Consider the following 138,489-nt stretch of genomic DNA (forward strand, 5'->3'; position numbering starts at 1 on the left):
AAACATTTTTGGTCCAAATGCTGTAATGGTTTTTGGAAGAGCTTTAATCTGTGTTAAGGAATCTACTTTTGTACAAATGCTTTTGTTTTGTGTATTATACAGAGGGAATATTGAAGAAATAGGCTTTATTGTTTAAAACAAAAATATAAATAAATTTGACGAAAAGGGATGTCAAAGTTAAGATTCCCTCACGACAAAAATATCTTCCACAACTTTCTCTACGTGTGAGGCCGCAGATAATCCTAAGCGCCCTTTTTGAAGGACAATGTTATTATAAACACAAGTGGTATTTATTAACGCACTGACTTATAGAGACTCTGTAACCCTCCAAGCATTATATCCCAAGTGGTTAAAGCTTAGTGATATTAGGCATTGTTCTAGTCGCGAGAGCCTAAACAATGATATAAAAAATTAAGCTATTAAGTATATATTACTTATCCTACGTAATAAGCATAAAATTATGACGACAGAAATGGTGGGGACCAATGCCTTAAAGCGGAATTAACCACCAGCAATGCTTTGGCAGGCGGGCTCCTTGCAAGGACAGGATCGCTCAGCGGTCACCCATCCAAGCAGCAGTCACGCTCGACGTTGCTTGATTCGGTTATCGCAACTTGGCTGCGCCATTACCCAAACCAGTATAAAGTAAATCTGTCAGCATAAAGGCGGGTGTAAAATGTTGAGCAAATTTCAGTTAGTTCTAAAGTTAACCAACTTCACCGATTCTAGTTCTGTCGAGGTACCTCCAGCAACCAGAAGAGGGCTGTAGGAAATAAACGCACTTCTTTCCAGAGTGAACATTGAAGCTGTAAATACTATGGTATTATTAATTTAAGCGACCAGAAAAAGTCAAAATACGGGAATCTGAAATTTTCTGAAGATCGCGCTTTGACTCAAAAATCAAATCCACGGAACTCGAAACATTACCCACTGACATCGGGTCACCCTACCTCACGGTACGGCCCACGTGGATCTTCTCATTCAATTTATAGTAGTTATAAACTGTGGTTATGTGGGTTTCTCATTTACTCTTGGATACAAATAATTTAGTACAGTATCCTGAAAGGTCATCTGTGCAGTTGCCTAAACTGGTAAGAGTTTAGCGACATAAAGCCAATGTAATTTCCGCAAGGCAAAGTTCAGAGCCATGTACAAGTTCCTTGAACTGCTCAGTCAATGGATTTATGAACAATTAATATTGCCCAAATACCAAAGAGGAACACACTATCTACCGGTTAACACTACCTTAGCCACTTCATTGTAAATTTGCCCTTTACAACGTACTACCGCATAGAAGGAATTGTAAATAAACAAACCACGTTCCATAATAACGCGTTGGTGGGGAGTGTAAGCGAATGCCAGTCTGCCTGTAGTAATTGTTACAGTGTGTATCCTATAATACCATCTTGTTCGCTATGCGATTAGATAATAATGGCAGAATAACAACCTCTATACCACCAACACTTCACCGGTTCACCTTCACACGGGATGAGTAGCAAGTGTCGTTGTGCAATGTGGTTTCTGACCATCACCGCCATTAAAATTTACTACGTGCTAAAATTTAAATTTACGATATCAGTTAGATACGCTGAAGAGCAAAAATGGGCATTTGCTAATTATACTGGATCATATTGATAGGATTGTGCCACTGGATTATAGCATATCCTTGCTAAAATTTGAAAGATATTTAGATTTATTTAGATTGAAATATAGTTGTAATATATGAAAAAAGTTTATTATTTGTATTACATTCCATATGATTTATTAGTTTATTGTTTACTGTTAAAAGAAACTTCCTATAACATTTTGTATTGACTTTTATAAAACATTTTATTTTCATGATTATTCTTGAGGCTACTCACAATATTACTTGAACTGGACAAATAAGGAAATTTTTAATTAAAAACTGAAGGAAACAAATCATTTTTGGTTTGTGTCTCTTTTGATTTTTGTATATTTCTATTTCGAGGATTGAATAAATTTCGAAATACGGGTCATCATGTGAATGTTTATTTTTAATAAATATTCAATTTCAAATCGTAATTTTTGTTTGTTTTGCATGAGAATATATTTTTTTGTATTATCTTTTTACTGTCTTAATCTTTGCACTGTCTTAATCTTTGCACTGTCTTAATCTTTGCACTGTCTTAATATTTGCACTGTCTTAATCTTTATACTGTCGTAATCTTTGTACTGTCTTAATCTTTGTACTGTCTTAATCTTTGTACTGTCGTAATCTTTATACTTTCGTAATCTTTGTACTGTCTTAATCTTTGTACTGTCTTAATCTTTGTACTGTCGTAATCTTTGTACTGTCGTAATCTTTGTACTGTCGTAATCTTTGTACTGTATTAATCTTTGTATTGCCTTAATCTTTGTAGTGTCGTAATCTTCATACTGTATTAATCTTTGTATTGCCTTAATCTTTGTACTGTCGTAATCTTTGTACTGTATTAATCTTTGTATTGCCTTAATCTTTGTACTGTCGTAATCTTTGTACTGTCGTAATATTTGTACTGTATTAATCTTTGTATTGCCCTAATCTTTGTACTGTCGTAACCTTTTTACTGTTTTAATCTTTGTACTGTATTAATCTTTGTATTGCCTTAATCTTTGTACTGTCGTAATCTTTGTACTGTCTTAATCTTTGTACTGTCGTAATCTTTGTACTGTCTTAATCTTTGTACTGTCGTAATCTTTGTACTGTCTTAATCTTTGTACTGTCGTAATCTTTGTACTGTCGTAATCTTTGTACTGTCGTAATCTTTGTACTGTCTTAATCTTTGTATTGTCTTAATCTTTGTACTGTCGTAATCTTTGTACTGTCTTAATCTTTGTACTGTCGTAACCTTTTTACTGTTTTAATCTTTGCACTGTCTTAATCTTTGTACTGTCGTAATCTTTTTACTGTCTTAATCTTTGTACTGTCGTAATCTTTTTACTATCTTAATCTTTGTACTACTCGGATGTTAGTTCTGGAATACAAATAACCGTTCAGTGAATACGTGAATATAGTACAATTATTAATTTTTTTCATTTTACTAATGCATTATGTTAAACGTTTGTTAGAGCTAGGTTATGTTTGAGACCATCATATAAGCTTTTTACTTATTGAGAAGTAACCATGGCTTAAGAAGTGGTTATGGTTAACTAGTTGAGGTGTGGCTAATTTTACACTAATACGACTAAAGAGTAGAATTTTGATTTTTGCTATATTTATAAAATTATAGAACCATTTCTTCAAAAGTTCAAAAAATCGTTAACAGTTAAGTTTGAATTGCCGTTGCGTTATACGTTTATTGTATGAACTAATGTGTAAGGTAGGTTTAGCAAATACAATAAAAGCCTCTGAATGCTGTAAATGTATTGTTATAATGGAACATTGTTTATTGTATGAACTAATGTGTAAGGTAGGTTTAGCAAATAAAATAAAAGCCTCTGAATGCTGTAAATTTATTGTTATAATGGAACATTGTTTATTGAAAATGGTGTGTGTGTGACATGTAAACATAACTAATGTCATAATTTAATACAAGATAGAATTACTATTTGAATCATTTAAGGCATTCGCATTTTACCTATTTAAAAAAGGGATTAACTTAATTTTCGTAAAACAAGCAGAATTTTTTATTTGTATAATTTACACATAAAAAATAAATAAAGAATACCGAATGTGTTGTGAAGTCTCGTTTAACCGATAGTTGTTATCCAAAAATGTGCTTGGACGTCTCCAAAACACACGACCAAGCATACGATGGCATATTATTTACCGGAGACGTGTGACGTCACAGGCCGAGTCGGCAGGGCGGCGCGACATACGTTAGTTAATATATGAGGCCGCCACAATGCACTTGGACCGGCGAATATTTTATTCAGAAAGTCAAAGTTGCCGTGGAATATATTAATTTAACCGGCGTGTAAACGTTTTCAATGAAGAGACGTTATTTACGACGAAGCGCCTTTATGAGATGTTGTGATATTTCAAATATGGTAAATATTTATTCAATTTCATCTGTTAGTCACGGTTGAGGATACAATTGTGATTTATGTGTTACAGGTGTGTTACAGCAGCCATTAGTGGCTTTACAAAATTGTTGACTTGAGAATATTCGCTTGAAGGCTGATCAATAGATATAAAATATTGCTTACATAAATATTTGATCAACTGTACACTGTTTGCGACCTTGTTAAGTGGCTTTTTATAGAAAAATTTTGTTTAAATTTACATTTAAATTTTTTTTTTATTGATTCCTGTGCTTTTATCCAAATGCCAGATATAACTTAGAATTATTCAATCAAAATTATTTCATTTTTGTAGGTATTTCTTACTGTTGATGAGATTGTTTACTAAATTCTATCAACAAAAACAAGCTCGTAATATCTGAATTATTAAGTTCAAAAATCAAGGAAAGATAAGAATGTACTGTTAATTTATTTGCTATATAAAGTTAATTTAAAATAAAATAATTTAGTAATAAAATTGTATAATTGAACTATTTGATGCTTAATAACTGATATTTGGTTACAATACATAAACCAAATGACTACACACCGTATAATCAAATCCCAAGACCTCAGTAACAAAGACTAAATTCATTTAGGAACCTTCTGTCTGAAGCAAATGTCAGATTGTACGACGAACTCTTTGTATATATTAAATTAGAAACTAATAACAAATCATAAGAAAGAAATCTGAAACAATTCTTGTGTGGGCGTTCTACACAGTGGATACATGAATGGAACGTATCGCTCCATCAATAACTAAATTTAAAATGTAAGATTAACCTAAACATTTTTATATGTGATTATTTGGATAACGCCAAGGCTATAATTATGTAGATTAAATTTTAATTTATTGTTTAATTTTATGATATTAGTAGTAAACCCATTTAGTTAATCATTTGCTATGTAACTTGATCTTGTTTTATATTAATAAAATGTTTCTTATTGTTATTATAAACAAATAAACCAAATTTAAAAATAAGTCTAACAATACAACATGTTATGCATCAAAGAAACATTCGAAGCAATTGTTAAAAAATGACAAAGAGTAGTTGTCAGATACAACAACTGATAGTTACAACAATAATCTGATCAGTTAAACAATATTAATATCTCGATAAATGTTTTTTTAATGTAGGATGGCTCTTTACTATTCCGAATAGTAAAACCTTTACTATTCCGCTATTGCTTGTGGTAGCGAAATATAATTTTCATGTAAAGTAGCCCATATATGCTAGTAAGTTTTTCTTGAAAATGTCTCGTTTTAAAATGCTTTATGGCTGCCATTTTAAAAAACCTGATATGACATTTTTCTGAAACTTAAAAAACAAGGAAACTAAACAATTTTTAAAGTTGGAGATTTATTCAATTTAAAGACATATTCCCCCTACCTCCCTCCCACCCAAAACCACCCAGGAATGCAAGCGTAAACGAACAAAATGGGAGTACGCTTTTATATGTCATATCTTACTTATTTTAAAATGCCTAATGAAATATTGAAGTTTGATAAAGTAATTTGTGCACACTCTGTATAGAAATAAGTTATACCGCAATACCTGATTACGGTTATTGGCTACACTTACAAGTGTAATTAAAATTTGTGCACACTCTGTATAGAAATAAGTTATACCGCAATACCTGATTACGGTTATTGGCTACACTTACAAGTGTAATTAAAATTTGTGCACACTCTGTATAGAAATAAGTTATACCGCAATACCTGATTACGGTTATTGGCTACACTTACAAGTGTAATTAAAATTTGTGCACACTCTGTATAGAAATAAGTTATACCGCAATACCTGATTACGGTTATTGGCTACATTTACAAGTGTAATTAAAATTTGTGCACACTCTGTATAGAAATAAGTTATACCGCAATACCTGATTACGGTTATTGGCTACACTTACAAGTGTAATTAAAATTTGTGCACACTCTGTATAGAAATAAGTTATACCGCAATACCTGATTACGGTTATTGGCTACACTTACAAGTGTAATTAAAATTTGTGCACACTCTGTATAGAAATAAGTTATTACCGCAATACCTGATTACGGTTATTGGCTACACTTACAAGTGTAATTAAAAATTTGTGCACACTCTGTATAGAAATAAGTTATACCGCAATACCTGATTACGGTTATTGGTACACTTACAAGTGTAATTAAAATTTGTGCACACACTCTGTATAGAAATAAGTTATACCGCAATACCTGATTACGGTTATTGGCTACACTTACAAGTGTAATTAAAATTTGTGCACACTCTGTATAGAAATAAGTTATACCGCAATACCTGATTACGGTTATTGGCTACACTTACAAGTGTAATTAAAATTTGTGCACACTCTGTATAGAAATAAGTTATACCGCAATACCTGATTACGGTTATTGGCTATACTTACAAGTGTAATTTAAAATTTGTGCACACTCTGTATAGAAATAAGTTATACCGCAATACCTGATTACGGTTATTGGCTACACTTACAAGTGTAATTAAAATTTGTGCACACTCTGTATAGAAATAAGTTATACCGCAATACCTGATTACGGTTATTGGCTACACTTACAAGTGTAATTAAAATTTGTGCACACTCTGTATAGAAATAAGTTATACCGCAATACCTGATTACGGTTATTGGCTACACTTACAAGTGTAATTAAAATTTGTGCACACTCTGTATAGAAATAAGTTATACCGCAATACCTGATTACGGTTATTGGCTACACTTACAAGTGTAATTAAAATTTGTGCACACTCTGTATAGAAATAAGTTATACCGCAATACCTGATTACGGTTATTGGCTACACTTACAAGTGTAATTAAAATTTGTGCACACTCTGTATAGAAATAAGTTATACCGCAATACCTGATTACGGTTATTGGCTATACTTACAAGTGTAATTAAAATTTGTGCACACTCTGTATATAAAATAAGTTATACCGCAAATACTGATTACGGTTATTGGCTACACTTACAAGTGTAATTAAAATTTGTGCACACTCTGATTATGAAATAAGTTATACCGCAATACCTGATTACGGTCATTGGCTACACTTACAAGTGTTAATTAAAAATTTGTGCACACTCTGTATAGAAATAAGTTATACCGCAATACCTGATTACGGTTGTTGGCTACACTTACAAGTGTAATTAAAATTTGTGCACACTCTGGTATAGAAATAAGTTATACCGCAATACCTGATTACGTCATTGGCTACACTTACAAGATAATTAAAATTTCAAATAAATAATTTGAGTTGTTACTTTAAATACTGTGAATACGAAACACATGTTTGAGTAAAATCTCGTCATTTTGAGCTACAGGTAGAGGTTACAAGAGTAATGATATTTCACACTTTAACAATTGGCTTTGGCAATTTCCAAACTTGACTGTTATGTAATCTGACATATGTAAATTGAGATACTCAATTTTCCACCGTGTATCTCAATCGCTGTTATTGTGTGTGCACAATGAATAACAAAGGATTCAGATTCCTTTGACCAATCCATAAGGGACTGTTTATGCTTGGATAACATGATAACTATAACTATAGCACGAAATCGTAATTAGTTGTACCAAGACAAGAACTGCCACAACTTAAGGGGAGCTACAAAACGTAGAGATGGCATCGCCTCCATTAGCATATCTATTAGTTTGTAGAGTCTGTTACCAGCCTGATCCTAGTCAGGTATTTCATAGTAAATCATTTTGTTTTGTGATAACCTAATTATACCGCTATATACATTAATACCGTGCTATCCCACATGTAGCTTCCTTCCACCCTGAGGACCTGTCGCGTTCGAAAAAGAAATTTGCTATTCGCGGTACCTAATTAATAGTATTTTGTGGTGGCACAAAAATCTCAGTTGTTCTTTGATATAAAATACTACTACACTTTCAGTAATCGGTGCAGCAAGTCTCGGGTGCTTTACATTCTCGACATCTTGAAATGATATATGTATTTTCATTGGGCAGTAGAGTCACAGCAATGGTTCTTTAATCCAAACTTGCTTTACAGGAAGCGGACCACAATACGAGGAGAACTTTCAGTGCTTTTTTATGCAATGAATAGAAGCACGTCAACATTTCTTAGGGTTTCAGGTACTTTTGTTGTTTTTCGTCTACTTTTATGAATCAGTCTTTATGAATGACCAATGCGCTACACACACGCTGCAGAAACACCTCCCGTGTCAGAGTAGCTCGAAGCAGTGAGCTCATGCCTTGTTGTAATAACAGAGCTCGCTGGCAATCTTCTACACTTCCGTTAACACTTCAAGGTCAGTCGTGGCTCGCTGCAGAGCCGGCGAGTCTATTACCACAACCGTGGATCCCCGTAATAAGTGACTTAGTAATAAGAATTTATACAGAGGTTCCGGCTTATGTAACGAGGTACGAACCTGTTTTGTAAATTACCTTAAATTGTGCGAGACTCATTACTTCGAGCTGCTCAATGCGTTATTTAATTTGAACACAAAGTCCATCTTCAGCTCTGCCCAAATTGACGGATCAACAGTCCGATTGTTGCGTTGTGCTTACAAACTTGCAGCGTATTGCCAGAGTTTCATTCTGCGATTAGAGCAAACATGTTTTAGATAGATTGTCAGCGTACTGCAATCGCCCTCATAGTAACAATCGCCCGAATTAAAAATGTATTTATTTGTTATAAATGTGTCTATTTTATGGTTTCTAGCAAATATTTATGATGGAGCCACACATACGATCGATAAGTTTTAAAAAACCAAGGAATTGTTTTGGACTCCAAATTTCCCAAACATTGTAAAATTATATCACTGTGAAGATCTGGTTTAGGATTCTCTTTGTCAGGTTTAATCTTAACACACTAGATTTAGTGATTACAACAATTTTACACTTCAAAATCATATCCATTGTTGGCCCTGATCTGAGTGAGCTCATCGTCACCTATTGTATAGAGATGAAGATGATAAATTGCAATAGTTAAAATGTTAAATATTAATAAACGTTTTTTTAACATTAACTATGGAAAATGTCCGAATACGTGTTACCACGTCTAACCATCCATCGCCAATAATAATCTGTATAGAAATAATACCAAAACTGGTTTAAAAAGAATCATATTAAACACATAACATGGAATTTCACAACAATTAGGCAATTCCCTTGACATCTTTGTTTAAGTAGTTGGTGTTAGAAAGCAGCATTAATATTTTAATAATTACAACCCCCATGATATATATATATATATATAACATATTTACTTTTTTTGCTTGGCCATTGTTTACAAATCTATATGTAATAAAAACCATTATGTAGTCAAAACATTTTACAATAATCAGAACTCAATCTAGAAAATTACTAAATTAAGGAAATTAATTGACTTATGATAATAGTTTATTAAACATTAATTTACAGTGCATTCGATGATAAAATAGATGTGTAACACTTTAAAAGTATTCAATCGAAAACATTTCGCCCATCTCCAATCATCCACCCCAGTTCCAAAGAAATAAACTTGTTAGTAGTAGTATTAATCAATTACAGGTTGTGGCAATTTCATTTCGTTTACCCCTAAGTATATCGTAAGTTTTCACGATGTTGATGTCCATGGAATGTTCAGACTCCCAAGACCTTACGTCATCGTGACGTCAAACTCTTTACGTCGGGATTTTTTTCTTTATAAATTCACAACCTGTTTTTCACAGGTGATCGAAGTTCAACGATCAAAACACGATGCTGAACCGGACTTTCCTCAGAGTGATACACTTGCAAATTGCAGGTGATTGGATTGATTTGATCAAACCAGTTTCAGATGTGTCTTAATGCTGTTGTTTACACTCGATTCGTTTTGTATATTTTGTCTAGTGTTAATTTGAGTAAATTATTTTTCAGATACATTTTGTGGAGGGTGATCATCGCTAAGTAGTATTTAAGGTGAGTATTACTTTGTTGCTTATGTTATACTGAATATAATGAAACTACATATACCCTTTTGTGATTTTTTATTGGTAATTCTGTTTTTTCATGGACTCGATTCAGAATCCTAGTTCAGGCACATAACATTTACACTCTAGCAACCGTATATATCGAATGGACCTATTCTGAAGAATTGTTAACCGTTCTTCTCTATATCTTCATGTCATTCAAAGTAAAAGTAATTATTTTATTCATTTCCGTTACTTTTAAACTTGAGCAAATATTCTGACAGGTTTCTCTCAACGTAGACGTCTTTCAGGTCCTGACCGCAATTATTATGCTAAATTTGACGTTTGAGATTTAAAATATCACTTAATTTATTATATTTCCTATCAAGTGAAGAAATATCTTTCGATCTATGAACTTTATATAGCTCATCATCAAACCGTACAGTTTTTAGATCTTATATTTAGCAGAAACTTTTACTTGATGTAATAAGTCTGCAATAATTTTAGAGAGCAATCGCGATTATTGAAGAATTAAAAGTTTAAAAGAGGGTCACAATGTCAAAGCAGAAACGACAATGATTTTGGTTCAAATAATAGAACGAAATCAGCGTTCTTCAATATACCAAATTCCTCTCATTCAACTCAAAATGTCGTTTTCAATCACTTTCACTGCGGCTCTGTGACGAGTACATAGATGAGACAAAATAAAATAGTGTTCCTTATATCATTTTTATGTCTACATAATTATTTTTCAAGAATTAATGGGTTACAACAGAAATTAATGGTTTTAAAAATTTAAATTAAAAAACCACCATAGTATGGTTATAATTAATTTCTCACGGTTGTGCTGGAACACTCTTACCATCTGTTATTACCATTGCCCCACAGAATGTTGTTTAATGATTAAGGTACATTCCTCTCTTAAAGAATTCCCTCTACGTTTTATTATATTTCCCATCTTATAAGTCTTCTCTTTTTGTATGCTACATAGAGATGATTTTAGTCTATGTATTTTAGTGTTATTACAAACCACGGAGTTTTATCGTTTAGTAAATACAATTTGTCAAAATTAATGATGTTATTTATCAATTTTATGTTTAAGTTTTGCTTCTTTTATTAGTTTAAGTACTGTATTATATACGTTCTTTGTATGAAACTTGTTTTTGGCCAAGGAAGAATTGAGAAACACGATATTCCCAGACATTTTCAATTCTCCAGTGATAGAAAAAAACGGTAAATCTACAATCTGCAATATAATCTCTTCATCAGGTTGATGACCAACCAAACATATAAGTACAATCTAATTTTCACTCTATGACTTTTAATGCTATTAATAAAAGAAAAAACATTAATTTTTGAAACAGAACTAGGGAACACAGGTCTTAGTTACAAGAAAGTTTTTTCTCCTTATTTCCTGTTCTAAAATAAATACGAGAATAGTTATAAATACCCTTCAGTAAGTATTAACGTTTGTGTCTTATCAATATATTGTATTTACTGCTGTAAGTTATATTTGAGACTTGCTTCTTTTATGATTTACGCAATTTATTTACACACCAGATGAGTCATCAAATCTGCAAATAAATAATATTAATGAAGGAAGCGGTTTAAATACTTCAACATTTCTCAAAGATGTTGGTACTCCTAAACCATGCATTACAGGCTCCACTCCTTTTCTTACAGAGGCCTTATTACAATATACACAAATTTAAAAATTAATATTTTCCCAAAATCCATGAAACTGCAGGGTGTGAAATGCCCCATGTCAGAGTAAGACAAGCCGCAATCCTCACCCGTGAGCGAGGTGACCTTGAGACGAAATAACCCGAGAAGCGGTTTAGCCGGCCTCTATTAATTCATCTACTGCCATTGAACCGTCCGCCCCAGTGATCGTTCTTGATGTCCTCGTACTCTCGGGTCATTGTGGCATGGGGAGGATATCACCTAGGTTGTTAAATTAGGATTTAAATCATCGGACGAGAAAGCAGGAACCATAATCTGGTATTGAACTATCTATGTTCTGATACAAAAACTAAGGTGACCAGCAGTTTTCGATTACACAATAGACTCAATAGTTCAATGTTACTAGAGACTTCTCTGGTAGAGAACTATGTTAAATCCGATAGCATTCCATCATAACCTCGTATGCATCATCTGAACTGTAAAAAGTTTTACCATTAAAGCACAAGCGAGCTGAGAGCCGAGCATACCTTTCATATAAGATATCGAACCCCAATATTTTGTTACTGTTTAGTGATTTACATGCTAGCTGATTGTTGCGGCAATTTATTGATCAGTAAATTGGGTTTGATCCAGTGCATTTATCAAGCAAGACCACAAATTTCTCAGTACCTGTTTTCTGGTGAATCTTGCAATAAAGTAAGGCTCGTCGCTCGGTTTGGGATCGGAAATTTGTCAATATCCTCTCATCTTATCATCGTAACTTCCTTCAAAAAATGTAGCTTTGGAAAGTTTTACATGCTGGATGGTAGGTATGTGCGGATTACACTATGTTATGTCCCATTCACTATTACCACGATTCACATTTAAAGATTACCGTACGTAAAGAACGTTAGAACATTTCTCTTCTTGGAGTATGACTCGAGGAATTTTAATGGGAAATTTTAAACAGAGTTTACTGCGACTCCAACCCTAAACATGTGTAGTGCTCAACCCATGAGATTGGGCCATTTATTCAATAATAGCCGGTAGGATGACGGGATATCTTGACCTCATAAAACGTCCACTAAGTCCATACCGGGATAATTTGGCATCCTCTCTCAACCAGCCAGTATTCAATGAAAATAATATTAAATAATCGCTACGAAATGATAGACATGATCTCTAAGCACAGTGTACCATCCATTATTGTTGTTTTCTACACATAACGTAGCTAAGGAAGGAACGGTTGATTCGATAGAATGTTAGGTATAGCTCCAGTTCACCTTCCTTTTATTATAGCGTCTGGTATCTGGCGCTGTCTCATAAACATATGTATATATATATATATATATATATATATATATATATATATTCATTCATATATAATCATTCGGTATAGTAGATGGGTGAGTTTGTCAATGATAAAGTCAATAGCTAAGTTTACCTTACAGGTCTCGTCATTGTGAACTTACAGTAAGAAGGTATGAACTCGTTGTTCAAAATAAAACATTGAGAATAGATCGACAATATTCTAATAAAATGTTACATATACAGTTTGATAGAGTCATTTGAAATGTACAATGAACTTGTTGAAAACTATACAATTGACAGACCACAAACCATTCGGTGATAATAATCTATATTTGTCATGGATCGATGTATTTATAAGATAATATAGTAAAATTGCGCCACGACAAATGTCCGAAATCATATTATCCTTTCAAACGATGCAATGTCAATAATAAACTGAAAACAAAAAAAAACTATAGAGTGAGACTCAATGTTATCCCTCAATTTTAAAACAGCATTTAGGTTGCCTACCTCAAACGCACTATTTAATATTAGCTTCTAGGACCGAACTACGAAACATTCTGCCAGACAGAAGGATCAGTCTTACCAGACCCGATGGCAAGGAATCTCGATCTGGAGACCTTGAGTCCCAGACCTCAACCCGTGTTGGGTTCTTGTGTGTATTTTTCATGGTAAAGGGAAAGCATCTTTCCATCACCATCAGAAAGCATTGTTGATACCAGTAATACATTAGAGAAACTACCAAGCGTCTAGAATCTTTGTATAAAAGTCTAGTGAAGCAAGGTACAGTAATAACTATGCAATATTCTGTTACAAAGGACGCCCACATTTAAAATTTCTGATAGTATCTGTGTGAGAGAAGCCTTTTGATGAATAATGTTCTTTTATCTCAGAACTACTTGTCGTATGTGTATAAGCTAAATTTATGCTGTTCAAAGTCGTGAATATTAAAAAGTTTATACATGAACGATTTAGATTTAGTACAAACACGGTTTCAGGTAGTCAGTCAATGAGCTTTTTACATTGTTTCTAAGTAACTATAAATAACTGAGATGTATATTCGAAATGTTTTAACTTTAAAGGATCCCGTAATAAATCTGCCACATAATGTTCTCCTTTATTATTAAACCTGTACTTGTATTTTTTTAATTGCATAAGAATAAAGAGGTTTGGTTCATTGAGTAAATTACTTTTGATTTAATTCGTCGGTAGTCTCAGATATCACTTTTAGTATGAAGAAACACATTTCTTGGGTTTACTGATGGTAAAATTCATTGTTTAGTTAACAATAAGAATATTTGTAAAAAAAATGGAATAGTTTGACCATTTATGTAAGTTCCATGATGGCTCGTTTGTTAGGAAATTTAGTTAAATAACGGTTAGAAGGTATGTAAAAACAGATTAGATGCAACAAAATGCTTCGAAGTTTTAGTTTGCGTTTGTCAAAACTAAATTTAAAAGTAAAACATTGTTCATACTTCTAATCTTCTAATTTTAAGATTGTTCTTAAAAAATAAACAAAAATGTAACTATTGAAACTGATTTTACTACTCGATTAGTGAGCCTAAACATACAATTAACCAGGTTTTTAGTACATATTGAAATTTGTAATACTTTTACCGTTTAAATGTTAAAAATCTAAAAATGATTGTTAAACATTTTGTAATGGGTTTTATGACTAACTTCTAAGCTTTCCTGGAAGAAATACGCTCACAATTCGCTCCAAAGACAAGGTCTGGGACGAGGCAGTTGTCAATTATCTGAGTTGATGAGATCTGGTCGCTACCAATCAGCAGAAAGGTGTTCCACACTTGTACTCTTTCTGTTTGTAGCAGGTTATTTGTGCAGTATATTCATCCAAGCAGATAAATACTATCTCACATATAAAACAAAACAATGCTAAACCAATATTAGATTGGGAAATTTCAAACTTATATGATGTAGGTTAGTTGGTTATTTATGATTTGTGTCGTTTTAAAATATTATTGCCTTAAAGGAAAAATCAATGAAACTTATTGCCTTAACGTAAACCAATGTACCTTAATATCATTTTTCTGTAAGAATTATAGGTATTTGATGACATTGTTGACATTGATGAAGATGGATGAATTGAATCTTCAGGAAATTACGCGTTTTATACAAACACGTATATTTCAATACAAATAACTGAAAGTAAAACAGTAAAGAACCCTTAGAAATTACAGTTGTTAGGAAACGTCATCGTTACAACTGTATAAGATAAAAACTGCACCTTAAGGTCTTGACAGCAGATAAAGAGGATAGAATCAGGCATCAAAACGTACAGTAACAATAGTGATTGCAAATGTAAAAAAAACCCTATTACTCAGTCAAATTATCCATCGCGTAGTTATTTAGAATTGTTCATTATTTTAACGGGTTTTTAACATTACACAGTTCAACTATACAAAAAGTACAATTTGTCTTTAAAAAGTGTCATACAAATTTTGTGTTACCATATCATTTCTGTAGTAGAATACGATTAGTAAAAGATGGAGAAACATCGAAATAATCCAAAAGTATTTTTATTAGGACTACTTATTGTTAGTAAGGGCCAGTTAGTTCTGACTTTATATTAGTAAAAGTTGGTTTGTGAAGAATACTAAGTGACTCATAAAACGGTCAAAGCAAACCTATCTTCTAATTAACTGCTGTTACGAACGTACTCGTATAAGTACAAAAAAGACACATAGGCTAAGTTCCATTCTTCAACATTCCTCCCCTTACATATTAGGCATTGATGGATGAAGAAAACACGTTTCAAAGGTACTACTGATACATTTTAACAAAAGCTAAATCAAATATATCTATATTTTTTAGAAATAAAGTATTTTAAATTCTAAAAAGTCATTGTTAGCTGAAATCGAAAATATAAAAATAAAAACTCGTATGTTGTTTTAACATCCTTACAGGATAAAAGCGGAGTCTTTATATTATTATATTATGATTATACGCTGCGTAATCAGACATCCAACGTGCGTTCCCCAGGTAGTGGGGCATTGACAAGGATGATTTATCACGTCAATTGGTGTCAAGTGGTATTGACGATTCTCTGACACTTCCACTGCCTGTTAGTGAGGGACATTTGTCTTTATTATACGCCGCGTAATCAGACCTGCAACATCCGATCTCCAGATGGTGAGACATTGACAAGGATGATCTGTCACGTCAATTGGTGTCAAGTGGTATTGACGATTCTCTGACACTTCCACTGCCTGTTAGTGAGGGACATTTGTCTTTATTATACGCCGCGTAATCAGACCTGCAACATCCGATCTCCAGATGGTGAGACATTGACAAGGATGATCTGTCACGTCAATTGGTGTCAAGTGGTATTGACGATTCTCTGACACTTCTACTGCCTGTTAGTGAGGGACATTTGTCTTTATTAAACGCTGCGAAATCAGACTTGCAGCAAGTGTGCTCCTGTTGCAAGCTTTGTCATTTTAAATATTGGTTATTTATTCATTGTACTAGAATTTGAAAAAACCTCAACGCTTTCCGAATATGCAGAATGGTTAAGAATACTATACCTACGTGTATGTATTCTTTCTTTTATTTCAATTTACTTTAATCGAAAAAACATATATATATATATATATATATATAGGTTATATAAGTTGAATAATCATTTTAGTTTTCCAATTTCAAAGGTAATATTACCTGACAAGCACCAAGGGAACTAAAAGTGTAATGACTGGTTTAAAAGGGGGATTTTTAAATTCGTTATTACATAAAGGCATAATTTAAATTACATAGGTCAAAGTAATTCATCATAAATAGAAACATTACGAATATAATTTATGAGGATTAGATTGTTTGAAAAAATGTACAAACATATTCCACGCATTATGTTGTATTCCGAAATATCATTAATGCAATATAGATAGTACTGTACTTGAAATTGAATGCAAGAGAGCGGTCCCTAATATTAGCATAGAGTTTGTTACAACGGTGTTAACAGTGGTCCAGGTGCACAATCCATTTTAGAAATATTTTATTTCTTTTTATTACGTTTTCAACTTTATCTCTATTCTGACATTTTGAATTAATTTGGCTAAATACTACAAATACTGTGCAATTATTCTGCTATCTGTAATAAAAGAAACGCTTGAAGCATATTAATTCAATTATCATGAATTATCTAACTAATGCACAATATATATTATAGATTTAATACAATATATTTTTGATACGAGTAACCTTTAGTGTCGGATGCAGATTGTTTTTGATTTTGTATTAATGCTCTTTTATATGGTAGGTTATCATGAGACATTCACTATTTAAAACATTTTAATAAAGAAACAAATTAAAAATGTAGCTCATAAACAGAACGTTAGCCAGTGAATATGCACATCTTAACGCTTTTGTTTATTAATGAAATTGAAAACTTTTTGAGAATGACGCTACGTCTTTTTATCCTGTGTATTATGGCACGAATTAAATATATTTTGCACATTTTACACGTTTAAATAGCACCTGAGAATTGAAATATTGGAGAATGAACTAACTTAGATAAGTTAGTCTACAAGTAATTTATAATTAATAAATAAAGGTAGTTATTATTAATTACTAAATAGGGGGCGGATGTGGGGATAGGACCCGCCATTAACCCGACGCTGAACAGCGGCGGTATGCCGGACCTTACGGTTGAGAAGTGATATTCAAAACGGCCCTCTTATATCTTAACTGGCCGTTTATATTCATGAGAGCTTCTACACTGAAATAGATGCGTTCCCGGCCCTGAAATAGGATCATATATTTACACTTTAGTAAGATAAATAAGTCAGTTGTTTTAGCGGTTTATCCCTTCCCTTTACGCACACATTTTTCTAAATGTTTAAATATGCCGTCCTTTCACGGGGGGTTGTGCCTGGACACCATGACAGTAAGAATTATAGCCATGTGAAGCTGGAATCTGAGCACATTTTTAACACAAACAAGGACAATGGATTAGGCCTACCATTTAATTTTTTATAGGAAGTATACAAGATGGCTTTAAGAAGTTGTTTTTTAGTAGCTGATGACGTGAAAATGACATAACTAATAAGGATGTGGCACTTTAATATCACTCTATAACTTAAGTCATGTTAATAAAATAAGGGAAATAACTTTTAAAATATCGGGTAATGCAAGTAGTTCATAGCTTGTCTCCAGCTATGTGTATTATAGGCCACATTTCAGCATGTTCCCAAATGTATTTCTCATATAATTCCTTGTAAATTAAAATAAATCTCTCCTTTAATAATTTAGGATATATATTTTAAGGAAATAGTAAATTTATAACATATTTTTATTTCAAACAAAGTAGCGCAATCAAACACAGATTATGTTTTCTGGGGTTTAGAAATTTTAAATTGATCACAGCAAATATATTGAAATATGGTAACTATTGAAATCCACCCTCACTACATTTTACAATATCATTTAGGTTATTTCAGTTCAACCTAGACCAAAATATTAAACTGTATGCATTTTAATGGACCTTAGGTTTTGTTTGATAGCTAGGTTAGATAAACCTAAAATAACTTTTCGGAAAGGTTTTCTTTGAACTTTCTGAGCACGGAGACATGTATTTATTACAATTAAGTATTTTATCACTATACAATATTTTTATTTCTAAAACTTAACAAAACTAATTGAATTACATTTATTCAGTTTTGTGTTCATAGCTGAAGTAGGTGTCAATATGGACTACCAAATATTTTTCACAGAATTGTATAACATTGTGTATTATAAACGCTCATCTAGATTTGTTTACTAATTAACCACTATATTGACAATTCTTATTTATAGATTAGGTATAGCGTCTTATTATTATTTGTTATATAAATACAACGTACAAGTAAACCACAGATCGTATCTCATAACAGGCTTCGCTGAGAATTGAGGCAAAATGACAAGATAGCAAGTCATTGCATTACACTAGACGTGCCACATGTTAAAAGGTCATATGATTATATTCAGTTTGTTCATGTATTATTGTTAGATTTCTTGTTGCCATCATGGCTATACATGACACATGTAAGTATGTTCGCTGACGCTCAGCCATCAAATGTTAAAAGCTCGTCTGATTATATTCAGTTTGTTTATGTATTATTGTTAGATTTCTTGTTGCCATCATGGCTATACATGACACATGTAAGTATGTTCGCTGACGCTCAGCCATCACATGTTAAAAGCTCGTGTGATTATATTCAGTTTGTTTATGTATTGTTGTTAGATTTCTTGTTGCCATCATGGCTATACATGACACATGTAAGTATGTTCGCTGACGCTCAGCCATCACATGTTAAAAGCTCGTGTGATTATATTCAGTTTGTTTATGTATTATTGTTAGATTTATTGTTGCCATAATGGCTATACATGACACATGTAAGTATGTTCGCTGAAGCTCAGCCATCACATGTTAAAAGCTCGTGTGATGATATTCAGTTTTTTTTTATATATTATTGTTAGATTTCTTGTTGCCATCATGGCTATACATGACACATGTAAGTATGTTCGCTGACGCTCAGCCATCACATGTTAAAAGCTCGTGTGATTATATTCAGTTTGTTTATGTATTATTGTTAGATTTCTTGTTGCCATCATGGCTATACATAAGACACATGTAAATATGTTCGCTGACGCTCAGCCATCACTATCATCGAACTCGTTACCACAAGTAGTTTTTTCTCGAGATAACGTGCGGACAGACAGACAGACATACCGGTGACAAAGAATAAATACGGGTACAGGTTCAGCACCTCGAGTGTCAGGCATCGCCATCACTCAGCCAATAAATTTTACTGGTGGTATTATAAATACCCTATTGATTTATATTTTTTTGCTACTTTTAAGTCATTTTCTTAAGTGAGGAGCCCACAAAGCAGAGAGATAAATCACTTGAGTCACACCTGGCAGGGGACCAGACAATCGTGCGTGCTTGTGAAGATTGTTCACATCCAACAGGCTTTAACTTTGGTCTTCCTAAAATGTGATTACCGCAGCCGTACAGTGTTTCTTGTTCTGTAAGGTACAATGACACATGGATCTCCATTTATTGTTTAACACAGATTTATTTACACATCCAACAGGCTTTAACTTTGGTCTAACTAAATGTGATTACCGCAGCCGTACAGTGTTTCTTGTTCTGTAAGGTACAATGACACATGGATCTCCATTTATTGTTTAACACAGATTTATTTAAACATCCAACAGGCTTTAACTTTGGTCTAGCTAAATGTGATTACCGCAGCCGTACAGTGTTTCTTGTTCTGTAAGGTACAATGACACATGGATCTCCATTTATTGTTTAACACAGATTTATTTACACATCCAACAGGCTTTAACTTTGGTCTTCCTAAAATGTGATTACCGCAGCCGTACAGTGTTTCAATATCACTCGAGACACACCTGGCAGGAGACCATGACACATGGATCTCCATTTATTGTTTAACACAGATTTATTTACACATCCAACAGGCTTTAACTTTGGTCTAGCTAAATGTGATTACCGCAGCCGTACAGTGTTTCTTGTTATGTAAGGTACAATGACACATGGATCTCCATTTATTGTTTAACACAGATTTATTTACACATCCAACAGGCTTTAACTTTGGTCTAGCTAAATGTGATTACCGCAGCCGTACAGTGTTTCTTGTTCTGTAAGGTACAATGACACATGGATCTCCATTTATTGTTTAACACAGATTTATTTACACATCCAACAGGCTTTAACTTTGGTCTTCCTAAAATGTGATTACCGCAGCCGTACAGTGTTTCTTGTTCTGTAAGGTACAATGACACATGGATCTCCATTTATTGTTTAACACAGATTTATTTACACATCCAACAGGCTTTAACTTTGGTCTAGCTAAATGTGATTACCGCAGCCGTACAGTGTTTCTTGTTCTGTAAGGTACAATGACACATGGATCTCCATTTATTGTTTAACACAGATTTATTTACACATCCAACAGGCTTTAACTTTGGTCTAGCTAAATGTGATTACCGCAGCCGTACAGTGTTTCTTGTTATGTAAGGTACAACGACACATTGATCTCAATTTATTGTTTTACTCAGATTTATTTACACATCCAACAGGCTTTAACTTTGGTCTTGCTAAATGTGATTACTATAACCCTACAGTGTTTCTTGTTCTGTAAGGTACAATGGCACATGGATCTCCATTTATTGTTTTACTCAGATTTATTTTCACGTCCGACGGAACTAATTTTTGTATTTAACGTAATAAGGCAAGAAGTTAGTAGTACCGTACAGTTAACGTTACGTTGTTTAATACATGAACAGAAAAAACAAAACAACTAGGAAACATTTCGTGCAATATAATTATGGGTAATAAAAAGAAAAGAATATATAATTCCTGAAGTACAATTTAATTTGTATTTGATATATTTTAATAATTATAAAAATAATATATCAAACTAATGTAGTATAACAAAGTATGATTCAACGTCAATATTGGTTTTAAATCCAAATCATTATATTACTTACAGAGGTTAGTCGTATTCAAATAACGATAATCGCGGTAGTACTAAGTAGTATAGCCATGGTACCCTACTGTTTCTGTCTTGCTGTATTCCTTCAGAAGGACGCGCGGACGTGGACTCCAGACTCCAGGACTCATGTCTGTACTAGTGTCAGATCTCACACGCTGCCCTGAGTGGAAAGTCGCATTATAGTGTAGAACGTTTATAAATTATACATTCATAATTTGATAACGTTTCCTAAGGGGAATTTTAACGGTTATAATTTTTATTCCTTAATGTTGATTAATACTTAACCGTGTTAAATTAACTCTATGATCATATAGTATACGACAATTTTTTATACCTTAATCTATATCCACACATATCAAATATAAAATTTTATAACTCACTAGTAATCAGTAAATTTGTGCAAAATAAATTTACTTTAATGATTATGCATATTAAAAAAATAATTATTATAAAAGGAAATACTACTATTGTGTTGAGGTTTTAGACGAATTATTATTTATTAAAAAAATACTAAGCAGTCCGTATCTAACAAGAGACAAAAAATGAAATGGAAAAATCAAAAATGGAGAGGGGTTTTAAATAATTATATTTAAATTACAATGAATTCCGTAGATTCAGTTAATTAAATAATAATTCATTACTACTGGTTTATGCGTATAATATAATACTTTTCATAGGCATTTTACTTGTCATTAACTCAATTCTCACAATTTTAAGGGCTATTTAAAGATTTTTAATTAAATTTACACTTGGACTTGAGGTAATAAAGCAAGGGGATCCTATTATCAAGGCCAATTTGTTGAAGGGTATAATGGAAAACTGCGAGTCGATTCCAAGCCTCTGAGATAATATCGTAGGAAAACACTCCTTGGTTCAACATCAGGCCACACTGTGTTACGCTAGCTTACAACATTCCGCTTTAGTAACATATTGAACAGATAAATTAGTGCACTTTAAACTCTTCACGCCGTATTTATAAAAATAACAAGAATACTGTAATGTGTCTTTTAATTGCATAAAATCCAAAGTTTAATCGACGTAAATAAATATATAGTGTGTTTAAGCTATATATTTCTACGTTACAAGTCAATAAATTCAATGTCTGAAACTTTAAAGTGATGAAAATAAATGAACTGGAAAGTTTCTAAACTGCGTTGAAAATGATAGCAATAGTGAAACTGCAAGAGCTTTGACTGACTTCATTTCTCATTATATATAAAATAGCAATACTGTCAGTATTTCCAAAAATGATGAGCTCATATTTCATGTGGGGTGAGATCGATCTTTCGGACGATAATACTCATAACTTGAGTTATTTTCAACAAACTTTAGCGAAATCAATTTTATTTGAATGAATAGTATTTCTTTAAGTATTCGTTATGAAATTGAACTGCTACTTAATTTTAGACAGATGGGAATATCTCCGAGCAGGATTCCGGCCGCAATGAACGTTTCTAACTCTAAACCTACAAATTGTTTAATTACTAAGCAAGCAATAGATAGGTAACAACAACAGTAACGTTTTTCATTTCTACTTATGTTCATTAAATTCGTATGAACATATCACTATATTTCAGAGAAACGGGACACTAGCAAGAAATAAACAGCAAGAGAGTAGTAGTACGCCACACCACTTGTCGTATAACAGGCTTCGCTACGGTGGATGTCAAATTTCATATTTATAGCTCATTTCATTCTTGAGATGTCCTGCGCAGTCAGCCTCCTGGTCTATAAGCTTCAATTACGCTCAGCCAAACTCCATGGTTGGACATGCACTATCTTAGAATACATACACGGTCAAGTGGAAATTAAGGTTCATGTAAAGTCTGCACAGAATGTTCAACACATCTGACAATATGATACATTGATATTTTGTTTATTGAGTTGGTTCATAGCAGTTTTGAAATAATAAACGTGTCTGTGAGATGCGGAGTTTACTACAACGCAAGAGCTCGCTGAAAATGGAGTATTGTGACCGACTTGTGCCATTAATTTTCGCCTCTATTATTTTTTCTATAACGGTATGAATAAGCTGCATGTATTAATATGTCACTTAGTAAAATTTCAAATAGTTGAACTCAGATTTTTTATACATTTATATATTCAGCTATATTCTACTTGCCTTCATTACCACACATGAGGCGATGGGAAAGTATTTGCTAACGCTCAACCAAATCACATGGAGCAACATGTACCATCACCGAACTCAGTGTATAATTTTTAAAAATGAAGCATCATGCAAAATCTAAAGTCTGTGGATTAGTTTATTCTCGAGAGAAAGATATAAATGAAGTTTTTGTAGAGTCCCAGAAGTGATAGGCTTCGCTAACACGCAACCAAATCACATGGAGTAAAAATGTACCATCATCGAACTAAGTGTGTAATTTATAAAAATGAAGCATCATGCAAAATCTAAAGTCTGGTGGATAGTTTTATTCTCGAGAGAAAGATATAAATGAAGTTTTTGTAGAGTCCCGGAAGTGATAGGCTTCGCTAACACTCAACCAAATCACATGGAGTAAAATGTACCATCATCGAACTCAGTGTGTAATTTATAAAAATGAAGCATCATGCAAAATCTAAAGTCTGTGGATTAGTTTATTCTCGAGAGAAAGATATAAATGAAGTTTTTTTGTAGAGTCCCGGAAGTAATAGGGCTTCGCTAAACACTCAACCAAATCACATGGAGTAAAATGTACCACCATCGAACTCAGTGTATAATTTATAAAAATGTAGCATCATGCAAAATCTAAAGTCTGTGGATTAGTTTATTCTCGAGAGAAAGATATAAATGAATTTTTTGTAGAGTCTCGGAAGTAATAGGCTTCGCTAACACTCAACCAAATCATCTGGCGTAACATGTACCATCATCGAACTCTGTATCATTTATAAAAATGAAGCATCATGCAAAATCTAAAGTCTGTGGATTAGTTTATTCTCGAGAGAAAGATATAAATGAAGTTTTTGTAGAGTCCCGGAAGTGATAGGCTTCGCTAACACACTCAACTAAATCATATGGCGTAACATGTACCATCATCGAACTCAGTGTATAATTTATAAAAATGAAGCATCATGCAAAAATCTAAAGTCTGTGGATTAGTTTATTCTCGAGAGAAAGATATAAATGAAGTTTTTGTAGAGTCCCAGAAGTGATAGGCTTCGCTAACACTCAACCAAATCATATGGCGTAACATGTACCATCATCGAACTCAGTGTATAATTTATAAAAATGAAGCATCATGCAAAATCTAAAGTCTGTGGATTAGTTTTATTCTCGAAAGAAAGATATAAATGAAGTTTTTGTAGAGTCCCGGAAGTGATAGGCTTCGCTAACACTCAACCAAATCATCTGGCGTAACATGTACCATCATCGAACTCAGTGTATAATTTATAAAAATGAAGCATCATGCAAAATCTAAAGTCTGTGGATTAGTTTATTCTCGAGAGAAAGATATAAATGAATTTTTTTTTGTAGAGTCTCGGAAGTAATAGGCTTCGCTAACACTCAACCAAATCATCCGGCGTAACATGTACCATCATCGAACTCTGTATCATTTATAAAAATGAAGCATCATGCAAAAATCTAAAGTCTGTGGATTAGTTTTATTCTCGAGAGAAAGATATAAATGAAGTTTTTTGTAGAGTCCCGGAAGTGATAGGCTTCGCTAACACTCAACTAAATCATATGGCGTAACATGTACCATCATCGAACTCAGTGTATAATTTATAAAAATGAAGCATCATGCAAAATCTAAAAGTCTGTGGATTAGTTTATTCTCGAGAGAAAGATATAAATTTTAAGTTTTTGTAGAGTCCCAGAAGTGATAGGCTTCGCTAACACGCAACCAAATCACATGGAGTAAAATGTACCATCATCGAACTCACTGTGTAATTTATAAAAATGAAGCATCATGCAAAATCTAAAGTCTGTGGATTAGTTTATTTCTCGAGAGAAAGATATAAATGAAGTTTTTGTAGAGTCCCGGAAGTGATAGGCTCGCTTAACACTCAACCAAATCACATGGAGTAACATGATACCATCATCGAACTCAGTGTATATTTTTAAAAAATGAAGCATCATGCAAAATCTAAAGTCTGTGGATTAGTTTATTCTCGAGAGAAAGATATAAATAAGTTTTGTAGAGTCCCAGAAGTGATAGGCTTCGCTAACACGCAACCAAATCACATGGAGTAAAATGTACCATCATCGAACTCAGTGTGTAATTTATAAAAATGAAGCATCATGCAAAATCTAATGTCTGTGGATTAGTTTATTCTCGAGAGAAAGATATAAATGAAGTTTTTTAGAGTCCCGGAAGTGATAGGCTTTCGCTAACACTCAACCAAATCACATGAGTAACATGTACCATCATCGAACTCAGTGTATAATTTATAAAAATGAAGCATCATGCAAAATCTAAAGTTTGTGGATTAGTTTATTCTCGAGATAAAGATATAAATGAAGTTTTTGTAGAGTCCCGGAAGTGATAGTCTTCGTTAACCCTTAGCAAATTATAGGGTTTAAATAAGATTTCTTAAATAAGTATCTAGATTCCAAGCACGAGCTGGCCTGCCACTTTAAGCCATCGCAGTTCTCTGTGAAGTTTCTCTCGTCTTATTGTTAGTGTGGAAACAGACAAATCAAACGTATCACTCTTTTAATCAATATTTTAGCGTTTTTCATTTATGTGTTGATAGCTAAAATAACATGCGGAATATATTTTAGTTCCAAGATTCTTAATAAAAACTATTTCATTGTGATAAAGTATATTACGACCTTTCTCAAGCAGGTTTCGGAGAAGGGCTCTTGAACACCGGTATCTGTGTAGCAAAGTCGATAACATCCGTATAAACTTTACAACGTAAAAATGTATATAATAAATGCGAAGAATTTTGTGTTAATGTTTTAATTACTCGTAATGAATGATTTTGAGTGAATGGTATATGAACATGTTGGTTGACTGCGAAACCCTCCAGTAGAAGTTGATTCGACCTGCATTGCATCCCAGATTACACGAGAAAGACCGACTTTATAAAATGTAATGTCATAGGGACCACTAACATAGTCTAATATGCCAACGAATCAATATTTAGATTACATTAAAACATTTATAAATGAATAATTTAATATCACAGTAATTTTTTATTTATACAAGCAATTTTATGATGGAATATAAATTCAAAATTAAATAGTTAAAACTGGTACTAAAATTTTAAAAAAACATGCAGATGGCAAACTAGTAACTTGTGGGTAAAACTCTCACTTGTTATTCAATCGCAAATTGGTTGGAATAGTTGTAAAACAATGTTCATAGAACTCTTTAATAAAATAAGTAGAGTATTTTTAACTTAAACAACATATACAAAATACACTGGTAAATAAAGGGAACTTTTTATTGGATTTGGCTTTTTTTAATACAATACAAGAGACATACTTTCCAGGTTAGAGTTAATATCACTACTTTTTAATGTAAATTTTCGTTACAAATTGACATTTCAATCGTTGCAAAATATTTCAAAAGACACATAAAATTGTATCATATTTGAAGAGGGTATTATGTAGACTTATAAGGGTAAGTGTTTTCTTACATATTATGACTGAAGTTTTTAAATGTGGAAGGTTAGGCAATAAAAAGAGTAGCCTTGCAGCAAGCGGGTCTGTAGCCCATACGTCACCTTCTCATATGAAGGGGTGAGTGTATAAAGGAGGTAAGTAACAAAAGTAAGTTCTTGAGTAATTTGTCATTAAAGTTTCATTACTGGAACTTTTTCTTTGATTGACATTTTGGACCAGTTTTTTTTATTCACACTGCTAACTAGTGTATAAATGTTTTCATGTCAACAAGGACTTATTATAATTTTCTTTGGTCGTTAAAAAATTTTAAATTGTAATTACCTCCTTTATCCAAAAATCTTTTTTAAATAAAAAATTAAATTTACAAAACTAAAGGAGGTAAGTGCACTTACTTCCTTTATCTAGGATAAATATTTAAAATGTAAATATTTATTTCTTTGATCAAGGGTTATATACAAAAATACTATAACATGAGTATCAGGTAAACACTTATATTTTGTTTAAAAAAATAGTTGTAAACATACAAAATGCATTTAAGCAGACTTTGTATGTTTGATCATCTTCTTAAGTTGTTTGTTACCCAAACCAATGATGGCTTCATAATACCACTTATCCTTCTCTGGAACGAAGCATATCTGTTCTTTTAGATTGTCTATCTTTTCTTTGGATAGGGATCCAGTGTTTTGAAGATATCTTGGGATGTAAACGTCTTAAGGTAAATGGGATGGGGAATTCTTTTACTTGAGAATACATACCATTTTGAAAGGTATGTAATAATCGTAAGACTCCTTGAAAAGATACGCTCCAAACATTTCCACACGAATTCACTTAATTCCTGTTTTTAAATTAACCTTTTCACTAAGATGATCTTTTTTCCTATTCATTGGTTTCATGTTTTTTATAATATTTTCAGTGTCTCTAAAGTGATACTGCATGTCTATCACAATATTTCTTTTGCTTGATGAAGCAATAACGTCACGATACTCCTCAGAGTATAAATGTTTTGATGCTTCCTCAACCTTTTCTCAATGCGTCCAAAAATGATCGATCCGAATCTAAATACGAATGCCCCAGCTCTGGGAACTTGTGATCTGTAGTTTTGAAGATGCCTTTTCCTACTAGATATTGAAACAAACACACCATCAAAAAGTTTTTATTTTGTCCAGAACATGAGTCTGTCCACAAAATGAGATGATCTTTCCCTTTGAGGGCTGGATCCACTTCGATAGCTCGGAGAAAACAACTAAAAATTTCAGAGCTGCCTCTGGAAGCTTGATTTTCGGTCCATGAGCAGAAGACGGTTTTTTTCTACATTTTGTGTTATTATGTGGATTCCTAAGTTGTAGAACCGCATTTGTCTCAAATAAAAAAGCTTTTGAGGTACTTAGCCTTGGTAGTGGCATAGTCTGTTGTAGATCTAATGAGACGTAGACAGTTTTCTCGGAGTTCCTGGCATATTCCCTATCTACTTTTTGAGAGTCAAAAGCTGATTTGTAGTTTTCAGTGTACTCTTCGTTTGCACTACCTGAATCACAAGAACTACATGTATCACTTTTGGGATAACCAAAAGTGAGATTGAATTCATTATTGAAAATGAATCTGTAAGTTACCTCTTTGATTAGGAATAGTTAATATTTTCCGTCATTTCAGCATTTATCCAGGTAAAGTTTATGCATTCTGGGGATCGAAAGTAGAGGTGAAAGATATTTTTTATGTGTATTGCAATGCCTAGAGTAGTGTGATTCTTCAGCTGGGAAACTGGAAATATGGTTGATGACGAAGCCAACAACTTCAGCGGGTGTCTTGTTGGGTCTGACCGCTGTCAGGTTCACTAGCACTTTTCCCTGATTTTTGGATCAGGTCCACCTTTTTCGTACTTATTCCAAACAACGAAATGAAAGCTCGTTTGCATACGATTGTTTCTCTACCACTACTAGTCACATTTTATTGGTATAATATACCTTTTTATATATTTATATATTATAATATTTACCTTTTAACTTGGTTTCTTCATTTATTTCCTCATTGATGATCGTTTCATCATTCTCAACTTCACTTTTTAGGTTAGTGTCATTATCACCTACTTCTTCTGGTTCAGTTGCTGTTCTTTCAATACTTTCACGATCACTATTGACTTTTAAACCCAAATCTGCTAAAAGCCTCCCTCTAGAAGTCATTGTATTAAAATTTATTACTTATTTCGGTATTACATAAACTAATAACACAACAGTTGTACACGGCTTAACAACCTTTGTTGTCTTCGTCTCATCTGACGTTTAGCAGCTGACAATTGCATGAAGGAGGTATGGTACAATATTTGTTCTCTGTGTTGTGAATGAAGGAGGTAAGTACTATACATAGTAACTTACCTCCTTCATACACTAGCTATCTCAGCTGTTTTTACTCACAGAATGCTGGGAGTAAATGGAAAATATAATGTAGCACTTACCCCCTTCATGCATGTTGATAATTCATTTTCTTAAAAAATGTCACTTACCTCCTTCATACACTCACCCCTTCATATGTTCACTAAACACTTCTCAGTACGGATGGCATTTGACCTAGCGCCACAAGCACTGTATGAATGTATGTAAACATAACCTAAAAACTAATATAAGGTAGACTGACCTTATAGTCTACCTTATATGGACGTAGACTAACCTTATGGAGGTAGTAAGCACCTGCTTTGTCAACTCCATGCTATTCTGGGAATACATAGAGAATGTTATAGAAAACTCTCCGTAATTTTCAGGGGTCAGTGACTACCACGAGTGTTGTGAGATGTTTTATTTATTTTTTATCATTAGTATAAATAACAATACTTAGTTTATTAATTAATAAATAATATAAACAGTAATGAATAGAAGACATGAACAGTAATGAATAGAAGACATGAATTAATATTTCCCACAATTAACACCGTGTAAACTTTCAAATATGTTCAACAACAAACCACAAAAAAACTGTATACTGTATGTTTGCCACGGAAATGGATCAAAATAACACAGAGATCTTCATCTACTTTATAGTTCATATTGCTTACGTTTAATACATATAATAAACTTTGTGGAGGCTGAGATCTCCGCACCGCGCCTAATGCACTGGTGCTTTGTCATATTTTAATTCCTAATTCGTGTTAGCTTGTCTTTAAAAGTTGGAATCACTAAACATTAATAATTAATCTAGTTTTTTATGTATTAAAAGAATAGTGTTATATATCCTTAGAAGCGTTAGACTTGAGTGTTTGGTCTCCCTGCTCTACTCTTTTCAGTTCACATGCATCTGTCTGATAAACATGACAGCAGAAGTACTATCTAGAGACTCGACTGTTGCAGGACCATGACCAGACCACTGCTGGACCACAGGTAGTCGCGGCTGCCATGGACGAGTTTGCTGGACTGGGAGGAGGAGAGTATCCTGCTGCCTCTGGAACTATGTGGATCCAGGAACCAGACGAACCACTCCGACTGGGTTCTGGAGTACCAGAACCGTACGGTGCACTGTCTGGAGCACGCGCCCACGCTGACTGATGGGGCCTACACCCGGGCTCTCGTGCTGGGCGGCATGGCCGTCCTGTCGCTGGTCGGCAACCTCCTCACCATCTACAGCATCCACACTTCCAGGTCGGTGGTTACAGGATACCGTAGATTGGCAGTAGCGAGCGCAGCTGAGTGATAGGGATGATACTGCGAGGCCTCGGCCACTGCAGAGCTATAGTGGCCGCGATGTAAGCGGTGCAGTGTTTCAAATAAAATCGGATTTATTGACACCATTGAAAATTTACATTTTTTGGGTGCAAGTCATAAATACCAAGAATAATATTATAATTTAAGTGACAAATTTAATATATATTTTGTTGATTAGCAGAAAGAAAACTTGAAATCACAGCGCTTCATCAAGGCTGTAGAAGGCCCTCTCAAAGAGACAGAGTCTAACCTCCTCTTGAAAATCACTTTGGAAACTTTTAATATTGGGTGGTAAATGGTTAAATAAAATAGGACCATGATAATAAATTGATTTTCTAGAAGCAGCATAGTAAACATTTCAGTAATTATAAGATATTTATTTCTGGTTGAATAATGGCGATTAAGAACATTAAATATTTTTAAATTTTAAAAGATGAAATTTAATGTGTTATAAATTATTAAAGATGGGAATTTCAAGACTTCGTGTGTTCTAAAGTACACCCTACATAACTATCTTTAGGTCCCAGTCCCCAAACAAAGATAAGAGTCCTCTACTGAAAATTGTCTCTACAAAAATTCTCTCGCCCTCGCCCTCGTCCCTACTGAAAATTCTCTCTACAAAAATTCTCGCCACATTTGAGTGGGTGGTGGAACCCCAAAAATAATCCCATACGTCATCAAGTACTGAAAAAATTACAAAATACGCAAGCTTGATAGCTTCTCTGGAACTAATATAAGTTAGACAGCTCACTGCATAAATTGCAGAACTTATCATTTTGCATAGACTATCTATATTAAAATACTATTTGAGATTACTTTGAATATGAAGACCAATAAAGTTAACAACAGAGGACTTTTGAAGACCATTATTCAAAATTTGGATATGTGAATCATAACCTGGCTTTACGCATGCACGGGGAGGTAACGGTTTGTGTTTTCGATATATTAACCATCCATGTACACTATGAAAGTTACACTATGTAAGAACGAAGATGTTTGTAGGAAAACTTTTATCATATTGTGGTTGTTACAAAGACCAAATATTTGTTTGGAGACTATTTTTTTTTAATTTTGCACATGTAGCAATGGAGTTATATTTTTACCATTTAGTGCATAATAGTTATTTACGGAAAAACCTATTCCAAACCAGGAGCCTCCGATTTTGATGAGTTTAATTTTCTTTCCGTTTACTACATTGAATCTTGAATTTTGTATTTAATCAGTCATTAGTAATAAAGATAGTTAAAGTAGCCTATTTCCTTTGTGTAGTTTTACTCAAAAAAGTTAAACATATAGTTTTTTTTTTAAATAAACATGTGGCATTTTGCATGACTTTCGCCTTTTGCAGACATTCCCGACGACAGCGGCACCAGAGCGCCATGTACTCACTGATCCTGCACCTGTCTGTGGCAGACCTCCTGGTGACCGTGTTTCTGCCTGGGAGGGGAGGCGGTGTGGAGTTACACAGTCGCGTGGCTCGCGGGCAACCTCGCCTGTAAACTCTTCAAGTTCCTCGAGATGTTCAGCCTCTACCTCAGCACCTTCGTCTTGGTCTTGATAGGTGTCGACAGGTAAGGCAATCATTAACTTTCATAGAAGTTATATACTGCATGTCTTATTTCACCAAGCGAAATCATGGCTAAGAAGCCCTTTTTAACACTTAACCTGAGACCAACGGCTTAAAGGTGACTTCGGAACCACCACCAATTGCAGGGGAAGGGGCTGCTTGCAAGGGCAGGATCACTCAGTGGTCACCATCCAAGCAGCAGCCACGCTCGACGTTGCTTGACTCGGTTATCTTCCGATAACCGCCGTAACCGTTACATATCCCATTTGCAACTCTGTTTAGTATTTGAAATGAATGTAAAATGTAAAACAATCAAAGATTTATTGATCTTCTCACTCGATATGATGAATTTTACTTCATTGCTTCTTCGGATAAATCTGCTCTTACATTTACCCCACACAGTATTGATGTTGATTTCACCATACACTTCTAACAAACGCATCATCACTTTACCTTTCAGACGAAATCGGCTTAAAATTGAATTATTTCTCAATTTAACCACCTATCGATCCTTTAACCGTGGATATTTCAATCAGGCGGAAGTATAAAGCACCCATTTGTTGAGTATTCTAAACTGAATAATTAATACTCCAATAAAGAATTTCAAGATAGCTACTTAAAAGTGTACTCAAAGTGTATATTACTATTGGGAAATTACTGTACTTCATGACGATTGTAAAGGCAAAACCCAATACTACGTCAGGAAAAACTGTTAGGATTACACGATTCAATTCTGATTCTGATGAAAGTCTGTGGGTTTAAAAGCTTAGCCGAAATCCCAGGAGATTTGTCTTCGTGGTGGATGTCTTATACAGGAAGCGCTTGGTTTCTCAGCACTTAGTTGCTCAGCACTTAGTTACTCAGCACCGATTCTCAGCGCTCAGTTTTAAATAAACTGTAATCGAATTAGGACTACACAAAAAAGATAAAGTTCAAAGCATTGATTCAGAATAAGTTAGAAGAGTTAATTACAAATAATCTGTACGCGGTCTTAAATACTGCAATGAATTATTAATTTAAGAAACAAATTCAAGGTTAATTAATTTGTAATACACACGCGCGTGCTTGCGTGTGTGTTTACGTGTGCGTACTCGTATAAACATATTTTTATTGCAATTTGGTCTTGAAATAGTAGAATTTATTTCTCTGTGGTAATTTTCTGTTGGCTACAGTAACATTTAACTATTGTTTAAGTTTCATGTTCAGAAACAGTATATAATATTTAAATATATAAGAATGATATGTGTGTGTGTGTATATATAATGTATTATTGCAGGTTCCTCGCAGTACGATACCCCATCAAGTCCCTGAGCACGGCGAAGCGCTGTAACCGGCTGGTGGGCTGCGCCTGGGGCCTCAGCGCTCTGCTCAGCGTACCTCAGGTCTGTGATCGAATTCTCACTGTGGGCATTCTAGCATTTTCAGTCTATATCTGGTACATATTCACAAGACCTGAGCTTAAATTTATTGAACATTGAATACAACCACATGTGTCACAGTAAAAAACTGAACTGAATGTACTGAAAGTAGTTACATTAGTATTGTGTTGTAACATTTTAACATTCCCTCTGCCATAAGTGTATCAAGTAGAACATTACTCTGGAGCACCATTAACCACCCCATAGTAAGTGTGGACAGTACAGATACATGTTTGATTTTGGGCTCACCAACTTCCAAATGCGAGAAAGATTTTTCAAAAAATGGAAATGTCAATGCTGAGCCAACTATTTTAATTCGGATACAAACCTTTACACATGTTGTTACTGGATCTGCACCGTGTGATCTTATAACAAGTCACTATATATGGTTCAGAAGTATAAATAGCCTGCAACATATGTTTAAAACGAAATCTTTGTAATTTACTGGACTGTAGTGTTGATATTGTTGGCCCCAATGTTACTAAAGTCCGCATTATATCTCGAACTATTATGCTTCAAGTTTTGCGTGAAGCGTGTCTGTACAGACAACATCAAAATTGCTGCTTATCCCTCAATGGGATTTGGCTGAGCGTTAACAAAGTCTTAACTTTCCGCAGGATACATTAAAAAATTGAGTAGCAAAATTAGAATTTTGAAGCTTTTGTAACCATTAAATCGGCCGATAATAATTTTCTTCTTCAGTTTATCTGTCTTTTGCAGTATATCTTAAGAAAGAAATGTGCACATTAAGCAAATTTTGCATAATATTAAGCTTATAGCTTTGTTACAGCTTTCATTTGTACATAGTCAAGATAGAGTTTTAATATAGTCCATATCCGCTCATAGCTTTTGGCTATTCATTAGCGAATCACTCATGCATGATACCTCGAGAACGAGTTGAGCTATAGATATGGATTTTTACATAAACCCTCATTTATTAAAGACAATATTCTTCATTGAAGCTTCATTTCATTTAGACAACACGATGTCCCTATGTCTTTTCTTGAGAATTTTCGAGATCAAATTGAGCTATTGTCTTGAGATTTAAATTAAACTTTGTTTCTAAATAGCAAAGACCGAGTTAAGTTACAAGCCATACCCGTCTATGAGAATCGGCTGAGCGTACCTTTCATTAAGGAGGATAAATCGAGAACGGATTTATTGAACTTTTATCCAGAACCCATACAACTTTATTTCTGGATTTGACTGCAATTACACCAATCGCGATAAATCAATGTGGGATGGTCCATATCCGGAGAGACAGCAGTGATTTGGTGACAGTTAGGTCAGGCAGCCTTTTAGACATTAGGATTCATCGTAAATCATCAGGATGTTTTTGACACAACTCCTATAGCTTTAATACATCGAATCCTGTTACGCGAAACCTCGTGTACAAAATAAGTATCAACACAACTCTCTAGATAATGATAAAAATATAGATTTAACTTTTCGTTGATTGAGAATCAACGCAAGGTACAAGTTGCACAGCATTTTTCCAACTAAAGATAGCCCTGAAGATGTTCATCACACCAAAGTGAATTCTAATTAATCTATATATATATATATATATATATATATATATATATATATATTGATTTTATCATATGCTACTCCATACTACTTAATTGCAGCGAAACAGGAATTACTGTAAGTCATCCTGTGCTTTAAATAACTCTAATTTTAACTTTTACGATTATTGGATTTTGACTAATGGCATTATTCTTTGGTAGCAAAGTAATCATAAAAATCTCTAAAATATAAATCTTATTATCTTTGATCTCATTAGGAGTTAGAAGTCATGTTTAAAATCCAGAAGCATGCAATAAACGTACATACATAGTATGTTATATCATAAAAATTAATGGTATGTTTTTATTTTTATAAAATATAAAATAATTAATGTCTTTAAGAAAAATTGCAGAAATTAAAAACAAATCAGTTTCTTTTGTTACAGAAGCAGTAATTTTCTATGATATCTTCTACCACCCTTCCCCCACCACTAAATTCCCAAAGTCCCATCTCTGAAAGCAAATGTTGAAACTAAGACATTTTCGTCTAATGCAGAGATATAGTAATTGGCAAGTTTTCAAAACACTATATTTTGTAACTAAGTAAACAGGTACATATATTTGTTCCGCTTACGGATACATACACAGAGGAAAGACAAGCTTGAGACTTAAGGTACTTGTACATCACGTTGTCGGAAAGCTTTCTGGTGTTACGACGTTCGCTGAATTTCACGCTACAATAAAGTGGCAAACAGCTCTAAGCGTAAAATTCACATATCTTAAGTTCATTTCACTCGTGTGCTTTTGAATAGCACTGAATGTGTTCAGATTTAATTATAGTTTCTCGTAAAATACTTCTACAGTGATTAAAGTTAATTTCCATTATAGACTATTGATGATTTTGGATAAGGAAATAGTTGTGAATAACAAAAAAACACGTACACAAAACAAGACACAACGCGACGTTTCGAGGTCTGGGATCTGCTCTCTTCTGCAGGTGGTAAATACTATAACATAACGTTAAGCCTGCAAAAACGGATATCGTGTCGAAAACTATTAGATTGTAAGGTCACGGTTAAACGCCTTTGTACTAAAACAATTTTCTTATACCAACGTATTCAGAGTATCACACGAAGAGGTTTAAACGTTTGATTTTGTATTACTTGCCCATTTATGCACCAAACATATTCCCCTGCACAATTAATAAAGTAGTTTTTAATTAATATTATGTGAAAACTAAATATCCCTAAAAATTTTAGAAACAAAATGGTGACATATTAAAAAGTTGTCATTTTCTTTCCTATAAAAATTCATTTGTTGAATTACCTGAATTGATTACTGCATTGCAGTTTTAAACAATAGGTGTTTAATAACGCTTATTGTTGAAAACAGCTATTTGATTGAATAATATTGCTTGTGCTATAAACATACAACCTAACCTCCTCCATTACAGTTTTAGTGAAAACTGGCATTTAATGTTGAACAAAAAGTGAAATTTTGTGCGTAAACTATTGCTTTTGGTAACATTACGGAAGCAATTAGTCAATTCCAGGTTGCCTTCCCAGGAGTTGAACGACCTAGCAATCCAACTAAGTTGAAAATTCTTTTGTTAGAAACTGGAAGTGTCGTAAAAAGTACTCTAGAGGATCAAATGAGGAAAGAGAACTAGTACTCTTATTTAGTAGTAGTTGTGAGAAGTACTAGTATGCACATCAATGCTCCGCTCTCCAGGTAAACCTAAATCACTAGGGAAGTTTGAACTTGAATCTGGTGTTCCAAAGTCTTCAGTACAGAGAATAATTAAGAAAAACAAAATTAAATTTTACAAAAGTCTTCTAGTCCAAAATGTTCTGGAAGATAATCCGGACAGGAGAGTGAAATTTTGTTCTCGTATCCGAGTTTCATTAGCTAGATCCTAATTGGCATTCTTAACATGTTTTCTCAGACGAGTCCACTTTCTACCGTAACGATGCTCCAAATAGGCATGATTGTAATTATTAAATCACCGGTAATCCATACATTCTTGAACAGACTCTACTCAAATCAAAAGGACTTACTGTTTGGGCAGCTGTCAGTTGTAATGGGGTGCTATCTTACGGCATTTCAGACAGTACAATGACTGGGAATGGTATAAACAGGTTTTGAATGAACAAGTCTTGTCTCATTTTAAGGTTCCAGAATGAATCTAGCAATCTCCCAAAAAGATGGTGTTTCTCGTCATTTCGCAAATACTGTCAAGCGATTACTAAAAGACAACCTTGATGGCCGTTGGATTGGTCGTCGAAGTGAGTTTTTCAATTAGCCATCCCGATCTCCAGATCTACCTGTGTATGATTTATTTCTATGGGGTTACTTGGAACAATTTTATACTTGTGACTTTAATAATGATGAGGAATTAAAACAATAAATTGAAGAGGAACTTCTCCGGATACCGCAAAATTTCTTTGTAAGATCTTACGATTCATTTGTTAAGCGCTGTTATCAGTTTGTCGCTATTGCTGGATCTACAGTTCGAATACTTGTGGACTGTTATTGTTAGTTTTTTTTCAATACTTTATGTTCTATTCTTCTGATTTAAATGATTTGTTTCTCTAGAATACGACAATAAATAATTTTACAAAAAAAAAAAAAAAATACTTTTTTACTGTTTTTTAAGTATATTTTTTCAAAATGCCACCATTTTGTTTCAACAATTTATAGAGAGCTGAAATTTTTACAGAATACTTTTTTAACTTATTTAATGAATTGTTTATAGTTTGACCATGTTCGGTGAATAAATGGGCAAGTAATATAAAATGAAACGTATAAACCTCTTCGTGGGACACTCTGTATATTTACGAGATATTCAAGTGTCCTACACGCGCAAAACCGGATATCGTGAATAATTTTATGACGTAAGCAGTACGTCTAGGTATTAGTACGAGCGATCTTCTTTCTACTTTCTTTTAGGTATTTTAAAGACATCTCCTGTATTGTCGTGTTTATTAGGACTTTTAGCTCGCTTCAATACCAAAGTAAAATCTCATCGTACCAAATATCCACTGAACTACAATGTTATCTGTCGTATACTCGGGTCAAGGTCGTATTGGAAAAAGAATCAGCTGACAGTCTTTTCCAAATGTATAAAGAATTCTACTATAAAAATACAACCCTTTTATTTGGAAAGGTTAGGAGTCAAATCAATAGAAGTTGGAAGAACGTTGTTTACAAGCAATCTTTTGTTCAGATATGATCTCTTGCCAGAAACCATTTGTCTTTTGAAAGTAATTTGTTTTCCCTGTCCGCGAATGCAAGTCATTGTTGCTCTATAGAGAAGAGAATCCAGATTTTATTTATTATAACCATGCTACTTTCGGGAAAACATCTGGAATCTTCAAATTTTATATTTTTCGTTAATTTTAAAACTTGGCCGGCACTGACCATTTGTTTTGATAGTCAAAATTCATTAGTATTTTACCGAATTTATCGTGACATTTTATGCGTGTAAGATGGCAATTGGTGTTCGATTTGGTTACAGTTAATTTTATTATTACTTTTAAAACATTTTAGACACAGCTCTTTGAGATTGTCTTTCCTAGACACAAGACAAATTAACAGTACTTTGGTAACTCCGCGTGCGACTGTATAGGGCATTTATTGCGGTACATAGGGCTATACTTTAGTTTTCATTTAAAAAACACGGCAACAGATAAGGATATGAAAGATTATAATAATGTATATTAGAGATAACATAATTAAATTTCGTAAGTATATTTTATTTTAAAGCATGTTATTATCTAATATTACATTTTATTAATATATGTAATTGACTGGTCTCAATTAATACACAGACTGTAGAAAATACATATCTTCAGCTGCATGCGTGGCTGCTGCTTGGATGGGTGACCGCTGAGAAATCCTTCCTTTACAAGCGCCCGCGTTCCCGGACATTGGCGATGGTTCGGAAGTCACCTTTAAGCCGTTGATCCCCAGGTTATGCCCCAGTTTTGGGCTTCGTAACTTCGCCTGGCAAAATCAAACATATTTACTTTATTTTACTTTGTGCCTAGTTATAAAACTGCCCAAAAGCCCTATTTTGAATAAAGCTTGCATAAAGTGATAATACAATCTGTTTTATATTTTTAAGTCGTCAGCCTTTTCTTAAGTATTAAAAAACATCAAATCATCAAAAAAACAATTACTCTCTTTTAAGTATTGTAATTATGATACGCTTATTGTTATTAAAAATGTTTCATGTAATTGCATTTTGGGAGAAAATCGCATTTTAAATTGATTTTAAAAATTGTAATTGGACTAAATTATATCTGATTATTTATTTGTCAGTACATTCGTTCAACATATAACGTCATATCGTGTTTTATTGAAATTAGAGAGATTTCTAATTCAATGCCTTTTTGAATTTGCTCAAGCATGTCTCCAGTAATGAGGTATTGGCCTAGCAGACTATTAATAACATATACTCATGACCAGTATTTCACTATTTTATTTTAATTTTTTAATTTGTACTATAAAATTTTCTGTAAACTATAAATTATGTTCCAAGGGGTGACAATTAAGAAGAAGTTTTAATATCAAAACTGTAAACATTAAATGGATTTCAGAACTTTAAAGGAATAAGTTTTAAAATAAAATAAGAAACATAAATTACTTCCTGGACAAATAGTGTGATATTTATTCACTTTTACAGAATAAACTAATATGTTAAAAATATACTGTTGATCAAGTGAAAATTATAAACCATTTTGTGGGACATTGTGGTTAGTAAAACTAGTTGATAGCAGCTCTAATGAAATCAAAACATCGGGTCACTAGGTGGAACAACGCGAGTTTCGCTCCGACTCACACAATGAATGAATAAGTTAGCAATATATCACTGATATGTCCGAAAATAGCAGTGCACTGCTTGGTCTTGAATGGTGATAACATTAATGGTCGTCTAATTGATTGTTATATAAAACATAACCACCGTCCCCATTATCATTGGACCTGTTTTAAATTCGAAAAACTAATTATATATTTGCCAAGGTCGCGGTTTTTGAGACGTTAGGCAGCTCATCTGTATCGCAGTAATTATTGCTTTAGAACGCGGAACCACGAGCCATTAAAATTTTTAACTCTCTTAGCAATTTTACTTATTTCTATCGCCATAACAAGGCGTATCATTTTATCGTTTGGTTCAGGAAAATTAAATTAGGGAATAGTTTAAAATGTGTTGAACAATGGAATACCGAAATACATTTCGTCTAGAGAACCAAAACGCACAAGATCGTCAGAGTAATTCAACACTTTTTGACGTCTGAAGGAAAAAAAACCTCAATAAAACATAAAGTATCGCGTTTTCTGTCATATAAGCAATGATTTCAAATTTGTAGAATAGGTTGCTTTTGATTTACGTAAATCGTTTTGAAAACGTTTAGATAGCTTTAACACTTTCAGACTTTTATAAAACATAAATTTATATATATATAAAAAATGTGTTGAGCAATCCCCCCCCACCCCCCCCCCCCCCCACCCCCCCCCCCCCCCACCCCCCCCCCCCCCCACCCCCCCCCCCCCCCACCCCCCCCCCCCCCCACCCCCCCCCCAGCTCTCTTGCATTCAATTTCAAGTACAGTACTATCTATATTGCATTATTGATATTTGGGAATACAACATAATGCGTGGAATATGTTTTTACATTTTTCAAACAATCTAATCCTCATAAATTATATTCGTAAATGTTTATATTTATGATGAATTACTTTGACCTATGTAATTTAAATTATGCCTTTATGTAATAACGAATTTAAAAATCCCCCTTTTAAACCAGTCATTACACTTTTTAGTTCCCTTGGTGCTTGTCAGGTAATATTACCTTTGAAATTGGAAAACTAAAATGATCATTCAACATATATATATATATATATATATATATATATATATATATATATATATATATATATATATATATATAAGTAGATATGAATATGCCGATTCTGGCGCACTTTTGGGACAGTCCAGAAAATCAATGTAAAAATACTGTCCATTGAACAATAAACAAATCTAAGAAATCTAACAGGAAACCACGAATGGAAAATAACCGAATCTATAGCTGTTTTTACTGTTCAATGTTTGCTTCTACATTTATAAGCTGTTTTTAAATGAAAAAATCCAGAAATCTTAATAAAAAATTTAAAGACGGAAAAAATGAAATTTTGCTAACAATCACTCGAGAAGTCGGGGAGAATGTGAGTAAAACCGCATTCTTTTCAAGAGGTTTCCTCGTTTAATTTTCTCCAAATGTACTATAAAATCATCGAGGATTTCTGGTTCAAAATCATAAACAAATTCTACATCTAGATAATAAAAAAATACAGGTAATATCTTTTCATAATAAACGTGTGTATTTAAACCAACAAACCTAATGTATTCTTTGAAAAGGAAAATAATTTTGTCAATGGTTCCAAGAGATAAGTAAAAATTTTTATTCTGTTTTTCTAAATTCTGTAACAAATTTTGTTTGCTTCTTGTCTCCATATTGCAATTTTGTAAAGCAGATTATTCAAAATTGTGCTAGTTTATTTCGAAATTTCTTAGGTTTAGGTCTTTCGTACCAAAATTAAATTACAATCTCTACAAACTAATCTTTTATCAATAATTTCTCCTCTATTATAACACTTGTAACAGTTTGGCATTATACTCTTCCATTTAAACAAAAAGATTTTTTTTATAAATGGAGATTATGGAACTAAGTCTGCCGAGATATTAAATTTTTTCAGCGCAAATGTTTGGTGTTTACATTTCTACAACAGAGATAAATAGAAATAATTTCATTCTATTGTACAAACTATTTAGGATATTAATGTGTACGATTAATAAAGATTATTCCGGAAGAAATCGAGATTTTTCATCAACGAAAGAAGTATATTTTTGAAATATTAGAAGGAATGAAAGAGAATAATATGAAACATCATTAACTACTGAAATTTCTCTAATATCGTTCTTAATCACATCATAGGCTAAAAATTTCTCAGAGACAACAACAACATAACAAATCGCGTTTGTAACAGCTTTTTGAAAATCCATATTGATAATTATATCGTTCTTTGAACCAGAAATATTTTGTCAAACTCTTTGTTGTATCAATGACATAAATAGGTCTATTCGCTAAAAATTCTTTAGGATTGTAATACATTTTCCTTATTATTACAGTAAACTTTCTTAAAATCTTGATACATCTGATACATGATTCTGAAAAGACCTCCTGAAATGTTTAAGTTTTGTAATTCATCTGGATAATAAGAACCGTTCAATTTTACTCTGATATTTTTTTACATTCAAACTATCAAACTTTGAAGGATTTTTTTCTTGATTATTCTGTCTATACTGTTTGAAAACCTATAATAATGAACTTGGGATTGAAAGATGTTTCTATAAAATAATTTGTGATATCGAACGAATAAGTTGTTCCGGAAATACCTTTTTGTTCAATACATTGCCAAATCTAGAAAAATTAAAACATAATGTTTTGACTTTTTGTAATTTCTTCATCAATCAACCTAATTTTACTCGTGGTTTTATAATCAATCATTGGAACTCTAATAAAAAAAAATCTGTAATTGTATTATTTTTCCATCAACAGGCATAACATTTCCAGTTGCAGTCTTCAGAATCACATCATCGTCTTCTGCTCTTATAAAACTTAGATAAAATCCTCCTTTATAGATCGGAATAGTAACATTTTCAAAAAATCCTAATCCAAAATGAGATAAATTTCCAGCTGCTTCAAAAACACCAAATTTTAAAATCTGATTCAAAGCCATTAGAAGTTTGAGAAATAACATAACTTTTTGAATACGAAATAGTTCCTTTAATTGTGCTTAATTGGCCACAGTTTTCGACTTCTTCTATCAATTTATTGTGTTTTCTTACTTCAATCTTAGAAAATAAAAACGGTATAAAAATTATCGATTAAATCTAACATTATCAGTTCCAAGATATGCTTGACCATCTTGTTTTGTTAAAGTTCCAGAAATATAAAACTGGAAGTTAGACGAGCAAAAGTTATCTCCAAAATCAATATTAAACTCAGTTCTTTTATTCGTTTCATTCAAATGTTGTTTACTAATTGGATAGAAATTTTTAAACTCCGCCCTTTCAATATCACTAGCATATTTTCTGTAGTCCGCCATTTAATAAGAGAAAATTTAGAAATTTTAAACATCGTGTATCATTTTTTCATCGATCTAATGTACGTTTTTATAAGAAAAGATATAAATTTTAGTAAAATAATTAAAAAGATTAGAGTCATTTTTAATGATCTACTTCGTCATATTCAGGATTCTCTTCCTTAAATTTTGCGATCTCGGTCACATATTTCAATAAAATCTGCACAGGATAGTAACCGCTATCTATAATATTATTCCAATCAACTGTATCTTTATTTTCATCCAAAAACTTTATACTCAAGTGTTGATAGAGACAAAGAAACAGACATATGATCTTTTAATTGATAATGTATATTTTTCTTGAATGAACTCTGATGATAAAGTTTGATATTTAGCAATGTTATACCAATTCAATTTGTTTACGTATAATCTCATCATATCTTCGGATAATTCATATTTTTTGAGAAATGTCATCCCAATGTTCTTTTTTCAAATCTCTTTCGTGTTGCATGATAAAAAGATCGAAAGCACTGTAATGTCCCGCCATCTCTATTTATTAAGAAAAAATTTCAAAATCAAGTTTTTATAAATTGGCTCTTTTTTGAGTTACATTCAGCACATTTTTCCAGAAATTCTCTTAACTCCGTTAATGTTTGCATAGTATTTTATATCGTTTGTGGCAGTTTTCTCTTTGCACCTCACACAGTATATGAGCGCCATTTATATAAGGAAAATTAGTCATCGTAACCACCTACTCCATTAAATCTGTTGTCGATGTTTTCAAAAGTTTTATCGACATCTTCTTTAAATTTATTAAAGTTTTCTTCTAGTTTATTTACTTTATCGAGATATAAATCGTTGTATTCAACGAGTTTATGATCAATATTCTCAAAAGTTTTTGTGGCATCTAAACTAAACTTATCAAAAGACTGCTTATTTTTTATAACTTTTTCATTAATTTCGCCAAAGTTTTCTTCTAGTTTAATTAATTTATCATGAAGTAAAGATTGATTAGTAACTACTCTTTTAAAAACTTCACCATTTTTTCTATCGGTTTCATTAAAACCCTCTTGAAATTTAGCGAAATGTTCCAAAAAGTTTGTTATTTTTCCATAAAGATCGCCTTTATATAGATTGAAATTTTCCTCAAAATTTGTAAATTTTTCATCACAATTTTCTATAGATCTTTTACTTCTCGCTTCAAGTTTTTCATAGACTTCTGTTGTAAAATCTTTAACATGCTGTTTATGATTCTCATAATTTTGTTTTAGTTCATTAAACATTTTAATAGGATCTTCTAATTGAATCATTAAAACAACATCAAATGGATTAATTCCTTTACTAACACCGCTAATTCTTTTTCCTTTAAAATCTAAGGCATTTTTAACATTCGGATCATGTAAATCAACAATATCGATGTTTTCTGATAATTTTAGAGGTTTTAAAATTTGTTCTTTAACAACAACATCATGTTTGTCAATACCAGGTCGAAACACCGACAATTCTTTTCTTATTAGCCAAACTAACATAATTCTTTTCAACTTTGATTGCTTCAGTAATTTCATCAGCTTTTTCGATGTGAGACATTAAATTGGTAAATAATTTTTTTACACCATCATCAACTTCTTTTTCCAATGTTTTTATTTTATCAGCAACTTCATTTGAACTCATGAAATTTGCAAGTTTGTTATCATATTCTGCTTTAAAATCTTCAATCTCGACAGCAAACATATCTGAATCTGGAAGGTTTTGTAATACATTTTCTAACTTGTTATCAAACTCATTTCTCAAACTATCAAAATTCAAACTATTATCTACATTTTGAATAATTTGTGTTCCAAATACGTCAAAAATATTTTGTGAATCCATATTTATTAAGCAATAATTTGTTAACAACTTCTTTAAAATCTTTACCATTACTCAGTTCATTCAAAACAAAAACACATAAATGACCACAAATTGGGGGATCTTTATAGTCTTGAATCTGAGAATCATTGTAGTAGACGCTTGATTTTTTCAAATATTTAATCAATTCTATAGGTGGTTTGTCCTCAATTCTTCCATACGAATCAAAATAACATGCATTCTTATCATTTTTATAATAACAAATCCAATGCGTTTCCACTTCCCATAATCGAGTCTAAATTCACAATTCCACATTCAAATTTCTTAACTTTTTCAGGTAATGTATGTCTCATGAAGATTCCTCTAAAATGTTTAATATTTTTGCAGATTTCTTCCAATTCCCCGAATGTTAAAGGTTTAAATTTTTTTTTCAATGTTTGATTTCACGTAATTCAAAGTTTTTTCATCTAATCCAGATCCTGTAACATCTTCCAACTCTTTATCTAACCAATTTAAAAATGTTTCGAACAATAGGAATCACATCTTTTTTAACGATTGGAGCAGCTTTACGAACATAAGGAACAACATTTTTAACAACTGGAATATTTTCTCCAAAATCTAATAAATCTTTCAAAAGTCCACCATTTTTTAAGTTCTTTCAACTGATTATAAGAAAATTCTATTCTGGTTCCTTTATTGTTTTTCTTATGTTTTTCGAGTTTATTGTATTGTCTATTTGTTAAAAATATCTTATCTTCGCCATTTTTTAGTTGATCTATTTTAAATTGAATACTAACGGGTAATTTTCTTCTTAAAAGCGGATTTTATTTTTTCTTTCTGATTTTTGCTGAAGTTTACGTTCACCTCCATTTATATAGTTAAAATTTCAAATAGGTAAGAAAGGAGGGTTAACTATAACTAACTTTTCAACTACTTTAAAAGAAATCACATTTTTTGCAAAAATTATTGAGAAAACTCTTAAATATAGCACATTTCCCCTGAAAACTTTTGTGTTTTTTGTTTAAAATTTTAGGCAAAAGATTTCAACTACTTTTACTTTCTAGACATTTTTAAATAAATTTAGAGCTTTTTAAGTAAATATTTTAGAAAAAACAAAAATCCTAATTAAAAATTTTTGCTATTTAAATGGAAGTTGAAAATAAAATCTGCACTACTGGAAAAATATTCTTTAACAGAACTCTTAGGAAATAAAATAAAACCAACTAACGAACGATTTGGACTAATGGCTTTTAAACGAAAATTTACATAACGATAATCTAATTACAAATATTGGAGATATAAACTATACAGAAAGTGGGCAAAGAATGAGCAAATTTAGAAGAATTACAGAACCTTTTTGCGATAATGATTTTACATGTAAAGGTTTAGGTTCCACGTTCCGCGTTCCACGTTCACGTTCCACGTTCTACGTTCCACGTTCCGCGTTCCACGTTCCACGTTTCCACGTTCTACGTTTCCACGTTCCACGTTCTACGTTCCACGTTCACGTTCACGTTCCACGTTCACGTTCACGTTCCACGTTCTACGTTCCACGTTCCACGTTCAACGTTCCACGTTCACGTTCTACGTTCACGTTCACGTTCACGTTCCGCGTTCCAAATTTTTTTCTTAATAAATGGATAGAGCACTAACATTATTACAAAGCGAAAAAGATAAAATCGAAGAAGAAAGAAATAATAAAATTTTAGAATTAATACAAAATGCCGAGACAGATTTTAAGAATTTAAGAGCAAGTTTATACAATCTTCTAGATGAAAAATATAAGCCAGAACTCGTAGAAATACAGTTTAAAAATAGTAAAAGCTCTGTAAATATTTTAAACAATACAGAATCAGATTCTTTTACATTAGATACAGAAGACGAAGATAAAATATTAGAGATTATTAAACAAGTTGTTAACAGCACAATTGATGTAGATTCTAACGATTTACATAATATTTCTGGAGGAAGACTCTATAAATACAGATTTAGAAGTTCTAAGTATGGTAGTGGATTAAGACACCATTTAAAATTCTAAACATGTCTTTCTATTCTTTTTAAACATTTTAATACATTTATCCAATAAATACGAATCTTTCTTTATTTTTATTAGGAGTTGTTTTGATCTTGTCTAACTTTATTTTTAACTTGTAATTTAGATCAATTTTTCTATCTTTTATTTCTTTTTCTAACCAATAATTAGAAATATAACAATCTTCTACATTTTCGAATTTTAAGATATATCTTTCAGTTTTTCTATAAACTATTGTAGATAAAGCAGTTATTTTTTAATTCTAATCCTTCTTGTAAATCTTCTAATATTTTACAATCCTTTACTTTTATGGTTCCAAGAATGTTATTCATTCTTAGATTTTGTACTTGATTTCTATCTTCTTCTTTGTAAATAATATCTTCCTTATTTGTAAAAAGATCTAAAGCGTTTAGTGTTATAATTTTAGGAAAAGTATTGCCATTAAAAGAAGTTAAACCGTCTGCTTTTATTTCCATAATTGGTTTATCGATTGGATAGTAAATTATATTTAGATCGTTGTATGGAATTAAAATAAATCCTTCTTCCTTTAAATTTTCCTTGTTGTTGTACAATTCGATAAACTTATTTTTAAAAAGTCCTTTAACAAAATATACAGCTTTTTTACCGTCTTTTTCTGCTAAAACTCCAACATAGCTAAATCTAGTCTTTCTATTAACTACAAATGCAGAGATTTTATAGTGTCCTTTAGTACTTAAATCCTTCCATTGTTTCGAAAATTGATCAACTAATTCGTTTTCGATTTCTCTAATTTGTTTATCTTTTTCCAAACTATCTTTATATTTTTCCTGTTCTTCCTTTAAGTTTTCTAGATAGTTTCTTTTCCTAGTTTCCATATTTATTTCCTCCAATTCTTGTTCTCTTTTTTTAATACTTTTTAAAAATATAGAATTTATTGGATCAATTTTCTTAAATGTATTTGGAAATAATTTGTTTGTAATATTAAATCTCTTTCGACAGATGTGTGGAACAACATTTTTGGTGTTTATTAGTCCTAATTCTTTCTAAATCGATCTCTTTTGGAATCGTCGAAAATAATGTATTAGACTTAGAAAAGTATGTTTTGCCTTCTTTTTAAATAGCATTTATGTTTAATCTTTACCAAATTTTTGTCATCTTTGTCTTCTTTTACATAGATTAAGTTAACTGGTAAAAGATTAAGGCTAAATGCAGATATTACGTATGTAATCAACTTGCTTCTTTCTTCTTTATCTGTTGGTAATTTGATCTGTAATCCTGTTAATTTTTTCGTATTTTTATTTCCCCAATAAACATATTGTAAAAATATCGTTAAAAACTATACAGCAACTGTTTTTTAATGCCTTCGTTAATTTTGTCCACATTTTCGATAAAGATACAGAATAAAATGGAGCATTCTTAAAATATCTTCTACTTTGTTTTAATAAGCTTATACAATCATCTAGCGGATCAAATTCTTTATCAGTTTGGACATTTTCGTTTACATAATTGTAAATAGTTGCTTCTAATCTCGTAATTCCATTATTTTTTGCTAACTCACAAGAGAATGTTTCTTTTAATCTTTTGTCGGGACAATTTGCAAAATTTACTATATGGTTACCTAATTGTTTATTAATTCCTGGACTCGTTATTTGGCAGATAAATTTATTATATATTTTTACCCTAGAATTAGAACTTAACCAAGTTAAACAATCTTTTCCAACAGTTTTGTCGTTATCTACAATAATTTTAGAGTTATTTTTAATTTCTCCTTGTTTACAAAAATTATAGTTTTCTATTAAATAATCGGTCATTTCTTGTTTATTACAGATACCAGCAAAATCTTGTGTTATGTCTAAGTCTAGCAAATAATAGTGTTCTATAGCTAATTGTTCTAGTATTTCTGGTAATTCTTCCAAGAGTGTTAATAATTTTACATCTGCTAACTCAATTTTATAAGGTATTGCAACTGGTTTTTTTATATTTATTTGTTATGGTTTTTAAATCTTTATGTATAATTTTGTTTAACTCCTTTTATTGTTATTGTATTAGAATCTAAAAATTGTGGCAATTTCGCTTTTACACCATGTTTTGCTAATGGAAATCTAGAAAATTTGCTTCTTAAGTAACTATTAAATAATCCACAAGCGTGTTTTTTTTAACAATTGTCCTTCTAAATCTGTAGAATCTGTTATTTTAACAATCATAATATTATCGCAAAAAGGTTCTGTAATTCTTCTAAATTTGCTCATTCTTTGCCCACTTTCTGTATAGTTTATATCTCCAATATTTGTAATTAGATTATCGTTATGTAAATTTTCGTTTAAAAGCCATAGTCCAAATCGTTCGTTAGTTGGTTTTATTTTATTTCCTAAGAGTTCTGTTTAAAGAATATTTTCCAGTAGTGCAGATTTTATTTTCAACTTCCATTTAAATAGCAAAAATTTTTAATTAGGATTTTTGTTTTTTCTAAAATATTTACTTAAAAAGCTCTAAATTTATTTAAAAATGTCTAGAAAGTAAAAGTAGTTGAAATCTTTTGCCTAAAATTTTAAACAAAAAACACAAAGTTTTCAGGGGAAATGTGCTATATTTAAGAGTTTTCTCAATAATTTTTGCAAAAAATGTGATTTTCTTTTAAAGTAGTTGAAAAGTAGTATAGTAACCCTCCTTTCTTACCTATTTGAGAACTCACTAACCTACTTAAATCGGTTATCAAAACAAAATGAGATTTGTCTTCTTGTTTTAACATACAGTAGATCAATATTTAATTCTGCATCATATTTTTCAAGAAATTTGTAACGGAACAACCTTAATACTTTCATCAAAACTGTAGACATTGATAGACATTTTTGGATATTTGTACTTGGAATTGTAACTTCGTTTTTCAAATAACTGTATATCTTTTAAAGACATTGGATACTCAAAGCCCGAAAATATCTCGTCATTTACAAATTTTTCATATTGTTTTGATCTTTCGCAGTCTCTTTCGGGTTTTTCAATAGCGCATCGGATAGAATAAATAAAGCAATAATCATCTTTATTTTTGATATTTATACAAGCTTTTTTATCTTTGATTTTCTTTGGTAAATCGATATATGATCCTGCGTTCATAAATTCGTGTTTATTAAGGCTCAAAACTAGTTGTTTGCAGCGTTTTAATGTCCATCCAGAACCTTTATTTGGATGATTCGTTTGTTCTCGATGTGTTAATTTATTAAATTGCTTAGTAATAAAGTCGTTTATGTCAAAGATCTCGTCTGCTTTTATAGTAAAGTACATTGGGCAAGTTTGTGTTTCACCGTTCACTAAAGTTCGTTCGTATTCGCATTCTAAAGAGAGATAGCCCCTCATATTTTTAACGGTTTCTTGAAATTTTTCGATTTAACTTTTAATTTCTGGACGCAAAATAGAAAGATATTTGTAAATTGACATGAAATTTTCATTTAAATTCGTTAAAATGTATTGCTTGAAAAGACCATGGATAGAGGATAAAACTTCGACATCAATGATATTTTCAGGTTTTTCATTAAGCGTTTTATCAATTTCTTCGATCATTTCTGACTTAGTTTTTGTCGTTAGTTTCGATAGCCAATTTTTCAGCTATTGAATTAATTTTCTCATCATTAAATAGATTGAGATCTTTTTTTACTTTCCTTAAAATTTTTCTTTAGTTCACGCAATTTTTCTATATTGTACATCTTCTCGTGACCATCGATTTGATTCTCTTTAGCCCAAGTCCTCAAATAATTCAATTCTTTATTATAAATTTCTTTGTTTTTTAGATGATTCTTTGAATTATAATGCCTGGTGTAATGATGTTCAAAAACATCTTTTTTGCAGTATGGACATGATACCTTTTTCCTCTCCATTTAAATAGGGAAAATTTGAATGTGCCAAGTTTTACTATTTAGTAAAATATCTTTTTATTAAGCTGAAAAATAGCAATAATTCAGTATATTTCTAAGGATTTTTATCAAAATTTGATAAAAATCAGCACAATTTATGGTTGAACAGCCTTTGATTCTTCTATTTAAAGAAGAAAAATTTGTTTAAACTAACACTTTGAAAAGTGGAGAATTTTACTAGAATTTTACACAAATCAGCACAAATTGTTGTAAAACAGCTGTAGATTCTTCTATTTATATAGAAAAAATTTTATTTAGAGATTTTTTAAATTTCAATTTTGTAGTGATTTTTCGAGAAATATCGTTCACATTATCAACTTTAAAGCTAAAAATTCGCAATAATTAGAGAAATTCAGTAGATTTTCAGGATTTTTTCAAAAAAACTCTAGTATATATGCACCTTAAGAGCTGTGGTTTTGACCCTAAAAAACCGTGTTTTTAGGGTCAAAACCCCGGTTTTTTGTGTATTTTTGGAAGTATAGTTTTGATTTTTCACCTTAAAAGTGTAGAAAGTATTAATTTTTTTCTATGTAAATGGCGCTGTTACAAGAGTTGAATAAGGTTGGTGATTTAAAGTTCAAAGAATACAAGAAATTAATGGAATTAGAAGAAAATAAGAAATAAAAAATTTTTAATTTGGAGAAAATAAAAGATAAATTCGGGTTTACAATAAATTGCCGAGTTGGAAGATTGTAAAGTACACTTGCCAAACAGATTTTTGACTGTTTTGGATGAAAAAAAAAGATTAAAGAATTGAATAAACATGAAAAAATTACACTTGGTTGTTACTGGAAAGAAGACTATTAAAGATAAAGACTGTGTTACAATTAACTTTGTAGAATAAAGATTTTTCATTGAGATTTCTGGATTTTTTTTCATTAAAACAGCTTATAAATGTAGAAGAAGCAAACATTGAACAGTAAAACAGCTAAAGATTCGGTTATTTAACATTCGTGCTTTCCTGTTAGATTTCTTAGATTTGTTTATTGTTCAATGGACAGTATTTTACATTGATTTTCTGACTGTCCCAAAAGTGCGCCAGAATCGGCATATTCATATCTACTTATATATATATATATATATATATGTATATATATATATATATATATATATATGTTTTTTCGATTAAAGTAAATTGAAATAAAAGAAAGAATACATACACGTAGGTATAGTATTCTTAACCATTCTGCATATTCGGAAAGCGTTGAGGTTTTTTCAAATTTCTAGTACAATGAATAAATAACCAATATTTAAAATGACAAAGCTTGCAACAGGAGCACATTTGCTGCAAGTCTGATTTCGCAGCGTTTAATAAAGACAAATGTCCCTCACTAACAGGCAGTAGAAGTGTCAGAGAATCGTCAATACCACTTGACACCAATTGACGTGATAAATCATCCTTGTCAATGCCCCACTACCTTAGGAACGCACGTTGGATGTCTGATTACGCAGAGTATAATCATAATATAATAATATAAAGACTCCGCTTTTATCCTGTAAGGATGTTAAAACAACATACGAGTTTTTATTTTTATATTTTCGATTTCAGCTAACAATGACTTTTTAGAATTTAAAATACTTTATTTCTAAAAAATATAGATATATTTAATTTAGCTTTTGTTAAAATGTATCAGCAGTACCTTTGAAACGTAAGTTTTCTTCATCCATCAATGCCTAATATGTAAGAGGAGGAATGTTGAAGAATGGAACTTAGCCTATGTGTCTTTTTTTGTGCTTAAACGAGTACGTTCATAACAGCAGTTAATTAGAAGATAGGTTTGCTTTGACCGTTTTATGAGTCACTTAGTATTCTTCACAAACCAACTTTTACTAATATAAAGTCAGAACTAACTGGCCCTTACTAACAATAAGTAGTCCTAATAAAAATACTTTTGGATTATTTCGATGTTTCTCCATCTTTTACTAATCGTATTCTACTACAGGAAATGATATGGTAACACAAAATTTGTATGACACTTTTTAAAGACAAATTGTACTTTTTGTATAGTTTGAACTGTGTAATGTTAAAAACCCGCTAAAATAATGAACAATTCTAAATAACTACGCGATGGATAATTTGACTGAGTAATAGGGTTTTTTTACATTTGCAATCACTATTGTTACTGTACGTTTTGATGCCTGATTCTATCCTCTTTATCTGCTGTCAAGACCTTAAAGGTGCAGTTTTTATCTTACACAGTTGTAACGATGACGTTTCCTAACAACTGTAATTTCTAAGGGTTCTTTACTGTTTTACTTTCAGTTATTTGTATTGAAATATACGTGTTTGTATAAAACGCGTAATTTCCTGAAGATTCAATTCATCCATCTTCATCAATGTCAACGTTGATACCTATAATTCTTACAGAAAAATGATATTAAGGTACATTGGTTTACGTTAAGGCAATAAGTTTCATTGATTTTTCCTTTAAGGCAATAATATTTTAAAACGACACAAATCATAAATGAACAACTAACCTACATCATATAAGTTTGAAATTTCCCAATCTAATATTGGTTTAGCATTGTTTTGTTTTATGTGTGAGGTAGTATCTGTCTACATGGATGAATATACTGCACAAAATAATAACCTGCTACAAACAGAAAGAGTACAAGTGTGGAAACACCTTTCTGCTGATTGGTAGCGACCAGATCTCATCAACTCAGATAATTGACAACTGCCTCGTCCCAGACCTTGTCTTTGGAGCGAATCGTGAGCGTATTTCTTCAAGTAAAGCTTAGAAGTTAGTCATAAAACCCATTACAAAATGTTTAACAATCATTTTTAAATTTTAACATTTAAAACGGTAAAAGTTATTACAAAATTGTATGTATAGGCTCACTAATCGAGTAGTAAAATCAGTTTCAATAGTTACATTTTTGTTTATTTTTTAAGCACAATCTTAAAATTAGAAGATAAGAAGTATGAACAATGTTTTACCTTTAAATTTAGTTTTGGCAAACGCAAACTAAACTTCGAAGCAGTTTGTTGCATCTAATCTGTTTTTTACATACCTTCTAAACCGTTATTTAACTAAATTTCCTAACAAACGAGCCATCATGGAAACTTACATAAGTGGTCAAACTATTCCATTTTTTTTACAAATATTCTTATTGTTAACTAAACAATGAATTTTACCATCAGTAAACCCAAGAAATGTGTTTCTTCATACTAAAAGCGATATCTGAGACTACCGACGAATTAAATCAAAAGTAATTTACTCAATTAACCAAACCTCTTTATTCTTATGCAATTAAAAAAATACAAGTACAGGTTTAATAATAAAGGAGAACATTATGTGGCAGATTTATTACGGGATCCTTTAAAGTTAAAAACATTTTGAATATACATCTCAGTTATTTATAGTTACTTAGAAACAATGTAAAAAGCTCATTGACTGACTACCTGAAACCGTCTTTGTACTAAATCTAAATCGTTCATGTATAAACTTTTTTAATATTCACGATTTTGAACAGCATAAATTTAGCTTATACACATACGACAAGTAGTTCTGAGATAAAAGAACATTATTCATCAAAAGGCTTCTCTCACACAGATACTATCAGAAATTTTAAATGTGGGCGTCCTTTGTAACAGAATATTGCATAGTTATTACTGTACCTTGCCTTACTAGACTTTTATACAAAGATTCTAGACGCTTGGTAGTTTCTCTAATAAATTACTGGTATCAACAATGCTTTCTGATGGTGATGGAAAGATGCTTTCCCTTTACCATGAAAAATACACACAAGAACCCAACACGGGTTGAGGTCTGGGGACTCAAGGTCTCCAGACCGAGATTCCTTGCCATCGGGTCTGGTAAGAATGATCCTTCTGTCTGGCAGAATGTTTCGTAGTTCGGTCCTAGAAGCTAATATTAAATAGTGCGTTTCAGGTAGGCAACCTAAATGCTGTTTTAAAATTGAGGGATAACATTGAGTCTCACTCTATAGTTTTTCTTTGTTTTCAGTTTATTATTGACATTGCATCGTTTGAAAGGATAATATGATTTCGGACATTTATCATCGTTATTTGCTCATTATATATAATTCTACGTTTTTAGAGAAATCAAATCTATAATCTATCCTATTTCTCAAGTGTAAATACTTATTAAACACAGGGTGTAAATTAAGTCCTGATACACCTGTATATAACATACAATAATACACCCTCTAACACGGTTTGATATATTTTATTGTGTGTAATAAAATATATCAAAAAAGTGTTAAAAGGTGTGTTATTGTATATTATATATCAAACATTGTTTAAGGCTACATCTCTAACACCTGCATTTCCAAACGGATTAAGCTATCGACGTTCAACCTTCACCATACCTATTAAAATACTTTTTTGGATTTTCGAATGTTGCAAAAGTTTTCCCTCTCTTTTAAAACGGGGTAGGGGGGAAAACTTTAAATTTTCAAATAGCAACCCCATGTTATGACATATCATTTTAATGGTCAATTTAATAGAAAAATAACGACTTGAATAAAACAACTTTACGACGTTCCTAGCAAAAGTTATCGGCAAATAACTCCTACATCTTATTTGCCAAAATCTGTAATGTGCGGTATTGGACTATCACTAAAAAGTTAGAACCATGCCCGACAACAACTTGAAGTACAGGCAGATAAAATGAAGTCAGGCGTTGTCACTACACGAAAGCCAAAGTACAAAAAACATGTCACACCCTTACAAACAGTAGTGGAACACTATCAAGAAAATCAATGTCGGCTTTTCCTGTGATATCGCGACGTGTAATCTGAAACAATGAGACAGGAAGGCGACAGCCACGAGGGGGAAAGATAAAGGCAGAAACCTCCATTCCTGTGTTTTGGTTCTAGACCTCATTGCTATGTTTGGTACAAATTTTATCGGTAGAATTTTAAAAATATTTTCTGTTTCTTAAATAAACCTTCATTTAATATTTGAAATGTTTTATTAATAGTTTGTAAGTTTTAAACCTTCAGAAGGAGGTATATTTCAATTCTAGAAACGTAGTGCTGTACATTTCGTAACATATAACGATAGTAAAATTACCAAAATCCTATTATCATTTAGCATTTTGCACTTAGCTGAATCGATCTCGTAACTTATAGAGTTTGATAGAACTTCCTACAACACAATGGCTCAGGGGACACTAATATCTTTCTAAAATGATTACCTCAGTTCTTGGTAACGCAGTTAAACACAATATTACCAAACCAACATTTCGCTTAAATTGAACATTTACTTTTATTATTTATCAAATTAAATATTGTCTTTAACATTTCATCTGTTTCAAACTTTAATCATTATCTTAATAATACTGACTGTTCCAAAAGAAACAAATGACGAAAGCCAAGACGGGGAGATTGAATAATTTGTAAGATGTGAGGCATTAAACATATTCAAGGTCCAAATATAAAATTGGTCGGATATCGGAAAGTGAAACCACATTAGTCCACCTCCAACGTCATGAATACATTGTAAATAAACGATGTCTGGATGAATTATTTAACAACCCACAATAAACGCGTCTCGGGTGTATTCACTCGTGTAATATCGCATATTACAAGAAGCTTGTAAGTATTACACATGATGTATAGGCCGTGAGTAGCCATTCGTCATGTAGGCTGTCAGTGGATATACTGTGTTGCAGGCTCTGAGGAAGCGACGTGTGGATGAATTATTTAACAACACATAATAAACGCGTCTCGGGTGTATTCACTCGTGTAATATCGCATATTACAAGAAGCTTGTAAGTATTACACATGATGTATAGGCCGTGAGTAGCCATTCGTCATGTAGGCTGTCAGTGGATATACTGTGTTGCAGGCTCTGAGGAAGCGACGTGTGGATGAATTATTTAACAACACATAATAAACGCGTCTCGGGTGTATTCACTCGTGTAATATCGCATATTACAAGAAGCTTGTAAGTATTACACATGATGTATAGGCCGTGAGTAGCCATTCGTCATGTAGGCTGTCAGTGGATATACTGTGTTGCAGGCTCTGAGGAAGCGACGTCTGGATGAATTATTTAACAACACATAATAAACGCGTCTCGGGTGTATTCACTCGTGTAATATCGCATATTACAAGAAGCTTGTAAGTATTACACATGATGTATAGGCCGTGAGTAGCCATTCGTCATGTAGGCTGTCAGTGGATATACTGTGTTGCAGGCTCTGAGGAAGCGACGTGTGGATGAATTATTTAACAACACATAATAAACGCGTCTCGGGTGTATTCACTCGTGTAATATCGCATATTACAAGAAGCTTGTAAGTATTACACATGATGTATAGGCCGTGAGTAGCCATTCGTCATGTAGGCTGTCAGTGGATATACTGTGTTGCAGGCTCTGAGGAAGCGACGTCTGGATGAATTATTTAACAACACATAATAAACGCGTCTCGGGTGTATTCACTCGTGTAATATCGCATATTACAAGAAGCTTGTAAGTATTACACATGATGTATAGGCCGTGAGTAGCCATTCGTCATGTAGGCTGTCAGTGGATATACTGTGTTGCAGGCTCTGAGGAAGCGACGTGTGGATGAATTATTTAACAACACATAATAAACGCGTCTCGGGTGTATTTACTCGTGTAATATCGCATATTACAAGAAGCTTGTAAGTATTACACATGATGTATAGGCCGTGAGTAGCCATTCGTCATGTAGGCTGTCAGTGGATATACTGTGTTGCAGGCTCTGAGGAAGAGACATCTACTGACGTCACTGGCTTCCGCCGCCTCCGTCGTCCGTCATCTTCAAGGATCTGTTAGAAATTGTATTTATTTACTCGTAATTAAAGCTTGATAATGTGCCATCTATTTCCCTTCCTGAATTTGAAAAAATGTTTCTACTTCCACTGGAAAAAAGTACACTCCGCAGAGAGGGGTTTCGTCTTTTTGCCATTTTCTAGGAGCCGAAAACCCAGTATAAGCACACTACCTGGTTTTTTTCTGTGGTTAGTCGAGGAATTTCTCATAAATAGTTCATGATTTCCACACGAGCTAGTTTCATCAGAGAACAAAATGGAAGGGTATCAAAAGGATAAAAATGTGAAAACGATACTTTTTTCTCAAACGTTATCATTCGACCCACTCGGACAAACGTAAGAACACCGACAGACACATAAATAACAGTTATGTCAACGTCCGTCGAATAGATAAGGAGACTGAAGGTTATGTACATGAGTAGGTGACGCTGACTTGTTTTCGTGTTTCACGGTTGGTTGTAAGTGTGCAAAGCCAAGAAAGATATGATCAGACAATGATAACATACTTTTAAACCATTTGATACCCTCCATTTAGACCTCCACTAAAGCTATCGCTGCTGATGATTGATTTCATTTTTAGGGGAAATTTATCTATCGATTATGAGTGGGCACTGATTACCTGCCCTGCAGGTAAGCAGTGGGGAGAGTGAATATAATTTGTTACATAGTGTTGGATAGCTTTTTAAATAATTTACAATAAGGAATAGCCCCACTTTCAGCCTTGCCTCCCTCCATTTCTTCTTGATGTGTGTTGAGACAATATGTACAATGTGTGTTGTTGTTGGGCTCGGACCTCCAATGAATGATGGCTAATTACGAGTGGGAGGGCAGCTTTCAACAAACTAACCAGTCATTTGACCAGCCAGGTCGGATGTGGAGGGTGCCAAGCAGTTTAAGATAAACTTGGTGGGAGAAGGGTTTCTATTTGTAGGCACAGTTGTTGATGCAGGCATCATTCGATGATGGGCTATTAGTTCTCTGACCTCCTTACCTTTAGTTTTCTCTTTAGTTTCGAATATGTAGGATAATACGTCAAGATCTCTGCTTTAATTATTGTTAGAAGAGAAAGAAGAGAAAAAAGAGAAATTGAGAAAATTTTTGTAAATTAAACAGGCTATCACATAGAAATTTTCAGCTTTCTGGGCATTAGTTCATAACTCAATATGTCCTTTGAAATTGCCGTTCAGTTAGTTCCTTCAAAGGCATGCATTAGAAATTTTATAATTTACACAATTCAAGATTAGTTTAAGGCCTAAAATTGTTATTCGAACTATTTATCTCTACACTTACTCATAAGCAGTTTAAAACTCAAACACTAATACAATTACTATAGCAGTTTCATTTTGTGAAATACTTTTTGAAGTTAAAGTAGAATTTTCTAAGGTCTGGGCCATCATTGCAAAAGGTCGGAGTGAAGAAAGAGATTACAAGAAAGAGGATCAGACATTTGAGAAATTACTCATTTTATAGCAGACTAATAGAGAATAGATTAGCTATCCTCATATATTAATATGAGAGCTTGAAATGATTTGTTTTTTATAATAATACACGTTTACAGTAGTTTATATTACAGGAAAAACCTCGCTAACATTTTACCTATGATTTGTGTTTTTAGTCTAACATAATTATATTTTTTTGTTTTCTTTTATAAAGATAACAGCATTATTTAACAAAATAAATAAAAAGTATATATCCTTTGATTTAATTTGGGCACATAAATGAGATATCATTTTCAGTACTAGATAAACAATGGCAGTCTGTTATGTAATTTAAAAAAAATAGAGAACGTGTACTGAATGTGTTTACAACACGTTCCCGAAGCAGTTGGTAGTCATTAGAATTAATGAGAATTAAATAGCTGTGAGACAACTTTTGTTATTTATAAATATTTTGTTTGTTTTAAAATAAGTAAAAGCAGTGAAAAACAAATATTGTTTGATGTCTGTTTGCGCAAATACGTGTAAAAACACAAGTTCTTAAACCTGTAAAACTGCTATAATTTATTTTATTATAACTATTCGTATAATTTACGTGCATTATACCAAAACAAAAACTGCTTGCAGTTTTGCGCTGTAGAGACGCTTTCTAAATTAACGTTATCTCAAATATACGGATTTAGCACTGGAAAATTTCCGAGGAAAACAGTTGATTTTATCTTATGCCATGACTGGTACGTCTTATTTGTAATAAATAAGTAAAAAATATTATCATATTGGGTTATGAAAATTGTCTATATATGTCGTGACGATCAGCCAACAGGCGCTGATCATATTCTTTCTGGTTGAAGATATGATCCAAGCAGCACTACTCCCAGAGCCTTTATTTAAAACGTAAATCAAATTAATTTCGGTGGTAAGAAAATGTGCGAAAAATGCAAAGGAGTTTATTTACGTTTCAACCACTTTATCACAATTTCAGAGATACGATCTGCCAGCAGGCGCTGTCCTGAGCGTTGACCTTGGGCCTGAATTGCTGACGGAAGAGGTCTGGTCGGTCCTAAATTACCTTGTATCAAGTTTTTCAATGCGATTACAACCACAAGCGATTAGCTAATCACAGCTCCTGGAGTTGAGGTGAAGTTTATTGATTTTCACGATCGGCAATAGTAGGAACCGGAACTGGTTTGTGGATACACGTGTATTTATGCGACTTTTAAACTCTTCCACCACTTGAAGAAAAGAATTAGGTTTCAGATAGTCCGGAAATGCTTGGAGATGCAGTGTGGGCCAAATCCTCGCATTCTTTAAATACTTTCTTAGGAAGGTACTTTAGAAAAAATGTGTTATGTAAGTAACACTATTTTAAAACCCTCTATATATTCGTGTTATAGGGCCGTGATTTTAATTGTCAGGGGATTTTGGTTCACTAGTTTTTAATGGATACCTACATTTTCCATGTATTGCATACATTGCACAGAAATAAAATTTTTGGTTGAAACTTACCCTGTTAGTTTACAAAAGTAGCAAAATGAAATGTAAACATAATCGTTGTTTTTTTCAAATATCGATGATTCGGATTGCGAATATTGAAATAACAAATATGCTTTATACATGAAAGCGTCCTATTTTTTCTTTACCATATGAATTACTGTAAAATTTGTAGACAACTTTATAAGGGCTATATAAAGTGCGAAAGACTGATCGTAAGTTTGTATGAATGTTGTACAGTTTAGGAACGTATTCCTCAATATTAAAATATTCCCTGTCTATGGGGTTTTATTGTGTCTGCTTTTTACAATAAAAACACTTTTGTATGGGTTCAAATAATACATGAAATAATAGGGTACTTTACCATTAGTAACCATTTCCGTTTGAATATATGTATTAAATAACTTTCATATATATTCATATTCATATGTTTAGGAACGTATTCCTCAATATTAAAATATTCCCTGTCTATTTTATTGTGTCTGCTTTTTACAATAAAAACACTTTTGTATGGGTTCAAATAATACATGAAATAATAGGGTACTTTAGCATTAGTAACCATTTCAGTTTGAATATTTGTATTAAATAACATTCATATACATATACAATTGTATATATATATATATATATATATATATATATATATATATATATATAATATGTATATGAAAGTTATTTTAACTGGTGATATATCACCAAATTTTTATTTTCTATAATTTGTTCACTTTGATATTTTTTATAAGTAAACATTTTGTATATTTTATATACAAAATAATCAATGGAAAAATACGGGTTTCTACTTAAAAAGCCAAAGTGACAACCATAAAAGCTCCACAACAGAGTGGATGGAGTTTGCTCCTAAGGAAATATTTCAGTGTGTGAGAATTTCGGTCTGTATATGGACGTGTGCAAACAGTTTGAAAATGGATGCAACATTACGAACAATATTCATAAAAGTCTACCCGTGCAATTGAATTTTTAGCCATAATTACCACGAATTAGTGAAGTTTTTCAGGAAATATGATTATTATTTTTTGTAGACATGCTTAAAAAATTAAAGCCCTCACTTTATTACTTTGGATTATCAGTAATATTACATGCTAGACCTGCCCCAGTAGTATTTACAGAGAATTTTGGGAGAAGACCCAAATAACAATATCACAGACTTTTGATAAATTGTAAATTGACATGGCTGTCAACAGGGAAGTATGCAGCTCCTGGGAATTACTTCTAATATTTGACCTTCGTCAGGTAGGCTAACTAGGGAAAGTAATTATACTAGTTGGTTTCAAGTTAGATATCGTTACATAATATGTGAACATCAATCAATTTATCTGTCACATTGCTGACTAGACATTTATATAATTTTCATAAAATAGAAATACTTTTTGCAATATATTTTATTTGGCCCTAATAAGATAAACAGTAATATGAATTTTTGTGGCGATGCAGTTTTCAAAATTATACATTTTATAACGTTTAAACTTAGAGCAATGACAAATAGTATTAAATAGTAAATTTATGGTTGAAGATATGTTACTAAACTATGCCTGAAGGTTTTAATAAGAATTTTCTAAATACGAATAACATTTAGTAGCATATATAGTATTAAAATATAGAGATTATTATAACTATTTTTACTCCTACAAAGAGGAGATGATGGATTTGTACTGCACCGAAGTTCAACTTATGGGTACTCTAGTATTACACATATACATCATAATGGGGCGCTATTGGGTCTTAAGAGTCCCACATTTTATAAGCATAAAACCTGGTTCTTTTTAATGTTTATATAGGAATTCTCCGTAAAAAGAACTCGTTCGCCCGCTGCGCTAGTTTTGGTAAAGGTGGAAATGGTTAATGGTTCATCTAAAAGGTTAAACATATCAAATGATGCTTTCTTTTGTTAAGTAATATTTGTAATAGCTTGACCCACTTAGTCATATTGGTGTCAGAAAACTACAAAAGAGACTGAAAAGTGCCATGGTTAGTCAAACAAACGGTCTATTTATGTACATCATGTTTAGTCAAACAATCGCTTTGTGTATGTGTAGAAAGTTTAGTCAAACAATCGGCCTGTGTATGTGTACCATGTTTAATCAAACAATCGTTATGTATGTCTGTTCCATGTTTAGTCAAAACAATCGGTTTGTGTATCTGTACTAAGTTTTAATCAAACATCGGTCGGTGTATGTGTTACAATGTTTAGTCAAACAATCGGTTTGTGTATCTGTACTAAGTTTAATCAAACAATCGGTCGGTGTATGTGTACAATGTTTAGTCAAACAATCGGTCTGTGTATGCGTACCATGTTTAGTCAAACAATCAGTATGTGTGTCTGTTCCATGTTTAGTCAAACAATCAGTATGTGTGTCTGTTCCATGTTCAGTCAAAACAATCGGTTTGTGTATCTGTACTAAAGTTTAATCAAACAATCGGTCGGTGTATGTGTTACAATGTTTAGTCAAACAATCGGTCTGTGTATGCGTACCATGTTTAGTCAAACAATCAGTATGTGTGTCTGTTTCCATGTTTAGTCAAACAATCAGTATGTGTGTCTGTTCCATGTTCAGTCAAACAATCGGTTTGTGTATCTGTACTAAGTTTAATCAAACAATCGGTCGGTGTATGTGTACAATGTTTAGTCAAAACAATCGGTCTGTGTATGCGTACCATGTTTAGTTCAAACAATCAGTATGTGTGTCTGTTCCATGTTTAGTCAAACAATCGGTTTGTGTATCTGTACTAAGTTTAATCAAACAATCGGTCGGTGTATGTGTACAATGTTTAGTCAAACAATCGTTATGTGTCTGTTCCATGTCTAGTCAAACAATCGTTATGTGTCAGTTCCATGTCTAGTCAAACAATCGGTTGTGTATGTGTACTATGTTTAGTCAAATTATCGGTCTGTGTTTGTGCAGTTATTTGTGGGCAATATAAAATTTATTTACATTTCGGACGTTTGGTGTTAAATGTACCGACATTTTTTAAAATATGACCCCATAGAAAAACTATCTTTTCATACTTTTTAAACCGTTTTTGATACCCTAATTTTGACCTCAACCAAAACTAGAGGTGTTGATAAAAAATTTATTTCTCAGGAGAAATTGTTTCCTCAATTGATTTAAAGAAACACCAGGTCGTGTGGCTATTCAATGCAAAGGCTCCAAGACAGTGCTGTAAGACTTGTTTATAAACTCAAAGAATTTGAACACATTAGCGAATACCGCACGATTGCTCAAGTCTGGTTACTAAGCAGTGCTGCCCTCATTCAATCTGTCCTCGATTGTACATAATTTGTTTCGTCCCAAAGACCACATTATCTGTATTATAAAGTCACATGAGTGAGCACGGTACACGACAGGAGAGCCCGCTTCAGCTGCCGCAAGTGAGGCTTGAATTCTCTTGCCGTCCAGTCTGGAAGGAAAGTAGTCAAAAAACACTTAGAAGGAATATAAAGTTTTGGTAACTCCATAAACCTAAATAAATATAAAAATGTTTCTTATTTATTGTAAGTTTCTACGTACGTCGTATAAATATATTTATATTATAATTGTGTAATAAATTTACTTAGGATCCCTTGTAAACCAGAGTTTATACTTTGAAGAACGCTTGGGAATCAAGATATTATTATTATTGGCTCTTGGACTAATATCTTTTTTAATTTGGTTCTTATAGTATTTTACTACTATATACCAGAGTTATCCACTAATACAAATTTTACGCTATGAAAATATATCGCAGCTACATGCATTAAAGGATTTAGTTTACGACACCGCGCGACGCTGTGGTGGTAACTCCGGGTAACGGTGGTGCCCCGTTGATTTAATTAAGAGTGATGACTTTCCAGGCCGTTAACCTTTCCATTTAGTACTTTCCCTGCCGAACTGTCCGCGCTTCTGTTGTTTAGGCGGTTTCACAAACAAAGCTCAGGATACATTTTTATAAATTATTGATTCGGCAACAACACATGTCTCGGTTGAATGGTCATTGCTAAATCTTCTAATTTCATTGCTATTGTTTTCTGCCAGTTAACAATATATATGAGTCTTTTTTCGTGAAACAGAAAGTTATGTAGAACTATGCAGAAACCAGTATAACAAAAAAAAATTGTATTGAAGTTTTGTGTAACAATTATACTGAAAGTTAAAATGAAGAACTGATGTGATAAAAAAAAGACTCTTTTGTATCTACGTAATGGTTTTCAGTTAACTGTGGAATCTTTTAAGTACTAATATTATTTCTCTTCATGGCAGTATATAGTAAGTATGTAACAATACAATAACTGTGGAATCTTTTAAGTACTAATATTATTTCTCTTCATGGCAGTATATAGTAAGTATGTAAACAATACAAGAGTGAGAGTAGGAACCATCAGGAAGATGTATCAAAAATTGATACATACTGAATGAAGATTAAACTAACATTACAAAATATTGTTATGGCCAGTTTAAACGTGCATTTTGAACGAGTTGGTTATTTTGCCTCATTGTACTTAGTGACTTTCGCTCCAAAGTAAAACAATCCAGATAGCCAAAGGAAGATTTAAATTTTTAATTAATGATATACAATCAGATTCTTTGAGTCCAAATGAATGGCTTAATACCAATTCATAAAAATAGTATAGAATATGGTTATAATGTTTAGTTTAGTTGCGGTTCACCTCCTTTATTGCAGCGTCTGGTATCTGACGCTGTCTCAGACTTGACTCTTGGAATCTAGAGTCATTTTCGTCTGAAGATATCAAAGAAATTCGGCGAGAAGAAGCTCAAAACGAACCTTTACATCGTCTCGACATCAGAAACATCTATAAATAGGTGAAGTGGCAGTCTCATTTTCTCATCAGGTGCACAATTGAGTACACTATTGTGTACAACTTGTTTTGACGATGGTATACAATTTGCTTAAATTGTGAATGCAATAAAGATTTATTATTATTATGGCTGAGACAGCATCAGATACCAGACGCATAACCCTTCCTACGTTATGTGTAGAAAGTTCGGTTGCTCCACAGTGCTTAGAGATCGTGTCAGAACATTGTAGTGCACACCGTCAGATACCAGACGCTGCAATAAAGGAAGTGAACTGGAGCTAAACTCAATATTCAAATTGAATTAACGCTTCCTACCATATCTACGTCATGTTTAGAATATGGTTACTTTCCAGCTTACACTAATCGAATCTTACAAACTGTCAGATTTGTCTCTTTAGTTAAGATTACAAAATATTTCACTGGGACTATAAAATTACTTTAGATTGCATGTTGCATTAATGTTCCGTTAATTTATAAATAACCTATCTCGAGTACGCATCCTTTATCGCACACCCATTTATAGGGCAAAAACACATTATTTGAAAACCAAATTTATATTATAACTAAACAGCTGAGGGTTTGTGGTCGATTAAATAGTAATACTGAAATTACATTTACTGGGGAAAACTGTTTTGATACAGTTATAAATGACTGTATTAGAGAGTTCCAATTGTGTATCACAGGATGCTTGTATCACGTCAATATCCCAGAGTAGCCTTTTTAAGTGGAAGCTTAGCAGTTCTGTGCTAATTCCGATTGGAGGCTAAGCCCTGCTCCCGAGAACTGATCTCTGGCTATTACAAACTCAGTGACTAATTTAACATTCAATTTCAACACAAACCTTGTATTTTATTTCTAAAGTTTATTACATTTTCTTTTTTTTTTAGTTCATTTACATTCTAATTAACTGAATATTTTTGGAGGCATACGACCTTATATACTTTGAGTTCTATATATTTGTCTTATGTTACAATCTGAAAATGGGGTTAGAAAATATAAACATTGGCATGCTGTTCCATGTCTATTTTGATTATTTTCTTAATATAAAAATCAAACACTTTTGAAGACCAGATTTTCAAAAACATTTATGTTATAAGGGCTTACTATAACCAACGCCTAGTAAGAATTATTACGATTTTATTACTGTAAGCTATACCTCTCTAAAATGTATGTTGACCTAAAATTTATGCTCTGTTCATGTCCCTGTCCATTTTTATTTTATTACAACGATTTTTATTTATTTTTACACTATAAAGGCTAAGCCATTTAGTATATCATCTTTTAATTTTCGAGGTTAGCAAGAAAGATTGTATATACATGTACAGCTTTTAAACTGATCCACTAGTTCACTTTTTTGGTGCTGTAAATAGTACAGAAACAGTTGGAGATTTAAAATATACCATTATTTTAATTGTAAGGGTTCAATTTTTATACCCCGTTTTTTTTTTCTCTTAAATGAGGAAAACGTTTATTTTGGACAAGTAGGTGTGTCGATTTATTTTTTTTCGTCGATAGTCGTCGTCGTCATTCCATTAGAAGGAGTCGATTTGAGGTTAGGGGAACCTCTCTACTCGGGGCAGTGCAGTTAGCCGGAGCTCCGATGTGACCGCTGCAGCGTCTGGCGACGACTGACGAAAACGCGTCTCTGCGCATGACCGGCTGGCGGCCTACTTATTACAGGCCGATCCGACAAGGGACAGAGAGTTTTTGCTTGCTAACGTCGTGGAGTGAAGCCAATTCGAGGAGAAGAGTTTTCGCTTGCGGACGTCGGTTTATGAAGTCTGAAGTCGAGTCGAGGAATACGAGAGCCCTGTACGAGAGAATACGCAGTCGGCATATATCGTCTTTTGGTGAGTCACCCGAATTGTAATCATTAAGGGAATTTTAAAAACAGTACGAATATTGAATGTTGAATATAAAAACTAGTGCTGATTCGTTAACCTTGAATTCTACGGAATCTTTGAAAAATTAATAATTCGGTGTGTAGTATAGATTATCTCGTTTGGTGACAGTAGTGTATCTATCAAATATAGGTTCTATTACCTTTCACTACCTGTCCTAGTTTGCAAACGTGTATTTTGCATCCTATAAGCCGCGTAGGCTTGTTATCCTATTCCTAAAATTGATAATTCGGTGCGTAGGATAGGTTAACAGCAGCTTATAGGTTATCCCGTTTGGTGACAGTAGTGTATCTATCAAATATAGGTTCTATTACCTTTTCACTACCTGTCCTAGTTTGCAAACGTGTATTTTGCATCCTATAAGCCGCGTAGGCTTGTTATCCTATTCCTAAAATTAATAATTCGCGGTGCGTAGGATAGGTTAACAGCAGCTTATAGGTTATCTCGTTTGGTGACAGTAGTGTATCTATCAAATATAGGTTCTATTACGTTTCACTACCTGTCCTAGTTTGCAAACGTGTATTTTGCATCCTATAAGCCGCGTAGGCTTGTTATCCTATTCCTAAAATTAATAATTCGGTGCGTAGGATAGGTTAACAGCAGCTTATAGGTTATCTCATCTCGTTTGGGTGACAGTAGTGTATCTATTCAAATATAGGTTCTATTACCTTTCACTATCCTGTCCTAGTTTGCTAAACGTGTATTTTGCATCCTAATAAGCCGCGTAGGCTTGTTATCCTATTCCTAAAATTAATAATTCGGTGCGTAGGATAGGTTAACAGCAGCTTATAGGTTATCTCGTTTGGTGACAGTAGTGTATCTATTAAATATAGGTTCTATTACGTTTCACTACCTGTCCTAGTTTGAAAACGTGGTATTTTGCATCCTATAAGCCGCGTAGGCTTGTTATCCTATTCCTAAAATTAATAATTCGGTGCGTAGGATAGGTTAACAGCAGCTTATAGGTTATCTCGGTTGGTGACAGTAGTGTATCTATCAAATATAGGTTCTATTACCCTTCACTACCTGTCCTAGTTTGCAAACGTGTATTTTGCATCCTTTAAGCCGCGTAGGCTTGTTATCCTATTCCTAAAATTGATAATTCGGTGCGTAGGATAGGTTAAACAGCAGCTTATAGGTTATCCCGTTTGGTGACAGTAGTGTATCTATCAAATATAGGTTCTATTACCTTTCACTACCTGTCCTAGTTTGCAAACGTGTATTTTGCATCCTATAAGCCGCGTAGGCTTGTTATCCTATTCCTAAAATTAATAATTCGGTGCGTAGGATAGGTTAACAGCAGCTTATAGGTTATTGCTCGTATCTGGTGATTTCTTGCCTTTGTGGTTTGAACTTTTAAATCGTCATGCAAAGATTTATTTGGAAATGTACAATAGAGAATATACAACTTTGTATTTACAATTTTAGCTGAAACCTCTGAGTTGATTTTATGTTTGAGTTGTGGCAGTACCCATAGTTGTATTCTGGATGATTTAGTTGTAGGTTTAAAAAAGTGGTGTATAAGATTAATTTGCTTCTCCACGGTTAGTTGAGATTATTTTGCCGAGAAGGGCAGTTAACTTACGAGGTTTTTAAATTTAGTTGTTGCCTTTTGGTTCATATTTTGTATGTTTCATATGAGATTGTACCGCCTACCTTCGCCTGATCTGAGCGTATTATCTGAGCTGTGATGAAAAAATGTGTCTGTTTGTTTTAATTAATTTTAATTGGTTATCGTGTTTTGTTTTATTTCTTGCTTGGGTTTTATTTTACGTTAATACTAACCAATTAAAGTGAGGTCGATGCTGGAATGAGAGTGAGTATGTAATGAATATTTCAATTCTAAACCTCACTGGACTAACAGAAAGCCACAAGGACGACTAGTATTCGTGGTGCTACGACTGTTTAATTCAAGCTAGCACGCACCTGTATACATCCTCGTACCAATACGAACCATATCAAGTCATCTGTAGAAGCGGGGTATCGACTCGTACTGATAACTTCAAGATCCTCGGATCGAATCCCAATTGGAGCATTAACTTTTTTGTTTTGCCAATTATATTTATTTTATTATTTTAATCAACCTTAATTGTTGTTGGTGCTAAATTGGACACTACTTGTGAATTTTTTAATTTCTTATTTTGAAAAATGGTTACTGACAAGAAGTCAGTTACCATCCAGTGTTTGGGACGACAGCATGGAAGAGTTGCTGATAAAAACTGAGTTCAGCATTAAATTCTCTTGCCTCTAACAATCCTGATTTAGATTTACATGAGGGGAATTTTTTTTTTTTAGTCGTATAATATTGAAATGCTCATGCATAAGTTTGACAGTCTTAGTGCTGATTCAATAAGTGGGCGTGCTGCCCTAGAGGCCTCTGAGAGTGGAAATACAATCATTAATATGAAAACTTGGGAGTGAAAAAGGAGTTAAGGGTTAAAGACATGAACATTATTCTAAAATTCAGGACGATGTGAATGATGAGGTAGTTAATCTTCAGTGTAAAATTAGCCTTGGAGACAAGACTTCGAGGGACTGTGTTAGCACAATGTCGAAATGCCATGAATCTGCTACAAACCTAGCTTTTTAAAACTGAAAAGGAAAAGAATGTGCGACTTAATGAACGGAAAATAAAACCTTGAGCGGTATTGTTCCGAAGACAAAACAATACACTGAGTGTCTTGGTTGTAAGGTTTCATCCTTGGAGAGTAAGGAGTGAACACTCGTGGCAGTAAGGACAAGTGGACTGATGACGACACGGCTCAACTGGTATTTGAGACTTTCGTCAACAAGTGTCAAGAATCAGGAGGGAAAATAGGTTTTCTGGGGACCTTCTCAAAACACATGTTAAAAATAAGTAATCCAGATATCTAGTTGAAGCTAATTTTAAGCAACTTACAGCATCTGCCTCTTAAAGTACATTTTTTGTTGTGTCAATAACTCAACTAGCCCTACTGAAGACTAAGGCTGTCATTGGACACTTTTATTCTGTGAGGTAAAAGCTTCTAAAGCCTACCATTTTGACTTGATGGCCGGGTCAAATGCGCACTCTGCTGTTAAGCTAGCGAGGAAAACTATTTAAAAATCAATGCTAATGATGTAGTGGAAGTGCCTTGTTTCAGCAAACAAATTCGTTTGAATGTGGACTAAATGATCTGGTGAAACGCTAAAACAGATCTTGCAGTTTTTTTGTCTTGACAATTCAGTTACTTGATTTTGAAAAATGGTTGGGATTACACGGGCATGTCGTCCGATCTGTCGAGAGAACAGCTTAAAAGTTCCTCTAAAAAAACGGTTTTTGAATCAAAAAATAGTAAAGGCTTGTTCAAACAAAATCGTGGAAAGCTTTATAAACAAACAAAATATGAAGGGAAACTGTAAAATCAATCGTAAGCGAGGACACGGACGGTGTGTTGTTTGGGTTCTCTGATATCATTTGTAGAAGAAACAAGTTAATGTATAGAGCGTAACTTGGGGGGGGGGGAAGGGATCCGGTTATCATTACTGATAATGACTGTTTGTAAACAAAACTGTTCAGACTAGGGCAATAAAAGATTTTGCACTCTGATAAAACATATGGTTTCTAAACGTAAGACACGTGTCAATACAAATAGACGTAAGGGTTATTTGCTTTAAAATTATTGTAAGCGTAAGCTTGTAACAAGAAGCCGAGTTCCGGGTCCTGCGGGTACATTCTCCTATATGTTTCGTGTCAGAGCCGGAGTAGCCGCAACACCTGTTCTCCATGTTACACGAAAGCCGAACTGACACTAGCGATAGCAAACCTAGTTCTAAGAATGGTGTTGTGTTAGGTGATTCAATGATTCGACACGCTATTCCAAGTCCTTTCTTAGCGGAGAAGTGATCCTGGAATGTCGCCCAGGCGCAAGAATAACTGATTTAAAAGAAGTATTGTTGAGCTATGTGAATCAAAGGTTTCTTTCAGTTGTACATATTCATGTGGGCCACGAACAATCTGAGGAGAGAGAGGTTAAGGTCGAGGTCCAGGATACAACGCGGGCCACGGCAAGGCTAAGGATCTTCACGGACATGGCTGATTTGCTGTTTCGATAAAAAAAATTTTGTCCAAAATTCAAAGTTTTCGTCAGAACAGCATAATTATTTCGATCCGACTAAGCTATTTTAAAGCCCCTCCATGACTTTAACGTTCAAACTTGGACTTAATGTGTAATATTTTGGAGTCATGTTTGTGGAGGCCAACTGCTGGGGTTGTCGAGGAGGCACCTCGCCTGGGATGGATGACACCTAACAGGGAGGGCGTCTCGCGTGAGTTTCTGTTTGGATCGTGATCCTGCGAGTATCCGTGTTGATGGAGGAACTCGGTGGCGAGGCGTTAGCCATAGAAATCCGTAGTCTCGCTCGAGGATGTGCCCGGACCCGGTCTCTTTCCAATCTGGAGGAGAGCTGGGGTCGGGTTACGCGACGGAGTCGGGAAACGAGCATATCGAAGCTTGTGTTTTGCGCACCTCTAAATATGCGCTCTTTAAACAGGGTTTCGAGGAGATGTCTTCATTTTTATAGATGGACTTTTATCTTGGATTTGTTTGGAGTATCAGAAATTGGCTCAGTCCCAGCACCCCTTTGACCATTACGAGATACCTGGATACACGCTTTTGTGAGCTGACCGACTAGTAGGAGCCGGAGGAGGTGTGGCTCTTTACATTAAAGAAGGTTAGACTTTGAGGAGAGGAAGAAAGAATATACCTAGCGTGGATCCCGGCTTAGAATTTATCTCTGTAGTCCTTAAAATAAGGGGTATTAAGTCCGATGCTTCCTCGCCGTTGCCATAGTGTACAGGCCGCCTCCAAGTGTTAAGTAGCAACCTTGCTCGACTCCTTCTTTCAGGCACTTTTTGTGGACATCGCAGATTGAAGTGGACTCAGTCATATTGCTTGGGTGATACTCACTTCAATTTGTGTGTTCAAGTCACTGTCAAGAAGTCAAACATCTTTCGTTCGCCTGTTAAAAAATGACAAATGAGTCAACACAAACGGAACTATCGAGTTACTGCCACATCATCCAACACTGATAGATCATTAATAATAACAAATAAAGCGACTCACCTTTGGTGAAGTGTGGGGATGATTGTTGTTTCGAGTATTTTTGGATCACAGGAATAATGAGTAATTACTGACATAAACTCCTTTACTGCAGTCTCATGTGTAGGAAAAGAAAAAACGTTGCCAAGTTGATAACATATTAGAGATTTTTCAAAGTTTGACATTGAGGGTGCATTAGCCAGGCTGAGTAAAGTAAATTGGGAATGTACCCTATGAAATGACGGAGGTGAGATGTAAAAATAGTTTTTATTGCTTCATATGTGAGAAGTATTTTTGATTTCTTTGGCACCCTTGGTGACAAAAAGAATAAACGAAGAAGAAGTGCACCAGGAGAAATGAAGAAATTATTGACTTAACAAAATTGAAGAATAAGATACGAAAAAAATTTGCAAAGATAAACAAGAGCGTGTTGGATAGAATATAAAAAATATTAGAAATTAGATTTAAACGGTGTTGTACGCAAAGAGAAAAAATGAATTTCCTTGTTGAAAAACTGAATGACTGTAAGGTTCAAGGGGTTTTGACGTTGCCTGAAGCAGGAGTGATATAGTGAAGAAAAAGATCAAAACCACCTCCAGCAGATATAATGTGATGAAATAAATAACTCTTTATCAAATATGGGGATCCTTTATGAAGCAGACTAAGAACTGATAACACAATTACTTTCGACAGTCACGTGGGGCCTTGGTCAATAATTTTGTATTTAGAAGAATTTAGAGGACGAAAGTAAAGTCGGCTATTAAAATGAGACTCACCTCAGGGAGTTGGAGTAGATGACATAAGTTATTTAATGATAAAAAAGCCGTCAGTCCATATGCCAATTGGTGCTCATCACCCCACCTAATGAACAAAATCTTTGGTCAATGGTGTGTGGTTTCCCAAAGAGTGGAAACAAGTATAGTTCACCTTTGTCAAAAAAACCTACCGAAAGATGTCAATGACTGAGGGACAATTCTATATACAGCTATGTGAAAGTCCTTGAAAAATTAGTAACTAGAAAAATGTTGATACGTAAACGCAGAACGATTGCTCACTAAACTGCAGTCAGGATTCAGAAGAAACCATACCCCTGCACTGCGTTGATGAATATGTTTGCAGACTGGTTTGAGGCGAGGGATAGAGGCAGGTGTAAGCTCTGTAGTTATAGCTTGACTACTCTCAAGCCTTCGACTCCATAAGCCATGTATTACTGCTTGCGAAAGTAAAACTATCTGGGCTTAGGACCGACTGGCAAATTACCTGGGGTTAAGTCTTATATCAAAAACAGAGAACAGGTGATAGATGGGTTTGAAGTTCACTTCCTCGAGAAATCGAAGAGGAGTGCGAGGGAAAGTTGTTGGGCCCTCTTGTGATATCCCTTTATACAGCCGACCTACCCGATTGTGTGGTCACTTTTTTTTATTTTTGCAACGGGCATGGTTATGTGATGATGCCAATTGCATCTATCTTATGAGCTGAACTCAAATCGACCAGGCTATTATGGCAGTCAATTCTGAGCTTTTGAGAATAAGTCAATGGTCGATAAGGCCCGGTCTCAAATTGATGTTGACAAATGCACAGTAATCCATGTTTGCACCTCCACCCAGATCCAACGTGTCGTTGATGCAGCTGTGCAAGTTCAAATTGGTGACGAGTTTGCTAAGGGTGAAGTGACGCTGTCACGGACTTTGGGGCGTGGTGCTTGAAGTGGTCTCACCTCTTGACACAATATCACTTATGTTTCTCCATCAGCGTGGGGAGGCTTAGGGGGTCTGTACAGATACCGAACCTTCTACCAGTTGCGCTAAGCTCCAACTGGTACAATCAATAATCTGTCAGTGCTATATTATGTTTTTCCTGGCATACGGAATATGCAACAGCATGATGAATTGGCCGTATTCAAAGACTGCGGAACGCAGCTGTCCGTTTTGTTTTCAGCCTCCGGGACGGGAGATGTGTCTGCATTTTGGGAATGCTGCCGGGACTTTTGCCAAACTCCCAAGCCGTGTGCAGATGCAGACTTGGCACTATAGTCCACGGTGTGTGGCGGCGCGGGAGCCGTGGTACCTGGTGGATAGACTTGTGACCCGGGGGGAGGTTGCTCTCCGCGGATACCGACAGGTGAACGCGTACTGCATTTTGCAAGGGTTAGGCTTGAGGTAGGAAGGAGAGGGTTCTCTACTTCGGGCCTAAACTTTATAATGATCTCCCTGTGACCTCACGCAGCTTTCGGTCTCGGCTTTCAAAAAGAGGACTGAAAGCAATATCAGTCTACATGTTATAGATAGTGTATATGTTTGTTATTTCATATGTTTTGATATTATTATGATTGTGTATTATTATTTCTTACTTTGTTGTCAGTTTTGAATTTGTGTTGATATTGTTTTAATTGTTATTTTTAGTGTATGTTCTTTGACTAGGAGTTGTGCTGTAAAAGCAGTATTGAGCTGAGGTGTCACTCGTCAATAAAGGCATTTTTATGTATTTATTTTATTGCGGTTAGTGACAGTAGTGTGTATATTCACTGTAGGTTCTACTACCCTTCACTACCTGTCCTAGTTTGCAAACGCGTATTTGGACATCCTATAAGCCGCGTAGGCTTGTTATCCTATTCTTAAAAATTAATAATTCGTAGTGCGTAGGATTAGTTAACAGCAGATTATAGGTTATTGCGGCTAGTGACAGTAGTGTGTATATTCACTGTAGGTCTCTACTACCCACTACTACCTGTCCTACGTTGCAAACGCAATTGTGATTCCTATTAGCCGACGTTAGGCTGTTGTCCTATTCCTAAAATTAATAATTCAGTGCGTAGGATAGGTTAACAGCAGCTTATAGGTTATAGCGGTTAGTGGACAGTCAGCTGTCTATTAACTGTAGGGTGTCTAACTACCCTTCTTCACTACCTTTCCTAGTTGACAAACGCATATTTTGCATCCTATAAGCGCGTATAGGCTTGTTGTCCTATTCCTAATAATTAATAACTCGGTGCATAAGATTAAGTTTAGGTGTATGTACTTGGTCAATGTACTAGACTATAGCATTTATAAACCTTCTTATAGCTCATGATAATATATTTTGCTTACTTTAAGTCGTGTAGGGCCTAATAGCCTAAGCTCAAAGTTATTGTTCAACCGCTAGGATTAGGCTGGGGAAACTTAATTTAGGCTATCTAGGTAATAGCCTTGTTTACGGATATATTATATACATTGGCTTTAATAAACCTCTGAATTTCTCAGCCCGGTTTCTAAATAATATTTTGTTGGTGCCCTGTAAAGTCGCTTAAGCTTTACTTCCTACTTCGAAGAGTAAGTTTCAAATGTAGAATGTTAGGTTGTAGGCTATTAACAAACTTTTGTATTGCTTGTTAATATTGGCATATTTGATACTAAGGGCTTAAAGAGGAAAATCAGTAACACAAGAAATACCTGTATTATCTGCTGAACTAGGATACTTGTATTAAATAACCTATATATATTTGCTTGTAGGGATTTAGCTGCTTCACAGGAGAGGGATATAACACAAGGACTTCCCTTAGACATTTTGCTTCCAGCTTAACTTATAAACGTATACGTTAACGGTTAGTTTGGTTAGTATAGAGAAAGGAATCTGTTTGGATTAAGTTATTATTTATTATTTTATTTTGATTACTATAAAGTCAAAAACATAAACTCAGCTTAACACAGCACAACAAACCACACTGAAGGAAAGAAGAAACGAGCAGGCGATACTGAGGACCGGTTCGAGCCAAAGGCTGTGGAATTAAAGATCTCGCGGACCACCGATATTTAAATCTGTTTTTCTCACGCCACAAAAATAATTGTCAACATATTCGTCGTTTAACAATAGGATTTTATTTCTAAACGTCACATTTTAGAACGGAGCATTGACATTCTAATCGACATTTATTTCCACGTGAAATCGCGAAGACATTAGAACAGAAAACTGTGATGATATCGTTCTATTGAGGAGTGCGGATAACTGAGATTCGCTCTGAAACGAGTCTGTGAGATTTTCTGTTCACTCACTCACGTTTACACCTTGTGTATCATAGCGATCTCTACCAGCGTAACGGTGAGGGCGCGGGTAAGATAGAAAATCGCTATAAGTCGATATCACAACCCTGGTATAGAACACAGCACGACTGCAACTATCAGGGCAGACGATATAAAAAGCGATTTTCACCGAAACACCCTCACATAAAATGGCGCGCCCGAACAATTGGACTGAAAAGAATAGAAAATCGGAAAGACAAAATACTAAGTGATACGACAGAGACAACTTTAAATACACAAAACTTACTGCGAATAACTTAATGAAAAATGGATCTATATATTTTAAGGTTTCTGGAGAACCATTCTAAACCTTCTTGGATGGAAACGTATTTTGGATGTATATTAATGGAGGGAGAGAAAGCGGTACTACAAGCGATTACAAAAGAAAAACAGATTAAAAAACCAAACGAAGCCTCCGCCTACGACGTTTACTTCTACCGGAGTAATACCAAAGACGTTTCAAAAGGACATCCGATAAAATCCTTCAGACTTTGGTTAAACTCCTAAGCGCCGGACGGACGGCAATATATCATAAACCGACTTGGATGCCAAGGGTTAGCTGGGTTTTATAAGATCAACCAAACCGCAGTAACAAGCTGAACTTGATAAATATGGAAGTACCGAATGACGGTAATAGCCAACAGTTGCGAGCAGAATTTAGTGCGGAATAGCACGAGGTTGGGATTGCGAAGAGCCCTTCCCTCGGATTTGCTCCTACGGAATATTATATGGAAGTGTGAGTCTAGCAAACGAGCGGACGAAAACTCTCCCAAAATAACGAAAATGTGCAATCGAAAACTGGAACAGGAGATGGAAGTGATTAGAGAGCTGCTTGGTCTCCCGCCTACCGCTACGTTCGAAAGAAGTTAATGCGAATCATGTCAGGAGCTGTACGACCACCAGTTCCAACTCGTAGCGACTAGAGCAACTACTTTCGAACAAACAACCCCGAGAGAGAGTTGAGCCAGGGAATTCAGAGTATGAATTGATGGCATCACCGGGAACGTACATCCATCTAAACTCGCTACCCACGACAGTATTACGAGTTCACTAATACGCAGTCCGGAAACATGGCGTCTGGTTTTCGAGAGTAAACCCACACAGCATTGCAGGTCACCGCTACATTGTGCATTATGGTGAGCAAAAGGAAATCTTTCGTTTTGATGGCAGGAGAGATACTGACGCCATATCGTTCTTTAGAACGACTACACGAATTGATGGATGGCCTATGAAGTCCAACAAGATCGAATGCTAAAAAGCTCTACCTGAACTGCTAAATAGAGAGTGCACTTTTGTGGTACTGGAATTAATAGAGATATTTGGGCAAAACTTGTAGATTTTCTTCGAGACTTTCAGATACAGTACCTGGCCACCGGGGTGGGGTATTTCGTTCATCATGGATGATGAAATTCGGAAAACCGAACCCAAGGCGATGGAGAGAATGTTTAAACAATAATACGTTGTTGCTCTGTCTACTCTCATCAGGAAGAAGAGGAGGGATTTTCGGAGACTGAGAATGTTAGAGTGAATCTACAAATAATACGCATCCGACGTATAAAATGAATGTCCGAAGGAGAGATTTCGTGTGAACTAAGCCGGACTAATGAAGGTTGCTGATGTGTTATGTATGAAACTTGTCTACGAGAAAAGCTTTTTTATCGCCCTCCACCGAGTCCTGCTCAATGCGCTAGTTCCGGAAACACAGCATTTCAAAGCAAAGGTAGATCCTCAGCAACTGAGAAGAAAGTTTTTCAAGCCATATGCCGTGTCTAGGACTGCACATCCCTGAACGGAAAATCAGGAATAAACTTGAAACTGGGCAAACCGGGCCATCTGACAGCGGGCACCGGAAAAGTATATTCAATGAACCGTTTGTCACCGAACTGAGATCCACTTACACACATTGCAAACTTATGACGACCAAAAATAACCCGTCAATGCCTAATTTTATACGAGGGATAGTATGTTGGAACTGCGACAATAACAGGCCAATCTCTATAGAAAATTGTAGAAAAAAACAAGGAATTTCTGAATATGTTTCAACTTGTAAGAAGCCAGGTGTTTAAAAGACATTATGTTGATTGTAGGCAATCGGGAAAACGAAAGCGAGGGACTTCGGGAGTTGGGGGTCCGGAGTCCAAACGAAGTCAAAACTGACTACCCAAAAGAATGGAATGAATGGCTCGACAAAATTAAAAATTTTGTGTGGCGTGGAACAAATCGAATCGATATTGATGACCCAAGTCCGTACACGAAAACGTGGATGATTTACGGAAGAAACTTCCTAAGCGTTGATTGATACCGGTGCAGTGGCGTCACTCATTAATGAATGAAGGTAGCCGATTTCCCTGGGGAAAGTAGGCGTTCTACCTGCGAGGAAAACAATTCAAAATTCTCACTAGCCCGGGACAATACTCAAGTGTCCCCCCGGGGGTCTCGAGCGTATATCGCTTTAAATGCAGAATCACCGAGCACGAGCTGGACCGTCAGCAACTGCGTATTTTTGCCGTTCGCTGACTGCCCCGATCATCCTGGCCTTGGACCTGATCCGACCATTAAATTTTGGTATCAAGTTAATTGCGGCGGAGATCTATATGACAGTCGTGTGACCGACGTCAGCTGTATGAATTCGACAGAGTACCAGAGGAGGTTAGTTCACTAGATGACGAGAGAGAGACACATTATTGAACGAATTTTTACAGGAAGCGCTTCCTAAATTCGAGTCCTTTGCTCGGGAGGAAAAAAACAACTTTGGTGGGAGTGCCATCAAATTCAAACTCAGAAAGAACGAACCGATAAAAACAACGATACTATCCTAGAAATCCGGCGATGCAACAGAATCATTAAACGAGGAAGTTTGATAAGATTTTACAAGATGGAGTTATAGAAACCATCGTCGAGACCGTGGAGTTCTCCGATTGTGCTCGTGAAAGAAACCCAGTTGGAAATAGAGTTTCTGCATAGATTTTTAGGAAATTTTAAATGGGGTCAGCGAGAAAGACGCGTACCCGTTGCCCCAAATAAATTCGATTTTGGAGAAATTAAGAGAAGTCTCCTTCATCTCTACCATCGATTTGAAAACAAAGGATATTGGCAGGTACCCCTTGCGCAAGAAAGCAAACCTCCTCACTGCTTTTCACCCGTAATGGCAAGGGCCTGCTGTACCATTTTTGGGTTAATGCCGTTTGGTCAGTGCATTCTGCTGGAGCAACGTTCCAAACGATTACTAGACCAAATTATTAGGTCCTGAGGCAAGCCCAAAAGCATTTGTCTTATTTAGATGGCCTATTTCTTGTCAGGTGAAGACGTTTGAAGAACAACTTAACGCTCCTCAAGGATGTCTTCAATATGCTACGAGGGCGCTGCGTCTGAAACCAAATGCAGGAAGAAAGAATATGTCAATTCTGCAAACGGGAGAATTAAAATATTTAGGCCACGTTGTAAATAAAGGACGGAATTCGTACAGGACCCAGAAAAGGTACGAGCCGATCCGAGGAGTTCCCCACTCCTACTTCAGTTCGGCTCATTGAGAAGCTTCCTAAGGACTCGCTTCTTGGTATAGAAGATTTGTGGAGAATTTCGCCAAATCAACTAGACCTTCTAACCAAACTTTTAAGAGAAAAGTGAAAAGGTGGGATTGGACGGACGAAACAAACAGAGTGCGTTTCTCGAGCTTAAAAGATAAGCTTTTCCGCTACACCAAATACTAGCGAGTCCCGGATTTTCAAACAAACGTTTTGGCTAGAAAGTAGATGCTTCGAATGATGGGACTGGGTGCAGCATTGACTCAGAAATTCTATAAGAGATGAACGCGTTATAGGCATTTGCTAGCCGATTGTTGACCCGACTGTGTGTGGAAAAAGTTCACCGTTACCGAAACGGAATGTTTTGGCGTTAGTATGGGCGGTGTAGTAAGAGAATTTAGGCCATATCTGGAGGGGTACCAAATTTATCGCTGTTAACGATCATCAGGGCTCTTAAATGGCTGATGAATATTCAGCAGCCGACGGGACGACTAGCTCGGTGGGATGTTAGAATCTTTCAGCCAGAAACGATTTTGAGATTCATTACTGGATGGGTACACTAAACAGAGTGGCAGATGCTCCTGTCTTCGCTTACCCCGTAGAAGGTGCAAACAGCGCGCTGTTATGCTCGTGCGCAGAAATTTTTGGAAAAGGAATCGGACTTCTCTTAACTTAAAGCGAGATTGGTACACACAAGATGTTCATTAGGAGTTACCTCCAAGCCCGACACGTGCCGAAATTTATGGATTGCCGGAGGGAAACATTATGAAGTATACGCCCCGAGGAAGGGCGAATAGGTTCGACGACTCTCTAAATTGGAGGAAACTGTTGTGTGCCAAAAGACAAGCGAGGAAGCTGTGTTGAATGAAAATCACGATCGCGAAACGGCCGGCCATCCCGGAATAAGAAAAACGGCATAGCGAAGTCCAAGAGAGGTTATTATTGGCGGGGATTTGCTCACAGATGTGAAGAAATATCTGTTAGAAGATGTCAGTCTTGTCAGGCGCACAAGTTGAACAACCGGAATACCAGCTAGGAAAAGATGTAACTTTCGGAGACCAAACTGGGTTCCATGGGATAAAGGTCACAGCCGTATATTAATAGGGACCCTAGCCGCGTTCACGAAGAGGTGCGAGGTTTATCCTAGTCGTACAGGATATCTGGGAATGGGTAGAAGCTTGTGTTCGGTAAAATCAGTGACCGCGGGAATGTGGTGAATGCATTTCAAAATTTGGTTGCTCTTTTTCGGATACGGCGCCACAGAGGTCACCTTCACTGATAATGGATCGCAGTTTTCACGGCCAAGGCTATGGTCGTAATTTACTGGAGAGTTGGGGAATCGAAACATCAACTGGACAGCACCCTACAACGCCTCAAGAGAATCCGGTGAGGAGCGGGGCGAATTCGAGTCCTAAGGCCGATGATCGACACAAAGTAACGTCCAAGAAGATCAACGGCTTTGGGACAATACACTTGAACGAATTCGAGGTACGCCATGAACACCGCCCGTACATGATTTCTAACGGGATTTTACTCCAGCGTTTATTAAATTTTAAACTGGGAATTGCGGGTTACCGAATGCAATCCATGGCCCTCTAGAGGTACAGAATGGGCACAAACTGACTCCGAGTCTCATGTGGACAGATTACGAACCGGAAAAGATTTGTAGCTCTTTCGCGATAACTGTCACACGCAATGCCATTCGAATTTTAGAAAGGAGCGAGTCGATCTCAAGCAAATTATTACAACCTAAGGCCTGGGGGAGGAGAGGAAAACTTCCGGTTTTGGGGAGTTGGTGTGGGTGAAACAAACACCTTCTCTCGTCCGGGATTACACTCTTTCGCCTCGAAGTTAGCGGGAAATACGAGGGGCCTTATAAAATTGGTAGATAGGTTCGGATCTAAACATCTATAAACTCTGTGGTCGAAAAAAGAATGTGCTAACGAGCTCACGTCAAAGACTTTAAAAAATGTATGTCGACTAAGGGAAAACACGTCTATTCTGGATGAATAAGCCGGATGTTGCAGCTCCTATGGGTAAGTAGTTGGCTTGTAACTTCGCACGTTATTAGATTAAGGGTGTCTAGTTTTAGTTTTGTGATTCCTGCATGTGGTTGAACTCTTGCTTTGGGTTGCAGGTTTGCACGCTAAGCTGACACTATCCCCTGCTATTTTGCATTTGTGAGTTTTTGTCTGCTTGAGTGGTTTACCTTGTGGCTTTGCACGGTAGTCTAGAGCTTGGCTTGTTGTGTCTGGGGGTTTTTGTTCCCACAGTTTGAAACAAAATAAGGAAGATGGCACGAGTCGTAGAGGACAAAACAGGTCCGTTTGCTGCAATGCGATTCCGAGCGGTCTTTTTCCTGGACAGCTGCTAAAACGGCGAGGTTACATTTGTCGGCGTAATCTGCGGCTTCTGGAGAGACGGAATGCTATGGATCATAACCTGCCAAATGTCCTCGCACTAGATTCCTACTTCTTCACGGTGCTGAAGAGATCCGGCCTCGAAGCGAGCCGCGGGGTCACCATCGCGACCAGGACTTGTGGGATTATGAGGAAAATCCTCGTCCCCGTACATGAGGAGTTGGCGGACGTCGGCCACTGGTTAGGCTTCTCGTTAGTAGAGCCACGGAAGGGAACCATCAGCGCATAACGACTCCTAAAAGGAAGAAACACAAGCCGGCGATGGGATCTTCTGCAGCGGGAATACTGAAGAAGGAGGCAGTGATGCGGGCCAAGACCGGACGGACCCGGGAGTTGGTTGCCTCTAACGGGTGTGGATGCGGGAGTTGTCCTTTCACAGGACAAACTTGTGGACTGCGGGGTTTTCCTCTTATGCTATCGCCGGAGCCATCTGCGGGGGACGGGAAGGGCTAAGGAATTGCGACGCTAGATGGCCGAGAGTTCAGGCGGCAGATGGGCGAAAGAACTTTGGGAGGATTCGGTGACCGAGAACAAGAGCAGCCAGCCGGAATTGTTTCCGGGGGAGGTAACCGGACTGGTCTTCGAAGATCTGAGCCAAAAGAGTTAGACCAGCTAACTGACCCCAAACGAAGTGCTCACTTTATACTTCCGGCCGAGGACGAAAACACCAGAAGAGAATCGGTGTCCTGCAGGGAGGAGGGTTGGACGCGATAAAACCAACGGAAGGTGCCGCGGGAACGATCCTCGGGGACACATTGGAGGTTGACAAGTGTATGTCTCCCAAACCCACACTACTAGAGCTGGCCAGGACTGTCACCTATGGGACGAGGGTGACGTCCTCTCTTTGTCGCCCGGGTGGAGCATGGGCAGCTCGATTGAAGGTGATCCCGGACCCCGAGGAAGAGGTAATTCCTTTCGAGTAGCCCCGTCGGGTGAAATCCAGCCCAGAGGAGACGGCAACGCAGGAAGGAAAGATGGGCGACCTCAGAGCGTCCTCACTGCACCAAACCAAAGAGGACCCGTGGCAAACGCGTACCATTGAAGGTCCAGATTAACCGGGGGACGAACGAGTGGAAGAGGATAAATGTCGGAAATTGGGCATTCAGTCTTCCCAAAGAAAAAATAATGGAAAGAGAAGGCAGTTTAAGAAGAATTTGATTATTTTGTTTTCTCCTACGGGGCGTAGAGGAATTTAGTAATTCGAAGAACGAAGTGTACACTTTTAGTTTGACTTATTTCTTTTTATGTTGAGTTTTTGTGAAAAGTAAGTTTATTTTGATTTGTTAATCCGACTTCAGAGTCTTTTTTTTAGTTTTTATTCTTCTCCACGAAGTAAGTGGGGGGTGTAAGGGGATCAATTTTATACCCCGTTTTTTTTGTTTCTTAAATGATGAAAACGTTTATTTTGACAAGTAGGTGCGTCGATTTATTTTTTTTCGTCTGATAGTTCGTGCCGTCGTCATTCCAGTTAGAAGGAGTCGATTTGAGGTTAGGGGACCTCTCTACTCGGGGCAGTACAGTTAGCCGGAGCTCCGATGTGACCGCATGCAGCGTCTTAGGCGGACGACTGACGAAAAACGCGTCTTGCGACATTGACCGGCTGGGTCGGCCCCCTACGTATAACAGCCGATCCGACAAGGGACGGAAAGGTTTTTGCTTGCTAAGTCGTGAGGTGTGGAGTTGAAGGCCAATTCGAGGAAGAAGAGTTTTCGCTTCGCGGGGACGTCGGTTTATGAAAGTCTGAAGTTCGAAAGGTCGAAGGAAGGATACGAGAGCCCTGGTACAGAGAGAATACGCAAGTCGGGCGTTTATCGTCTTTTGGTGAGTCACCCCCCCCGAAAATTGTAATCATTGAGGGAATTTAAAAACAGTACAAATATAGAAACTGTTGAATATAAAAACTTGTGCTGATTCGTTTAACCTTGAATTCTACGGAATCTGTAAAAAAATGTTATAATTCGGTGGCATTAGTATAGGTTATGTTCGTTTAGTGGGACAGTAGTTGTATCTATTAATATAGGCTCTATTACTTTTTCACTACCCTGTCTAGTTCTGCAAAACGCGTATTTTGGCATCCTATAAGCCGCGTAGGCTTATGTTATCATATTCCTATAAAATTAATTAATTCAGTGCGTAGGATAGGTTACAGCAGCTTATAGGTGTATTGCGGTTATTGCAGTAGCGTATCTATTCATTATAGGTTACACTACCCTTCACTACCTTTCCTAGATGTGTGCAAACGGCCATATTTTGCATCCTATAAGCCGCCGTAAGGCTTGTGAATCCTATTCCTAAATTGATAATTCGTGTGCGTAGGGATAAGTTAAAGACCAGCTTATAGGTTATCTCGTTTAGTGACAGTAGAGTATCTAATTAAATTATAGGTTATATTACATTTTCATACTATCCTAGTTTGCAAAACGCGTATTTTGCATTCCTATAAGCCGCGTATAGGCTTGTTATCCTATTCCTAAAATTAATAATTCTCGGGTGCGGGAGGATAGTGTATAAACAGGCAGCTTATAGGTTATTGGGCTTCGTGACAGTAGTGTGTCTATTCACTGTAGGTTCTACTACACCTTCACTACCTATCCTAGTTTGCAAAACGCGGATTTTGCATCCTATTAAGACGCGTGAGGCTTAGTTGTCCTATTCCTAAAATTTATAATTCGGTTGCATAAGATAAGGTTAGGTCGTATGTACTGTCGGTCAATGTACTTAGATAATACCATTATATAAACCTCTCTATAGACTCATGATAATATACTGTTTGCTTACTTTAATGTAGTCGTATGTAGGCCTAATAGCCTAAGCTCAAAGTTATTGGTTCAAAACGCCAGGATCAGGCTGGGAAACTTAATTTAGGCTATCTAGGTATTAGCCTTGTTTAACTGATATATTATTCATTGGACTTAATAAACCCTCTGAATTCTCAGCCCGGTTTCTAAATAATATTTGTTTGGTGCCCTGTAAATCGCCATAAGCTTTACCTTCCTACTTCGAAGAGTATGTTTCACAGTGAATGTTAGGTTGTAGGCTATAACAAAACATTGTAATGCTTTATTAGCATATTTGATACTAAGGGGCTTAAGAGGAAAATAGTACACACGAAAATACATGTATTATTGCTGAACTATGGATACTTTGTAGTTAAATAACTAGAATATATTTGCTTGAAGGGATTTAGCTGCTTCACAGAAGAGGGATATAACACAAGACCTTCCCTTAGACATTTTTGCCTTCAGTGCTTTAACTTATAAACTTATACGTATAACGTTAGTCTTGTTAGTATAGAGAAAGGAATCTGTTTGGTTTAACTATATTTAATATTTTCATTTTTGATACTATAAATGCTCCAAAACAGAACCTCAGTTTAACACAGTCACAACATACAAACTGAAGGAAGAAGAAACGAGCAGACGATACTGAGAACGGTTCGCGCCAAACGTCTGTGGAATAAAGATCTCGCGGACCACCGATATTAAAAATCTGTTTTTTCTCACGCCCAAATAATGGTCAAAATAGGTAGTCGTTACATTAGGAATTTTATATCTAAACGTCACATTTTAGAACGGATGCATTGACAGTTCTATTCGACATTTATTTACGTGAAATAGCGCGTAGACCATTGAAACTAGGAAAACTGTGATGATATCGTTATATTGAGGAGTGCGGATAACCTGAATTACGCTCTGAACTAGGTAGTCTGAGATTTTCTGTTCACTCACGTTTAACCTTGTTTATCATAGCGATCTCTACCAGCGAACGGTGGAGGGCGCGGGTAAGATAGCAATCGCTATATAAGTCGATATCACAACCCTGGAATAGGAACCCAGCACGACTTCAACTATCAGGGCAGACGATATAAAAAGCGATTTACCGAAAAACCTCACAATGTTTAGGTTGTGAGTAACAGCTGATCAGTTATTAAACACTTTTTATAGTCATATTTTCTTTGCAATGGTTGGCAATATTAGCTGATCAACAATTAAGGTTCATGAAGTAAGTAATATTTGAATAACCTTTATGGAGGTTTTTGTATTGTGGCGTTTGTGAAGATTGTCTTTTGTGAGGAATCCTGTGAGTATTTGGAAATTATTTTATACAAGTGGTATAAATTATTTTATTAAATATTTATTTTTAAAATATTTTATTAAATATTTTTATAAAAGTGTATGTAATTATCTTAGTAAATAATGGAAGATAATGTAAATGGTATGTTTTCGTTTGAAGAGTATCGGGACACGATACTGATTTACGGCAAAGTTAACAAGAATGGTTTAGCTGCAGTTCTAGGAATATCGTGTTACTTTGCCACATAGAAGAAACACCATGATCGCAAAACATTTGAAGCTGTGGAGAGACGACTTAGAGAAACTGGTAGCTTTATACCGAAGCGCAATAGATACTGGTCGTCAACGTAGCGCAAGGAACCTATAATAATGAACAAGCAATAATAAATGCTGTAGAATTATCACCAACCACAGGCACCAGATGATTATCACGTCAGGTTAAGATTTGCCAGACAAGCGTATGGCGGAAACTTCATGGAAGCACAGTTGTACCCTATTCCATATTAACACGTGTTTCAAGACTTATTACCGCAAGATCTTAATAAACGGAAGATGTTTTTCTGCGTGGTTAAGAAGAAGTAGTTTACGACTTCAGTATTTTCTTCGGCGTATTCTCGTTTATGATGAATCCTTGTTTTACTAGAAATGGAATGGTAAATTTTTTGTTAATACCAATACTTGGGCGTACGGACAACCCACATGAAACTGGCGGACGAGGCATTTTAAACATACATTTTCAGTCAATGTTAAGGTTTGGTGTTCTGGGTGATTATTTTATTGGTCCATTTTTTCTCCCTAATTCGACTTAATGGGAGTAGCGTACTTAAAATTTTTTAAGAACTAAACTGCCTCTACCCTCTTGGAAGATATTCCTGTTCATAACAGAATAAATGCATGGTTTATGCATTTATGCGACGGAGCACCTTCCACATTTTTCTAATGATGTGAGAAAACTATTTAAATGATACATACGGTAGACAATGGTTTGGTCGAAATGGGCCAGTAAAATGGCCACCACGTTCTCCTGACCTCACGACCAGCATTACTTTTCTTATGGGGTTGGATTGAAGTCAATTGTTTATTCAAAACGGATTCACACCAAAGAGGAGTTACGTAATTCGGCAATACAGAGGCGGCAGAAAGAAGAGAAGAAACTATCAAGAATGCTCCAATACGTTATGAAACGCGATAGAAAACGAGTGGATTCGTCGTGCGAAAACGTGCATTGCTCCAACGGCGTGAACCTTTGAGCAACTATTATAGGTGATTATTACAGTTTTATAAAGGTAAATACATTTTATGTTAATGTTCAGTCTAGAATAAATGATCAGCTGTTACTCACAACCTAAACATTAGTTAATATTTTATGCAGATAAGAATATGCATTTTTGTGCGTCTGTTTTATTTTTAAATAAAGCTAAATTTCAATACCTATTACTAATTTTTTCCCCAAGTAATTCACATGAATCTTTTCAGAATTAAATGTTCTACAAATCTGTTTAAGAAAAAAATGACCTTTATTTAACATTTATGGAAGTAATCTTACGTTAAACACAAAAATGTGTTATTTCTTTGCACCAATTCTTGTGTTTTACGTAAGATATCTCTGAAAGTATTGCATTTACAGCTCTGGGACGAATTTTAATAAATTTGTCAGCTATAAAAACATAAAAAACAATCGTATTTGTATCTTTGTAACTACCTTTACCATTTTTATACGGCCTGACTTCACCAAGGGTTCTGAAATCCGGGCGAAATCTTTCGCTAGGCGTAACTCGCTAACGAAGCGTTTCCGGGCACATGGTTATATGAACTTTTTTACTTGTTTTTAGCTATAGAATAAGCTCCCGAGAGATTGCCGTTTAGTTTTGAATCACCCTGTATAAAAGGTATAGTCCCCCCCCCCCCCCACCCCCCCCCCCCCCCACCCCCCCCCCCCCCCACCCCCCCCCCCCCCCACCCCCCCCCCCCCCCACCCCCCCCCCCCCCCACCCCAAAATACCTGTCAAAACGACTTTATATTTAACACATTAAATTGGTATTAAATGGCAATCAGCCCTTATTTAATTTCAATAAACATTGAATCGCAAAAAGTACTTGCTCCGCCGGGAGTCGAACCCGGATGCTCTTCAACTTGCCGGGTGAAATGTGCTAGCTACCATTAACACCACAGAAGCGCTTACTTTTTTCCGATTCAAATAAAAATTTATTTTGTATTTGGCCGTATCTTGTCAACATATGCGTTTTTAAAATTTAAGCAAACTAACATATGATCGGAAGAACGCAAATATCCTGTCAAACAGACTTTTATTTACATTAAATTGTATAAAATGGGGCAATAAGCCTTATTTAATTTCAATAAACATTGAATCGCTAAAAAGTACTTTGCTCCGCCGGGAGTCGAACCCGGATCTCTCATACATTTCGTCTAGAGAACCAAAACGCACAAGATCGTCAGAGTAATTCAACACTTTTTGACGTCTGAAGGAAAAAAAACCTCAATAAAACATAAAGTATCGCGTTTTCTGTCATATAAGCAATGATTTCAAATTTGTAGAATAGGTTGCTTTTGATTTAACGTAAATCGTTTTGAAAACGTTTAGATAGCTTTAACACTTTCAGACTTTTATAAAACACAAATTTATATATATATATATATAAAAAATGTTTTGAACAATGGAATACCGAAATACATTTCGTCTAGAGAACCAAAACGCACCAAGATCGTCAGAGTAATTCAACACTTTTTGACGTCTGAAGGAAAAAACCTCAATAAAACATAAAGTATCGCGTTTTCTGTCATATAAGCAATGATTTCAAATTTGTAGAATAGGTTGCTTTTGATTTACGTAAATCGTTTTGAAAACGTTTAGAGCGCTTTAACACTTTCAGACTTTTATAAAACACAAATTTATATAATATATATATATATATATATTATAAAATGTGTTGAACAATGGAATACCGAAATACATTTCGTCTAGAGAACCAAAACGCACAAGATCGTCCAGAGTAATTCAACACTTTTTGACGTCTGAAGGAAAAAACCTCAATAAAACATAAAGTATCGCGTTTTCTGTCATATAAAGCAATGATTTCAAATTTTGTAGAATAGGTTGCTTTTGATTTACGTAAATCGTTTTGAAAACGTTTAGATAGCTTTAACACTTTCAGACTTTTATAAAACACAAATTTATATAATATATATATATAATATAAAAAAATGTGTTGAACAATGGAATACCGAAATACATTTCGTCTAGAGAACCAAAACGCACAAGATCGTCAAGAGTAATTCAACACTCTTTGACGTCTGAAGGAAAAAACCTCAATAAAACATAAAGTATCGCGTTTTCTGTCATATAAGCAATGATTTCAAATTTGTAGAATAGGTTGCTTTTGATTAACGTAAATCGTTTTGAAAACGTTTAGAGCACTTTAACACTTTCAGACTTTTATAAAACACAAATTTATATAATATATCTATATATATATATATATATATATATATATATATAAAATGTGTTGAACAATGGAAATACCGAAATACATTTCGTCTAGAGAACCATAAACGCACAAGATCGTCAGAGTAATTTCAAATACTTTTTGACGTCTGAAGGAAAAAAACCTCAATAAAACATAAAGTATCGCGTTTTCTGTCATATAAGCAATGATTTCAAATTTGTAGAATAGGTTGCTTTTGATTTACGTAAATCTTTTTGAAAACGTTTAGATAGCTTTAACACTTTCAGACTTTTATAAAACACAAATTTATATATATATATATATATAAAATGTGTTGAACAATGGAATACCGAAATACATTTCGTCTAGAGAACCAAAACGCACAAGATCGTCAGAGTAATTCAATACTTTTTGACGTCTGAAGGAAAAAACCTCAATAAAACATAAAGTATCGCGTTTTCTGTCATATAAGCAATGATTTCAAATTTGTAGAATAGGTTGCTTTTGATTTAACGTAAATCTTTTTGAAAACGTTTTAGATAGCTTTAAACACTTTCAGACTTTTATAAAACATAAATTTATATATATATATATAATATATATATATATATATATATATATATATATATATATATATACAAATGTGTTGAACAATGGAATACCGAAATACATTTCGTCTAGAGAACCAAAAACGCACAAGATCGTCAGAGTAATTCAACACTTTTTTGACGTCTGAAGGAAAAAATCCTCAATAAAACATAAAGTATCGCGTTTTCTGTCATATAAGCCAATGATTTAAAATTTGTAGAATAGGTTGCTTTTGATTTACGTAAATCGTTTTTGAAAACGTTTAGATAGCTTTAACACTTTCAGACTTTTATAAAACACAAATTATATAATATATATATATATAACAAAAAAATGTGTTGAACAAATGGAATACCGAAATACATTTCGTCTAGAGAACCAAAACGCACAAGATCGTCAGAGTAATTCAACACTTTTTGACGTCTGAAGGAAAAAACCTCAATAAAACATAAAGTATCGCGTTTTTTCTGTCATATAAGCAATGATTTCAAATTTGTAGAATAGGTTGCTTTTGATTTACTTAAATCGTTTTGAAAACGTTTAGATAGCTTTAACACTTTCAGACTTTTATAAAACATAAATTTATATATAAATAATGTAATTTCGTTATTTATCAAGGTATAGTTTACGTGGAAACAATATAGAGAATTTTTCCACACTCTGAAGAAAATACACGATAGTTTGATTGGAACAAATGCGTCTATAGAATATTTTTAATAACGCATGACCAAATATGTAGTGTTCTATATCTAACATTTAATCAATTTATAAATTATAAGTTTAATTATATTATAGTTTTCAGGTTACAATACTTATCAGAAAAGTATGTAAAATAAATGTCACATTGTACTCTCCTTCTCCACGACACCACTTTTTTCTATCCTCCTCTTCTTTGAAAACACGTGCTTGGCAGTGAGGGCAGATATAACATACGAGTACAGTGTATTTATACAGGACGTGGATCCTCGTCACTGGCATACCGGTACCTTAATTAAAGGGATTAAAGCTCTTTGATCGTAGTAAAACTCAATCTCCCATGACTTGGGATCTGCTAAAGAACATATAATCACGATATATAGGAAGAAATATTATATACAGCCTTCAAAATTGTTTCTGAACTGATCATTTTCAATCTATTTATATAACTTATAGTTAATAGAATATTTAATTAAAATAAGACATCGCTCACAAAGTAATTGAATTATTAATATTTAAAAAACTAAATTAACGTTAACTAAATGAAAGGTATATAAAAATAGACAATGTGTAACAAGTCAAGTCACTAATATTAATAACGCAATTATCAGCAGTATTACTAAGCGATTAATGTTGTTGAAAATAAATATAAAGTAATGAAACGAATTATATTGTCTTCTTTTTACTCGTAATTACATTCAAATATATTTTCATGGGAGCATATAATATAAGAGAAGTCTTTCAAAAAGATGCCCAGAACTGTCCAAAATCCGAAACCTATTACCTATATTTTTTGTTTAACACCTGCTGAATCGTTCATGTATACATTCTGTTTTTACTTAAAATGTAAATACCTCATTATATTAAAATAGTTTAGTAAAATTCATCTAACACATTGTTGGGCCACTTCCAGACGCCACTGGCAACAAATTAAATCTAATATGATGGGTTAAATACTGAGCGTGCCTGAAATATTTAACGATAGAAAATAGCTTCCAGGGAAAATCAATGACAGGTAATGAAGTAGGAAATGCCTTTACCTCAGCGTATCATTTTAAATGGAATATTTAAAATACCTTCCCTTAAAAACTGAATCCTTATACCTCGCTAAAACTTAAGTGGAATTCCCTCAGCTCTTCATCAGCTGTGCATATTTTCATATTGATATTGAAAAGTAATTACTTATATCAGGGGCCTTGATGCTGGGGGCTCAGGGGTTAAGCGATTGGCGGCTTTGGTGTGGCGGTACTTAGGGCAATTGCATGCAAGTTGAATGAATGCGAGTGTGTGTCTTGCGATATTATTGTAAATTTGTATATAGTTACACTAATTATTGATGATTGTTTTTATTTTAAGATTCATCTTAATATATTAGTGTGTAAATAAATAGACTAAGTTTTAGTTATAAAATATATTCATATATATAGATATATATATATAATATATATATATATAATATATATATATGTTAGTTAATTTTTATGAGGTTAAGTGGTATAGAGAGACTTTTATAGTCCTAACTATCGCCTCTAATAAAGTCATTTTTCATTTCATTTCATTTCATTTTATATCATTCACTAGTCCGAGTTCTAATATGGCGATTACCAATAGAAAAATCAAGGGCTTAGACATATTAAATGTTTTTAATTGGTTTACTTTTACAGATTTGTAAACGATGGGTTCACTGGCAGTTAAATGGCATAGGTATTTTTTGTTTCAATATGGCTGACGAATAAATCAAAATTAATAAATTATTGTAAAATTAATTCTCTACCCTATTGAACAAAATACGTTTCTCTCCTTAAATTTATATAAATCCTTAATTTTTTAACTTAATAAGTACTAGTTTCTGCCTGCTTTAGCAAGTCAAAGTAATTTTCTTCTCATAGACTCTCAGAAGGACTAGAAATGCGATTATCTTAAATTTTATTTCGCAAGAAAATAATGCCCCTAAGCCGTAATTCAATTACATTTACATTATTTATACTTTCATTCTACCTTCTTGCAAAATCAGTATTTTAAATTGATATAATTCTTATAGCGGTGATCGAAAATATTTTTCAGTTTTTCCCTGAATTCAGAAGAGCTGTGATCCAAATATTGAAAAACATGACCAAATGAAAATCCTCTTGCACATCATTAAATGCTTAAGGACAGATTCAAACCGTTCAAAAGCATACCAGGGGAATTATGTAAATGAGATTGACCTTTATATTGTATTTCTCTTTCATCCACAACACTTCTGTTTGGCAGTACAGGAACAGTGACATGGGAGAGAATGTTCTTTAATCCATCGATCGGTGAATTTAATGAATAGAGCAGGGCATACTGGCGTGGTGGCCACGGTGCGACGCTTCAAAGGTCCTTGAATTGACAATGTCCTTGTCCTTTTGATGGAATCCACAGCAGGTGCTCGCAGGTCCCTAAAGTAATTAAAGTTCTGTTTAAGAAGCCTAATTGACGTGTATCTGATCTGAGACTATTCTACAAGTACTTATTTTAAATTGAGAGACCATAGTTTGTTGCGTAGCCCCAGTTTTCAACTTGAAATATCTGTTATTTTGACTGATTGAAAAGTCCAATAAGTTTTTCTTAATAAACGGGGAATACTAATTACTATTCTCAGGTCTTCCTCAATATGAAAAAAACCTGTTACACGATCGGATTTATATTGAAATTATGAAATATTTTTTATTTCAACAGTTTTTTGTTCAACTTGCACATTTAAAAAATGAACTTTACATACAAAAGATTTTGTATGGTGGTTTCACTCGGTATAATTAAGGTTTTCTTAGAGTTTTATGAAATTTTCTAAAACTGTTTATGAGAAAATACTTTTTTCTAAAAAACACACATGCAGGCAGGTAACTTAAAAAGATGAGTTATATAAGACAAACAATATCATATATTATTTGCTAATATTTACAACAGGGTACAGTATTGTAAATAGTTGCGAAACACCATGAACATTATGTATGATGAACAGTTGTGGCTACTGTCAATATTTTACTGTTTGGAAGTATGGTAAATTATAACGCAACAACGATGTAGCGTTATCTCGTAGCAAAGAGGAAGTAGCGATCCGGGTTACGACCCTTGCAGGCTACCTTGTCAATTTTGTGCAATATAGAAAGTGTAATTAAATGAATATAAACAATCCGGGATGCTATTATGGATGTTCTACAGATGGTGATATTCCACGAGGTGCGGGGGTTCTACACAGAGCCGTGGCAGGAGCAGCTGTACACCTCCTTCAGCTTCATGTGTATGTTCATCCTGCCACTAGTCATTCTAATATCATCGTACGTGTTCTACAGATGGTGATATTCCACGAGGTGCGGGGGTTCTACACAGAGCCGTGGCAGGAGCAGCTGTACACCTCCTTCAGCTTCATGTGTATGTTCATCCTGCCACTAGTCATTCTAATATCATCGTACGTGTTCTACAGATGGTGATATTCCACGAGGTGCGGGGGTTCTACACAGAGCCGTGGCAGGAGCAGCTGTACACCTCCTTCAGCTTCATGTGTATGTTCATCCTGCCACTAGTCATTCTAATATCATCGTACGTGTTCTACAGATGGTGATATTCCACGAGGTGCGGGGGGGTTCTACACAGAGCCGTGGCAGGAGCAGCTGTACACCTCCTTCAGCTTCATGTGTATGTTCATCCTGCCACTAGTCATTCTAATATCATCGTACGTGTTCTACAGATGGTGATATTCCACGAGGTGCGGGGGGTTTCTACACAGAGCCGTGGCAGGAGCAGCTGTACACCTCCTTCAGCTTCATGTGTATGTTCATCCTGCCACTAGTCATTCTAATATCATCGTACGTGTTCTACAGATGGTGATATTCCACGAGGTGCGGGGGTTCTACACAGAGCCGTGGCAGGAGCAGCTGTACACCTCCTTCAGCTTCATGTGTATGTTCATCCTGCCACTAGTCATTCTAATATCATCGTACGTGTTCTACAGATGGTGATATTCCACGAGGTGCGGGGGTTCTACACAGAGCCGTGGCAGGAGCAGCTGTACACCTCCTTCAGCTTCATGTGTATGTTCATCCTGCCACTAGTCATTCTAATATCATCGTACGTGTTCTACAGATGGTGATATTCCAACGAGGTGCAGGGGTTCTACACAGAGCCGTGGCAGGAGCAGCTGTACACCTCCTTCAGCTTCATGTGTATGTTCATCCTGCCACTAGTCATTCTAATATCATCGTACGTGTTCTACAGATGGTGATATTCCACGAGGTGCGGGGGTTCTACACAGAGCCGTGGCAGGAGCAGCTGTACACCTCCTTCAGCTTCATGTGTATGTTCATCCTGCCACTAGTCATTCTAATATCATCGTACGTGTTCTACAGATGGTGATATTCCACGAGGTGCGGGGGTTCTACACAGAGCCGTGGCAGGAGCAGCTGTACACCTCCTTCAGCTTCATGTGTATGTTCATCCTGCCACTAGTCAATCTAATATCATCGTACGTGTTCTACAGATGGTGATATTCCACGAGGTGCGGGGGTTCTACACAGAGCCGTGGCAGGAGCAGCTGTACACCTCCTTCAGCTTCATGTGTATGTTCATCCTGCCACTAGTCATTCTAATATCATCGTACGTGTTCTACAGATGGTGATATTCCACGAGGTGCGGGGGTTCTACACAGAGCCGTGGCAGGAGCAGCTGTACACCTCCTTCAGCTTCATGTGTATGTTCATCCTGCCACTAGTACTAATATCATCGTCATCGGTACGTGTTCTACAGATGGTGATATTCCACGAGGTGCGGGGTTCTACACAGAGCCGTGGCAGGAGCAGCTGTACACCTCCTTCAGCTTCATGTGTATGTTCATCCTGCCACTAGTCATTCTAATATCATCGTACGTGTTCTACAGATGGTGATATTCCACGAGGTGCGGGGGTTCTACACAGAGCCGTGGCAGGAGCAGCTGTACACCTCCTTCAGCTTCATGTGTATGTTCATCCTGCCACTAGTCATTCTAATATCATCGTACGTGTTCTACAGATGGTGATATTCCACGAGGTGCGGGGGTTCTACACAGAGCCGTGGCAGGAGCAGCTGTACACCTCCTTCAGCTTCATGTGTATGTTCATCCTGCCACTAGTCATTCTAATATCATCGTACGTGTTTCTACAGATGGTGATATTCCACGAGGTGCGGGGGGTTCTACACAGAGCCGTGGCAGGAGCAGCTGTACACCTCCTTCAGCTTCATGTGTATGTTCATCCTGCCACTAGTCATTCTAAATATCATCGTACGTGTTCTACAGATGGTGATATTCCACGAGGTGCGGGGGTTCTACACAGAGCCGTGGCAGGAGCAGCTGTACACCTCCTTCAGCTTCATGTGTATGTTCATCCTGCCACTAGTCATTCTAATATCATCGTACGTGTTCTACAGATGGTGATATTCCACGAGGTGCGGGGGTTCTACACAGAGCCGTGGCAGGAGCAGCTGTACACCTCCTTCAGCTTCATGTGTATGTTCATCCTGCCACTAGTCATTCTAATATCATCGTACGTGTTCTACAGATGGTGATATTCCACGAGGTGCGGGGTTCTACACAGAGCCGTGGCAGGAGCAGCTGTACACCTCCTTCAGCTTCATGTGTATGTTCATCCTGCCACTAGTCATTCTAATATCATCGTACGTGTTCTACAGATGGTGATATTTCCACGAGTGTGCGGGGGTTCTACACAGAGCCGTGGCAGGAGCAGCTGTACACCTCCTTCAGCTTCATGTGTATGTTCATCCTGCCACTAGTCCATTCTAATATCATCGTACGTGTTCTACAGATGGTGATATTCCACGAGGTGCGGGGGTTCTACACAGAGCCGTGGCAGGAGCAGCTGTACACCTCCTTCAGCTTCATGTGTATGTTCATCCTGCCACTAGTCATTCTAATATCATCGTACGTGTTCTACAGATGGTGATATTCCACGAGGTGCGGGGGTTCTACACAGAGCCGTGGCAGGAGCAGCTGTACACCTCCTTCAGCTTCATGTGTATGTTCATCCTGCCACTAGTCATTCTAATATCATCGTACGTGTTCTACAGATGGTGATATTCCACGAGGTGCGGGGGTTCTACACAGAGCCGTGGCAGGAGCAGCTGTACACCTCCTTCAGCTTCATGTGTATGTTCATCCTGCCACTAGTCATTCTAATATCATCGTACGTGTTCTACAGATGGTGATATTCCACGAGGTGCGGGGGTTCTACACAGAGCCGTGGCAGGAGCAGCTGTACACCTCCTTCAGCTTCATGTGTATGTTCATCCTGCCACTAGTCATTCTAATATCATCGTACGTGTTCTACAGATGGTGATATTCCACGAGGTGCGGGGGTTCTACACAGAGCCGTGGCAGGAGCAGCTGTACACCTCCTTCAGCTTCATGTGTATGTTCATCCTGCCACTAGTCATTCTAATATCATCGTACGTGTTCTACAGATGGTGATATTCCACGAGGTGCGGGGGTTCTACACAGAGACCGTGGCAGGAGCAGCTGTACACCTCCTTCAGCTTCATGTGTATGTTCATCCTGCCACTAGTCATTCTAATATCATCGTACGTGTTCTACAGATGGTGATATTCCACGAGGTGCGGGGGTTCTACACAGAGCCGTGGCAGGAGCAGCTGTACACCTCCTTCAGCTTCATGTGTATGTTCATCCTGCCACTAGTCATTCTAATATCATCGTACGTGTTCTACAGATGGTGATATTCCACGAGGTGCGGGGGTTCTACACAGAGCCGTGGCAGGAGCAGCTGTACACCTCCTTCAGCTTCATGTGTATGTTCATCCTGCCACTAGTCATTCTAATATCATCGTACGTGTTCTACAGATGGTGATATTCCACGAGGTGCGGGGGTTCTACACAGAGCCGTGGCAGGAGCAGCTGTACACCTCCTTCAGCTTCATGTGTATGTTCATCCTGCCACTAGTCATTCTAATATCATCGTACGTGTTCTACAGATGGTGATATTCCACGAGGTGCGGGGGTTCTACACAGAGCCGTGGCAGGAGCAGCTGTACACCTCCTTCAGCTTCATGTGTATGTTCATCCTGCCACTAGTCATTCTAATATCATCACGTGTTCTACATCGTACGTGCGATATTCCACGAGGTGCGGGGGTTCTACACAGAGCCGTGGCAGGAGCAGCTGTACACCTCCTTCAGCTTCATGTGTATGTTCATCCTGCCACTAGTCATTCTAATATCATCGTACGTGTTCTACAGATGGTGATATTCCACGAGGTGCGGGGGTTCTACACAGAGCCGTGGCAGGAGCAGCTGTACACCTCCTTCAGCTTCATGTGTATGTTCATCCTGCCACTAGTCATTCTAATATCATCGTACGTGTTCTACAGATGGTGATATTCCACGAGGTGCGGGGGTTCTACACAGAGCCGTGGCAGGAGCAGCTGTACACCTCCTTCAGCTTCATGTGTATGTTCATCCTGCCACTAGTCATTCTAATATCATCGTACGTGTTCTACAGATGGTGATATTCCACGAGGTGCGGGGGTTCTACACAGAGCCGTGGCAGGAGCAGCTGTACACCTCCTTCAGCTTCATGTGTATGTTCATCCTGCCACTAGTCATTCTAATATCATCGTACGTGTTCTACAGATGGTGATATTCCACGAGGTGCGGGGGTTCTACACAGAGCCGTGGCAGGAGCAGCTGTACACCTCCTTCAGCTTCATGTGGTATGTTCATCCTGCCACTAGTCATTCTAATATCATCGTACGTGTTCTACAGATGGTGATATTCCACGAGGTGCGGGGGTTCTACACAGAGCCGTGGCAGGAGCAGCTGTACACCTCCTTCAGCTTCATGTGTATGTTCATCCTGCCACTAGTCATTCTAATATCATCGTACGTGTTCTACAGATGGTGATATTCCACGAGGTGGGGGGGCCGTTCTACGAGGAGTTCTACCAGTGCGTCACGTACGGGTTCTACACAGAGCCGTGGCAGGAGCAGCTGTACACCTCCTTCAGCTTCATGTGTATGTTCATCCTGCCACTAGTCATTCTAATATCATCGTACGTGTTTCTACAGATGGTGATATTTCACGAGGTGCGGGGGCCGTTCTACGAGGAGTTCTACCAGTGCGTCACGTACGGGTTCTACACAGAGCCGTGGCAGGAGCAGCTGTTACACCTCTTTCAGCTTCATGTGTATGTTCATCCTGCCACTAGTCATACTGATATCGACGTACGTGTCGACTATCATCACTATATCACGTGAGTACCCCACTGTGGCAGCGGAAACGTATCGAATATCAACTCCTTCTTTGTGTATTTTAGTTGCGTTTTGAAATCTGATACTCCCCTGTAATGGATACTTGATGATTATCAATGACTCAGTTTGCGTTCAGTCGCTTTTATTCACGAAACCTATTTTGAATCTTTATCACAGAATCATAGTTTGAGTCAATGTGAACATTAGAAATCTTAAAGAACAGTTTTAACTTTTAATAATTAGTAACAGTTAACAAATGGTTAAGTTTGTCAATTTAACGTTCCAGAGAGCGACAAAACGTTCCAGCTGGAAGCTGCAGAGAACTCGACCCGCAAGTACGACATCAACAGGCGGCGACTGATACATCGCGCCAAGGTCAAGTCCTTCCGTATCAGCGTAGTGATAGTGGCCGCCTTCATCGTGTGGTGGACGCCCTACTACAGCATGATGATCATCTTCATGTTCCTCAACCCAGACAAACATGTCAGTATATACGTTTAATGTTTTATAATCGTTGACTAACTAAAGGTACTTGGCGTGCAAAAGCAAGTTACGGCGGAGCAAGTACTTGTGGATTCAATGTTCTTTGAAAATTAAATTAGGCTATTGTAATCTACAGTATAAAACAGATTAATGTTATATACGGGGAGTTCACAAAATGATGTCACAAACTTCTGTGGATGATATCATTTCAAACAAACATTGTCATATAAACATAGGTCAAGAAATGTCTCGTTTAAAACCGCTAGCCTCCCTTCTGTATGTAGAAATTATGATTCTAAATAACTGACACGCCTTAACTGTGACTTGTTTGTAGCTCCCAGCTAGTACAAGCGTATCTTTAAAGTGGTCTTGCTCGCTTATGCATTGGCGGATTTCATTAAAACAAGTACCGTTTGAATTTTAATTAAATTGCTCAATTAGTTCTTATCTGGTGTATATTTTAGAACTATATTGGTTTTTTAGTTATTTGGCTTTTAAAAAATTTCAACAGACGTAATTTTGTTAGAATTAAAAATATAACACAATTTTTTTCTAATTTTCTCTTATGTATTCAAACCTATGCGCTAAATTTGGTTTCTTTAGCTTAACTAGTTTTAGGGTTAATATTTTTGTTTAAAAAATAAAAACGGCGGCTAAACGAGACATTTCTCGACTTATGCCTATATGACATTGTTTGCTTGAAGTGATGAGTAATATCAACCACAGGAGTTTTTGACATGCTTTTCTGAACTCCAGGGAGTTCACAGGTGCATATATATCTTAATTGTAGTGTATTGTATTTTTATTAAATGAGTATTTAAATTGCAAGTATTTTTATAGCAGGTGTATAAAAATTCGCTTTTTTATAAAAGTATTAACATTTAACAAATGAAATTGTTCTTGTTGGATTTAAGTTTAATACCTATCTACTAATATATATCTATATTGAACTTATCTCGGTCTCTTACTACAAGTTCAATGATAAAACCATAGTATAATACTCGAATAAAACAAAAATATACTCGAATTAATTAAAAGAATATTTAGAAAGTGTATCTTTAAATTTTGTAATTGTAATGTTTGGAGTCCAGAGTTAATGCGTCAATCCGCTTATGAAACTTGTAGCACACACTAAAAAATTTGAACTATTTAAATAGAAAAAAATAATTAAAGAACTGAGAAGGTACCGGTACTCTTTATTTTTAACCAGACGAATTTCTTCAACTCAATTAAAACAATTTTTAGTAACACAATTAATAAAAGTGTTGTAGATAGTAACTTAAAGGGTGTGAAGGAAAATTTTAAATTGTTATTTTAGGATAAAGCAACTTTTAAACCATTGTAAAAAGTTGGCATAAAATTTTAAAACTATTTATTTCATCACATAGATTAATTTTATTGGAAATTATATGACAGTTGATTGTAATTAACTATGCAAGCCAATTTTGAATAAACCAGTAACTTTCGGTAGTAATTATATTCCACCAAAAATGTAATTTGTGATATCGGAAAGTGAACGACTAGTTGCATTGAATATTTAAATGCATCATCCATTTATGCCACTATGTCACAGAATAAGCCATTAGAGTTCACTTGAATAAAATAGTTAGTTACTAATGCATTGATAAGGTAAGTTTCATTATTAAAAGCAACGTGACTTGATAACTCAACTCTGGAAAATAAAAGCTATTACAGGTTCTCAAATTACCATTTTCCGTAAATACTTTTTAACGGACTGAGACATTTAACAACGGGTTTTATCGTCGAACTCAAAATAAAAACAATTAAGTTATTACTAAATTCGACGAATTCGTTTCTTAAACGATAAACTTAGATCCAAGATGGTGGCTCAAAAATAGTGAAAATGCCACTATTAAAGTAATTAAGTAATTAAAATTAAAGTAAAATTTCTATTTTAACGAATACTAAACATTTACACTTTCTTATATTCCATACGTTATGGAAACGCTTATGTTTGGATGGAAACAGAGATAACATGGTGTATTAAAACAATTCCATAAGTCTAGTGTGGAAAGATCTGGGAACTAAGGAATGTCCTAGGCTCTTCTTCATCTTCCTGACTAGGAAACCATCGTAAAGGTTCTGATATTATAGTGTGTTTATATCGTCCTGTATATATGTTCCGGAACCTTTCATCACACCTCAGTTTGGACTTTACCTCCGAATGTTTCAGCTAAGTGAAGAACTTCAGAAGGCGATTTTCTTCTTCGGAATGTCCAACAGTCTGGTGAATCCGGTCATATATGGAGCTTTCCACCTGTGGAGGCCGAAGAGGAAAAAACACGGGAGTTACAGGTAAACACTTGCAGTTTAATTGTTAAACAGAAGTTATCCTTGAACTGTATGTCCGAAACGGTATAGGCCTACCACTTAGACGAGTAGTTGAGAGGTGTGCAGGTTCTAACAAATTGCGGGAAGCTGAATTTGTTTGAACCTGAATTTTGTTTGATTTGTTTGCAAGCTGAATTACAGTCGATTGCATCTACCTCGACTTTTCCAAAGCATTCGACAGGATCAACCACGATCTTCTTGTCGCAAAACTTAGGGCCTATGGTGTGTCTGGGTCTGTCTTGAAATGGATTTCTAGTTATCTTCGTGGGTGTACTATGATTGTGAAATTCGCCAGTTCCCTCTCTAGCACTTTTTCAGTTACCTCTGGTGTTCCGCAGGGATCACATGTAGCTCCTTTCTTATTCAATGTATTTATTAATGACATCGGCAAAGCAATTTCAACCAAATATCTAATGTTCGCAGACGATGTCAAATTATTTCTTGAAGTTTCGTGTTTGGAGGTCTGTGGACGCTTGCAGAGCACTTTGATATCTGTTGGATTGTGGTGTGAGCATAATGCAATGGATCTTAACACTCGCAAGAGTGTTATTCTCGCATACACTAGATCAAATACTCCTATCACCTTCAACTATCAGCTCAGTGGTAATGACCTGAGTAGGGTCAACAAATTAAAAGACCTTGGAGTAATGATGAACTCCACGCTTAGTCCTTGGGACGATGTCTTTCATGTGTGTAACAAAGCTAACTCGCTACTTGGATTCTTGTGTCGAACGTTCAAGCGATTTTCATTCTCCATTTACACTGGCCACTCTTTTCAAGTCCATAGTCAGACCGGTCCTGGAGTACTCTTCCGTTGTCTGGCGTCCTTACCAACTTGGACATATTGCCCTTCTTGAACAGCTGCAGATCAGACTTCTAAGCCTCATAGGGTTGCGTCTCGGATACCAGTACCTGGAGACGCCGGTTGATGCCCTTCGACCTTCCCTTGGACTCCCACTTCTGTCAACAAGAAGGAAGATTGCTGATGTGATGTCATTGCACAAGATTGTGAACGGCGCAATAGACTGTCCTGATCTTTTGACTCTGCTTGAGTTTCGTGCGCCTCGGGCAACACGTTCACAAGACATGTATTGCAGGCGTGACTCGCCCTCGCTCTACATCCAACACAGCGCCATTCCTCGGCTGATGAGGGAGGAATGTGAACTCTCTAGAAATGTGGACTTCTTTGGTTCATCCTTTCAGCCTTTCCGAAGGAGCGTACTCAAAATCATGTGTAGTGCTGATCCGTAGTTGAGCGAGACTTGATCATGGTTTAAATTGTTTGAGAAAAAATTTGCCTATTGGGTTCTTAAACTGTATTCAATTATCTGGCTATACTTGTTATAATTTCTGTTTATGTTATTTTTATTATCGTTAAATGTAGATTTATTGCTTTATTTATTGTTGAAACATTATAGTTTATTCTTGTTAAATATTGTTATGGTTTATTTCTATCTGTACCGCTGTTCATAGTTTATTTACCTTGTTATCTACCGTCTATAGTTATTCTCTTTGTTATTTCTGTGTATAGTCATTCTCCCTGTTAGGTACTGTCTTACGTAGCTTTTCCTCTGTTACGCTGTTACAAATAGTTTATTCCATGTTACTTTGCTAGGTATTTAAATTATGTCCAGGATTTTTTTAAATTTTTAACGTGAGGAAAATGTCTGAAATTATGATAAATTTGAACAAGTATGCTTAGTGTGAGAGTTATTATTCTATTTGTGTTGCAACTGACTTGCTTTATTATAGTGGGTATCACTTGGTAATATTATTATTTATATTTATAGTTTAGTAAGTATATTATTGCAGTATTTCCGGTCAGTTGTTTCTATATCTTGTATTGTCAGCTATGCCATCTTATTGTGTCAAATATGTTGTAAGAATTATAATGGTTTACCGTTGGAAATGAATAAATAAATAAAAATAAATAAATTTGCGGTACGTTGTTAGGGCATATTAGAGTAGCATTGGCCTACGGACTTCGTTCTGTACTTAGCTAAATAACTGCTCTATCACTTTTTAATGTGACTAACCCCGTGGGATGAGCATTTGAGCCAATATTCTAGCCAAAAGATTACTAAAATAGAAACTATACACTTTCTGGGGAAACGGCTATTTTTAAAAACCACACTTTACAAGTTATAAGCCAAAAAAGCAAAAAGTCCGAAAATATTTGTTTTTGGCCTTAGAAACTTAAGTTAAATGATTTCGATGCTATAAGTTTAGATAAATAATATTGTTTGGATGACCAAATGACATACCAAAAGTTGAGTTTCCTGCAATTTTATTACCTAGTTTTGGCTACAACAACAGACCTAACTCCTTCGCTCGTTGTTATGATATTTTAAGAATATGAAGAGTTAACAGTTACAGATTATGGACAAAACCAATAGGACTAAAACTGTTCCCACAGGAAAATATAATGTTTCTCCTACCAACCAAGCGGACGTTGGACGACTAACATGATAACGTAAATCTATACACTGAAAAGAAATTAAAAAAATTGAGAGCTCATACTTTAGCTACATGTTATAGGCTATATGAGATACTTACAGCCTAGTTCACAGTTTGAAACCTACATCAAAACAGCTAAAATATTCAGAGTAACAATATTTAGCCCCTTTAGTTCCTTGTTTATTCATATAAACATATTTTCTATAACTATGGGTTTGTTAAGTAACAACAAAATGATCGGTTTGACTTTCAACCATACAAAATCTTTATCAAAATAAAGTTTTTTGTTATGTAGTACTATTATCTACATTAAATTTTATATATTAATACTATGTACAAAATCTACTATTCTTCTATAACCTTAAGAGTACGTGAAAGTATTGAAACATATTAAATTTTAAAAACTTTTTAAATATAATCTTTACTATTTTAAACTATTATAAAGAAAGTATACAACACATTTTAAAAGAAAATAAGGGATGAATACAACTAATAAAATTTAAATTACTGATGTAAAATAAATATTTTATTAAAATGCGAAAAAAACGTTATTAAAATACCAAGTTCTTATGATTCAGTAGTTAGCGTGATTTAGTTTTGTAAAGTAAAACTGAATTAGTCTAATTTATATTATAAGTTATTCGTATAAACGGATTATCTTATTACATTTGGCGCCTTCTGAAAGAAACACGCAAACCACACATCAGTATCGTGTGGAATTGCCAAATCCTTTTGTGCAGGCACCAAAGCAGTTGCTGTAAATCCGAATCAGAAGTTTTCTCGTTCAACACTCGCACAAATGTTAACGTTGCTGGTGTGCATTTGAGTGGATAGTGAGAATAAATTCAAAGGCTGAGTTTATTATTTCATTAAAAATACTTAATTGGTTTATAATTTACTAACAGGTTACTCTTAGCGCACTTACAGAGGCATTTTGAGTTATTTATATATTTTAATGTAACATTTTTAACCCATAAAACCGGTTTCTGGGATGTTTATTTCTGGTGCACACACATACACACACGCGCGTGCACGCACTAACATTATGGATCACTTTAACGTCCCAAAATTGTAATTTGAGTGATGTGTAGTCCTCTCAGTATGGTGTGTAGTCCTCTCAGTATGGTGTATAGTCCTCTCAGTATGGTGTATAGTCCTCTCAGTATGGTGTGTAGTCCTCTCAGTATGGTGTATAGTCCTCTCAGTATAGTGTATAGTCCTCTCAGTATGGTATATAGCCCTCTCAGTATGATGTGTAGTTCTCTCATGTGGTGTATAGTCCTCTCAGTATGGTGTGTAGTCCTCTCAGTATGGTATATAGCCCTGTCAGTATGGTGTATAGTCCTCTCAGTATGATGTGTAGTCCTCTCAGTATGGTGTGTAGTCCTCTCAGTATGATGTGTAGTCCTCTCAGTATAGTGTATAGTCCTCTCAGTATGGTGTATTCAGTGTTCAAGATTTACTTTAAGAGGACATATCAAACCTTTTTGAAATATTCTATGACACTATTTCCAGCTAAAGGCCTAGTTCACATACAAGGGCTTTTAGAAAATTCAATTCCTTATTATGGGGGAAATTTATATTTTATAAAATTTTTATTGTTTAGTACTTTAGTTGAGTTTATGTCTTAGGTTTGATTTTGATTTTATTTGTAACTAGTTTCGAGCACCGTATGTGCTGATTTCACAGATTTGTTCATCGATGTGGGTTTTATTACAACGTTTCAATAATAATTCCAATGCATTAGACCGTATAAAATCATTACAGGTGCAATCTATATGAAATAATAACAATAAATTTGACTTTCCAATTTTTGCATACTAATCAATCACTAATATTTTTTAAAACTTATGTAAACAAATGTTTTACCTCTGTAGCGAACGTGAAAGAATCAACAGTCGTTTAGTGTCAGTTACATTTGGATTATATTTCGTTTATTTTTCGAATTGCAAAATATTCCGGGAAACATTTACGTTTTTCCTTTCATTAAAACCTTCCTTGGTATTCAAAGAATTCTTTACTTATCACCCGAATTGGGACCATCCGTTTCCGAGGTTAGCAATTCATTTTCACTCATAAAACTAAAAACATTTGTAATTGCAATGTGTGGATAATATTCACAGCAAAATTTTAAAAAAATATCTGATCTATGTATATTCTGAACAAACTTCTTCGTGTATACAAGGTTGAATTTATAAATTCAGCTAAATTGTTTTTAAACCCACCGCTGAGAGGTAATAGAGATCTAAAACAATTTCGACCGGGGACATAAATCTCCTTGACAATATCCTTAAGTGCTGTAATGTTCCCATTCCTCAACGCCCTCATCTTGTGTTCCCTCAACCTCTCCTCACTGTAGTCTAATGTTGACAAACACTTTGAGGCACATTTGTTCCATCGCGGGTTTCACACACAATTTATTAATAACGATTATGGACAGTTTTGTAAATGGCAATTCTCGTCAGTTACAGTCGTGTCTACAGTTATATTCAATACTCGTTTATTGACACAGTTGACAAATGTAAAAATGTTAGAATTACATTTTCCTCCAATAATTGACCTCAAAATCAATCAAGTCTCTAGGACCTCTCTATCAAGAGTTATCGCAAGGGCTGACGGACAGGCATACATTATGACAGACAACGACAGGATTTTAAAAAGGTTTTTTTGTCAGAATATAAATTGAATTTAACAATATTTCTGTTAATATGTATGCTAATTCATATTGCCGACAACTTTCCAAAGGAGGAGGAGTCGCCATTTTTGTTAGAAAAAATTATACTTTTTCTCCATTTTCACCCATAAAAACTAGCGAAAAATATTTTGAAGCAGTTGGGATAAAATTCAATTCAAACAGATCAAAATTAACCGTCATCGGAATCTATAGGTCTCCCAAAGGCAATGAGGAAAATTTTTTTTTACATATTTTGAAGCCCTACTGATGGATTTGACTAGCCATCAACAGGATTATGTCCTAATGAGTGACTTCAACATTAATGCAATGGACACTAATCATCCTTCCACCAAACGATTTGTCGACTTGTTAAGGTCATTTGACCTAGAATTGTTAGTCAAAACGCCAACGCGTGTGACACATTCAACACAGTCGACAATTGACAACATCATCTCCAATCGATCAAGTGTCGCAGTGTCCGTGGTAAATACAGCTATCTCGGACCACTATGGCCAAGAGGCCATAATTAGTGGAGTAAAAATCGAGAGGGAGCTAAAAATCACGAAAACAATAAGAGACTTAAGGCCAGGAAACATCGCTCTTCTCAACACTTCCCTTTCTAAAGAAAATTGGAAACACCAAGATTCAATTCATTCAGTAGATGAGCATTTTAAAAGGTTTAGTGATACACTCAACTTTCATCTTGACATTTACTGTCCACACTCAAAACCATAAAAGTTTGTCCCAAAAGGGTAAACAACAAATGCATAACTAAAGGAATTTTGGTTTCTAGAGAAAAACTAAAGATTTTCTCAGAAATCCAAAAAAACGTCCCAAAATGAAGAATTCAAGCGGTTTTTTCGAAATTACAAACGAATTTATAGAAAAGTTATCCAAGCTGCAAAGGCATATGATGTTTCCAAATCAATTATATCTTCCAAAAATATTTCTAAAACTGCATGGGACATCATCAACAATAAAAACAAATCAAGTAACAAACAAATCAAATTAAAAAGTGGTGATAGACTTGTGGAGGACGCGGTGGAGGTTGCAAATAGGTTTTAACAGATTCTTCGGATCTGTGGCTTGTGAGCAAGGCCCTTGCCCATCACCCCCACAAGGAATCACAAGACGTAGGCAGTGTCCAGTAGCCTCCCTGGCACTGGCACCTGTCGTTGAGGAAGAGCTTGAAAAAATAATTCAGCAGCTCCCAGCCAAAAAAACAAATGATTTAAATTCAATGTCAACGTGGCTCATAAAAAAATGTTCAAAGCATATTGTGAGACCATTAAACCCAATTAGTAAATTTCTCTTTTGAACAAGGAGTTTTTTCCCTCACTCCTCAAAACCGCTAAAGTAACCCCTATTTTCAACGATCCCCAATCCCCACAAAATTACCGGCCTGTCTCAATTTTGCCAGTTTATGAGCAAAATATTCGAAAAGCTTTTCTTGACACGAATGCTTCAATTTTTGAATAAACACAACCAGCTATCGGAAGACCAGTTTGGCTTCAGGAAGGGCAAGTCGACAATAGACGCAGTTGTAAATCTTTTCGACATGGTTGTAGAGGGACTAGAACGTCGGGATCACACATTGAGTGTGTTCCTGGACTTATCGAAAGCATTCGACTGTGTTGACGTGTGTTGTGTGTCCGAGGCGTGCCTCTCCAGTGGCTCAGATCATTTCTAAGCCATAGAACTCAAATTGTCCAGATCTCAAATAAATTATCTGAACCAATTCACCTGAGTTATGGTGTCCCACAGGGCCTCAATTCTCAGTCCAATTCTCTTCCTGATCTATGTCAATGATGTAGGTTCATCACTTCTGCACGGAAGACTAGTGCAGTATGCTGATGACACGACTCTCTGTTTCACTAGCAAATCAAAATTGACTTTGGAACAGCATAGTTTTTGTTGAAATTAACAACTGTGTCCAAAATTTTAACAGCCTCAATCTTAAAACAAATTCTGCAAAATCCAATTTTATAAATTTTGCTTTACGACCAGTAGATAGTCATGATGAGCCAGCTGTTATGTTGGCTGACACTATGCTGGAAGAAGTATATTGTTCGAAATTCCTGGGAATATACCTAGATCGAGGGTTGACTTGGAACGATCACATCGACCACGTTTGCTCCAAATTGGCCTCAGGCATTTATGTTTTGAGGTCTCTAGCCAAATACTGCCCGACTCAAGTTCTGATGATGGCGTATTATGGTTTGATTTAACCCCACCTCACTTACGGGCTGGTGTTGTGGGGAGCTTGTGCAAACAATCAATTCCTGAGAGTGTTCAAGCTGCAAAAACAAGCAATCCGCATTATCGCTAAGTTGAAATTTAGAGAGACGTGCAAGGAAGCCTTCAAAAATTTGCAACTGTTGACGCTGCCCAGTCTCTACATCTTGGAAACAACTCTGTTTTGTATGTCTAAATGTGCCATGACGAATGGCCGAGACATACATATGTATGAGACTAGAGGCAGAGATAACTACCGAACTGGTAGGCACAGAACGGTGGTTTATGAACGCTTGCCTCCTTCACAGGCAGGTGTTCAATTCGTCAATAAGTTACCAGATTCAATTAAAAACACTTCAACACTCAAAGTGTTAAAAACTCGTTTGAAACGCTTTTTAGTGTCAAAAACATTTTATAATGTTGACGAGTTTTTTTGCTTATGATTGGGAGACCACCAATTAAAAAGACTGACAAAATTCGTCGCTGGAAGTGGGAATAATTGGTGAATGAATGGATGTAGGTACGTTTGCAAAATTGTATGTTTGAATGAGATTTCTTGTGGTGTGTTTGACAAAAATTTTAGCCAGTAAAAAGTAAAAATATGACATTTGCCATGCGTTTTATAATGTTCCGGCAATAAAAAACTGATTTGATTTGATTTGATTTATGCTACCATTATTACAGTGAGAGTTCAAATATAAACCAGATTTTCTTTTCCAAGTTCTAAGAACTTTGAAGAGCGAATTCTACAACCAAAAGTTTCCATTATTAATGGTACAGAACCTGCTTGTCAGGAATTCAACGGGATTTTTTTCATATAATTAACTCAAGAGTATTTACTGAATATACCTTCACTCCAATTGTTTTTCAAACAACTACTGACTTCTTTTAAATAAATAAATTTAGTTACATTCTCCGCACAAAAGTATTGGGTATATCTTCTTCTTCCACTCATTTAAAACCCCCTTCACTTAGAAAACCAGCAATGGAAACAAAAATCCCCTTTATCACAATTATATTCACACGTAGACTACAGGAAAAACTTCCTTGGTTATCAATGAGATTGTTCTGAACTAGAGTTGTAAGACCGCTTCCTTGGACAGCTCAACTCCCAACCGTTACTGCCAGTAGCCAATAGAAGTTCCTTTGTTTCAGAGATGGATCCACACATCAGACACCCGAACTGATAGTTAATCGTTTAAGTCGAGGAGAGACACTGAGATACGACACGAGCTGCATTCTTCTCGGACCTGTAAACCGTTACTGCCAATAGCCAATAGGAGTTCCTTTGTTTCAGAGATGGATCCACACAGCAGACAGCCAACTCAATGGTTACTCGTTTAAGCCGAGGAGGAACACTGAAAGAAGACACGAGCTGAACTCTCCTCGGACCTGTAAACTGTTACTGCCAGTAGCCAATAGGAGTTCCTTTGTTTCAGAGATGGATCCACACAGCAGACAGCCAACTCAATGGTTACTCGTTTAAGTCGAGGAGGAACACTGAAAGAAGACACGAGCTGCATTCTCCTCGGAACGGAAAAGACGTGCGACCAGAGGTCCGAGTGCTGTACAGCGGCGAACTGTAGCACCTCGGCTGTATAGCGCTGGCGAACCACACGACTAGCAGCGTGCGCCGACACCATGCTGTAGCGGGGAGCATCAGTCGGCGTTGCTGAGATGTGAAACTGAGCGACTGACGCTGTGTGACGATGCCATGCTGTAGCGGGAAGCATCAGTCGGCGCTGCTGAGATGTGAAACTGAGCGACTGACGCTGTGTGACGATGCCATGCTGTAGCGGGAAGCATCAGTCGGCGCTGCTGAGATGTGAAACTGAGCGACTGACGATGTGCGACGATTTCATGTTGTATCGGGGAGCATCAGTCGGCGCTGTAGAGATGAATAGCTGAGTGATACACATTTGTGGCGAAGAACAGTCAGCACAGCGAGTAATGTCCATGGCAAAATGTCAACTTATGATTTTAGCGTACTGGCGCTGTAAAGGCTGACCAGCGCTTGTCAAAGGGATATCAATTTTAGACGATCCTGTGGTGGTTGAAGTGAAGCATATATTTTTCTGCAAAAAAGCGAAATATAGCACAAGCAACTTAAATTTATTACAGGTCTACCACACAAAAAAATTGTAATAATAATTGTAAATCCCAAATATTGTTGACAATACTGCTTATGAAATATGTGCAATTTTCGAAACAGACGAAAGCAGATGTTAGTGAAGTTAAAGCCTATCAAAAGGATACGAAGTTTTGTGAAGTTGTAGGAACAGTAATAAAAACAAAAAACTTGTTAGACAAAAAAAGGAACCAGTACTTACAAACCACTTCTAGCATAGTTGCTCTCGACAAAAAGTAGTGACTATTTCAGTGTAAAATAAACGTGTTTCCCAAAGACTGTGACGGTCTTCATAGCTTCGAAAGGAAAGAATTATTGTCATAATGTATGTTTTCGTGTGTTTACGTTGTGAAATAAAATGTATATTTACCCAACTTTACATATAAACGGAAAAAAACATTATGAAGAAATATGGACAAAAACGCACTATTTGTATTTTTTTTAAGTGATTAGTCATCGTATAATTTTCCAGGTTTCATCTGTTGAAAAGTAATTTCACAGTTTATTTATGCAGTGACTTATTATGAAAAATAAATTATTGTTTTACTACCAATTCCATTTGTGACCTCATATTTTGCTACTGTAGGTGACACAATGCAAAATCTTTGGAAAGTACTGATGTGAAAATTTTCTTGTGGCTGTGCTAAATGTCATAACTGGATGTTACATCGACGGCGATTGTTGGAACACTGTGCTTTAATACAAAAATATGAGCTATTATGCAAATATTCGCCCAACAGACTTATGACAGTGGTAACATAAGTACTCGTATTTGTAGTTAAGTTCATTTCCTTGAACAAATCCATGACCACCAAAGATACATTGCGTGTTATATGTTTCAGTTTATGAATATGTACATACTTATCTATGTATTAATGTATAATTTCATATTTGTATTTCATTTTGAGTAAAACGCTCGATGTTTTCATTTGCAAAACTTTGAATTTTCTTGAGGAAGTCTCATTTATTAACCTCCTTTATACCTTATCGTATAAATAAAATGGTTACACTTTATAAGATTGTAGCGTTATCTTGATGAACGAGTCAAGCCCGCTCAGCGGTAGTCATAAAAATGGTACTAATCCAATTGCTCTAGTACATACTTCTATATTCAACAACGCTGAATTATTTTTATTCAAAGGCAAGCTCACACTCATCACTATATATTGACCTGTGTCGATTTTGCCATTTTGAGAAAATATTTGAAACTCTTTCCTAACTCGGATTCTGCAGATAACTGACTATAACTACCGGGGTGGTAGACACAGGAAGTTAGCTCCGGAATGCTTGCCTTCACAGGCGAGATGTTCTCTAGACACAAGATATAACTACCGGGGTGGTAGACACAGGAAGTTAGCTCCGGAATGCTTGCCTTCACAGGCGAGATGTTCTCTAGACACAAGATATAACTACCTGGGTGGGAGACACAGGAAGTTAGCTCAGGAATGCTTGCCTTCACAGGCGAGATGTTCACTAGACACAAGATATAACTACGGGGCTGGGAGACACAGGACGTTAGCTCAGGAATGCTTGCCTTCACAGGCGAGATGTTCACTAGACACAAGATATAACTACGGGGCTGGGAGACACAGGACGTTAGCTCAGGAATGCTTGCCTTCACAGGCGAGATGTTCACTAGACACAAGATATAACTACGGAGCTGGGAGACACAGGACGTTAGTTCAGGAATGTTTGCTTTCACAGGCGAGATGTTCACTAGACACAAGATATAACTACGGGCTGGGAGACACAGGACGTTAGCTCAGGAATGCTTGCCTTCACAGGCGAGATGTTCACTAGACACAAGATATAACTACGGGGCTGGGAGACACAGGACGTTAGCTCAGGAATGCTTGCCTTCACAGGCGAGATGTTCACTAGACACAAGATATAACTACCGGGCTGTGAGACACAGGACGTTAGCTCAGGAATGCTTGCTTTCACAGGCGAGATGTTCACTAGACACAAGATATAACTACGGGGCTGGGAGACACAGGACGTTAGCTCAGGAATGCTTGCTTTCACAGGCGAGATGTTCACTAGACACAAGATATAACTACCGGGCTGTGAGACACAGGACGTTAGCTCAGGAATGCTTGCCTTCACAGGCGAGATGTTCACTAGACACAAGATATAACTACGGAGCTGGGAGACACAGGACGTTAGTTCAGGAATGTTTGCTTTCACAGGCGAGATGTTCACTAGACACAAGATATAACTACGGAGCTGGGAGACACAGGACGTTAGCTCAGGAATGCTTGCTTTCACAGGCGAGATGTTCACTAGACACAAGATATAACTACGGAGCTGGGAGACACAGGACGTTAGCTCAGGAATGCTTGCCTTCACAGGCGAGATGTTCACTAGACACAAGATATAACTACCGAGCTGGGAGACACAGGACGTTAGCTCCGGAATGCTTGCCTTCACAGGCGAGATGTTCACTAGACACAAGATACAACTACGGGGCTGGGAAACACAGGACGTTAGCTCCGGAATGCTTGCCTTCACAGGCGAGATGTTCACTAGACACAAGATATAACTACGGAGCTGGGAGACACAGGACGTTAGCTCAGGAATGCTTGCCTTCACAGGCGAGATGTTCACTAGACACAAGATATAACTACGGGGCTGGGAGACACAGGACGTTAGTTCAGGAATGCTTGCTTTCACAGGCGAGATGTTCACTAGACACAAGATATAACTACGGGGCTGGGAGACACAGGACGTTAGCTCAGGAATGCTTGCTTTCACAGGCGAGATGTTCACTAGACACAAGATATAACTACGGGGCTGGGTGACACAGGACGTTAGCTCAGGAATGCTTGCCTTCACAGGCGAGATGTTCACTAGACACAAGATATAACTACGGGGCTGGGAGACACAGGACGTTAGCTCCGGAATGCTTGCTTTCACAGGCGAGATGTTCACTTGTTCAACCGTTTTCCCCAATAAGTAAAATAAAAATATATACGATTTTGTGTTGTATGGCTTGAATATGCCATGTTCAGAAAACCGGCTCTCGAATCGAGGTGGGAATTGAGTTAATTAACAGCAATTCATAATGAATGCCAAAATGTGTATCCGAGTGTGAGTTTGATTTGGTATGGATGACTTAGTTGTCGAATATTTACGTTAATATTTGCATGTATTCTCTCCACAAAAGATTGGCAACTATTTACAACATGATTTATTAGCGTTGTTGTAAGCAAACGAATGCATGGTTAATAATGAAAATCAATTTACATTATGATTTTTTAGAGGTCGATTTTTGCGATGGAAGTATTATGACTGAAACAGGATTATGTTCATGTGTGTTTATGAATATCTATTCATTAGTTTTACTGTTACTACTACGTTAAAACTTGAATTATTTGACATTGAATGCGGTTGACTCCAAACCACATTAAATAATATAAGAGGAATACGAATGTTGCGTTAAGCTCCGTTTCACCTTTCGCTTAGTGCAGCGTCTGCAATCTGACGCTGTCACAGACTTCACTTCTTGAATCAAACAACTGGGAATATGATGAGAAATGTTAACACCTCTTCGTCTAGATTACATTTTCTGTAGTCTACGTGTCTCTGGTATCGAAACGATGTAAAGTATTCGTTTTGAGCTCTTCGTCACCGACTTTTCAGATTATAGACGCTGAATTAAGAGGAAGGTGAACTGGAGCTAAACGCAACATTCACATCGAATAAACTCTTCCCACTACTTTATGTATAAGAATCTTAGAAAGATAATAAAACTGTACAATTAATTTTAAGGGGAAAAATTGATATTCTACTTTTGAAAACAGCACTCCTTGTACAAAAATGTCTTCCACTAAACCTAACTGCCTTATTTCAAAACCAAAGGTTTAATTCAGGTAAAGCAAGATTGAGTACATTAAGAAACATTGTCATACGCGTACAAGACTATGATATTGATTAACTATCTAATTAAGATTTATATGAACTAGACCAGATTTAATGGAGTGCACTATACAAATACAAATCAATATACAATGTTTTCTTGAATTTTCTGGTAACCTTTCACGGAATTTTAATGCAAGATATGTTACCCTGAATGCAAATAGTCACTATACAAGTTCATGTTCATGTCGTTGTGATTATTTAGTAATAAATAAAATTAATAACCACTAGGATTGATGCCAACTAACACTTTTATGCCCAACATTATTTAATCGTAGAGTTATGAAAGCGTGCCTCGTTTCAATTGTCTAATTAATATGCATCTAAATGCACCTTTTTCACGATTTTCAATATTTTTATTTGTAATACTAAAATAATGTTAATTTGTATCTCCTTTGCTTAAATATTAGAACATTTTCGCTTTAAAACAAACCAATAAATATTTTTTTGTGCGTTAAAATTAAAATAATGCTTTAGTTATATATTTAAAATAATACAGCTGAACTAATTCTAAGCATAAAATTAAGACTGTTTGAGACTTAAAATTGTAATTTTGGGTTAAAAATGCAATTTACTTTACGACAGTCAGCTCTTACATTATTTTAATTTCTAACTTTTTCCCATTTATCCCATACACTTTCCATTTAGAACTATAACGTACATCTGATACCAATGTAATATAAAAACCAATAAAGACGAACAGCTGTGATTTCATTGTCTGAGTTTACAGACTGGGCGTGAGGCGCACTCAATAAGATGATAATACAGAAGTCACTGGATACTGTTATGACTAATAACATCACGAGATTGGCAATGTCATCTCAGTTCGGAACACTTTATTGGCGATTCTATTATTTCTCTTACAGCTGAGAGAATAACGTCGACACTATCTTCCTTTTTAACACCGGGCCTGACTTTCTGTTGAGTTTTATCAGGTTATTCTACGAAGGTTAATAAGAGGTGTTAAATGTAAGAGATAGATTAGGACTCGGGGTCAGTTTTAGGAGTACTTACACTTAGAGTTATTCGATATCGAGTCTTGTTTTCTGTATAACCTGACGTCTTCATGAGTAGGTTATGTTACCTTGAGAGTGTGTTCGGGTAACTGAATGGGTAGAGTGCATGAATTTTGGCATCGAAGGTTTGGTTTTAGCTACTGAATATTGTAACCAAGGCCGAGATTCTCGTATTTAAGAATCATCGGTGTACACTATAAAATAAATGACACCATTACCAATAACCTATAAGTTCTTTGGTTATTGAGCAAGCTTAGCAAGCAAGGCAGGAGTACGCCACACCTTGTGTTTCGTAACAAGCTTCGCTAAATGTTGTATGCAACATTTTCAGACTATAGCTAATTTCATTATTGACGGCTAGGATGACCGACAATCATACAAAAAGGCAATTGACACAAGAATGACGCATCGAACGACTTAATATGGAAATTAACTTTCATGTTAAATTTGAATCTACATATGAAATCTTTCTAGACGTATCTCCACATTACATTAGATTTTTTCATTAAATTGGGCTTCATGAGTTTAAATATTAAAGCATACTCACTAACTCACTATATATAGATGTATGCGTTGGGATAGTTAAGTTACATATACTAATGTCATATGTTAAAATCTCTTATGGGTGTATAGAGGTAGTTTTAAAAATATATTTATTGTGGTATTTTCTCGTTGTTACCATGGTTATCCATAAGACCAAGGTAAAGTTAAGTTCAGCGAAATCTCATTGAGTGACACGCTCCATCATTCAGCTCTCTGTTCCTCACATTGAAATCAAGCTTCAATCAAATGTTCAGGTTTATACATCAGTTCGTTTTTCCCCAGACAGAAATGAATTTTTATAGACAAACGAGTGGTAGGTTTCGCTAAAGCTCAGCCAATAAACCAGACGATATTATCTACTAACAAAGGTAAGGTCTCGAGTGTTTCTTTTACTTAAAGTAAGAAGACAAGAGTGGTAAACTTTTTTTAACTGTACTTTCGTCTAAATTAAATGAAAAACATCAACCATAATGTGTTCTGTTATTATTATAGTGTGAGAGCCAATCCACCGATTGTTCTGTTCGATAAGATCTCGCACAGACCTCTGGCCTTGGGCGACGAGCAGAGTAAGAGCAAAGAGAGCAATGTATCTTCTTTTTAGAAGGAGTAAGAAAATTATTGTGACCTCCGCAAGGTTTTTTGGAGGTTAAAGTGAAATCGACAGGAAAGTAGATACGAGAAGGGTTGATTCAATACTAATGTTGAGTTTAGGTCCATTTTACCTTTCGCTTGTCCAGCGTCTGGACTATGACAAGTTACACACTTGACTGCTGGAATCTGGAGTCTACTTCCGTCTGAATTGATACAAAATAAGAAAATCAAAACAAACCCAATGCATTGTTTTGACATCAGAGACACCTAGACTATAAAATTAAGTGCAAACTAGAAGAAGGGATGTTCTCATTGTCTCGTCAGGTGCACCTGAATTTTATGAAATCGTTAAACCCTCAAGACTTGCATTGAATTGACAGGGATTAAAAAACCTTATTTATTCTCTATCTTTATCTTTATACGAGTAAGCGTACACCTACAACCAAGCGTCAGACACGTACATGCAATAGACTCTTATTGTTAAGGGGTGCCTGTTTCATCATTTTCAGCCAAATTATTTCAGCCAATTTTCATCACCTTGGCAGACGCTTATTTAACTTTTGTTATGTTTCTGGCGGTTTCTTTCAAGTATGAAATGGTTAATTTGCGATATTAACAAGTTCGTTTAATTTATTAACTCTTTCGATACTTTCAATTTCGAACCCCGTAGCCTACATAGTATTACACAATAATTGTCTTTCTGACAGGATATTCCTCTACCTCTTCTACGAAAAACATTTTTTATTCAGTGCGAATTGGTTTTAGAAAAATTAATGTGTTAGGCAAATACGAGTATGGATACAACCACTAAAATTTAAACATCTAATATATGATTTTTAAACTGGCTTAGTGCTGGTACCCTTGTTTGTTATAATAACTTGAATACACAAAACTACTGAAATGATACGTATATTATGAAACAAAGAAACTTATTTGGAAATCTCAAAATGAGATGGCTAGTTGAACAAATACTGTAAGAACAGAAAACAAGAATTTCAATGTTAGTGTAATCACTTATCACTACTTGTATCGAGTTTGGTGATAAATTGCCTCAATCCATCTTCTTCCACCACCGCTTGTTTCAATTAAAACCCACTTACACTCTTCAATGCTACATCATTCAATACAGAAGCTTAGTGATTTAAGAGTGGTTACTGAGTTTTGTACATTGTTTAAAATTTACTCTTTGTTGCAATGTTTTTATTTTGTCCTCACCTTTAGAATAAAATATAAAAATTCGAAAAAGTCATTAAGGAATCCAGATGTCTGTATAGTGTTGATCAGCGCATTATCGGATATTCCACACAGTCCAGGATTGTGCCTTGGTTAGCTACGGTTCAATATTCACAGGTCACAGCTACCACGTAACCTGCACCCTTACTGTAGCACAAAACTAGGCTTTTAACATAAACTATACTTTTTGTTCAAAACTCAATCAAAATTTAATTAATAATATAAAAATTAACACGGATTTTTTTTTTTTTAATTTGGTCAGACAATCAATGATCCCGAAAAAATAGTAACAGTTACAAGTAATTTTATATTTTAATTTAGCAAAAACAGGAATTGGCATTTTACTATGCAAATTATTTTTACAGCTTTATCAAAGATTAAAAAGCTTAGCATGTCATGTTAATAAAAACAATCGTAATAAAAGATTACAGTTTGGGATTGTGAAAGAGATTCCTACGGACCAGTACCTGCAATTCAGCGATAAGAGAGTCAGGAGCTTTTCGATGATGCTGAAACCAACCCTACAATAGACGTAGTTGTGCCAGATGAAACGTTACAGTGCGCCCTCTGCAGTGATATGGTAGGCGATAGTTAAGTAATCCAATTTGGCATTGATTTACAATGTTTCAGTACAGCAAGATTTTTAAACGAAGTGGTTATCATTAATTTAAAATGAAAAAAGCATACTCCTTTTAGTTTGCTATCTAAAACTGTTCACGAAGTTGATAAACTAAGAATGTAATAAACCCACAATATACTTTGACCATTTTAAAATCAGGTTTGAATATCACGACTACGAAATAAACATATTTTGTTACTAAATCTCGTATTCGTACAAAGTCCGAAGTCCCTTAAAATTCCAAGAGATTGTTGTGTTTTAACTGTTACTGAATAGATAGCACTACGGTAGGAAATATCTTTCAAAGTATAATGAAGTGTTCAAGAGAATGCAGTACTTACCACGGTAAAAAATTAATTACAGTTTAACGCCTTACTTTTACGACAAAGTTTAATTAAGCAGTGTTTAGGACAAAGCTTCGTTGGTAGATAGCTGAAACATTTCATTGTTTGATTAGGTTTCAACAGATCTACAGCTGTTTAATTACAGACTAGTAATATTCTAACAAAGTTTCTTTGCCACGTGTTCCCTGCGAGGCCTGCGAGGAAGTTCTGGCGTAATCAATGAATGTTGGTTTTTGTTACAAATAAATTTCTAATTTATGGTACAAATTAAACTGATAACGTTAATATATAGTTTATATGTCTGATAATTGTGAATGCCTCATACGACTGTATACGAATAAGTTATAAATACAAGGCTTGAGTAGGCTACACCACACCATGTATCACGTAACAGGCTTCACTGAGGATGTATTTAAAATTTAAAATCCGTAGCTCGTGTCATTCTGATAGGAAAAATGCTACATACTTTAATATGTCACATGTTAAAATACCATATAACTGTACTCAATTTGTTTACAAATACATTTATTATGCGATTTTCTCACTGCGTTCACGTTTTCGTGAACGCTCAGCCAAATAACATTATGTTGCATTTATAGAAATGAAATTATGAAGCTTCATACAAAAGTCTATAGGTTGCTTTGTTCTCGAAATACCGTACGGACAGACAGAATTACATTTTTCCAACCCCACGAGTGTAACATTGTATACATTGTCCAATACTCAGACAATTAGCCGACAACGTGAAATATACAATGTGTTAAAGAGGTCGATTATTTCACTTAATCGTTTCAGTGCAGCTCGACCATAAGGGTAATGGGACAGGTATCTTCCAGTAAAACAAGAAATTAAAAACAACTAAACTTATTTTTATTACATAAGCTAAATAACTAGCGAGATGAAAAGCGTGCTATTTCGTTTTCGTTAGCACGATCAGTGAATTCTTACTACCGCTCAGGAATGTGTCATTGGAATAGAAAATGTTGATTGAATAAATCTGTATTATTCCAGTATTCGAATACTTTAATAAAATATTCACATAGTTTAATAAACTGCAATTAGTGAACACTCACTAACGAATAACAACAGAGCGCCGTATAGCCCTAGAACAAATATTCCATTCATTTCTATCTCAAAGAACTACCGTAAATTGTTGACTTATCATTAATGTTGTTAGTGGATCCAATATATCGATAGTATAACTTTTCGTTGTGAATACTTTCAAGTGTAAATAAGTTTCAACAGGTTCGTTTAACAATACTGAAGTATTTTGTCTATAATAACAATATTATACTGAATATAAATGTAGAACTGATCAGATTCAACGAATAATTCTTACAAGTGATTTTTATATGTTTGATATATAAATATATATATATATATATATATATATATATATATATATATATATATATAAAATTTACATATAATATGATATAAACCTGGTAGGACCGGCAATGCTATCTCTGGGCACCAGTTGTAACTATGTTAATCAATACCTGCTACACGCAGTACAATTGAATACATGTAACTGTAGGGCCGCACACGTATAGTTAGGCTTGTTGTCACTATAAATAATACATTATAGTTCAATATTGACTATTTTATTAAAGCAAGAATAATACTGATTTTGGCAAATCTAGTCTGTAGTCTATTTGGGAAAATTATATATAGTTTCTAATATCATCAACTTTTTACTATAAAAAACTTAATAGAGTTGGAAATCTTTACTGAATCTTAGCCAAATAATCGACACAACAAACTCACTTAAGCAAGAATTTAATTTTTGCAATCAACGATGAGCTAAATTAAGATCATGTCTGATTACGCGACGTATCGATTGTACGTTATTTTTTCTTCAGCCAAAAATGCGGCAGCCAGGATTTCATCCAGGAGGCTTCGAAGTTCACTTGCTCTGTGGTTATCCTTCATTTTTGTTCTCGAAGTATGAGATTCTGGTTAGTATCAACATTTGGTGTAATATATATCTGGTGAATTCAGGTGTCTGAAAACAAACTGTTAACAAGAATATCGCGATGTTAGTTACAAACATTCATGTTTCCTTTGTGTCCTATTTAGTGCCGAGTTACTAAAATAAGGAATATTCTAAAGAGAAAATAAGAAATTTTGGAAGGTAAGGTATTGGCACATATTCTCTGCCAGGGGTCGACCAGGCAATCACCTAACCTGAAAAAGGAAAAGCCACGGATGGAAGAACCCTAGACTAGATAAACATTCATTTATTTAATGTAATGTGTAGTTTTCTACTGTTTTCTTTAAACTCCTTTTTATTCCTCTCAGGAAAATTTTAAGTTCTGTGTACACAACACGGTCATTGCACTTGATTATTTCTTTCAGGCTTGTATGATTATTGATGATTTCTTTTAAGTGCTTGAAATATTTATCGCTTTCATAAGTTTATCTAATACAATAAATGAAAAGATGGTCCAGTGTTTTATTTTATCCTAATGAACAACTTTAGGCACAGAGGAGTAAAATAGCATTTATTTCTCTGGAGGCAAGTGTTTATATTGGCATGTCTAGTCGTGGTCTGCAAATGTTGACAGTTTCGTCTCTATTTAACTTTATATCTTTTACCAAAGGTACATTGAGAATTGCTTGTTGACATTTCTATACCACTGGGCTCATTGAAGGTAGTGGTATTTACTTTGTTGCACAGTATTGCCAACATTTAACATACTGTATAGTATACAAGCTTAGTGTTAAATGATCGTTCAAACAAACAAGCCGCTCTGCGCTGGCTACGTGATCAACTGCTACTGTTTACAGATACTATATAAAGATAAATAATTATATACAAATACGTAACAGAACGCACCGTCATCTAAAATTACAAGTTTATGTTTAAGCTGAGCTTTGACCTACAACATTGTATACAAAAATCGTATTTTTTACATTTAGATTGCACTATGTTTTGTTATTTGTGTGGTAATTCTGTTAAACCGTAATCGTACTAATATACGGATACTAATCTATGGTGATTTGTTTACGCAAACGCATTGTAATAGTTAGCTTATGAATTAGAGATATCGATAACAATACCATCAAATACTCTAGTAATCAATTTACAGATCAATCTGTTACCCGATGAGGTTATGCTTCATGTAATGTATGCAATAGGAGGCTAACTTAATTGGAAATTATTATTATTCTATTTGACCACACAGCTATTTAATTTATCATTTTTCTAATATGTTGAAGGTTTCATGATACCTGTCTGTTGCCACTAAATGTCCTTCTCTGGTAGACCTGAGTGTTAGCATCTAAGTTTCTCACCAGGGTCCCGGATTCGAATCATAATCTGGGTATGGCATCTTTGCACGCTAACAAAATAATTATCTGTGCCCAGCTTGAAATAATGATATATAAACAATTCCGTACTAAAACTTCTGATTCAATTAAAAATAAATTACTAAAATACGAATATTAAAACAAAAACCATTTCGTTTTTGACGTGACAACGTCTTAAATTAATTAGGTTGCGGCTCGGAGTCACTCATGAAAAAGTGTAACGCCCGGTAACGTTACGATGCCCGTCCAGTGGGTCCGCCGCACGGGATCCGCACGGGATAAAGCAGATAACTGTGGGACCGCCGCACGGGATAAAGCAGATAACTATGTTTATTCGTGAAAATGTGGAGTGCTTAGATTCGTCATTTACAACAACTACAACAATAAAGGTAAATAATTGTACACTGATATTTCATTATCGTAAACTATGATTGATTGATTAATTGTTAGATTGACACAAAAGTTGAGAAACTGAGTTTATAGGTAAATAATTATGGTATAGGTATAGGTAAATAATAATTAATGAGTTTAAGGTTATGTCATACTATTGACAAATGTTGATAGTGTTAAGTAAATTATTAGTTTAAATCACTCTGCAATCAATCGTAATTCAGTCGATTGAGAAGAAACAGCGCGTATTGCTAGTCAAACATTTAAAATAACAAATTATAACCTCTAACCTGTCATAACAGTGCGACCAAACAAACGAACTAAACCGACCAATCACCACGCGCGGAGTTAGAATTTAACTGTGTTTAGCAAGAATTTCAAATTCCAATTTTAGTAAATGTTTTATTCAACTTTACCATTTAAATAACAAATTTTAATTAATTTCAAATTATGTACAATGTTTTAGTAAACAAAATATATTTCTATAGTTAAAATTTGTGCAATTCTTATTTTCATTCAATTCCTAGTTCCTATTGTGCAATTTAATAATATTCATATCAATAAATATTCTACCGAGAAAAAGACGTTGTCACGTAAAATCTTCGCCCGTAAAACCGACTTTACAGGCAACCATAATTTTTTTTATGTTTATTTCCTTTTTATGACTAATACTTTAGTGTTACATTTACCTCATCTCCACAGATAAAACAATGTTTTTCATTAACGTTATGACTAGATTGAGACACAATATTGTTAAAATGCATAGAACATCGGAATAATAGTAGAGACATACTTGTAGTTTATTTATTGCTAAACTTAACATTCCTCTTAGTTCACCGACTGGAGTCTGAAGCTGTCACAGACTTGACCTCTGGAAAAGTCTGAAATCGTGGAACCCGGAGAGACCTCTTTTATAGCCTAGGTGTCTCTGATGCAAAGAGTTAGTTTTGAACTTCTTCGTCGCTGACTTTTTGGGACCTCTAGAGACGGATGTTGACTCCAGACTCCAGGAGTCAAGTTTGTGATAACTCAACACTCAAACTGGTTCAATCCTTCCATGCTATAATTGATCCAATTTCATTTCCTTTTTCAATTATAACTTAGCTTTTTCCCATGGTTTGACCTTAAGATATAAGGTTAAAAAGGATCATTGTTTGAGTGTTAGATTGAAGACTTTCACAGTTAGTAAGCTATAGGCGTAATGGTCTTGGTTAAACCATCTATTATGGCAAATCTGACTTTCTAATTTCAGGTTATATACAAACAATACTCTTTTAGCTAATTTAATTGATCTCCTAAAACCTCGACCCTATCCTTTAGGCTTCTGTTTTCTTCAAATAGAATAACGTTGAGGCCTACTTTAAGATAAGGAGTATAGGCACCCAAGTTTTAAAAACTACCACAAACTAACTAGTGAGGTATCATAACGCGAGTTACACTAAAATGTTGTTTGTTTATTTTTGCATTTATACAATCAAAGGCAAATAACATACAAACGATAACTATAAAAGTTTTTTGTCAATAACGACGGGTTTTGGGTTTTTTTAACCAAACTAAAACTTTGAAACTAAATATTCGAAACCGAACACTAATGATAACCGACTAAGACCAAATTTGTACATAAGATGAACAAGATGATTTGTTACAGGTAAATTTTTTCGAGTCTGTGATTTTAGATTTATACGAAAAAGTCTTATTTAATTACCATTTTAAATTTTGTTTTTGACTATATGCTGGAAAAGACATAAAATACTTTCCATATATTCCCCCTCTTCTTAGATTCCGACCCTTGAATTTCAAAAGTCAAATAAATAAATATAAAGTACTCAAAATCTGTTACAAAGAAAAATACTGGTTTATCACCAATAACACGAAGTAACACAATTTTAATTACAATACGTTTAGACCACCCCACAGAAAAATGTAAATGGGATGTTTCTTCTGGCATTACGTTTGAGCTTGAATACAATGCTTATTTATTGGCCTGCTTATAGTAAACATGAGCATGATTATCATTACGAGGCGCAGGCATTGCTAGCTGTGGGTAAATCATAATATCATCAATTCATAGTGGCGTAATAAAACGTTACTTCAATTGCAAAGACAGTGAGTTAAGTGCCATTACACCAAGATGAAGTTTGATAGAATGTTTATTGATCAGAGAAATTTAATATGGACATACAAAAGAATATTTATAAATACAGTATAAGTTCAGATAAATACTTCATAAATTTTCCAATTAAGTTTAGTTTCTGGTTCACTGTTTTATTTTTTATATGTAACCAAATTTCAGATACAGATACGATGCCTTAATAATACATATTCTAATAGAAACTATTGTATCAATGCGTATGTAAGAAAATATTAAGTCTGAATCAAATTCTTGGATAAAATTATTACCCCTCCCAAACCCACGAGTGATTAGCTCCTGCCGTTTCTTTGATTCGTATCTTGATCCTCACTTTATTTCCGTCATAAAAATCGATTTGGGGTATGGATTGACATTGAAGATAGTTATCAAGTAGTTACATCTAATTTTCTATACATAACGTGTCTATAGTGGGGAGGGTTGATTTTTTACTTTAGCTCCAGTTCACCTTCCGCTCAGTGCAGAGAGTCTGATATCTGACACTTTCACGGACTTGACTTTTGAATTCTGGAGTCCATGTTCGTCTCAAGAAATAAAAATGGCCGTTGAGAAAGACGTTCAGACGTTCAAAACGAATTCCTCTGCATTGTTTATCGCGATCATTCTTTCGTCAACAATGAGAGGCAGAAGTTACTGGACTTCGATGATTTGCATCGAGGTTTTTTAACCGAAGCGTATATGTCAACATTCTTTGTCCGAATTTCATTCCTTTTGGATTAACTTACATGATATAAAATGTTGTATCGTTGTTCGTGTTCAGCAACCTAAATTTAATCTTAAAATTCTATGACATTTCCTTGATCTTGAAATGCTCTTGCTACATTCAATATAGCAGAATTTTCGTTTTGTTTCGTATATCGAAGTGATTTGCTCAGTACTCAGTAGTGATTCAGTATTTTCTCTAGGTACTTGGGGTTACGCGGCCAGAGTCTTCCTATGCATAACCAGTCAAATTATTGCTAACCATACTTGTTAGTGCATTACTGTAAATTACTAATTTTTACCTCGCTGTAGAGAGCAACCCTCAGTCGAGAGCTAAGAAATACAGAAATTAAAAAAACCATCTATGGAAATCAGCTTATTAAAATATTTCCAAAAGGGTAAAACTCTCTCGAGAATGTTAAAGCATTAAGTCGTTTCTTTAGCACACGATAGCAGTTTTTATACTCTATGGAATGAAAACACAACCTTATCTAGCGTAACAGTAAGGCCAAAACTTCGTAGTCTAAGTACTTGATTCCTTTGACGGTGAATTTTAAAATGAATTTAATGTTCTTAATAATTAATAATATTTTTTATAGACTGGTTTTGTACAACAAAAATAGAAACTTAGAGTTTGTGTAAATATTCGTGAGGTACAAGACAATTTCATACACATTTCATTTTCGAGTGTCGTTAACTCAGAAATGATTAAAGATATACAACACGTAAATATACGATTTTTAGAGAATTAATTTCAGTTTAATCTAAGTTTTATATTAGTAACCACTATTAGGCTTTTCGTATTAGAGATAAGCCAAATCCTTTGAAATTGTATCACTTTCTAACTTATCCAAATCAGTGGAAAAAAGATGGAACATTTTTATAGTTTATTCAGGGAACATGCTCGTATAAATTCTAAAAATATTTGAAACTACTTGTGTAATTTTTTTTTTACTCCAAATGTTTTTTGTATTTTAACTGGGTTACAAGCACATATCTCCCACATCGATCAGAGTGTGCCTCACCAAGATAGAGATATGCAAATCGTGGAACTCATTGGGTTGTCCAAATATATAAAATACAAACTTTGTTTTTGTTCCCAGATTATATCAACTCGACGGGCATGTCCAACTGCGATAAACCCTTGCGTGGAAATTATACATTCGTTTAGTTTTTCATTCTTTATCTGTGTATTTTATTATTAAAAATACAAAATTGTAACAATTGCAGTACTGCATAAAATATAAAAATTATTACGAGAAATTGTAAACAATGAAACAGTTAAAAACATTAATAAATTTCAATGAAACGATCATTCTTTTTTTGTATTTTAAAATTAAAACTCAACATATTTATTTGTTTTGAAATAGGTTTCTACATACCTTTTGTCAGCAACTGTTGGTCACTTTCTTTATGGATTTCTTCTTCAAGCAATTTTATTCTTTCAACTTTTATGTTTCTAATGTGAATTTAAGTTTTGGTGCTATGTCATTTTAATAGTTTGCACGTTTACGTAGCTTGGATTGCTAACAAAAGTTATATAGAAACCTTGTTAAAATACTGTTTATTGCAATCCAGGGGCTAAATAGGAATTTTGAAGTTGCTTTAGTTTTATCAGTGTTATAATCATCTATAATCGCCTTACATAAGAGTATACCCGATAAGACACAATTAGTTCATATTAAGTAAGAATCTGGCAGGCGCTTTCAAAGTTCTGTTCAAATAAGAAACGTCTATGACACATGAATTCTATGTGGGTACACCTACTAAACATGTTCTCTAGCAGACAATTGGAACTAAATGAATTTATATTGGCCTAATATTTTAACAAAAGGAAGAAGTCACGAGAATGCAAAACCAAAGGTAATAAGAGCATTAACTTACTATGAGTAAGAAAAGACTACGTAAATTAACAATGTTACTCTATTTTTATAATATCTTGAATCTATAAACATTTCCATACAAATAAACCTATAAATTTTACCTTTTGTGACTACAACAATGATTTCAATCGATTTTTACAACTGCTGCAAATTTTGCCAAATGTTACAGTATAATAAGTAATTTTTAACTAATTTGTTATGTTTGAACCTGTATGATTTTAATTTTTGTTTCACAATATAAAGTAGTATTTTTTACAATACAGTACGATAGGTTTACAAGACCATCAATGTTCGGTCTGTGTTTAGGTAAGCAACACAAAGTTCCGCAATTGACCACCAGAGCGCTGCCACCACAACTGGGTCGGTAGTTGTAGATTTCGCTACTTGATCGCAGCACTAGCTGGCGACTGTGGACAGAGAAGTTTCAAACCCGTCTATCTTCACCGCAATTGTTGTATCAACGCTGCATCGATCTCCACGTATGCGAGTTATAACGTGATTCTTGCAAAATAGTGAAGTCGAGTCTGTAAAAGGCAAGTTGTATTTGAATTTTGTAATGTAAGTGTAGTTATGAATCGGGATGCTTTAGCAGTTACTGGTGTTAATGTTACTTGTTTAATAATATCCAAAGGAATCCTCGTTCTGGATGGATTACAACAAGAAACTTGTCAATATCAAGTAATTTGAAACGAAATTACAATGTTTAGTTGAAATATTGAGACAGAGATTGCCGTCTAGAAAAGGCCAGACCCAAAATAGAAAACATTGCTTATCTGATGCCATCACTGCAAATCCATTGTTATAACAAACATACTTATTGCGTAGAATAAGTATTAGGATGCAAGAATATCCAAAGTTTTTGGATATGCTTGTTTTCGCAGCATAAGTTTCAGAAACCACAGTTTTCTGGAAAAAATGCAGACTTCTCAACATACGTCACGTGATTTACCACATATGCTGTACAGCATGTGTCTAGCACACATTCTAAAATTCTAAAATCGTGGATAACGCTATTTCGTTTAAATAAATATACCATTGGCGGTGATGTTTATCCAATGCTGGCAACTCTACCCGCGGCTTTGCAGAATATTTCTTACTGAGTAGCAGGTACGTCATAAAGCGGAAGGTAAATTTCTTGATTATTATGAATAGTAATATTATATATTATTATTATGATAAAATTATTGATATATTGTATGTATAAAATCTAGGGTAAAATGGTACTAAACTCAACATTTCAATTATGTCTTTAGTTCTTAATATCTAATATATGTGAAGGATTATAAATGGAATTTTTTATAAGTTCAACTGGTTTGGTTTTACTTGCTGTGTAATAAACAGTTTGTAACTTAAAATTTTCACATGATTGTGTTGAGAGTACTAATTTTTTTGAGACTCGGACAAAAGTTTAATTAGACATAAACTAGTTATTACATTTTAAATAAAAATTATGATTTCTATTTTTTTGTTTAACTTTAGGTTCTTTTGGCTAGTGCTGCACTGAATGACAACTATTGAATAAGTTAAAATTCTATAAGAAATAGTTAGTTGATTTAATACCTGAATTTTTTTCTAAAGAAAAAGTAGCCTACAACAACACTAAATGTTCAATTTTTATGGGATTCTTTCGCCTTCCCCGGATATTTACCCCCCCCCCCCCCCCCCCACCCGAAAGTTAAGTGTTGTTACGCCACTTCCTCGAAATATCGTGCCCAGTCCAGCAATCCGACATCATTCCTGTAACTTGCATCTCTTATGATGATGTCACAGTTTCTATTTGCTTCTAATGAACTGCTAATTTTAAATAAAACGCACTTTATAATGTTTACAATACACAAGATATTTTAGGTCCGCAATACACATATTTCTTGTAAACTCCAAAATCGATTATATCTATATCAGAATTTAGGTTATAGAGAGGTCTTCATATACACTCTCAATCTGCTACTGATTTTGTGAAGATACTTTGGTGAATTAGAGTAGTGAATTATCTTTATAACATTAATTGATAACCAAGAATTAGTTAACTTTTTAAGGGACAATGTAACGATATTTAGAAATACACTGTACACTTTAATAGCTGAAATTCAGTTCTAGAATTGTGCTAAGACTTCACCAGTATCAGAGCAAAGTATTTTAAAATATTCAGGCGTGTTTAAGGTGAAAATTTGAATATCTATTCAGTGGCAGTTTCTTTTAAATATGCTGACAAAAATTTGGAATAAATTGGATTGGATTAAACAAAAATAGTTCATTCTAACACACAAAGAACCCTCTCGTGTCACCTATTTAACTGACTGACTTACCTGCTATAAAGCAATAGCGTGACAGGGAAAACGTTTCTGATGAGCAGAAGGGAAGGGTAGGAGTGTACTCGTAAAGTTTCCAGATCCGAAATGCGTTGGGTTCACACGCGAGTATCACAGTAGGATTCCGGATCCTAATTTCTAACATAACCCCTAAATTGTGACAGTATGCATCACGAGAGGTAAAATTAGAACTACCATATACTGCATGTGTTAAGTTATGTTTTGATAATTTGCTTCAATTCGGTAAAACTGTAAATTAATTAAATTAATTAAATCAAAAGTAAATCATTTTGTTATGAATACGATAAATGTGTGATAATTGTAGTACAAATAGAAATACCACAAGCAACAATTCAAAATTCTATAATATTGCCTTGAACCTCTGTACAGACTTTCAATCCCCATTTGTTCAAAATGTATGTGAATGTCAGTATGCTATTGACTATTCAAGCATTGTTAGTTCCTCTACAATTTTTGTTTAGTTAGTCCCAACAACGTTGTATTGTTTTATTTTATGTGGGTGGAACAATACAGTTTTACCTTCATTGATAGGACGTACACTGCTTCTTATGTTTGACAAACCTCTGTACATTCTCTAGAAGATCCAACTTTATCAATATTAGCTGATTTAAAGTGATTATATCTCCAAAGTGCATATAAGAGGATGGTTTACTAAGTCTGGTAAATTTCTATAAAAGGGCGGGAAATTTTCAGAACCTGCACTGTTGTTGGTAAGCCTGATATTTCCACAGATATTATAGCAAGCTTCGAATTGCAGCTGTTATTAGTTGATTGTTGGCAGCCATCTGAAGTGGTAACTGCGTAGTTAGTTTTTTTAGGATGGAGAACAACTTTCGTGCGGTCACTAAACATTTTCATTTGAAGAGTTGGACAGCTGCACATATCCAATCAGAGTTGGACTAATTTGTGTGGGTTCTGCACCAACATTGAAGACTAAATAAAAGCTCGCGAGGTAGCTAACATTGTAGACATCTTAACTGGAACTAGTGCATTGCATCTTCCATAAAAAAAACTGGCCACGAAGAAGCTATGTGCGATTTGAGTGCCACCCTTGCTCATTTTGGACAAAACATGGAAACGAAAGAACAATTCTACTCAGAATCTCACACTTGAATATCAAACACTAGCGTAACTTGATAGCCACTAATATTAGCGACAAAGAAAAAATGACTTCTCCTTTTATAGTAGCATATACATTGAATAAACTTTCTAATAACTTGGAACTGATAGATTAGTGTATTGTAGTGTTCACACTAACAGACTATGACTATATGAGTTTAGACTCGCGCCACAGCGCAGCGGTGACTCTGTCAACATTCATTTAAATTCTAAAACGAAATAACGGGAATGAAGTGGAGTAAAGTATCAAGTAATACTTACTTAATAAAATCCATTACCAGTTTCTTTCCTACAGGAACAAAATGTAACCATAAATTAAAGGTTCTTCCACTAAAGCAGTACTGGAACAGTGTTCCAGCACCAGTACACTCCTGCTACTTGTAGAGTAGAAAATTGTATTGTAAAGGTACTATTAATACCATTCTCTTCATCTGGTGCTGCCACCTGTCCAACATTTCCTCACAGTAGTAAAGTTAAAAGTCTTCCAACCCCACTGTTTAAGTACTCCTATAGGGGTAGAGAATTTCTAGAACATTTATCGCAGCATCAGTTTAGGATTTAATTCTAAAAGAGCATGTTTGAGGAACAAAACACAATACAACCCGTGTAATTTTTGGTAAAGTATAATTTTCTTTCACAGTTCCGAAGAAGAAATGTACAATGTGTATTATTTTATACAAAAGTTAAATAGCTTATCATCAAAAACAAGTTTATTGTAAAAGTTGAAGAATTAATAAAATACATAGTAATCATAATAGGGAACAGTGCTATCATGTCGCTAATGTTTGAACTAAACATAATAAGTCTTAACGAATCGTATACATTAATGAAGAAGACAATTATACATACTTAAATGCTTATAACTGACCAACTTTCTCAGATTTATCTACTAAATAATATTCTTGGAAACAGCTAAGTGTATCTAAAATAATGAGTGTATAGTAAGTATTCATTATAATCATATACAGACTACATTTATACTTTCGGAAATCAAACATTTTATTACAGAACTAAATTTTATTTTGATATAACATACCTCTGACTCCAAGAGCATATAAAGATTTAAATTTTTCCTTTTTTAATTTGCCTCACTCACGAAAAGAGAAACCTGGAGTTTTTTTATAAGATCATGAAACTTCAGATCATATACAGGCGACATTTATACTTTCGTGAATCAAACATTTTACTTTGATACTAACTTCAAGGGCATACCAAGATTTAAATTTTTCCTTTTTTTAATTTGCATCTCTTACTCCAGTTTTAGCCAAATACGGATCTACCAGGCGAGTGCAAGTAACTGAATGAGGATCAATTTGGTGACCAACAAATTATTAGCAAATAATTCGATTATGTTTTTTGGACTTTTTGTTGACTGAGGTCTCAATTTTTGACATATTCTGGCAGAAAAACCCTTTTTGGGGATTTAAGAGTGTATTCTGGGTTTTGATGTTGAAATTACTGTCAATCTACTCTTGGGCCAAAAAGTATAGATCTTGTTTTTTTGCCATTAGATACGTAGGGCAAATGGTTTACGAACAATAGTTTTCAGTTTTTATATCAATAACAACGAAAAAGGGTACCTATTTTTGGCGTTTTCAACCACACTGTAACTTTGACAATCCATAGCTCGGGAACTTGAGATCAGATTAAGACCAAACTTGTAAAAGTTAGTTACAGCTGTACTGTTTTGTAGTACAGTATATTAGAACTGTATAAAAAACTATGTTATTAAATTATCACCAATACTTTTATTCTTGACTGCGTGGTTCAAAAATTTTCACTAGTCTCATTCGAAATATGTGTGTTCGCATATTTCAGCCAAAACGATGTTGTTCGTTTACTTTCATTTATTCTGTTTATTACTATGCTGATTTAATAACACAGGAATGCAAAACCTGCTGATTTCTACACAATGGAATCTCATTTTTCCATAGGTACAAGAAATAATGCGGCGTTCGTTCAGGTTGGTTTTTGGAATTGGAACTACGCTCATTAGTAATATGTGTACATACCAGATATTGAAGGCGATCGTAATCGTACATGAGGCTACACCCGATCTAAGGTTAACATTGGTATTTTTGCTCTTGCTTTACTATTTTTATAATTTTGATCTTAGAATATATACATTAAACTTTTCTCAATCACAAAGTGCTATAATTACATTTCTTAAAGCATGGCTTATTTAAAATTTAAAATAAAGATATTTTTGTAAACACATTTACTAAAGCTAGTAATAACAAATGCATCTATGACACTATAAACATGGTAACTATACATAGTAGTATCACAAAAACGAGGAGAGAAGAGAAACATACATTTTTGAGGAGAAAGACATAAGAGTACACAATTCCATTTAATACCCAGGCAGTGTTATACAGGGGATAGTGGGTCTAACCAGGAAGTAAATGAGAGCTAGACAAATAAAGTAAAGGGGATTTTCAAATCAGCCTTTAATGGGAAGCAGTTTTGCTCTGTGGTATACTAAGCTTTTGGTGACGAGATGGTCATATTTCAGTGGACAGTTCTCTGTTATCTGGCAGACCTGCAAATATTGAACGTGTTTCGGCGGCATAAATGCAAACCATCAACCGATTGTACTGGAGTTTGAAGAAGATCTTGGAATCTCAAAATCCCAAGTTTGAAATCTATTTTATGAAGATTTGAAAATAAACCATGTTTTTCGGAAATGTTTTGCTCGGTTGATGACAGACCAATAAAATACTCGTAATTACAGCATTGAAATTGCACAGGGAAATCATAGATTCATTAAATAACAACAAGGAAATGTTAAAAAAAGTTAGTTCTGGTGATAAGACATGATGACTTAAAATTCTAGAAATTTTAAAATTCTTCTAAAAAAGTGAAGATTTGAGAGAGAGAGAGTCCAGGTCGCCGCTGAGTGATGACTCGTGTTCTTGCCAAAATTCAAGATCAGATATTCTTTAGACAAACCTCAGAGATGCAGCAGGAGCTTGGGTGAAGGACAAAGAGAAGAGCAGGTACAGCATGCAAGGATAATAGTTCTAAAGAAAGCAACGGATCAGACATAATCATCCTTATGATTAATAGGGAATTAATCCAGTAAAATTGATGTCGGGATAAAACCATTACCAGAAAGGATTAAAGGGAAAAGACTGGGATTTTATTTGAAGAATATACCTGAGAGGAGGGAAGAGAGAATGAGTAGGAGGGGATTTTGTGCAGAATAGACTCCCAACATTGGGAGACTGTGGAGATTACTGATGATAATATACAAGCATATGGATGACAAAGAATTGTATGCATAGGCCTATATGATAAAATAGAAGTCAACATTTAAAAATTTTTGTTTGTACATCTACTAGTGACTGAACAATATCAATTACATAAATAATACAAAAATATCAGTATGTCTAAATTTAAGTCAAACTTTATTGAATATCACTCAGTGTATCATCGCATGTCTAACAAATCTAAAACCATACTTAAAGTTATAACTAATATACTTATTTACAAAGTTCATAAACTGTACAAATGTTTAAAAAATATACATAAAAATATATTGTTTTGTAAAAATTACAATAACTAAATTACTTCAATAAGTATAGGCTGCATTGGTAAACGTGCAACATTCAATAAATTTATTTTTTACTTATTAAATAACAAATTGTAAATATTATTACAAAATTGGGACATATTTATTACTAAAAGGATTAGATTAAGATTTAATTTATTATATATTCTAAAATATATAAATTATTAGAGCATGATCTAAAATTATCATAATAAAGTAAACACAGATATTCTGCCCTGAAAATAGAACAATATTTGCGATTGTTAACATCATGCAAACTAAAGTCACATTTTTTAATGATTGAGTTTAAAAATCAGTTTTGATAAATTTTAGTAAAATTAATACTTGTAATAAAGGCAATTTTATGACATTTAAATGTGTCTGAACAAAGGATTACACCAATATTAAGTACATAAATTATTAATGAACTTGATAAATACTATTTTGAGTTTCATTTTTTCATCTCTATCACGGCATACTCTGATTCAATATTTGTTGTAGGCTAACCAAAAAATGTGAAGGGCTTGTTCAGGGTGGGGGAGAGGAATTTGTTTATTTGAATTTGGCGCCATGAAGCGAGATGGAGTGGACATGGGTGGAGCGCATGTTCCCTGTTGAAGCGTACTTACCAAACGGATGCCCAATCATCGTCGTGCAAAGTTAATTCCGTGGTCCCGTTTATCACACCCTATGTTTGTGCTGCTATTGTTCCATGGATAGAAACTTCAGAGAAGCTTTGCGTGTGAATAAATTTAATTAGTTCATGGTTTTATAAATAAAACAAACCATTACATCCATATGATTCAAGAGCCTTTCTGGCAAATAGTCAATGAGATGGATGTGGGAGATGCTCGTAGGATTCCAGCAGGACAGGACAATGCAACAGCACACACAGCGCGATTGTCAATGGCAGTTTTGCGGAAAAAACTTTCCAGGACATCTTGTCTCCATAAGAGTTTAGGTTCTAAATAAGTAAGTGCCTCTACCCCAGCCTGTACAATGTAATTAAACAAAGTAAGAGTGCATTTATCTTGTAAATATATACTGTTGTATATGGCCGATCTAGCCATCTGGACTTGTTTTGAACTCTTTCGTGAGTATGGGTAGATAACATCAGTTTCACACCTGGTAGACCTTTTGTGCCAACAATAATTAATTAAGAGCCTTTTTTAATTAATAAAATAGGGTTGATTATCTGCATTGCTCTTTCTTTAGATAGGATGATACAGCAATAAAAATTGCATTCTAGTCTGATGATATTCGCTAACCAGCGAGTGGCAAATCACTAACCGCATATGTTGAGATTTTGGGGTGCAGTATAAGGGTAGATCGATATATGTCTAATCTACAGCGGGAGTTGACTGTTGGAGTTGGTTGATTTCGCTAATGTTCTTGATAGACAAGACGTTTGACTGGAGAGGTTGGCTCAGAACTGGCTTCCTCTTTTTCCAGGGAAGATGACTAAGATTAATGCCCTAATTTGTATCTCATGGATCTCAACAGGAGGCGGCCAATATTCCTACCCCGCCCCCCCCCCCAACCACACACATCCAGAATATCCTGTCACTCCAGAAGCGGTGCTAAGGTTCTTTTAGGATAAGGTGCAATTTCCAGCTCCTTGTCCTACAAGAAAAAAACTTAATGTCTACTAGTCATGAATGTGTATTTTGTTCACTAGTAAAAAGGTTTCATAAAGTATCATCCAGACTGAAGTTTCTCACAGCTATATAACAATATATATTCACAAAGATTTACAACACTTTTTCAAAATATTCAAATATTTACATATTGACTTTATACAAAACAAATACTTCGATTAGTAGTGGATTAATTTTAAATTAAACATGTACAGGTTTGACATATATTTCATAAACAGGGTTGCACTGAGTTCTCATGACACTTTCTGAAAAATATATATATTAAATTTATAACAGAGGGAAACAGTTGAGACTATAGTTGCTGCACTGATGCATGTACTTACATAATACATCGACTCAACATTTAAAGATTTAAACGTGTCTTAAAAGTTAACAATAGCCATTTAATATTTTATCGATGGAAGAAAAAAGTTCACATTGAAATATATGATTAAAAGGGTTTGTAACAGACCCCAGATTTTATGTTAAATTTTTAAGAACTATTTACAATTAATATTTGACGTATAATCCAAAAATAGGTTTAAAATGGAGGTGGACAGTTACGGATTTATCTGATCGCTTGACAGTTTCTCAGGGGCTTGACTATGCTCATGGCTCGTTGCGTGGCTATGATAGCATGAGTCGTTGCCTGCAACACAAAAACACAATGTGACTGTGATACAACATATACATACACAAATGGAGGTGGACAGTTACGGATTTATCTGATCGCTTGACAGTTTCTCAGGGGCTTGACTATGCTCATGGCTCGTTGCGTGGCTATGATAGCATGCGTCGTTGCCTGCAACACAAAAACACAATGTGACTGTGATACAACATATACATACACAAATGGAGGTGGACAGTTACGGATTTATCTGATCGCTTGACAGTTTCTCAGGGGCTTGACTATGCTCATGGCTCGTTGCGTGGCTATGATAGCATGCGTCGTTGCCTGCAACACAAAAACACAATGTGACTGTGATACAACATATACATACACAAATGGAGGTGGACAGTTACGGATTTATCTGATCGCTTGACAGTTTCTCAGGGGCTTGACTATGCTCATGGCTCGTTGCGTGGCTATGATAGCATGAGTCGTTGCCTGCAACACAAAAACACAATGTGACTGTGATACAACATATACATACACAAATGGAGGTGGACAGTTACGGATTTATCTGA

At 35.0% G+C, this 138,489-nt stretch overlaps 1 protein-coding gene across 1 annotated transcript; it reads left to right on the forward strand.

Moving 5' to 3' along the window:
- The first annotated feature begins 29,315 nt into the window (after positions 1-29,315).
- LOC124366634 (gonadotropin-releasing hormone II receptor) lies at positions 29,316-112,915 on the forward strand. The gene is given in 10 exon segments (XM_046823232.1): positions 29,316-29,324; positions 30,350-30,603; positions 32,015-32,096; positions 32,098-32,237; positions 33,510-33,615; positions 99,280-99,543; positions 99,545-99,635; positions 99,920-100,116; positions 102,311-102,432; positions 111,274-112,915. Coding segments are annotated over 10 exon segments (1,428 nt in total). The 3' UTR covers positions 111,437-112,915.
- Positions 112,916-138,489: the final 25,574 nt, after the last annotated feature.

This window comes from Homalodisca vitripennis, chromosome 7 (assembly GCF_021130785.1).
Source record: "Homalodisca vitripennis isolate AUS2020 chromosome 7, UT_GWSS_2.1, whole genome shotgun sequence".
Classification (NCBI taxonomy): Eukaryota; Metazoa; Arthropoda; class Insecta; order Hemiptera; family Cicadellidae; genus Homalodisca; species Homalodisca vitripennis.